Below are 106,644 nucleotides of genomic sequence, written 5' to 3' on the forward strand. Positions count from 1 at the left end.
GCTGCTCTCGTCACCCACACACTTGATTTTTCCCACAAGCGGCTGAAATCGTCTGAAACACGGGTGGGGAAGGTGTCAACTGTTTGAACCACCTGTCCAGCAAGATGTTTTGCCTTAGCCCGCTTCCATTATTCTGCAATGTATGGCATGTAAGTAAAGACCAGTATTAACTTCACCATGACCAAATCATGGGAAATTAGTTGGATCCATGGGTGAATCTGTACATTTAGTCCCCAGTCCCATAAGTCATCCCACCACGTGTTCACCTTGATCGCGTCGATGTCTTTCCTCAAATCCTTGCTCCGCTGTTGCATGGTGTAATACACCTGCTGGGAATGTTGAACCTTTTCTCGTAACTGTCTCAGGTGTTCGGGCAATGGAGGTATTGGATATCCAAACGTGTTGATGTAGTTCCATGCGTCGTTCCAAATGTATTCGGACACTTGAAGAAAGGTAGTGTTGTACTGGCGTATGTCCACCAGCTCCTCATGTCCAATTCGTACGGGAATTTCCGGGGTGAAGCATAACTCTGGACTGGGGCTGGCACACGTTCAGTAGGCGTACTCGAACGAGCTTACATGAGTCGTCACACAATATTTGCCTTTTCCAGCGGAAGCCACTTGAGTGGGTTTTGTGGCGACGCCAGTGCCTCCATGGTGCGATTAATTTCCAGGTCAGTGTTGTTAAATCCGCTTTAGGCTTGCGGGCTTCGGCTGATCGTATGTGGACAGACTATGATGGCATGTCGAGTGACACATCCTTCCAATTTGGTTCCTGCCAAATTTTCGTTTATCATCACTGCGTATGGTAAAACATTGTGATGAGATCCATGCATGCCATCTTTTATTACACCAATATTCTGCACCCGATACACCTCTCTCCACCGAGTCTCCGGGGTCAGGACTGGGATGACCAGAAACAGACCCAGGAGCCCTCCCCCATCCGGTTTACACTCCACTTGGGTGGTGTATACCCTTATCATGGCACAAAATTGACAGGTAGTCATATTAAGGCTAGTCAAAAGGCGTTCGGATGTACCTTTTCCAGCATGCCCACCGGCCAATGTCCCCTTCAACTGGTGAATCACAAGGGTACCTCCCCACCCTGTATCTGTTCTATGTTCTCTCGAGTCTGCTCAACCATCCAGTTACCATAAGTGCTGCAAGCATCGTTTGCCGCTGCCTGCTATGAGGCGTTATATTCTTCTTGAACTATTTAATTTATTGTCTGGGCGTGTGTTTCTAACACGGTAGCTATAGCCTGGAGGTATATGGTTAAAATCTCATTTTCCCTTGGCTCCCGATACCCGTTGCTATTTTGTTGTCTGAGAATAGCTTTTAGTTGCGCGCTGAGACTGCAAATCTTCTGATCTACCTTGGCCAGGTCGATAGTGCTAACAACTGACGTGCCCATATTTAAGATTGTGGCTGCGTCATTAAGCAAATCCCTCCTCCGTCGCCACACTCGCCTGCTCTTTTGTTATTTCCGCCACCACTGCGGACCGCACCTTGTCTCAGCACCTGTGTTATGAGGCGTTCATACATTTGTTGGGTCTGTACCGAACACCCTGCGGGTAGGGCGGTGCCGGTCAGGTTCAGGATTACTGAAACTAATTCATGTCGTATGTTGTCGAACAACACATTTTCGGTCAAAGTGAATACCAGCCCGCTGGCGGACCCCTCTTCCATAGCCGGACAGATCAATGGATCAAATGCCAGGGTGACAGCAATAGCTTGGAGTGGATCATGACCCCAATAACAGTGAATTATCGGTGGGGTAGGACTGTTAGGCCCCTCTCTTTCTCCGTATTGTAAACACTCAACCCTGGTCGGGGTACATGAGGGATGCCAAATCCCTTTGTTGTCCTGGCAGCACATGGCCCTCCGCTCCCCGGTATCATAACTAACACATGCCCCCCCCCCCCCTCGGTTATCATCCATATAGCACGTGTGTGTACCAAACTCCGAGTCAGCAGCTGCCTGCCTATAAACCAGCAGTCCCAACAATCCTATCATCCCTGATACAGACCAATTCATAGTGTCAAATTCATAAGAACATAAGAACATAAGAAATTGGAGCAGGAGTAGGCCAATCGGCCCCTCGAGCCTGCTCCGCCATTCAATAAGATCATGGCTGATCTGATCCCAACCACAAATCTAAAGAACACATGAAGTCGGAGCAGGACCCGGCCACATAGCCCCTGGGCCCTCTCCGCCACCCACAGGGCATTGACCGATCCGAACTCAGCTTCATGTCCAATTTCCTGCCCGCTCCCCATAACTCCTAATTCCCTTTACTTCTCGGAAACTGTCTATTTCTGTTTTAAATTTATCTAATGATGTAGCTTCCACAGCTTCCTGGGGCAGCAAATTCCACAGACCTACCACCCTCTGAGTGAAGAAGTTTCTCCTCATCTCAGTTTTGAAGGAGCAGCCCCTTATTCTAAGATTATGCCCCCTAGTTCTAGTTTCACCCATCTTTGGGAACATCCTTACTGCATCCACCCGATCAAGACCCTTCACAATCTTATATGTCTCAATAAGATCGCCTCTCATTCTTCTGAACTCCAAAGAGTAGAGTCCCAATCTACTCAACCTCTCCTCATATGTCCGCCCCCTCATCCCCGGGATTAACCGAGTGAACCTTCTTTGTACTGCCTCGAGAGCAAGTATGTCTTTTCTTAAGTATGGAGACCAAAACTGTATGCAGTATTCCAGGTGCGGTCTCACCAATACCTTATATAACTGCAGCAATACATCCCTGTTTTTATATTCTATCCCCCTAGCAATAAAAGCCAACATTCCGTTGGCTTTCTTGATCACCTGCTGCACCTGCATACCAACTTTTAGATTTTCTTGCACTAGGACCCCCAGATCCCTTTGTACTGCAGTACTTTCCAGTCTCTCGCCATTAAGAAAATAACTTGCTCTCTGATTTTTCCTGCCAAAGTGCATAACCTCACATTTTCCAATATTATATTGCATCTGCCAAATCTCCGCCCACTCACCCAGCCTGTCTATATCCCCTTGCAGGTTTTTTATGTCCTCCTCACTCTCTACTTTCCCTCCCATCTTTGTATCATCTGCAAATTTTGATATGTTGCACTCGGTCCCCTCCTCCAAATCGTTAATATAGATTGTAAAGAGTTGGGGACCCAGCACCGACCCCTGTGGAACACCACTGGTTACTGGTTGCCAGTCCGAAAATTCAATACTGTCCCAGGTTCAGGGACCAGTGCTGGGCCGGGGTAGGCGAAGAGGGGTCCCATAGACCTCGGAAAAAGGGGAAATAAACAGAGAGGAGGAGAAGGAGGAGGGAAAAAGAAAAGGAAAAAATGACTTGAGCTCAAAATTTCAGAGTCGTGTCCTGGGACGAGGTGGGGTTATTTTCCAGCCTGGGTAACCAATAGCACGGAGCGTTGGAGAGTCGGTATGTCCGGTAGTGGTGACAGTACTGGGGCCGGCCCGTGTACCTGTAAGGAAGAGAGAGAGAGATACATAACATCCTAAACAATTGACTCGATCTTCTGACCTTGGTCCTGAAAAAAAAAACAAGAGAGCTGATTCGCAATATTCACAACGATTTATTACGCATCTGTTAACACCTCCACACATCACGTTCCAATCCAGTCCGATCCGTTCATGCTGCAGCAATCCGCTTGAGGAGGGAGACGCTGACCTCTCGAGAGATAGTGTACCGAGCAAAGGTTTTCTTTTAGGGATTAGGGGAACTCCCTTCCCCGGGTGCCATCACCGGCTTAGTTTGGCTCCAGTGTCTCCATCTTACTTCCAATTTCTCTTGCAGACACACCGAGGATCCCGTACTGAGGAGGACCTGGTACGGCCCGTCCCATCATGGCTCAAAAGTACCTCGAACCGGTCGCTGAACCATCACCCATTGTCCCACACAGGGGGAGTGCTTTCCAAACCCCTTCCAATTTCTTAGCATCCTGTGCCTCCTGTAAATGCTGAACCCAGAAATGATTAGCCTGGTTGGTCTCACTGAGTTGACGCAGGTATGTCAGGAGGGTGTTTTGGAACTGGGAGGTGTCCCCGTGCCCTGTGGGGGTGCGTCTTGGGGTAACACCATGGCCCGTTCAGTCATTAGTTCGAACGGTGAAAAGCCGGTGCTTTTGGCTGGCATGGCCCGTAATCCCCAAAGAATAGCGGGGAGGACGGAGTACCACCCTTTACCGGTCTGTAGGATGGGTTCAGTGAAGGATTGTTTTAGCGTGCGGTTCATTCGCTCGACCATTTCAGACGATTGAGGATGGTAGGGGATGTGGAACCGCTGTCGGACCCCAAAAAGAGCCAAAGCCTGTTTCATTGTCTTGCCGGTGAAATGAGTTCCCTGATCCGAATCTATCTGGCAGGGCACTCCCCAGCGAGGAATGACCTCCATGGCTAGGATTTTTTTTTGCTGCTGCTTCGGCCGTATTCCTCCTGGTCGGGAAAGCCTCCACCCAACGAGTAAAATGGTCAATGATGACAAAAACATGGCTGTACCCGCCACTGGGAAGGAGGGGGCCAGTGAAATCCATCTGTAACTGTGTCCATGGTCCCCTGGGCCGTCGGGCGTGTCCCATACGTACTCGGACGTGACCCCCAATTCCCGTTTGGAGAAAGGGCAAACAGAAGCGTCCAGACTTGTGCATTTCCCTGGCCATGCTGGGCCACCACCAGGTGTCAGCTATGAGGTAACATAATTTGTACCCTCCCAGGTGTGCGGGATCATGGTAGGATTGTATCAGGGCTCGTCTAAGGGCTGTAGGGACCACATACCAGGTCTCATGACGCCAAAACCCCTGGGTGTCTAAATGATCTGAGGGTGAAGGGCTTCCGATGAGAATGTCGTCTACATACTGGAGACAGGCGGAGGTTTGCATGCGGGCATCCACCATTGCCGGTTGCAGAGCCTTTTCCGGACTCTCTTGAAAAACAGTGGGGAAATTGTGGAATCCCTGGGGCAGCTGGGAGCAGGTATATTGAGTGGACCACACAGTGAAGGCAAAACATTCCCGGGACCCAGCGTCCAGAGGACAGGTCCAGAACCCGTTTTGGATGTCCAGTGCCTTCAATATGGACAGGCCTGGGTGGAGGCCGTTTAAAATGGTAGAGGGGTTTGTTACTAGAGCGTGGAGTTTGTCTGTGACTTTTTTCAGGGCCGTATAGTCTATGGTCAGCCTCCAGGACCCATCCGGCCTTTGCACAGGCCATACTGGGGAGTTGGTCCGGGAACGGGTCTCAATCACTATCCTGGTTTCCAACAAATCTCCCACTATTGACTCAACGGCACGTTGGGCCTCGAGCCGAAGGGGATACTGCCGGTGAGCCTCGTGGTAGGGTCCGTGGACCCTGACAGGGTCCATCTGTGCCCTACGGCAATCTAGCTTGTGGGTAGCCCCTGCGAGAGAGTAAGCTGCGCAAACTTTCCCCCATCGACCTTCCTCCGCCCAGGCACGCTCAATCGGTCGGAGGACCTGTAATCTGCACTGCTGGGTATATTCTGCTGAAAAGGGAAACCACCTCCCTCCCGGTCCTCCCTATTTGCAGTGAGTGGTCACTGAGAAGCAGGTTCGCCTCTATCTGGTGCAACATGTCCATTCCCAAATTCAGATCCTCGTTATTGGGACCTACCCAGAGCGTGACCCACCAGGTTTGTCCTCCGGGGGATAGCTGTAAGGGAAATGGAATGCTCTGGCGAAGGATTACACGATCACCACGAACTCCGCTGATAGGTATTTTTGTTTACGATAGGAAAATCTGAGTCGGTTATTGATGCCAAAGCTCCAGTGTCTAAAAGAGCACCAAACTGCCGGCCTCCTAACAGTACGTTTAGACACGAGCGGGTGGCCCAAGGTCCTCTGACGGAGGAGACCGGGTTGTCCTACCCTTGATGAGTGGAAGATGGACACATGGGGCTCGATTTTAGGATCGTGTTTCCGGCGGGTTCCCAGCGGGGTGGCCCCGAAAATCCCGATATCCGGTCACTTGACCGGATCGCGACGAAATCCCGGCCACTTCCGGGTTACGCGCTGACGTGCGGGGCTGCGCACGCAAGCCCCTCTGGTGGGAATCCCGCATGCAATTAAAGCCAGCGGGGTTCCACTTGAGAGTACTTACCTTGCTTGTTGTGGTCAGTTAATGAGCTGAAGCAGCTGTCAAAAGAGGAAGTGTGGGATTTTAGGTTCAAGGCAGTGAGTTTCCCACACTGGGGGAAACAGTCCCTACTCAACCAGGCGTGTTGCAGCCAGCAGCCTGTGGCAGGTGCCAAGGTGCGCTCCACGGGGGAGAGCCCTCACCCACGCAGGAGGCCACCGCGTCACATAGGGCAACCCCTGCCCTCCACCACCCCCCCGCCAAGCCAGAGGACAGACCGACACGAAACCGCAGCCCCAGTCCGAGGAACCACACACCAACCCTGCACAACCCCTCAGAACAACACCTGCCAGTTGGGTGGTGTGTGGAGACCCTCGAAGGACGAAGAGCATGACCAGCACCAGCAGCCTCGCAGTCCACGCCGTCCGCCGCAGAGACGTGGATCCCCCGAACACGGTGTTGTTGCACGCCCACCTGCACAGCAGGAGGGAGGGCTACCACAGAGAGAGACGCGTCGCAGAGGGCACTACCCTCGCCACAGGGTCCACAGACCGAGGCGCAGCTCCCCGGACCTCTCCAAGCAGCAGTGCACAGGGAGGCGCAGATTCGCTCCACATGTAGTCGTGGAGATCTGCAGCCTCTTTCATGCCGAGCTGCTCCTGGCTGGCCCCAGCACCAACTGCTTACCTGTCGCTGTCAAAGTCACCACTGCCCTCCACACCTTCTCCTCCGCATCCTTCCAGGGTGCAGCCGGCTACACCGCCGATGTCTCTCAGTCATCTGCGCGGACGAGCCCTGCAAATACACCTGCACCTACTCTGCAGTAACACGATGGGTGGCATCAGTGGTGGGTCCTCATAGTGATACCCAGGAGCGGGCATTATTGGACACAACGGACAGGATTCGCGGAGACATGGCAGTGGTGGTGTCAATATAATATGTGCTGTTTGTTGCTCTGAAATTCAATATAGGTAACACCCATGACAAACCCTCAGACACCCTTGTGCACCCCCTTCATGCTGACGAGACGTTTGCCTTACGCTGCCTACTGCACATATGTGATGCATGCCCTGTGGCTGCAGCACAGGTGGTGGCAGGTTGAGTGAGGCTGGCCGTGAGGGAGATGCACGAGAGGGTGAGTATGGCTTTAATTGCATGCGGGATTCCCACCAGAGGGGCTTGCGCGCGCAGCCCCGCACGTCAGCGCGGTACCCGGAAGTGGCCGGGATTTCGTCCGAATCCGGTCACGTGATCGGAGATCGGGATTTTCGGGGCCCCCCCGCTGGAAACCAGCAGGTAACCCGACCCTAAAATCGAGCCCCTTGTGTCTGCTATTATAGTAGTTATGTGTGCTAATCACAGCACCTTGTGTCTATTATTATAATAATTATCTGTGGTATTTCCAGCACCTTTAGCTCGATTTTGGGATCGTGTTTCCGGCGGGCTCCCCGCGGGGCGGCCCCGAAAATCCCGATATCCGGTCACGTGACCGGATCGCGACTAAATCCCGGCCACTTCCGGGTACCGCGCTGACGTGCGGGGCTGAGCGCGCGCAAGCAATTAAAGCCAGCGGGGTTCCACTTGAGAGTACTTACCTTGCTCGTTGTGGTCAGTTAATGAGCTGAAACAGCTGTCAAAAGAGGAAGTGTGGGATTTTAGGTGCAAGGCAGTGAGTTTCACACACTGGGCGAAACAGTCCCTCTCCAACCAGGCACCTACCCTGCACAACCCCTCAGACCAACACCTCCCAGATGGGTGGTGCGTTGACATCGTCGGAGGACGAACAGGATGACCAGCCCCAGCAGCCTCGCAGTCCACGCCGTCCGCCTCGGAGACGTGGGGCCACCCAACACGGTGCTGCGGCACACCCACCTGCACAGCAGGAGGGAGGGCAACCGCAGAGAGAGATGCATCGCAGGAGGCACTACCCTCCGCACAGGGTGTACAGAGCGAGGCTCAGCTTCATGGACCTCTCCGAGGAGCAGTGCATACGGAGGCTCAGAGTCAATCGCCAGGTAGTCGCCGACATCTGCAGCCTCCTTAACGACGAGCTGCTCCCTGATGGACCAAGCAGCATCTTCCTACCTGTCGCCGTCAAAGTCACCACTGCCCTCAACTTCTTCACATCCGGTTCCTTCCAGGGTGCCACCGGGGACATCACCGGGGTCTGTCAGTCCTCTGCACACAAGTGCATAAGGCAGGTCACCGATGGGTTGTTCCGCAGGGCCTCGCACCACACCAACTTCGCCATGGTCGAGCGCAGCCAGATGGAGAGAGCGGTTGGATTCCATGCCATGGCCGGCTTCCCACGGGTGCAGGGTGTAATCGACTGCACCCACATCGCAATACGGGCACCTCCGCATGAGCCAGGGCTGTTCATCAACAGGAAGGGCTAACACTCCATGAACGCCCAGCTCATCTGTGACCACCGCCAGAGATTTCTACACGTGTGCGCCAGATACCCCGGCAACTGCCACGATGCCTTCGTCCTCAGGGAGTCCGCCGTCCCGCCCATCCTGCAGGCACCCAACGCCGGCAACGGCTGGCTCCTCGGCGACAAGGGGTATCCCCTACACACGTGTCTCATGACACCTCTGAGGAACCCCATCACCGAGCCGGAGCGTCGGTACAATGACAGCCACACTGCTACCAGGTCTACAGTTGAGCAGACAATAGGGCTTCTCAAGATGCGCTTCAGGTGCCTTGATCGTTCTGGGGGAGCGCTGCAATACACACCATTCAGAGTGGGACGAATCATAGTTTTCTGCTGTGCCCTGCACAATATGGCCCAACAGAGAGGGGTGCCGCTGGAGGAGGCCCCATCCACACCCGCCACCCACATTGAGGAAGGTGAGGGCGAGGAGGAGGAGGAGCAGGAGGAGGCGGAGGAGGTGGAGGCGGAGGAGGAGGACGCGCCAGAGGATAGTGGACGACCCATTCGCCGAACCACGACTCACCGGGATGGTCGCCGGGCCAGGGAGGCACTAATACGTCAACGGTTCTCCTAGAGTCAGACACTGCGAGGCGCTCGCATCTCTTCACCTGCACATGCGAGCGGCCATACCATTCCCCTCCACTGAAGAGTGCTGCCAGTAATCCTGCACCCACAGCAGTGTGCCCAATGGGTGGCAGCAGGTGTTCGCCGTCATGATGCCCTCCACGGAACGCACCTATTGCACAAGCCGCGGAAGAATGGATGAGAGGTGGCAGGAGTGGTGAGAATAGAGTATTTAATATCTCCAATGTGACATAATATAAAAATAAATGTACAAATTAATAAAAACCCTGGTGTATTCCCTTTGTGATTATAAGGCCTTTGCAATTCTTTTCCGGGAACCAGTACGTCGTGCTACCCCTGTGGCTCCAGCAGAGGTAGTGGCAGGTTGCTCGTGTTCTTGCCTTGACCGGGTAGATGCTTTTGGCGGACGGCCCCTGGGTTTCGGTGCCCGTGACGGCACCTCCACAGACTGCTCCTCCTGCACCGGGGCAGGGGCAGACTCGGCCACCTGGAGAGGAGGCACCATTGCGTGTATTGGTTGAGAGGTGGGCGACCGGTGGGACGTGGGTGCGCCTTGAGAAGCGTCCCGGCTTCCATGTCCCCGGTCACCATCATCCCTCTCTTGGCCTCGCCGACATCACCCCTTCCACCCTGCTGGACGGCAGTTTGGATGGCATGTGTGAGGCCTTGCAAGGACACCCCTAGTGTATCCGTCAGCCTGTTGATGGCGGCTGAATGTTGCTCACCCTGAATCCGTACAGACGTTGTCAGGGCCTGCATGGACTCGATCTGGAGCTGTGCGTGACGCTGGAGGGAGGCCAGCCTGTCCTCCACCGCAGACAGTCCCGCACCTACCCGCGACACTGTGCCGCTGGTACCCTCCTGTGCCTGCGCCACCAATGCCCGCATGCAGGAGTTGGACTCCTCCATCGCCTGCGCTATTGTGGACAATGCGCGCGGCACCTCTCCCAGTACCTCAGCAAATAGCTGGTGCCCCTCGACGACTCTCCTTTTCACTGGTTGCCCCCTGGGATCAGCATCTGGGTCCGACTGAGCAGAGCCTGGAGATGAGTGCTCCCTTAGTCGCGGACCCTCCGCGGCTGCCCCTGCCACCAGGGTCTGCTCATGCTCACTCGTGCGAGGTGACTCACCAAGTGCTACCCCAACTAGTTGGCGAGGGGGACCCACCGAGGTGCGTGTCTCTGCGCTGGTGGATGGTTGGCTCTGATGTGACGATGCACCCTCAGAGACCGCCATGTTCTCTGAGGAATCGCCCTCCACGATCGCTTCACCCACAGACGGACCTGAAAGAGAACAGAGGGCACTTTGAGGCATGTGGACCAACTTGACAGTGCGCCTGATGGCAGGTGATGATACGGTAACTCGCGATCATGGGTGTTGAGTGTCAGCTTTCCGTTACCGGCCGTTTCGGCAGCGACACACTCGCCATCAGCCACCGACAGGCAATGTTGCGTGCGGGCGAGGTCGAGCGCCTCCACCTCGGCGTCGGTGATCTCCACCACTTGCGGCGGCCCACCTCCGGTGCGTGCCCTTTCCCGATCGTTCTTGCTTCTCTTCTCCTGTGAAGGCAAAACACAGATGTGTGAGTGGGTGCGTATTGCATCGTGAGACGCATCGAGCATCGGTGTGGTTGGGTTGAGCGTGGCGCGGATGGATGGGAGGATGCGTGGGCCACGTGCCCATCCCATTGCATGGGGATTGGGGTATGTGGTAGTGTTCGGGTGGGGTCAGGGACGGTGGGTACTTGCGTGCACGGCGAGGATGGTGAATGAGTGGCTGTGAGGATTGCTGATGGAGCGCAGTGGTGGCTGTGCAGGAGGGGTTGTGATCTGTTTGGCGTGATGGTGGGGACGGGATGTGGGAGGGTGCGTTGGTGTACTCACCTTGCCAGACCTAGTCAGGTCATTGAAGCGCTTGCGGCACTGCTCCCAAGTCCTTGGGGTGTTGCCCCTGCTGCTCACCTCCGCCGCCATGCCTTCCTTGTGGCAGCGGCAGGGAACTTGCGTCCATCTTCTGGGAAGAGCGTTTCCCTCCTCCTCCTCACGCCCTCCAGCATCAGCTGCAGTGCCAGGTCTGAAAAACGGGGCGCAGCCTTTCCCCTTTGCTGAGCCATCGTCTCAAACCTCTTGCTTGCAGCAGGAGGGGCTTTGGGAGACTGCCCCTTTAACTGGAACTCCTACATCGCGTCGACGGTACTGCGCATGCGCAGCCGGCCGGCACGCAACTGGGGAGCGGAGAACCCGGAAGCAGGGCTTAATCAGGTCAATTATCCCGCGATCGCGTGGGGGACGCACACGATTAGCCGTCCGCGTTTTCCACGCTCCCGGAGGACCACCCGCTGGGAACCCGCAGTCCTGCTAAATTCGAGCCCAAGGTGCTGGAATTAGCACATAAAGGTTAGAATAATAGACACAAGGCGGTGTATTTCACACATTATTCTGATAACAATAGACACAGTGTGCCGTCATTAGCACATAACTATTCTAATAAAAGACACAAGGTGCTGGAATTAGCACATAACAATGATAATAACAGTCATAAGGTGATGGAATTAGCACATTACTATTGTCATAATAGTCACAAGGTGCTGGAATTAGCACATAACTATCATAATAATAGACACAAATTGCTGTAATTTGCACATAACTATTATAATTACAGACACGGTGTGCTCTAATTAGCACATAACTATTCTCATAATAGACACAAGATGCTGGAATTAGCACATAACAATGATAATAACAGTCATAAGGTGATGGAATTAGCACATAACTATTATAATAACAGACACAAGGTGCTGGAATTAGCACATAACAATGATAATAACAGTCATAAGGTGATGGAATTAGCACAGAACTAGTATAATAACAGACACAAGGTGCTGGAATCAGCACATAATGATTATAACAATAGACACAAGGCGGTGTAATTCGCACATTATTCTTATAATAATAGACACAAGGTGCTGGAATTAGCACATAAAGGTTATAATAATAGACACAAGGCGGTGTAAGTCGCACTTTATTCTTATCAAATTAGACACAAGATGCTGGAATTAGCTCATAACTATTATAATAATAGGCACAAGGTGCTGGAATTAGCACATAACTATTACAAAAATAGACGCAAAATGCTGGAAATAGCACACATAACTTCTATAATAATAGACACAAGGTGCTGGAATTAGCACACATAACGACTGCAATAATAGACACAAGGTGCTGCAATTAGCACATAATGATTATCATAATAGACACAAGGCAGTGCATTTCGCACATTATTCTGATAACTATACACACAAGATGCTGGAATTAGCACACATAACTACTATAATAATAGACACAAGGTGCTTGTATTAGCACATAACAATGATAATAACAGTCATAAGGTGAAGGAATTAACACATTACTATTGTCATAATAGTCACAAGGTGCTGGAATTAGCACATAACTATCATAATAATAGACACAAATTGCTGTAATTTGCACATAACTATTATAATAATAAGCACAGTGTGCTCTAATTAGCTCATAACTATTCTCATAATAGACACAAGGTGCTGGAATATGCACTTAACAATGATAATAATAGATGTGAGCTGCCAGAGTTAGCACATAACTATAAAAATAATACACTCAAGGTGCTGGAATTAGCACATAAATAGTATAATAATCGACACAAGGTGGTGGAATTAGCACACATAACTACTATAATAATTATTACAATGTGCTGTAATTAGCACATAACCATTATAATAATAGACACATTGTGCTGTAATTAGCACATAAGTATCATAATAATAGACACATGGTGCTGTAATTAGCACAGATAACTATTCCTATAAAAGACATACGGTGCTGGAATTAGCACAGAACGATGATAACAATAGACAATAGGTGCTGGAATTAGCACATAACTATTACAATAATAGACACAAGGTGCTGGAATTAGCACAGAACAATTATAATAATAGACACAAGGTGCTGGAATTAGCACACATAACCACTATAATAGCAGAGACAATGTGCTGGAATTAGCACATAAAGGTTATAATAATAGACACAAGGCGGTATAATTTGCACATTATTCTGATAACAATAGACCCAAGGTGCTGAAATTAGCACAGAACAATTTTAATAATGGACACAAGGTGCTGGAATTAGCACACATAACTACTACAATAACAGAAAAAAAGTGCTGGAATTAGCAGACATAACTACTATAATAATAGATACAAGGTGCTGGAATTAGCACATAACAATCATAATAATAGACACAAGGTGCTGGAATTAGTAAACATAACTAATGCAATAATAGACACAAGGCGGTGTAATTCGCACATTATTCTTATGACAATAGACAAAAGGTGCTGGAATTAGCCCACATAACTATTCTAACAAAAGACAAAAGGTGCTGGAATTAGCACATGACTAATATAGCAATAGACACAAGATGATGGAATTAGCACATAATAATTATAATAATAGACACAAGGTGCTGGAGTTACCACAGATAACTATTATAATAATAGACACAAGGTACTGTGATTAGCATATTACTATTATAATAAAAGACACAAAGTGCTGGAATTAGCGCAGATAACTATTATAATAATGGACACAAGGTGCTGGAATTAGCACACATCACTACAATAATAACAGACGCAACGTGCTGGAACTAGCACAGAACAATAATAATAATAAATACAAGGTGCTGGAATTAGCACACATAACTACTACAATAATAGACACAAGTTGCTGGAATTATCAGACATAACCACTATAATAGCAGAGACAAGGTGCTGGAATTAGCACATAAAGGTTATAATGATAGACACCAGGCAGTGTAATTCGCACGTTATTCTTATGATAATAGACACAAGGTGCTGGAATTAGCACATAAAGGTTATAATCATTGACACAAGGCAGTGTAATTTGCACATTATTCTGAGAACAATGGACACAAGGTGCTGGAATTAGCACATACAATTTATAATAATAGACAAAAGGCAGTGTAATTCGCACATTATTCTGATAATAATAGAAACAAGGTGCTGGAATTACCACAGATAACCATAATAATACTAGACACAAGGTGCTGTGATTAGCACATAACTATTATAATAATAGACACACGGTGCTGGAATTAACACATAACTATTATGGTGTGCGGATATTACACAGTGTGCTGAGAGTTCGGTAAGTGTGGGAGTTGAAGGGTTAATCTCTTTAAATCTAGTGCATATTGCTTCAACTGTTTAAGGTCAATTTAAAAGTTTAAATTTCGAAGTTTCTGTCAGGCTTCAGCAGAGAGCTGCTGTAGCAAGTTAATTGGTTCGCCAGATTCAATTGGTACCTGAAGGTGGGGCAGGCCTGACTCATCTGAGTCTCAACTGTAGAAATACAGGGGCCTGTCAGTGCGGACTGCACGATGTGCGGATATTACACAGTGTGCTGAGAGTTCGGTAAGTGTGGGAGTTTGGTGAAGTGGGGGAAGGAGGTGCTGCTTTGCCTTGCTTTTCCAAACTTTTCCTGCAGAGAGTAGAAGACTGAGATTGTGGAACAAAAGCAGCAGCAGACCTGCACCAAGAGTGACATCACAGGGACTTAACTCCTGGACCTAAGATAAATAAGAAGCAAAAAGTAATCCAAGTGGGACGTCACCAAGGAAGAGGTAAGTGATTGGCTGGTGAGTATTTTCCTGCTGAATTTGTCTAAGGTTAGAGTTTGTGGATTCTCTGGTCTCTGTTGTGCAGTGGGGGACTGCTGTTCAGCAAGGGCCCTTGAGTATACCTTTTTAATTGAAGTGAAATTGGTGGGATTCATTTAATTTGAATTAATTAGTTAAAGGGTAAGTCATGTCAGGACAGCCCAGCCCCGTGTTATGCTCTTCCTGCTCTATGTGGGAAATCAGGGACCCTTCCGGTGTCCCTGACGACCATGTGTGAGGGAAATGTATCCAGCTGCAGCTACTGACAAACCGCATTGCGGCACTTGAGCTGCGGATGGATTCATTAAGGAGCATTCGCGATGCTGAGAACGTCGTGGATAGCACGTTTAGTGAGATGGTCACACCGAAGGTAAAGGTTGTACAGGCAGGAAGTAATTGGGTGACCACCAGGCAGAGTAAGAGGAGCAGGCAGGCAGTGCAGGGGTCCCCTGTGGCCGTCCCCCTCTCAAACAAATATACCGCTTTGGATATTGTTGAGGGGGATGACTTATCAGGGGAAGGCAGCAGCAGCCAACTTCCTGGCACCAGGGGTAGCTCTGCTGCACAGGCTGGGAGGAAAAAGAGTGGAAGAGCTATCGTGGTAGGGGATTCTATCGTAAGGGGAACAGACAGGCGTTTCTGTGGCCGTAAACGTGACTCCAGGATGGTTTGTTGCCTCCCTGGTGCCAGGGTCATGGATGTCACTGAGCGGCTACAGGGCATTCTCAAGGGGGAGGGTGAGCAGGCAGAGGTCGTGGTCCACATTGGGACCAACGACATAGGTAGGAAGGGAGATGAGGTCCTGCATCAAGAATTTAGGGAGCGAGGTAGCAGATTAAAGAGCAGGACCTCAAAGGTTGTAATCTCTGGATTACTCCCAGTGCCACGGGCTAGTGAGTATAGAAATGGGAGGATAGAACAGATGAATGCGTGGCTAAAGAATTGGTGCAGGAGGGAGGGTTTCAGTTTCCTGGATCACTGGGCCTGCTTCTGGGGAAGGTGGGACTTGTACAAGTCGGACGGGTTGCACCTGAACCAGAGCGGGACAAATATCCTTGCGGGGAGGTTTGCTAGCACTGTTGGGGGGGTGGGGGGGGCGGGGGTTTAAACTAACTTGGCAGGGGGATGGGATACAGAGTGGAGCTACAATAGGGGGTGATGTGCAGCCAAATATAGAGGAAAAAACAAGTCAGCTTGGAAGACAGGGCAAATATGTGAGGGCAAGGCTGGATGGCATCTATTTTAATGCAAGCAGTCTTGCGAATAAGGTGGATGAACTGAAGGTGTTGATAAACACATGGGAGAATGATATTGTTGCTGTCACAGAGACATGGTTGAGGGAGGGGCAAGACTGGCAGCTCAATATTCCGGGGTACAGAATCTTCAGGCGAGACAGAGGGGGAGGTATAAGAGGAGGGGGGGGTCGCAACATTAATTAAAGAATCAATTACTGCAATAAGGAGGAATGATATATTAGCAGGTTCCTCTAATGAGGCCATATGGGTGGAGCTTAAAAGCAAAAAGGGGGCAAGCACTTTGATGGGAGTGTACTATCGGCCCCCAAACAGTCAGGGGGAGATAGAGGAACAGATATGTAGGCAAATCTCAGAAAATTGTGCAAATAATTGGGTAATAATAGTGGGGGATTTCAACTTCCCCAATATTATCTGGGATACTCAGAGTGTAAAAGGCTTAGAGGGTACAAAATTCTTAACGTGCATCCAGGAGAGCTTTTTGAGCCAGCATGTAGAAAGTCCTACAAGAGAGGGGGCGGTACTGGACCTAATTCTAGGGAATGTAGCCGGCCAAGTGGAAGAAGTGCCAGTAGGTGAGCACTTTGGTGACAGTGACCATAATTCGGTGAGATTTAAGGTGGTCATGGAAAAGGACAGGGAGGAGCCGGAAATAAAGGTTCTAAATTGGGGGAAGGCAGATTTTAATAGGATAAGGCAGGATCGGGCCAAAATGGACTGGGATCAGATTGAGACCATACAATGGCAACATGTTCCCGTAAAGGTCAAGGGTGGTTCCAAGAACTCCAGGGAACCTTGGATGTCAGGGGATATACGAGAATGGATTAGGAAAAAAAGGAGGGCTTTTGGCAGATACAAAAGGCGAAAGACGGAGGAAGCCCGAGAGGAGTACAAAAAGTGCAGGGGGATACTTAAAAAAGAAATTAGGAGATCAAGGAGGGGCCATGAAATAACACTGGCGAGCAAAATAAAGGAAAATCCTAAGATGTTTTATAAGTATATTAAGGGTAAGAGGATGACGAGGGAAAAAATAGGGCCCATTAGGGACAAAAATGGCAATCTGTGTGTGGAGCCGGCAGATGTAGGAGGGGTTCTAAATGATTTTTTTGCATCTGTTTTCACTGTGGAGAAGGACGATGTAGACATAGAAATACGGCAGGGGGACTGTGATATACTCGAACATATTAACATCGAGCGGGAGGAGGTATTGGCGGTTTTAGCAGGCCTAAAAATGGATAAATCCCCAGGCCCGTACGAAATGTATCCCAGGCTACTGTGTGAGGCAAAGGAGGAGATTGCGGGGGCTCTGACACATATATTCAGAACCTCTCTGGCCACAGGGGATGTGCCAGAGGACTGGAGAACCGATCATGTAATACCATTATTCAAGAAGGGGAGTAGGGAAAAACCGGGGAACTACAGGCCAGTGAGCCTAAAATCAGTGGTAGGAAAATTATTGGAAAAAATTCTGAAGGACAAAATTAGTCTCCACTTGGAGAAGCAAGGATTAATCAGGAATAGTCAACATGGCTTTGTCAAGGGAAGATCATGTCTGACTAATTTGATTGAATTTTTTGAGGGGGTGACTAGGCGTGTGGATGAGGGTAACGCAGTGAATGTGGTATACATGGATTTCAGTAAGGCCTTCGATAAAGTCCCCCACAGGAGACTGGTCAAGAAGGTACGAGCCCATGGAATCCAGGGTGCCTTGGCACTTTGGATACAAAACTGGCTTAGTGGCAGAAGGCAGAGGGTGATGGTCGAAGGTTGTTTTTGTGACTGGAAGCCTGTGGCCAATGGGGTACCACAGGGATCGGTGCTGGGTCCCATGCTGTTTGTGGTCTACATTAATGACTTGGATATGAATGTAAAAGGTATGATCAGTAAGTTCGCTGATGATACAAAGATTGGTAGGGTGGGAAATAGCGAGGAGGATAGCCTCAGTCTGCAGGACGATATAGATGGGTTGGTCAGATGGGCGGAACAGTGGCAAATGGAATTTAACCCGGAAAAGTGCGAGGTGATGCACTTTGGAGGGACTAACAAGGCAAGGGAATACACAATGAATGGGAGGACCCTAGGCATGACAGAGGGTCAGAGGGATCTTGGTGTGCAAGTTCACAGATCCCTGAAGGCGGCGGAACAGGTAGATAAGGTGGTAAAGAAGGCATATGGGATACTTGCCTTTATTAGCCAAGGCATTGATTATAAGAGCAAGGAGGTTAGGATGGAGCTGTATAAAACACTGGTTAGGCCACAGCTGGAGTACTGTGTGCAGTTCTGGTCGCCACACTACAGGAAGGATGTGATCGCTTTGGAGAGGGTACAGAGGAGATTCACCAGGATGTTACCAGGGCTGGAGTGCTTCAGCTATGAAGAGAGACTGGGAAGATTGGGTTTGTTTCCCTTGGAGCAGAGGAGGCTGAAGGGGGACATGATTAAGGTGTACAAAATTATGAGGGGCACAGATAGGATGGATACCAAGGAGCTTTTTCCCTTCGTTGAGCGTTCTATAACAAGGGGACATAGATTCAAGGTAAAAGGCGGGAGGTTTAGAGGTGATTTTAGAAAGAACTTTTTCACCCAGAGGGTGGTTGGAGTCTGAAACTCACTGCCTGAGAGGGTTGTGGAGGCAGGAACCCTCACCACATTCAAGAAGCATTTGGATGAGCACTTGAAATGCCATAGCATACAAGGCTACGGACCAAATGCTGGAATATGGGATTAGAGTAGACAGGGCTGATGGCCGGCGAGGACACGATGGGCCGAAGGGCCTCTATCCGTGCTGTATAACTCTATGACTCTATGACTCTATTATAATAATAGGCAAAAGGTGCTGGAATTAGCACATTACTATTACAATAATAGACGCTAAATGCTGGAATTACCACACATGACTGTTATAATAATAGACATAAGGTGCTGGAATTAGCACATAACAATTATAATATTAGACACAAGGTGCTTGAATTAGCACATAACAATGATAATAACAGTCATAAGGTGATGGAATTATCACATTACTATTGTCAAAATAGTCACAAGGTGCTGGAATTAGCACATAACTATCATAATAATAGACAGAAATTGCTGTAATTTGCACATAACTATTATAATAATAAGCCCAGTGTGCTCTAATTAGCTCTTAACTATTCTCATAATAGACACAAGGTGCTGGAATTAGCACATAACCATTAGAATAATAGACAAAAAGTGCTTCAGTTAGCACATAACCATTATAATAAGAGACACAATGTGCTGTAATTAGCACATAAGTATCATAATAATAGACACAAGGTGCTGGAATTAGCACAGATAACTATTATAATAATGGATACAAGGTGCTGGAATTAGCACATAAGTATTATAACAAGACACAAGGAGGTGTAATTCGCACATTATTCTTATAATAAGAGACACAAGTTGCTGGAATTAGCACACATAACTATTCTTATAATAGACAGAAGATGCTGGAATTAGCATATAATTATTATAATAATAGACAACAGGTGCTGGAATTAGCACATAAAGGTTATAATAATAGACACAAGGCGGTATAATGCGCACATTATTCTTATGATAATAGACACAAGGTGCTGGAATTAGCACATAATCATTACAATAGTAGACAAAATGGGCTCGAATTTAGCAGGCCTGCAGGTTCCCAGCGGGTGGTCCTTCGGGAGCGTGGTCAACACGCTCGGCGAAATTAGTGGGTTGCCCGCGCGATCGTAGCAGGCAACCCACTAACAGGAATCAATTACCTGCTCCTCCGGGGTCCACGCTGCTGGTCTGCGTGTCCGGCGGGCTTCGCATGCGCAGTACGATCCGTCAGCTGGAGGCTCTCTAGTTAAAGGGGCAGTCCTCCACTGACAGATGCTGCAACCAATGGAACAAATTGCAGCATGGAGCAGCCCAGGGGGAAGGCTGCTCCCAGTTTAATGATGCCTCACCGCAGGTATCATCAGATGGGGTGAGGAGGAGGGGGAGGACACAGATCTTCCCCCCGGCGGGTGGGAGGAAGCGGCCTGCCTCTGCCACCAAGAAGGCCTGGCTCGAGGTGGCAGAGGGGGTCACCTGCGCCACCAACATATCGCCCACCTGCATACAGTGCAGGAGGCGCTGCAATGACCGCAGTAGGTCAGCCACAGTGAGAACACGAAGTCTTACCCCTAAACTCCGTCTGCCACAACACTGCCCCCACCCCACATCTCCTTCGGCACCGCCAACGCTACTCTGTCACATCACCCTTCATACCCACTCAAACCCCATCCTCATCTTACCTCCACCTACTCACCTCGCCAGTACTCATCCTGCCACTAACACGCAACCCAATCCTCATACAATCTCATTGCTCCATCCCATACTCACGCTCTCGTGCATCTCCCTCACGGCCAGCCTCACTCAACCTGCCACCACCTGTGCTGCAGCGACATGGCATGCATCACATATGTGCAGTAGGCAGCGTAAGGCAAACGTGTCGTGAGCATGAAGGGGGTGCACAAGGGTGTCTGAAGGTTTGTCCTGGGTGTTACCTATATTGAATTTCAGAGCAACAAACAGCACACATTATATTGGCACCACCACTGCCATGTCTCGGCGAATCCTGTCCGTTGTGTCCAATAATGCCCGCTCCTGGGTACCACTATGAGGACCCACCACTGATGCCACCCATCGTGTTACTTCAGAGTAGGTGCAGGTGTATTTGCAGGGCTCTTCCTTGCAGACGACTGAGAGACATCGGCGGTGTAGCCGGCTGCACCCTGGAAGGATGCGGAGGAGAAGTTGTGGAGGGCAGTGGTGACTTTGACAGCGACAGGTAAGCAGTTGGTGCTGGGGCTAGCCAGGAGCAGCTCGGCATGAAAGAGCCTGCAGATCTCCACGACTACATGTCGAGCGAATCTGTGCCTCCCTGTGCACTGCTGCTCGGAGAGGTCCGGGGAGCTGCGCCTCGGTCTGTGGGCCCTGTGGCGAGGGTAGTGCCCGCTGCGATGCGTCTCTCCCTGCTGTAGCCCTCCCTCCTGCTGTGCACGTGGGCGTGCAACAACACCGTGTTGGGGGGCTCCACGTCTCTGCGGCGGACGGCGTGGACTGCGAGGCTGCTGGGGCTAGTCATGCTGTTCGTCCTCCGAGGGTTTCCACGCACCAGCCATCTGGCAGGTGTTGGTCTGAGGGGTTGTGCAGGGTAGGTGGGTGGTTCCTCGGACTGGGGCTGCGGTTTCGTGTCGGTCTGTCCTCTGGCTTGGCGGGGGGTGGTGGAGGGCAGAGGTTGCCCTATGTGACGCGGTGGCCTCCTGCGTGGGTGAGGGCTCTCCATCGTGGAGTGCACCTTGGCACCTGCCACAGGCTGCTGGCTGCAACACGCCTGGTTGGAGAGAGACTGTTTCCCCCAGTGTGTGAAACTCACTGACTTGAACCTAAAATCCCACACTTCCTCTTTTGACAGCTGCTTCAGCTCATTAACTGACCTCAACAAGCAAGGTAAGTACACTCAAGTGGAACCCCGCTGGCTTTAATTGCCTGCGGGATTCCCACCAGCGGGGCTTGCGCGCGCAGCCCCCACATCAGCGCGGCACCCGGAAGTAGCCACGATTTCGGCGCGATCCGGTCACGTGACCGGACATCGGGATTTTCGCGGCCCTCCCGCTGGAAACCCGCAGGTAACCCAACGCGAAAATCGAGCCCAATGTGCTTCAGTTAGCACATAACCATTATAATAAGAGACACAATGTGCTGTAATTAGCACATAAGTATCATAATAATAGACTCAAGGTGCTGGAATTAGCACAGATAACTATTATAATAATAGACACAAGGGGCTCGATTTTGGGATCGTGTTTCCGGCGGGTTCCCAGCGGGGCGGCCCCTAAAATCCCGATATCCGGTCACGTGACCGGATCGCGACGAAATCCCGGCCACTTCCGGGTACCGCGCTGATGTGCGGGGCTGCGCGCGCAAGCCCCGCTGGTGGGAATCCCGCAGGCAATTAAAGCCAGCGGGGTTCCACTTGAGAGTACTTACCTTGCTCGTTGTGGTCAGTTAATGAGCTGAAGCAGCTGTCAAAAGAGGAAGTGTGGGATTTTAGGTTCAAGGCAGTGAGTTTCCCACACTGGGGGAAACAGTCCCTCCTCAACCAGGCATGTTGCAGCCAGCAGCCTGTGGCAGGTGCCAAGGTGCGCTCCACGGGGGAGAGCCCTCACCCACGCAGGAGGCCACCGCGTCACATAGGGCAACGCCTGCCCTCCACCACCCCCCGCCAAGCCAGAGGACAGATCGACACGAAACCGCAGCCCCAGTCCGAGGACCCACCCACCTACCCTGCACAACCCCTCAGACCAACACCTGCCAGATGGGTGGTGCGTTGACATCGTCGGAGGACGAACAGGATGACCAGCCCCAGCAGCCTCACAGTCCACGCCGTCTGCCTAGGAGAAGTGGGGCCCCCCAACACGGTGCTGCGGCACACCCACCTGTACAGCAGGAGGGAGGGCAACCGCAGAGAGAGATGCGTCGCAGGAGGCACTACCCTTCGCACAGGGTGTACAGAGCCTGGCTCAGCTTCATGGACCTCTCCGTGGAGCAGTGCATACGAAGGCTCAGAGTCAATCGCCAGGTAGTCGCCGACATCTGCAGCCTCCTTAACGACGAGCTGCTCCCTGATGGACCAAGCAGCATCTTCCTACCTGTCGCCATCAAAGTCACCACTGCCCTCAACTTCTTCGCATCCGGTTCCTTCCAGGGTGCCAGCGGGGACATCACCGGGGTCTGTCAGTCCTCTGCACACAAGTGCATAAGGCAGGTCACCGATGGGTTGTTCCGCAGGGCCTCGCACTACATCAACTTCGCCATGGACGAGCGCAGCCATATGGAGAGGGCGGTTGGATTCCATGCCATGGCCGGCTTCCCACGGGTGCAGGGTGTAATCGACTGCACCCACATCGCAATACGGGCACCTGCGCATGAGCCAGGGCTGTTCATCGACAGGAAGGGGTATCACTCCATGAACGCCCAGCTCATCTGTGACCACCGCCAGAGATTTCTACACGTGTGCGCCAGATACCCCGGCAGCTGCCACGATGCCTTCGTCCTCAGGGAGTCCGCCGTCCCGCCCCTCCTGCAGGCACCCAACGCCGGCAACGGCTGGCTCCTCGGCGACAAGGGGTATCCCCTACACACGTGGCTCATGACACCTCTGAGGAACCCCATCACCGAGCCGGAGCGTCGGTACAATGACAGCCACACTGCTACCAGGTTTACAATTGATCAGACCATAGGGCTTCTCAAGATGCGCTTCAGGTGCCTTGATCGTTCTGGGGGAGCGCTCCAATACACACCATTCAGAGTTGGACGAATCATAGTTGTCTGATGTGCCCTGCACAACATGGCCCAACAGAGGGGGGTGCCGCTGGAGGAGGCCCCATCCACACCCGCCACCCACATTGAGGAAGGCGAGGGCGAGGAGGAGGAGGAGGAGGAGGCGGAGGAGGAGGAGGCAGAGGAGGAGCACGCGCCAGAGGATGTTGGACGACCCATGCGCCGAGCCGCGACTCACCGGGATGGTCGCCGGGCCAGGGAGGCACTCATACGTCAACGGTTCTCCTAGAGTCAGACACTGCGAGGCGCTCGCATCTCCTCACCTGCACATGCGAGCGGACATACCAGCCCCCTCCACTGAAAAGTGCTGCCAGTAATCCGGCACCCACAGCTGTGTGCCCAATGGGTGGCAGCAGGTGTTCGCCGTCATGATGGCCTCCACGGAACGCACCTATTGCACAAGCCGCGGAAGAATGGACGAGAGGTGGCAGGAGTGGTGAGAATAGAGTATTTAATATCTCGAATGTGACATTATATGAAAAAAAAAGTACAAATTAATAAACACCCTGGTGTATTCCCTTTGTGATTATAAGGCCTTTGGAATTCTTCTCCGGGAACCCCTACGTGGTGCTACCCCTGTGGCTCCAGCAGAGGTAGTGGCAGGTTGCTCGTCTTCTTGCCTTGACCGGGTAGATGCTTTTGGCGGACGGCCCCTGGGTTTCGGTGCCCGTGAGGGCACCTCCACAGACTGCTCCTCCTGCACCGGGGCAGGGGCAGACTCGGCCACCTGGAGAGGAGGCACCATTGCGGGTGCTGGTTGAGAGGTGGGCGACGGGTGGGACGTGGGGACGCCTTGAGAGGCGTCCCCGCTTCCATGTCCCCGGTCACCATCATCCCTCTCTTGGCCTCGGCCCACATCACCCCTTCCACCCTGCTGGACGGCAGATTGGATGGCATGTGTGAGGCCTTGCAAGGCCACCCCTAGTGTATCCCTCAGCCTGTTGGTGGCGTCGGAATGTTGCTCACCCTGAATCCGTACAGACGTTGTGAGGGCCTGCAAGGACTCGAAGTGGAGCTGTGCGTGACGCTCGAGGGAGGCCAGCCTGTCCTCCACCGCAGACAGTCCCGCACCTACCCGCGACACTATGTCGCCGGTACCCTCCTGTGCCTGCGCCACCAATGCCCACATGCAGGAGGTGGACTCCTCCATCGCCTGCGCTATTGTGGACAATGCGCGCGGCACCTCTGCCAGCACCTCAGCAATTAGCTGGTGGCCCTCGACGACTCTCCTTTTCTCTGGTGGCCCCCTGGGTTCAGCATCTGGGTCCGGCTGAGCAGAGCCTGGAGATGAGTGCTCCCTCCGTCGCGGACCCTCCGCGGCTGCCCCTGCCACCAGGGTCTGCTCATGCTCACTCGTGCGCAGTGACTCACCAAGTGCTACCCCAACTAGTTGGCGAGGGGGACCCACCGAGGTGCGTGTCTCTGCGCTGGTGGATGGTTGGCTCTGATGTGACGATGCACCCTCAGAGACCGCCATGTCCTCTGAGGAATCGCCCTCCATGCTCGCTTGATCCAAAGACGCACCTGCAAGAGAACAGAGGGCACTTTGAGGCATGTGGACCAACTTGACAGTGCGCCTGATGGCAGGTGATGATACGTTCACTCGCGATCATGGGTGTTGAGTGTCAGCTTTCCCTTACCGGCCGTTTCGGCAGCGACACACTCGCCATCGGCCACCGACAGGCAATGTCGCGTGCGGGCGAGGTCGAGCGCCTCCACCTCTGCGTCGGTGAGCTCCACCACTTGCGGCGGCCCACCTCCGGTGCGTGCCCTTTCGCGGTTGTTCTTGCTCCTCTTCTCCTGTGAAGGCAAAACACAGATGTGTGAGTGGGTGCGTCTTGCATCGTGAGACGCATCGAGCATCGGTGTGGTTGGGTTGAGCGTGGCGCGGAACGGATGGGAGGAAGTGTGGGCCACGTGCCCATCCCATTGCATGGGGATTGGGGTGTGTGGTAGTGTTCGGGTGGGGTCAGGGACGGTGGGTACTTGCGTGCACGGCGAGGATGGTGAATGAGTGGCTGTGAGGATTGCTGATGGAGCGCAGTGGTGGCTGTGCAGGAGGGGGTTGTGATCTGCTTGGCGTGATGGTGGGGACGGGATGTGGGAGGGTGCGTTGGTGTACTCACCTTGCCAGACCTAGTCAGGTCATTGAAGCGCTTGCGGCACTGCTCCCAAGTCCTTGGGGTGTTGCCCCTGCTGATCACCTCCGCCGCCACCTCTGCCCATGCCTTCCTGGTTGCGGCGGCAGGGAACTTGCGCCCATCCTCAGGGAAGAGTGTTTCCCTCCTCCTCCTCACGCCCTCCAGCATCAGCTGCAGTGCCAGATCTGAAAAACGGGGCGCAGCCTTTCCCCTTGGTTGAGCCATTCTCCCAGACCTCTTGCTTGCAGCAGGAGGGGCTTTGGGAGACTGCCCCTTTAACTGGAGCTCCTACATCGCGTCGACGGTACTGCGCATGCGCAGCCGGCCGGCACGCAGCTGGGGAGCGCAGAACCCGGAAGCAGGCCTTAATGGGTCCAATTATCCCGCGATCGCGTGGGGGACGCACACAATTACCCGTCCGCGTTTTCGACGCTCCCGGTGGACCACCCGCTGGGAACCCGCAGGCCTGCTAAATTCGAGCCCAAGGTGCTGGAATTAGCACACATAACTACAATAATAACAGACACAAGGGGCTCTATTTTAGCACCCGCTATCGGGTGCGTTCCTGGCGGGGGGCTCCGAAAATCGCGGAATCCCGGCGCGGTACCGGAGCCCGCCTCGAACCCACCCACTTCCGGGTTCCCCGCTGACGCGCCGGCGTGCGCGCGCAGCCCCCCCTGGTGGGAATCCGGCAGGCAATTAAAGCCAGCGGGATGCCACTTGAGAATATTTACCTTGGTATTTCAGGTCATTAACTGACCTGATTAAGGGATTATGTGAGGAGGGGTGGGATTTTAGAGCAAACTGGGACTGTTTCCCAAACTGGGGGAAACACTCCCAGCTCGAATGGACGTGTTGCAGCTGTCAGCCTGTGGCAGCTGCAAAGGTCCATTTGACAGGAGGGGGGGAGAGACCCTCACCCATTGCAGGAGGCCACTCTGTCAATTGGGACAAAGTTTGGCCTCCACCACCCTCCTCCTGACAGTCAAAGTCACCAACCTGCATACTTACCCCAGGTTCCGGAGACATGTACCTACCTTGCGGACCCCCTCAGATGTACATCTTGCGGATGGGGGCCGCCGTAGCTGCAGTCATGACCTCCTCGGAGGGCGAACAGCATCACCAGCCTCACCAGCCTCGCCATCCACGCCGTCCACCTCTGACACGTGGAGCTCCACAACAGAGTGCTGTGACACATCCACCTGTACAGCAGGATGGAGGGCTACCGCAGAGAGAGATGTGTCGCAGAGGGCACTACCCTCGCCACAGGGTCCACAGACCAAGGCTCAGCCTCCTGGACGTCTCTGAGCAGCAGTGCACACGGACATGTAGTCGTGGACATCTGCAGCCTCTTTCATGCCGAGCTGCTCCTGGCTGGCCCGAGCACCATCTTCTTACCTGTCGCTGTCAAAGTCACCACTGCCCTCAACAACTTCTCCTCCGCATCCTTCCAGTGTGCCACCGGGGACATCGACGATGTCTCTCAGTCGTCTGCACAAAAGAGCCCTGCAAATACACCTACACCCACTCTGAAGTGACACAATGGGTGGCATCAGTTGTGGGTCCTCATTGTGATCCTCAGGAGAGGGCATTATTGCACAAACCAGACAGGATTCGCGAAGACATGGCAGTAGTGGTGCCAATATAATATGTAATGTGAGTTGGTCAGAAATTCAATATAAGTAACAAACATGACAAACCCTCAAACACCCTTGTGCATCCCCTTCATGCTCACGACACGTTTGCCTTACGCTGCCTACTGCACATATGTGATGCATGCCCTGTGGCTGCAGCACAGGAGGTGGCAGGTTGAGTGAGGCTGGCCGTGAAAGAGATGCACGAGAGGGTGAGTATGAGATCGAGCCATGAGATTCTATGAGGATTGGGTTGAGTGGTAGTGGCGGGATGAGTACTGGTGAGGTGAGTAAGTGCAGGTAAGATGTGGATGAGGTTTGAGTGGTTATGAGGGGTTTTGTGACAGAGTAGTGTTGGCAGTGCCGAAGGAGATGTGGGGTGGGGGCGGTGATGTGGCAGACGGAGTGCAGGGGAAGGACTACGTGTACTCACTGTGGCTGACCTACTGAGGTCATTGGACCGCCTCCTGCACTGTATGCAGGTGGGCGATATGTTGATGGTGCAGGTGACCTCCTCTGCCACCTCGAGCCAGGCCTTCTTGGTGGCAGGGGCAGGCCGCTTCCTCCCGCCGGCCGGGTGGAAGATCTCTGTCCTCCCCCTCCTCCTCACCCCATGTATTGATACCTGGGGTGAGGCATCATTACACTGGGAGCAGCCTTCCCCCCGGGCTGCTCCATGCTGTAATTTTTGCTCTTTGTTGCAGCTTCTGTCAGTGGAGGACTTCCCCTTTAAATAGAGCTCCTCCAACTGACAGATCTTACTGCGCATGCGCAGCCCGCCCGACGCGCAGATCAGCAGTGGGGAACCCGGAGGAGCAGGTCAGTGGATCCAATTAGTGTGTTGTCTGCTACGATCGCGCGGGAAGCAGACTAATTTCGCCGGGCGCGTTACCCACGCGCCCGATAGCCCCCCCCCCACCCCGCCGAGAACCCGCAGCCCTGCTCACATCGGGCCCAATGTTCTGGATTTAGCACACATAACGATCATAATAATAGACACAAGGTGCTGGAATTAGCACATAACTATTATAATAATAGACACAAGTTGCTGTAATTAACATATAACTATTATAATAATAGACAGAAGGTGCTGGAATTAGCACAAATCTATTATAATAATAGACACAATGTGCTGTAATTAGCACAAATCTATTGTAATAATAGACACAATGGGCCCGATGTTAGCACCCGCTATCGGGTGCGTTCTCGGCGGGGGGGCCACGAAAATCCCGAAATCCCGGAGCGGGACCGGATCGCGCCTCGATCCCGCCCACCTCCCGGTTCCGCGCTGACGTGCGGGGGTGCGTGCGCAGCCCCCGCTGGTGGGAATCCCGCAGGCAATTAAAGCCAACGGGATGCCACTTGAGTGTATTTACTTTGGTTGTTCAGGTCATTAACTGACCTGATTAAGGGACTGTGTGTGATTTTGGATAAACATGGGACTGTTTCACACACTGGGGGAAACAGTCCCAGTTGAAATGGACGTGTTGCAGCCGTCAGCTTGTGGCAGCTGCAAAGGTCCATTTGACAGGTGGGGTGGGGGGAGACCCTCAGCCATTGCAGGAGGCCGCTCTGTCACTTGGGACAAAGTTTGGCCTCCACCACCCTCCTCCTGATGGTCGAAGTCACCAACCTGCATACTTACGCCGGGGTCCGGAGACATGTACCTACATTGCGGACCCCCTCAGATGTACATCTTGCGGATGGGGGCCGCCGTAGCTGCAGTCATGACCTCCTCGGAGGGCGAAAGGCATCACCAGCCTCACCAGCCTCGCCATCCACGCCGTCAACCTCTGACAAGTGGAGCTCCACAACAGAGTGCTGTGACACATCAACCTGCACAGCAGGAGGGAGCGCTACCGCAGAGAGAGATGCGTCGCAGAGGGCACTACCCTCGCCCCACGTTCCACAGACCGAGGCTCAGCCTCCTGTACCTCTCTGAGCAGCAGTGCACACGGAGGCTCAGAGTCACTCGACATGTAGCCGTGGACATCTGCAGCCTCTTTCATGCCGAGCTGCTCCTGGCTGGCCCGTGCACCATCTTCCTACCTGTCGCTGTCAAAGTCACCACTGCCCTCCCGAACTTCTGCTCCACAGCCTTCCAGGCTGCAACCGGGGACATCCCCGATGTCTCTCAGTCGTCTGCGCAGAAGGGCCCTGCAAATACACCTACACCCACTCTGCAGTGACACACTGGGTGGCATCAGTGGTGGGTCCTCATAGGGATACCCAGGAGCGGGCATTATTGCACAAACCGGACAGGATTCGCGAAGACATGGCAGTAGTGGTGCCAATATAATGTGTGATGTGAGTTGTTCTTTAATTCAATAGAAGTAAGAACCAAGACAATCCCTCAAACACACTTGTGCATCCCCTTCATGCTCACGACACGTTTGCCTTACGCTGCCTACTGCACATATGTGATGCATGCCCTGTGGCTGCAGCACAGGTGGTGGCAGGTGGAGTGAGGCTGGCCGTGAGAGAGATGCACGAGAGGGTGAGTATGGGATAGAGCCATGAGATTGTATGAGGATTGGTTTGCGTGGTAGTGGCGGGGTGAGTACTCGCGAGGTGAGTAGGTGGAGGTAAGTTGAGGATGAGGTTTGAGTGGGTATGAGGGGTCATGTGACAGTGTAGTGTTGGCAGTGCCGAAAGAGATGTGGGGTGGGGGCAGTGTTGTGGCAGGCGTAGTGTAGGGGAAAGACTACGTGTTCTCACTGTTGCTGACCTATTGAGGTCATTGGAGCGCCTCCTGCACTGTATGCAGGTGGGCGATATGTTTGTGGCGCAGGTGACCCCCTCTGCCACCTCGAGCCAGGCCTTCTTGGTGGCAGAGGTGGGCCGCTTCCTCCAGCCCGCCGGGGGGAAGATCTCTGTCCTCCCCCTCCTCCTCACCCCATCTAATGATACCTGGGGTGAGGCATCATTAAACTGGGAGCAGCGTTCCCCCTGGGCTGCTCCATGATGTAATTTTTGCTGTTTGTGGCAGCATCTGTCAGTGGAGGACTGCCCCTTTAAATAGAGCGCCTCCAGCTGACAGATCTTACTGCGCATGCGCAGCCCACCCAACGCGCAGATCAGCATCGGGGAACCCGGAGGAGCAGGTAAGTGGATCCAATTAGTGTGTTGCCTGCTACGATCGCGCGGGCAACCCACTAATTTCACCGGGCGCGTTTTCAACGCGCCCGCTGGCCTACCCGCCGGAAACCCGCACCCCTGGTAAAATCGGGCCCAATGTTGTGTAATTAACATATAACTATTATAATAATAGACAGAAGGTGCTGGAATTATCACATAACTACTATAATAATAGACACAATGTGCAGTAATTAGCACATAACTATTCTAATAAAAGACACAAGGTGCTGGAATTAGCACATAACTATTAGAATAATAGACACAATGTGCTGTAATTAGCACAAATCTATTATAATAATAGACACAATGTGCAGTAATTAGCACATAACTATTCTAATAAAAGACACAAGGTGCAGGAATTGGCACATAACTATTAAAATAAATGAAATTTCACTTCATTTCACTTCATTTGACCCCATTTCACTTCATTTGTATTAATTGACCCAATTTCTTTTCTTGTCAATTCATTTGATCCTCTGTCACTTCACTTGACTTAATCTGACCCCCTTTCACTTCATTTGACATGATTTGAACCCTTTTCACTTCATTTCTCTTATTTTCAAACCATTTCACTTCATTTGAACCAATTTCACTTCATTGGTGTTAATTTGAACCCATTTTACTTCATTTTACACCATTTCACATCATTCTGACAAGAGAAATGGGGTCAAATGAAGTAAAAAGAGGGTGAAATGGGGTCAAATGTAGTGAAATGGGGTCAAATTAATTCAAATGAAATGAAATGGGTTCAAGTGAAATGAAATGTGGTCAAATAAAGAAAAATTAAGAGAAAAGGAGTCAAATGAAGTCAAGTAAAGTGATATCGGGTACAAATGAAGTCAAATAAACTGAAGTAGGGTCAAATGAACTTGAATGGAGTGAAATGGGTTCAAAAGAAATGAAATGGCATCAAATGCAGTGAAATGGGGGTCGAATGAAGTGAAGTGAAGACATAAATAAACTGAAATGGGTTCAAATGAACTCAAATTGAGTGAAATGTGCTCAAATAAAAAAAACGAAATAGGATCAAATGAAGTCGAATGAAATGAAAAGGACTCAAATAAAGTTAAGTGAAATGAAATGGGGTCAAATGTATGAACATGGGGTCAAATAAAGTTAAATGAATTGAGAGAGGGTCAAATGAAGTGAATTTGTGTCAATTGAAAGCTAATGAAATGAAATGGTGTTAAGTGAACGCCAATGGATGAAAATGGGATGAAATGAAGTCATCTGAAGTGAAATGGGGTCAAATGAATTGTAATGAAGGCAAGTGGGGTCAAATGAAATCAAATGAAGTGAAATGTGAGCAAATAAAGAAAAATTAAGAAATGGGGTGAAATGCAGTCAATCGGGGTCATATGAAGTGAAATGGGGGCAAAAAGAGAAAAATTAAGTGAAGTTTGATCAAATGAAGTCGAATGAAGTGAAATAAAGGCACAAATAAATTGAAATGGGTTCAAATGTAGTCTTACGGAGTGAAATGGGGTCAAATGAAGTGAAATCATGAAATGGTGTTTAATGAAGTCGAATGAAGTCAAATGATGGGGGTCTAATGAATTCAAAGAAAAGATATGGTTCAAATGAATTGAAATGGGGTCAAATGAATTGAAATGGGGTCAATTGAAGTCAAATAAAGTGAAATGGGGGCGCCATCCCCAAGTTGGACCCCACTCACTGGCGTCGACCCCATACTGGTCTCCTCTTGCTGCCCCCGACCCAATTTGGTCCATTTACAGGTGCGTCAAATGAAGTTTAATGGAGTTAGATTTCATTTTATGAATTTATTTGACCCCATTTCTTCTCTTTTCAATTCATTTGACCCAATTTCACTTCCTTTGACACCATTTCTCATTATTTGTCCCCATCTCTCGTCATGGGGCCCCCTTTCCCATCATTTGACCCCATTTCACTTCATTTGACTGAATTTCACTTCATTTGTATTCATTTGACCCAATTTCTTTTCTTTTCAATTTATTTGACCCTCTTGTCACTTCACTTGACTTAATCTGACCCTGTTTGGCTGCATTTGACACAATTTCACTTCATTTGACATGATTTGAACCCTTTTCACTTCATTTCTCTTATTTTCAACCTATTCACTTCATTTGAACCAATTTCACTTCATTTGACCACATTTCTCATTATTTGTCCCCATTTCTTGTCATTTGTCTCCATTTCTCGTCATGGGCTCCCCTTTGCCATCGTTTGATCCCATTTGACCCCATTTCACTTCATTTCACTTTATATGAACCCATTTCACTTTATCTGAGTTCATTTGGACCCATTTCACTTCATTTTACCCCATTTCACTTCATTTGACATAATTTGAACCCTTTTCACTTCATTGCTCTTATTTTCAATCCATTTCACTTCATTGGTGTTAATTTGAACCCATTTTATTTCATTTTACACCATTTCACATCATTCTGACAAGAGAAATGGGGTCAAATGAAGTAAAATGGTGTCAAATGGTGTCAAATTGAAATGAAATGTGGTCAAATAAAGAAAAATTAAGAGAAAAGTGGTACAAATGAAGTCAAATAAACTGAACTGGGGTCAAATGAACTTGAATGGAGTGAAATGGGTTCAAAAGAATTGAAATGGCGTCAAATGCAGTGAAATGGGGTTAAATTTGGTCAAATAAAAAATCTGAAATGGGGTCAAATGAAGTTGAATGAAATGAAAAGGACTCAAATAAAGTTAAGTGAAATGAAGGAGGTTAAGGGGTGATCTTATAGAAGTCTATAAAATAATGAGGGGCATAGATAAGGTCGATAGTCAAAATCTTTTCCCAAAGGTAGGGGAGTCTATAACGAGGGGGCACAGATTTAAGGTGAGAGGGGAGAGATACAAAAGGATCCAGAGGGGCAATTTTTTCACTCAAAGGGTGGTGAGTGTCTGGAACGAGCTGCCAGAGGCAGTAGTAGAGGCGGGTACAATTTTGTCTTTTAAAAAGCATTTGGACAGTTACATGGGTAAGATGGGTATAGAGGGATATGGGCCAAGTGCAGGCAATTGGGACTAGCTTAGTGGTATAAACTGGGCGACATGGACATGTTGGGCCGAAGGGCCTGTTTCCATGTTGTAACTTCTATGATTCTATGAAATGGGGTCAAATTAAGTGAAAAGGGCTAAAATGAAGTTAAATGAATTGAGAGAGGGTCAAATGAAGTGAATTTGTGTCAATTGAAGGCTAATGAAAGGAAATGGTGTTAAATGAACTCAAATGGAGTAAAATGGGATGAAATGAAGTCATCTAAAGTGAAATGGGGTCAAATGAATTGTAATGAAGGCAAGTGGGGTCAAATGAAATCAAATGAAGTGAAATGTGAGCAAATAAAGAAAAATTAAGAAATGGGGTGAAATGCATTCAATTGGGGTCAAATGAAGTGAAATTCTGTCAAATGAAGTGAAATGAAGTGAAATCGGTTCAAATTAAGATAAAAGAAGTGAATTTGGTTCAAATGAAGTCAAATTCTATCAAATCAAGTGAAATGTGGGCAAATGAAGAAAAATGAAGTAAAATGGGATCAAATGAAGTGACATGGAGTGAAATGTGGGCAAATGAAGTAAAATCATGACATGGTGTTTAAAGAAGTCGAATGAAGTGAAATGATGGGGTCTAATGAATTCAAAGAAAATATATGGGTCAAATGAAGTGAAATGGAGTCAAATAAAGTTAAATGAAGTGAAATGTTGGCACCGTACCCAAATTGGTCTCCGCTCACTGGCGCCGACCCCATACTGGGACATGTGAACCCAATAAAGGCAGAAGCAGGTGAGACTACAACGTGGATAAGAAAATGGCAGACTTGTTGAATGAATACGTTGTATCCGTTTTCACAGTGGAGGAAGAGGGGAACATACCAGTGGTACAAAGGAATCTAAAAATAAGTCAAGGGGCTAGTGAATTTCATATAAGTTAAAAAATGGCAATGGAGAAAACAATGGCACTGAATACAAATGAATCTCCAGGACCTCATAGTTTCCACCCTGGGGTATTAAAATAGGTAAAGAAATTGCAGATGAATTACTCAAATTTTCCAAAGCTCTGCAGATTCAGGAATTGTTCTTTTGGATTGGAAAATTGGAAATGTCACTCCATTATTTCAGAAGGGAGGGAGAAATCAGGTAACTGTAGGTCTGTCAGTTTAATGTTAATTATGGGGAAGTTACTGGAATCTATTATAGATAGAGGCCTAAATTTTATCTAGGAGGCGGGATCTCAGCGGGGGGGGGGAGGTGAAAATAATCGGTGGGAGACCCGGAGAAAAAAACTGTGCGGTTTCCCGAGCAATTGCGACTCAAATGAAGCCACTTACCTCAGCTTCTGGGCTTTGTGTCCTCATGCCATGCGGTGGGCGGACTGCGCATCTGCATGACGCATTTAAAGCCCACTATTTAAAGGACCAATGCACTTTGAAGGAGATAGGAGGCTACAATGACTATGCAATGTTCCAGAGCCAAGGCAGCACCTAGGTTCTCCGATGCAGCACTGGAGACTTTGCTGAGCGCAGTGAGAAGCAGGAGGGATGTGCTTTAACCAGCAGATAGGAGGAAGAAACCTGGATTTGTCACAAAGGCAGCATGGCTGGAGGTGGCAGACCAGGTCAGTAGCAGGAGCACGGTGCCCTAGTCCTGGTTGCAATGCAGAAAGAGATTTAATGACCTAACCAGGTCAGGAAAAGTGAGTACATCTACTGATTGATCTGCATTCTGTGGTGATCATTACCCCCTTCACACTGCCCTGTGATGCCTACTCCATCACATCACTCTTCACACCCCCACTTAAGGTTCAGTGACAAGTTACCTTTCTATGCACTTCTTCACCCCCCTCACTTTGTGCACCCACCTCTCCCACTCATCCCAATCCTGATGCAATGTGATCAATCTGTCTGATAGTCACCCTCTGATGCATCTGCTTCATTGTCATTCTGACCCAAAGCAATGCATCCATCGGGTGACTACTTCATCCTCATTCACACTTCTGTACTTGTAGGGCAAGAGTGCGCAAAATGTAAGGGAGAGGGCGAGGACTTGAGGGGGGCTTCCACAAATCGTGGCCCTTACAGAGGCGGAGGAGGAGGCCTTGGAAATAAGTCGAACGGTGGAGTACCTGGCCGTCAGAGATGCCGAGACTGGCACCCTGCAATCGTCTGGTGATAGAACTTTAACATCCCTCACACACAACATGGATTGATGTTATCAATGATTGACCTCATGGGATCCAAGGTGAGGTAGCCAATTGGATACAAAATTGGCTTGACGACAGAAGACAGAGGGTGGTTGTAGAGGGTTGTTTTTCAAACTGGATGCCTGTGTCCAGCGGTGTGCCTCAGGGATCGGTGCTGGGTCCGCTGTTATTTGTTATTTATATTAATGATTTGGATGAGAATTTAGGAGGCATGGTTAGTAAGTTTGCAGATGACACCAATATTGGTGGCATTGTGGACAGTGAAGAAGGTTATCTGGGATTGCAACGGGATCTTGATCAATTGGGCCAGTGGGCCGATGAATGGCAGATGGAGTTTAATTTAGATAAATGTGAGGTGATGCATTTTGGTAGATCAAATCGGGCCAGGACCTACTCCGTTAATGGTAGGGCGTTGGGGAGAGTTATAGAACAAAGAGATCTAGGAGTACAGATTCATAGCTCCTTGAAAGTGGAGTCACAGGTGGATAGGGTGGTGAAGAAGGCATGCTTGGTTTCATTGGTCAGAACATTGAATGCAGGAGTTGGGATGTCTTGTTGAAGTTGTACAGGGCATTGGTGAGGCCACACTTGGAGTACTGTGTACAGTTCTGGTCACCCTATTATAGAAAGGATATTATTAAACTAGAAAGAGTGCAGAAAAGATTTACTAGGATGCTACCGGGACTTGATGGTTTGACTTACAGGGAGAGGTTAGACAGACTGGGACTTTTTTCCCTGGAGAGTAGGAGGTTAAGGGTTGATCTTATGCAAGTCTATAAAATAATGAGGGGCATAGATAAGGTCGATAGTCAAAATCTTTTCCCAAAGGCAGGGGAGTCTATAACGAGGGGGGCATAGATTTAAGGTGAGAGGGGAGAGATACAAAAGGGTCCAGAGGGGCAATTTTTTCACTCAAAGGGTGGTGAGTGTCTGGAACGAGCTGCCAGAGGCAGTCGTAGAGGCGGGTACAATTTTGTCTTTTAAAAAGCATTTGGACAGTTACATGGGTAAGATGGGTATAGAGGGATATGGGCCAAGTGCAGGCAATTGTGACTAGCTTAGTGGTATAAACTGGGCGACATGGACATGTTGGGCCGAAGGGCCTGTTTCCATGTTGTAACTTCTATGATTCTATGATTCTATGACCTGTTGCACACCTCTATATGCTCATCACAACATTACTGATTATTAATATTGTTGTATGTTCTCTTCCAGGGGCGTCATGGACTGAAGACGTGGTCAAGGGCGATTCCTCAGAGGATCTCCATGCCATGAGGGCTTACCGTCACATCTTAGCAAGCCATCCACCAGCGCAGATACTCATACCTTGGTGGGTCTTATTAGAGAGGTGGTTGGGTTATCACCTGGTGAATCAGCACACACAAGTGAGCACGAGCAGACACTGGGGTAGCGGTGGAGAGTCCGCGCATTTAGACACAATGCCTTTAGACTTGTCTTTTTAAGATTGCGAGTCATCTTAGTATTATTTTGCACTATGGCCCAATTTGTTTTTCGCCCTTGTTTTCTCTGCCTTCCACTATTACTTCTTCCCTTTCTATCCTTATTTCCCCCTCCTCTGTCCCCCTGCTCAGGTTACCATCCCCCTGCCATTCCAGTTTAAACCTTCCCCAACAGCACTAGCAAACACCCCCGCGAGGACATGGGTCCCGGTCCTGCTCGGGTGTAACCCGTCCCGCTTCTACAGGTCCCATCTTCCCCAGAACCGGTCCTAATGTCCCAGGAATTTAAATCCCTCCCTCCGACACCATCCCTGCATCCAAGCATTCATCTGGTCTATTGTCCTGTTCCTATACTCACTAGCACGTGGCACTGGTAGTAATTCTGAGATCACTACCTTTGAGGTCCTTTTTAAAAAAAAAATCTCCTAACTCCTTAAATTCACCTTGCAGGACCTCATCCCTTTTTTTAAACCGATGTCGTTGGTACCGATATGGACCACGACTACTGGCTGTTCACCCTCCCCCTCCAGAATGTCCTGAAGCCGCTCCGTGACTTCCTTGACCCTAGCACCAGGGAGGAAACATACCCTCCTGGAGTCACATTTGCGGCCGCAGAACCGCCTATCTGTTCCCCTTACAATTGAATCCCCTATCGTGACATCGCAGCTGATCCTGCCCGTTTCAATTGAACCTATGCCTCTTGTAGAATCTGTGACTGTTAAACATAGAAGTTTATTTTTTCTATGGGAGCTTGAATACTTCAATAAGATCACCCCTGAGCCTTCTCTTCTGTGTAAACAATCCCAGCTTCTGCAGAGTCTTCTCAACTTGGGTGGCTCATCCCAATTATTAATTTAGTTTCCCTTCACTAACCCTAACCCCTCCAATGCCTGGGTATCTTTCTCATAATAACAAGTGACCAGAATTGTACACAGTACTCCATACCAATACTCTATACAATTCAGAATCACTTCCTAATATCTGCTCTTCTTCTAGTTGTCCAGCCCAAGATACTATTTACTTTCTCTCCTGCATAGTGTGCTGAAATCTTCAGCAATGTAACAATACCCCCTACTCTCCTTTGTGTTGCCCTGTAGAATAATATTATTTGGCTTATATTGCCACTGTTGAGCATCCTTTCTCAAGCTCGTGACTTTGCATTTTTCCACATTAAATGACATCAGCCACTCATCAGCCCAGATTATAACGTCTTTAGAAAGGACAGGGGAAATTGGAAAAGGAAGAGTAGCAATATTGATAAAGGACATGATTGCAGCATTAGAATGGATATCAGTAAGAGTGAGCAGGCAATCGAAATTCTGGGTAGAATTGAGAAATAGAAAAAGATGTAAGACTTTGGTGAGAGTTGTCTACAGACCTGTTGGAGTGATAAAGTAACAGGATGCATACATATGGAAATCAGAGAAGCTTGTTGCAAAAGCAGCGTTGTTATAATGAGAGACTTAAATTTTCACATAGACTGGGAGAAGCAGAACAGCTCAAATCTAATGGAAAGAAAACAACTTGCGTTTGTATAGCACTTTTAACGTAGTAAAACGTCCCAAGACACTTCACAGGAGCATTATCAAACAAAATTTGACAATGAGCCACATAAAGAGATATTAGGACAGGTGAAGGAGGTAGGTTTTAAGGAGCGTCTTAAAGGAGGACAGAGATGCGGAGAAGTTTAGAGAGGGAATTCCACAACTTAGGGCCGAGACGGCTGAAGGCATGGCCGCCAATGGTGGGGCGATGGAAATCGGAGTTGTACAAGAGGCCAGGATTGGAGGAGCGCAGAGATCTATGATGGCTGTATTGTTGGAGAAGGTTATAGAGATAGGGAGGGGCGAGACCATGAGAGGATTTGTACACAGGATGAAAATTTTAAATTCGCGATGTTGCTGGACTGGGACAACGTAGGTCAGCGAGCACAGGGATGATGAGTGAACGGGACTTGGTGTGAGTTAGGATACAGGTAGCAGAGTTATGGAGGAGCTGAAGTTTACTGGCCAAGAGAGCAGGCAGATAACCAGTCTCTTGCACCTTATCGCTACTACTTGATTTACCCAAGTTCTCACTTAACTTTACCAACCTTGGTAGCTTCCTGCACTGTAGGCCTTCACCTAGGTTTCTCAAAAAAAAAAACCGAGATTGATTTCCTTTACCTACCATCTCCATTATTTTCAGCTTCTCCTCTAAAATAACATTTTCCCTTTTCAGTTGGCGCACAAGATTTTCCATGACTCTCAGCCGGGCTGAATTCCTCCTTTCTCGCTGCTGTATAACTTTCACCTTTTTCTGTAGGTTAGTAATGATCTCTTCAAGTTGCTCAATGGTCAGATCATTTTTGTAGTATGAATGTTCGCCTTGTACTTCCGGTGTGTCAGGTAGTGTGGACATAACTGTTTCTACAGCTGCAATGACTGGTTCAGGGGGCAGCACTGCATGGTTTTGCACAATTGGTAGAGTTGACATAATTGGCACAATGAGCGCAGAGGGCAACGTCAGTACTGTTTCGAAACCAGACACTGTTTTCAAAGATCCGGTTGCTGCAGTCAGTAATACGTTTGATGTCTGAGAAGACATGTTGGTGGGTGATAATTTTTTTTTTATTCGTTCACGGGATGTGGGGGTCGCTGGCGAGGCCGGCATTTATTGCCCATCCCTAATTGCCCTTGAGAAGGTGGTGGTGAGCCGCCTTCTTGAACCGCTGCAGTCTGTGTGGTGAGGTTTCTCCAACAGTGCTGTTAGGAAGGGAGTTCCAGGATTTTGACCCAGCGACGATGAAGGAACGGCGATATATTTCCAAGTCGGGATGGTGTGTGACTTGGAGGGGAACGTGCAGGTGGTGTTGTTCCCATGTGCCTGCTGCCCTTCTCCTTCTAGGTGGTAGAGGTGGCGGGTTTGGGAGGTGTTGTCGAAGAAGCCTTGGCGAGTTGCTGCAGTGCATCCTGTGGATGGTACACACTGCAGCCACAGTGCGCTGGTGGTGAAGGGAGTGAATGTTTAGGGTGGTGGATGGGGTGCCAATCAAGCGGGCTGCTTTATCTTGGATGGTGTCGAGCTTCTTGAGTGTTGTTGGAGCTGCACTCATCCAAGCAAGTGGAGAGTATTCCATCACACTCCTGACTTGTGCCTTGTAGATGGTGGAAAGGCTTTGGGGAGTCAGGAGGTGAGTCGCTCGCCGCAGAATACCCAGCCTCTGACCTGTTCTCGTAGCCACAGTATTTATATGGCTGGTCGAGTAAAGTTTCTGGTCAAGTGTGACCCCCAGGATGTTGATGGTGGGGGATTCGGCGATGGTAATGCCGTTGAATGTCAAGGGGAGGTGGTTAGACTCTCTCTTGTTGAAGATGGTCATTGCCTGGCACTTATCTGGCGCGAATGTTACTTGCCACTTATGAGCCCAAGCCTGGATGTTGTCCAGGTCATGCTGCATGCGGGCTCGGACTGCTTCATTATCTGAGGGGTTGCGAATGGAACTGAACACTGTGCAAACATCAGCGAACATCCTCATTAATGACCTTATGATGGAGGGAAGGTCATTGATGAAGCAGCTGAAGATGGTTGGGCCTAGGACACTGCCTTGAGGAACTCCTGCAGCAATGTCCTGGGGCTGGGAGGATTGGCCTCCAACAACCACTACCATCTTCCTTTGTGCTAGGTACGACTCCAGCCACTGGAGAGTTTTCCCCCTGATTCCCATTGACTTCAATTTTACTAGGGCTCCTTGGTGCCACACTCGGTCAAATGCTGCCTTGATGTCAAGGGCAGTCACTCTCACCTCACCTCTGGAATTCAGCTCTTTTATCCATGTTTGGTCCAAGCCTGTAATGAGGTCTGGAGCCGAGTGGTCCTGGCGGAACCCAAACTGAGCATCAGTGAGCAGGTTATTGGTGAGTAAGTGCCGCTTGATAGCACTGTCGACGACACCTTCCATCACTTTGCTGATGATTGAGAGTAGACTGATGGGGCGGTAATTGGCCGGATTGGATTTGTCCTGCTTTTTGTGGACAGGACATACCTGGGCAATTTTCCACATTGTCGGGTAGATGCCAGTGTTGTAGCTGTACTGGAACAGCTTGGCTAGAGGCGCAGCTAGTTCTGGAGCACAAGTCTTCAGCACTACAGCTGGGATGTTGTCGGGGCCCATAGCCTTTGCTGTATCCAGTGCACTCAGCCGTTTCTTGATATCATGTGGAGTGAATCGAATTGGCCGAAGACTGGCTTCCGTGATGGTGGGGATATCGGGAGGAGGCCGAGATGGATCATCCACTCGGCACTTCTGGCTGAAGATGGTTGCAAATGCTTCAGCCTTGTCTTTTGCACTCACGTGCTGGACTCCGCCATCATTGAGGATGGGGATATTTGCAGAGCCTCCACCACCATTCACGACTGGATGTGGCAGGACTGCAGAGCTTTGATCTGATCCGTTGGTTGTGGAATCGCTTAGCTCTGTCTAAAGCATGTTGCTTCCGCTGTTTAGGATGCATGTCCTCCTGAGTTGTAGCTTTACCAGGCTGGCACCTCATTTTTAGGTACACCTGGTGCTGCTTCTGGCTTGCTCTTCTGCACTCCTCATTGAACCAGGGTTGATCCCCTGGCTTGTTGGTAATGGTGGAGTGAGGAATATGCCGGGCCATGAGGTTACAGATTGTGCTGGAATACAATTCTGCTGCTGCTGATGGCCCACAGCGCCTCATGGATGCCCAGTTTTGAGCTGCTAGATCTGTTCTGAATCTATCCCATTTAGCATGGTGGTAGTGCCACACAACACGTTGGATGGTGTCCTCAGTGCGAAGACGGGACTTCATCTCCACGAGGACTGTGCGGTGGTCACTCCTACCAATACTGTCATGGACAGATGCATTTGCGACAGGTAGATTGGTGAGGACGAGGTCAAGTAGGTTTTTCCCTCGTGTTGGTTATCTCACCACCTGCCGCAGGCCCAGTCTGGCAGTTATGTCCTTCAGGACTCGGCCAGCTCGGTCAGTAGTGTTGCTACCCAGCCACTCTTGGTAATGGATATTGAAGTCCCCCACCCAGAGTACATTTTGTGGCCTTGCTACCCTCAGTGCTTCCTCCAAGTGGTGTTCAACATGGAGGAGGACTGATTCATCAGCTGAGGGAGGGCGGTAGGTGGTAATCAGCAGGAGGTTTCCTTGCCCATGTTTGACCTGATGCCATGAGATTTCATGGGGTCCAGAGTCAATGTTGAGGACTCCCAGGGCCACTCCCTCCTGACTATATCACTGTACCACCACCTCTGGTGAGTCTGTCCTGCCGGTGGGACAGGACATACCCAGGGATGGAGATGTAAGAGTCCGGGACGTTGGCTGAAAGATATGATTCTGTGTGTATGGCTATGTCAGGCTGTTGCTTGACTAGTCTGTGGGACAGCTCTCCCAATTTTGGCACAAGTCCCCAGATGTTAGTAAGGAGGACCTTGCAGGGTCGACTGGGCTTGGTTTGCCGTTGTCGTGTCCGGTGCCTGGTGGTCCGATGCCGGGTGGATCGTACGGTTTTATTCTTATTGTGACTTTTCGTAGCGAGATTTTACAACCGAGTGGCTTGCTAGGCCATTTCAGAGGGCAATTAAGAATGTTTGATAAGTTGGCACTACAGCTAAAGCAGGCAAGTCCTCAAAGATTGACATCGCTAGAGTAGAAGGGACTGGCGTTGGAGGTTCTGGCTGGAAAGATGACAGGGTTTCAATATCTTGCGCAGCCGGGGGCACAATTTCTATGGACGTTAATGTGGGTTCTGATTCCTCGCGCGTCTGGGTTGGCACAAGCTGTAAAGTTTCAACAGATGGCGACATTGCAGTAGCTCCTACAGTTTCAACCGATGCCAGTGTCTGTGTAAGTTGAACAGTTTCAACAGCTGCAACATTTTCAAATGGCAATGCAGATGACTCTGTTAGTGCATATTGAAAGGATCCGCCTTTATCTATCTCTAGTGACTCAAAGGAATCCATTGCCACATTCGGTAAAGGCTCAGAAGTCGGTATTATCGCTTCAGACAGAGATTCAACACAGTCACTGACAGCAGACATAGCTATCTTATCCAATTCAGTCACTGAAGCTGATATAGTTGTCTCAGTTGACAGAGTTGGTTCAGTTGCCATGGCTAGCACTGCAAGTGCATTTGGCTCATTCAATGCAGGTGACAGAACTGGAACAGTTTCCATTTTCAGCACAGTGTCTTCTTCACTGCTTTGAGCTTCCAACCCCTTTTTTTGCCGTTTATTCCCATTTGATCGAGCAAGAGCTTTCCTTTTCTGCAGAAAGTATTTTTTTTTGAAGAGTTAAAACCCTTAGTCAAAAATGTCAATGATACAATTACAGATGATACTAAAATAGTTTCTATAGGATAAATTGTATCAGTGATATGTGCATACTTACAGTGAACATGCACAGGACTTTGTCTAGGTAGTCCTAATTATCACAAGAGTCATATTTACATACAGTAGCTAATTGTCCATTGTTGGTCTGACAATGAATTCAATTCTGTTAGGCATTAGACATTTAAAAGTTTCCGAATCTAAATCTACACAAATAACATTACATAAGCTGCCCTGGTGGCCTAGTCAGTGAAGGCACTAGTGCTGGTAGAGCACTAAGCCATACGGACCAAAAGGTCCAGGTTTGATTCCTACCCTGTGCTGAGTTAGCTGATCTCAGCCAGGGCAACAACTGAGGCACTACATTTGGCCTCAACCCTTTGGGCTAGGGAGGGGGAGAAAAAAAATCAGCTAGAGTTTCTGCTACTGGCTGCTACACACCAATTTCTCTCATCCCTTTTGCTCAAGGATGTTCACGCAAGGGTCCAAATTGTGTGTGGCTATCAGTGAAATCAGAACCAAGGTCAACTGCAATGCCCTTCATGGTGCAATAGCCTCTGGCATTCACCATCTTGGCTCAGAGAAGAATGAATATCTGGGTGAGATATCAAAGAGATAGAACTTGCATTTATATAAAGTCTTTCATGTCCTCAGGATGTCTCAAATCATTTCACAACTAATGAGATACTTTGAAGTGAAGTCACTGTTGTTGTGTAGGCAAGTGTAGCAGACAATCTGTACACTGCAAGGTCCTACAAACAACAATGAGATGAATGGCCAGTTAATCTGTTTTGGTGGTGTTTGTTGAAGGATAAATGTTGGCCAGGACATCAAGAAGACTTCCCTACTAATCTTCGAATAGTTACATGGAAGTTAGATTATGAAAAGAAATTAGCAAAAAATATAAAAACAGAGAGCAAGAGTTTCTATAGTTATATAAAAAGAAAAAGGGTGGCTAAGGCAAACATAGGTCCCTTAGAGGATGAGACCGGGAAATTAATGGTGGGAAACATGGAGATGGCAAAAATGCTGAACAAATATTTTGTTTCAGTCTTTACAGTAGAGGACACTAAGAATATCCCAACACTGGACAAACAGGGGACTCTCGGGGGGGAGGAGCTAAATACGATTAAAATCACTCAGGAGATGGTACTCAGTAAAATAATGGAACTCAAGGCGGATAAATCCCCTGGACCTGATGGCTTCCATCCTAGGGTCTTGAGGGAAGTGGCAGTAGGGATTGTGGATGCTTTGGTGATAGTTTTCCAAAATTCCCTGGACTCAGGAGAGGTCCCGGCAGATTGGAAAACTGCTAATGTAACACCGTTATTTAAAAAGGGTAGTAGGCAGAAGGCTGGAAATTATAGGCCAGTTAGCTTAACATCTGTGGTGGGTAAAATTTTGGAGTCTATTATTAAGGAGACAGTAACAGAACATTTAGATAAGCATAATTTAATAGGACAAAGTCAGCATGGCTTTATGAAGGGGAAGTCATGTCTGACAAATTTGCTTGAGTTCTTCGAGGATATAACGTATAGGGTGGATAAAGGGGAACCAGTGGACATAGTGTATTTAGACTTCCAGAAGGCATTCGACAAGGTGCCACATAAAAGATTATTACTTAAGATAAAAAATCACGGGATTGGGGGTAATATTCTGGCATGGGTGGAGGATTGGTTATCGAACAGGAAGCAGAGAGTTGGGATAAATGGTTCATTTTCGGACTGGCAACCAGTAACCAGTGGTGTTCCACAGGGGTCGGTGCTGGGTCCCCAACTCTTTACAATCTATATTAACGATTTGGAGGAGGGGACCGAGTGCAACATATCAAAATTTGCAGATGATACAAAGATGGGAGGGAAAGTAGAGAGTGAGGAGGACATAAAAAACCTGCAAGGGGATATAGACAGGCTGGGTGAGTGGGCGGAGATTTGGCAGATGCAATATAATATTGGAAAATGTGAGGTTATGCACTTTGGCAGGAAAAATCAGAGAGCAAGTTATTTTCTTAATGGCGAGAGACTGGAAAGTACTGCAGTACAAAGGGATCTGGGGGTCCTAGTGCAAGAAAATCAAAAAGTTGGTATGCAGGTGCAGCAGGTGATCAAGAAAGCCAACGGAATGTTGGCTTTTATTGCTAGGGGGATAGAATATAAAAACAAGGAGGTATTGCTGCAGTTATATAAGGTATTGGTGAGACCGCACCTGGAATACTGCATACAGTTTTGGTCTCCATAATTAAGAAAAGACATACTTGCTCTCGAGGCAGTACAAAGAAGGTTCACTCGGTTAATCCCGGGGATGAGGGGGCGGACATATGAGGAGAGGTTGAGTAGATTGGGACTCTACTCATTGGAGTTCAGAAGAATGAGAGGCGATCTTATTGAAACATATAAGATTGTGAAGGGTCTTGATCGGGTGGATGCAGTAAGGATGTTCCCAAAGATGGGTGAAACTAGAACTAGGGGGCATAATCTTAGAATAAGGGGCTGCTCTTTCAAAACTGAGATGAGGAGAAACTTCTTCACTCAGAGGGTGGTCGGTCTGTGGAATTTGCTGCCCCAGGAAGCTGTGGAAGCTACATCATTAGATAAATTTAAAACAGAAATAGACAGTTTCCTAGAAGTAAAGGGAATTAGGGGTTATGGGGAGCGGGCAGGAAATTGGACATGAAGCTGAGTTCGGATCGGTCAATGCCCTGTGGGTGGCGGAGAGGGCCCAGGGGCTATGTGGCCGGGTCCTGCTCCGACTTCTTGTGTTCTTTAGATTTGTGGTTGGGATCAGATCAGCCATGATCTTATTGAATGGCGGAGCAGGCTCGAGGGGCCGATTGGCCTACTCCTGCTCCAATTTCTTATGTTCTTATGTTCTTATGTTCTTGTGTTCACCTTAACAGGAAGGAGAGGCCTCAGTTTAACACATTGTTCAAAGATGGCACCTCCTACAATGAAGAATTTCCTCAATACTCCAGTGAATGATCGGCCTAGATCATGTGATCAAATCCTGCAGCGGGACTTGAACCATAACTTTCGAACTCAAGAGGCAAAAGTACTATCATTGAACCAAGCTGCCAGTAACTGTACCCAAGCAAAAGTCAGTGTCCTCAGATGGAGCGAGAAAAAAAATTGGAATTAAAAAAAAAAATTCGTAATATTGTTGTTGTTTGTAGGACCTTGCAGTGTGCAGATTGGCTGCTACACTTGCCTACACAACAACAGTGACTTCACTTCTAAGTATCTCATTGGTTGTGAAATGATTTGAGACATCCTGAGGACATGAAAGACGTTATATAAATCCAAAATAGTGCTCAAAATATCATGTCACAGTAAGGTACAATTCCTGAGAATTGGTACATATTTATGAAATTAGAAATAGTAAAAGACAATTTACCTGCCAGTGGAATATTTAAAGTAGCTCGCCAGTTCCCCGAAGCTTCTTTTACATTAGGATTAGTAGCATGCTAAGGCGGATGGCTAAGAAGGCACGGAATACAAGATAGCCTTTTGACTTGGGTTGGAAATTGGTTGGTAGGAGACAAGAGTGGTGATAAATGGCATGTACTCTGATTGGCAGGATGGGACAAGTGGTGTTCCCCAGAGATCTGTTCCTACGCCTCAACTTTTCACCATATTTATTAATGACTTGGATGAAGGAAGAGAGTTGTATATCCAAGTTCACACATAACAAAGTTAGGAGGGACAGTAAGTAGTGCAGCTGGGAGTAGGAAGTTGCAGAGGGACACACAGATTAAGTGAGTGGGCAAAACTATGGCAGATGGGAGTTCAATGTGGGCAAGTGTGAGGTCATTCACTTTGGATCCAAGAAAGATACATCAGAGTATTTTCTAAATGGTGAGAAACTAGGAACTGTAGAGGACCAAAGAGATTTGGGAGACCAAATAGACAATTCATTAAAAGCTAGTAGACAGGTGCAGAAAGCAATTAAAAAGGTTAATGGAAGGTTGGCATTTTTCTCAGAGGCTGGAATACAAAGGGAAGGAAGTTGTGCTTCAGTTCTATACAGCCTTGGTCAGACCCCATCTGAAGTACTATGTTGAGTTTTGGGCAATGCACCTCAGGAAGGATATATTGGCCTTGGTGGGGGTACCACACAGAATCACCAGAATGATATCAGGACCTAAAGGATTAAATTACGAGGACAGGTTGCATAAACTTGGCTTGTATTCCCTTGAGTATTAAAGATTGAAGGCTGATCTGATCAAAGAGTTTAAAATGTTAAAAAGGATTTGATGGGGTAGACACAGAAACTATTTCCTCTGCAGGGGGAATAAAGAATGAGGGTACATCATCTTAAAATTAGCAGGCCATTCAGGAACAAAAATCATAAAGCACTTTCTCACGCAACGGGTAGTAGAAATCTGGAATTCTCTCCCCCAGAGGGCTGTGGATGCTGGGTCAGTTGGAGCTTTCAAGACTGAGAGGACTGGATTTTTGTTAGGTAAGGATAACAGGAGATATGGAGCAAAGGCAGGTAAATAGAGTCGAGATACAGATCAGCCTTGATCTTTTGAATGGCAGAGCAGGCCCGAGGGGCTGAATGGCCTACGCAGGAGTTCCTATGTTCCTAAGATCTGGTTAGCAAATCCGGCAAGTTTACTTTGAGGTTGCCTCCAGCTGTTGACACCTGGGCATTCGGAGTTAGCAGCATTGGCATGCCACTAAATCCAATATTAAAACAGCTCTCGAGATGCAACTGGCCACACCACAAGATTCCCTCCAATATCACAACTCTGAGTTATAGATAGTAACTTCTTGTACGGATCCCTCTGAAAATTCAGACTTTTTTTGTCCTGTGACCTGAACTTTCCTACCAATCTCAACTGCTTGCACAGAACATCCTTTATCTATTGTCCAATGAGTTTAATTGCAGCTACAGCTCTATAGCACCCTTTCACAACTACTCCATCCATTTATCCTTGTCGCCATGATCAGAGACAAAAGCTTGACATCAACTCCAAAAACGTACGTTTTTAACATGCAAGCATAGTTGGCAGATTGGTATTTGATCATTTTCACAATTCTGTGTGAAACAGGACTAGCAAATGGAGCTATTCAGCATCTATTATAGTCCATTATTTGCACTTAATGTTGTTTTCACATGTGTCAGGTAATTGATTAGAGAGTTTGCTGATAATCATTAACTAGAAGTGTAAATTACCACAGTGCTTGGTACAAAGGGATACATGAAGGAGAAACTGTTTCCTAGAGGTTTGTCCCTATATAACATAACTATTTGGAGCATTTGTCTTTCAGGATTTGTTCAGATACCATAGATTGAGAATAGGTCAGACTAATCCAAACCATGGGCCTATATTCTCTGGAGTTTAAAAGAATGAAAGGTGATCTCTTTGAAATGTTTAAAATTCTTAGAGGGCTTGACAGGGTAGATGCTGAGAGGCTGTTTCCCCTAGCTAGAGAGTCTAGAACTAGGGGAGCATCGTCCCAGGATAAGGGGTCAGTCATTTAGGACCGAGATGAGGAAACATTTCTTCACTCAGAGGGTTGTGAATCTTTGGAATTCTCTACTCCAGAGGGTTGTGGATGCTCAGTCATTGAGTATATTGAAGATTGAGATCGATAGATTTTTGGACTCTAGGGGAATCAAGGGATATGGGGATCGGGCGAGAAAGTGGAGTTGAGGTTGAAGATCAGCCATGATCTGAATGAATGACAGAGCATGCTCGAGGGGCCGAATGGCTTACTCCTGCTCATATTTCTTATGTTCTTATGTAATATGAACATAACCCATATTTCTCCTGTTTTGAGACAGCCCTCAGTTAGAATGACTTAAAAAAATCCCCAATCTGAATACCAAGCTTTATGAAACTCCTGGCAACAATCAAAGACACTTTGCCGATGCACTCAGTTACCATGACCTTTGCGCCAGCTCAAATCTCCCTCACCTGGAGGATAAAGTCTCCCTCTCTTCCACAGCGAGCCGGCACAGAAAGAGGCTGCTGGACACTATTGGGCAATCTATCAAGATAAGCAGCTCAGAACAGCAGAAAGCAGAGCAAACAGCAAAGAAAACAGAACATCGAGATTTGCAAAAACAAAAATACTATCATGCTAGAAATCTGAAATGAAAACAGAAAATGCTGGAAACACTCAGCAGGTCAGGCAGCATCGGCGAAGAGAGAAACAGAGTTAACGTTTCAGGTCGATGACCTTTCATCAGAACAGGTCATCGACCTGAAACTTTAACTCTGTTTCTCTCTCCACAGATGCTGCCTGACCTGCAGAGTGTTTCCAACATTTTCTGTTTTTATTACTGAAGGAGATGGATGGACATATACTGATAAATGCTTGGTGCACAGGGCAGCCTGTCAGAGAGCTTGTGCACAGTGTCTCAGAGCATGGAAGCGTCCAACTCCAACTTGTCTCAAGAATTTGCGCAGATCATGGAGACCATTCTGCCCAACATGGACCAAGTGGTCAGATCCTTCAACAGCGCAGTGGAACCCGCTATGATGGAGCCTCTTATGACAGCTCTGATAGTTTCCATGGCAGCACAAACTGCCCGCTCCCCTGGGGCAGACACTCCGCCGCTGCAGTCTCTCAGTCCTCAGGAGCAGACTGCTGCAACCCACGCTGAGATACTACAGCCGGGCCTTCTAGGCCCACAGCTGCTCAATGTCGTCCTCCAAGACTATGTGAAGTGTCCTCAATAGAAGCGGAGCAGCCTTCCACCTCACAAGCTGTAACCACTGGGGAAGCTTTTTTTCAAATTTCAAAATATGCTTTATTCCAAAAAATTTAAAGATACACACAGTCTACAAACAGTTCAAATAAAGGGTACAAAATGGAGCACAGCACTTCAAAACAATACAGTGCAAATCGGACACACTATGATCTTATTGTTACAGTTTTAAAACACTACATATTTTCAAATACATTCTGTACAATACAAGGTGGGGTGACTTTACACGGTGGCCTTTCCCCATAGAGCCTTTGCGTAGGTCACACCTCGCTTAAGTGCGTCCCGCTGCACGTACTCCTTGACCTTGGAGTGTGCCAGTCGGCAACACTCGGTCATGGACAGCTACATCAGCTGGAAGACCAGCAGGTTTTGGGCGGACCAAAGGGCCTCCTTCACCAAGTTGATGGTCTTCCATCCGCAGGTGATGTCCGTCTCGGTGTGAGCCCCGGGGAATAGTCCGTAGAGCACAGTGTCCTGTGTTACCGAGCTGTTTGGGATGAACCGGGACAGATACCAACACATCACCCTCTGCGCGAAGGGGCAGCCCATCAGGAGGTGGACGACAGTCTCCTCCCTGCCACAGCCTCGAGGGCAGCTCGCGGTGGCGCTGAGGTTCCGTGCGTGTTGGAAGGACCGCACTGGGAGGGCCTTTCTCACCACCGTCCAGGCTACATCTGGTGCCTGTTGGTCAGTTCCGGCAACGAGATGTTCTGACAAATAGCATCGACCATCTGGTCGGGGAAGAAACTGATCGAGTCCACTCTCTCCGTTCCTTGCAGGACTCTGAGCACGTTTTGTGTCGGCCACTGTCTGACGGCCTTGTGGTCGAAGGGGTTCCTCCTCAGGATCTTCTCCACCTGAGACAGGTGGGTGGGGACGGTCCAGCTGGACAGGATGTCCTGCTCGGCCAGCGTGGCCAGACCCAGCCTTCTCAGTGTGTTGGACAGGTAGAAACGCAGCACGAAGTGACACTTGGTGTTTGTGTACTGCGGCTCTACATACATCCCGAGGCAGCCACACACAAAGGTGGCCATCAGGATCAGAGTGGCGTTGGGGACGCTCTTTCCCCCTTTGTCTGGGGGTTATACATGGTGGCCCTGTGGACTCGTTCTAACTTGGACCTCCAGACAAAGTGGAAGATAGCTCGGGTGACTGTGATGGCGGAGTTGTGGGGAATGGGCCAGACCCTGCCCACGTACAGCAACACTGCGAGTACCTCACACCTTATCACCAGGTTCCTGCCGGGATCGCCCGACCCACATACCAAGCTTCTGTTTGGTCTTGGCAATCTGCTCCTCCCAGTTCTTTGTGCAGGCCTGGGGCCTCCTGAACCAGATCCCCAGAACCTTCAGGTAGTTGGATCTGATGGTGAAGGGGACAAAGAATTGGGTCACCCACCTGCCAAAGAACATGGCCTCGCTTTTATTTCAGTTCACTCTGGCCCCTGAGGCCAGCTGGAAACGGTCGCAGATGCCCATCAGTGTGACCGACTGCTGGTCAGAGCAGAAGACGGTGACATTGTCCACGTACAGGGAGGCCTTAACCTGAGAGCCTCCGCTGCCTGGGATCGTCACCACCCCTCCCCCCCCCCCCCCCCCCGCTTATACCTGGGTCATTCCTGATGGACTCGGCAAACGGCTCGATACAACATACGAACAAGACCCTGGAGAGAGGACAGCCCTGCCTGACTCCAGATCTGATCAGAAAGCTCTATGACTCCTACACTTTGATTACGACCGGACTATGGATGTCCGCGTAGATCAGTCGGATCCAATTGCAGATTCCCTCCCCAAAACCCATTTTGGAGAGCATGTCCATCAATACGTGTGGGATATTCTGTCGAAGGCCTTCTCCTGGTCTAGGCTGATGAGACAGTTGTTCACCCCCTGTCCTGTACATAGGCGATCGTATCCCTGAACAGCGCAAGGCTATCAGAGATCTTCCTGCCGGGTACGATGCAGATCTGATCCGGGTGGATCACCCACTCCAGAGCAGACTTCCTTGCTAAATGTCAACTACAAGACAGAATCTTGTAGTTGACATTTAGCAAGGAAATGCGTCACCAATTTCTGATTTCTTCCCTCTCCCCCTTCCGCTTGTAGATGAGGGTGATGATGCCTTTACTCATGGACTCTGACATGCTGCATGCCAGAAGCATACCCCTGTGCACTTCCAGTAGGTCTGGGCCTATCCAGTCTCACAGAGCTGAGTACAATTCGACCGGTATGCCGTCTCTTCTCGTGGGACTGGACTGCCTTTGTCAGCTTATCCAAAGTCAGTGGCTGATCCATGCTCTGCCTCTCGCTGTCCTCTAAGACCTCCGTGATAGAGGACAGGAAGGACTGGGAGGCCGTGCTGTCTGCGGGCTACGTGTCGTACAGCCCGGCATAAAAGGATTTACTGATCCTCAGTATGTGGCCTGCGAGGACGTCAGCGAGCCATCTTCCTCTTTCAGGCTGCTGATCACAGAGGTCTCTCTGTGCAGCATTTGGAAGAAGAAACGCGAGCATTTCTCGCCCTGCTGCACAGAGCGGACTCTGGACCGGAAGATGATCTATGAAGCCTCGGAGGCGAAGAGCGAGTCTTGCTGGCCCTTCACCTCTCGGAGTTCCTCCCTGACATTGACCCCCATCGACTGCGGCTGGAGCAGATCCTGTATGCTTTTCTCGAGTTGTGACACTTCCCTCTGTTTCTCTCTTGCCTTCTGAACACCTTTGCGGATGACGAACCTCTTGACGTTGGCCTTGATCGCTTCCCACCAGTGCACCGTGGAGTCGAAGAGGGGTTTCACGGTTCTCCAACCTGTGTAATCCCTCATTAGTTCCTCGCTGTTCTCCGGGGTCAACAGTCTCACGTTCGGCTTCCATATCCCCCTGCCCGCTCTCTGGTCCTCCTGCGATTGACAGTCGGCCAGTAGGAGGCAACGGTCAGAGAAGAACACTGGCTGGATGTCGGTGGATCTGACCTTGAACAATTCTACATAGAAACATAGAAACATCGAAAATAGGAGGACCATTCAGCCCTTCGAGCCTGCTCTGCCATTCAATATGATCATGGCTGATCCTCTATCTCAATACCATATTCCTGCTCTCTCTCCATACCTCTTGATGCCTTCTGTGTCTAGAAATCTATCGAGCTCCTTCTTAAATATATTCAGTGACTTGGCCTACATAGCCTTCTGTGGTAGAGAATTTCACAGGTTCACCACCCTCTGAGTGAAGAAATTTCTCCTCATCTCAGTCCTAAATGTCCTACCCCGTATCCTGAGACTGTGACCCCTCGTTCTGGACCCCCCAGCCAAGGAAAACATCCTCCCTGCATCGAATCTGTCTAGCCCTGTCAGAATTTTATATGTTTCAATGAGATCCCCTCTCATTCTTCTAAACTCGAGTGAATACAGGCCGAGTCAACCCAATCTCTCCTCATACGACAGTACTGCCATCCCAGGAATCAGTCTGGTGAACATTCGCTGCACTCCCTCTATGACAAGAATATCCTTTCTTAGGTAAGGTGACCAAAACTACACACAATACTCCAGATGTGGTCTCACCAAGGCCCTGTACAACTGCAGTAAAACATCCTTGCTCCTGTACTCAAATCCTCTTGCAGTGAAGGCCAACATACCATTTGTCTTCCTAACTGCTTGCTGCACCTGCATGTTTATTTTCAGTGACTGGTGTACAAGGACACCCAGGTCCCTTTGTACATTAACATTTCCTAATCTATCACCCTTTAAATAATACTCTGCCTTTCTGTTTTTCCTTCTGAAGTGGATAACTTCACATTTATCCACATTATATTGCATTTGCCATGTATTTGCCCACTCACTCAACTTGTGTAAATCGCCTTGAAGCCTCTTTGCATCCTCCTCACCACTCACGATCCCACCTAGTTTTGTGTCGTCAGCAAACTTGGAAATATTACATTTGGTTCCCTCATCCAAATCATTGATATGTATTGTGAATAGCTGGGGCCCAAGCACTGATCCCTGCGGTACCCCACTAGTCACTGGCTGCCACCCCGAAAAAGACCCATTTATTCCTACTCTCTGTTTGTCTGTTAACCAATTCTCAATCCATGCCAGTATATTCCCCCCAATCGCATGTGCTTTAATTTTGTACACTAACCTCTCATGTGGAACTTTATCAAAGGCCTTCTGAAAATCCAAATAAATCACATCCACTGGTTCTCCCTTATCTATTCTACCAGTTACATCCTCAAAAAACTCGAGTAGGTTTGTCAAACATGATTTCCCTTTCATAAATCCATGTTGACTTTGTCTAATCCCGTTGATATTTTCTGAGTGTCCTATTATCACATCCTTTATAATAGACTCTAGCATTTTCCCTACTACTGATGTTAGGCTAACAGTTTCCTGTTTTCTCTGTCCCTCCTTTTTTAAATAGTGGGGTTACATTTGCCACCCTCCAATCTGCAGGAACTGTTCCATAATCTGTAGAATTTTGGAAGATAACAACCAATGCATCCACTTTTTCCATGGCTACCTCTTTTAGTACTCTGGGATGCAGATTATCAGGCCCTGGGGATTTATCGGCTTTCAGTCCCATTAATTTCTCCAGCACTTTTTTTTACTAATACTAGTTTCCTTTAATTCCTCCTTCTCACTCGTCCCTTGGTTCCCTAGCATTTCTGGGAAGTTATTTGTGCCCTCTTCCGTGAAGACAGAACCAAAGTATTTGTTTAATTGTTCTGCCATTTCCTTGTTCCCCATTATAAATTCTCCCGTTTCTGACTGTAAGGGACCTACATTTGTCTTCACTAATCTTTTGCTTTTTACATACTTGTAGAAGCTTTTACAGTCCACTTTTATGTTCCTTGCAAGTTTACTCTCCTACTCTATTTTTCCCCTCTTAATCAACTTCTTGGTCCTTTTTTGCTGAATTCTAAACTGTTCCCAATCCTCAGGTTTGCTACTTTTTCTGGCAACTTTATGTGACTCCTCTTTGGATCTAATACTATCCTTAATTTCTTTTGTTAGCCATGGTTGGGCAGCTTTTCCTTTTGTGTTTTTGCACCAGAAAGGAATGTATAACTGTTGCAATTCATGCATTCGTTCCTTAAATGTTAGCCATTGCCTATCCACCGTCATCTATCCTGGATCGGATGGACTCGGTGTATCTCTACGGCGCACTGTCTGCAAGGTGGCTGAAGACATCACGGAGCTTTGTGTCTTTCACCGCCTCTATCAGGAGTTTGGACGTGGTGTCTACGATACCGCTGCCCCTGCTGGATCATCCAGCCGCATCAATGATGCAGTTGAAGTCTCTGGCAAGAACGATCGGTCTGGAGGACACCAGCTGTTTTGGGAGGTGCTGGAAGACCTCCATCCGCTCGTTCCTGAGGGTTGGGGCGTACACATTGATCAGTCGGAGCGGGGTGTTCTCGTAGACACTGGGGAAACACCTTGTAAGAGCATCAGGATACTAAAACGAGCACACACGATAGGCACGAAGGTCTTGCACAAGGGTGATGAGTCACTCTTTTCTATCAAAGCTGTCTTCATTTTATTTATAAATTTATTTTTTGATCTGGTATTTGTCTTTGTAGTGAAGTGAGGGTAAGACCAGTGAGTTTGGAGTGAAGGAAGGCAATCTGATGGTGGTCGCAAGAAGAGAGGTAAGGATTGTGGGACTGCTGGTGAATGGGGAATGGGAGGGCTGATTTAGTTGAAGTACTCCTCAATGAGCAGGAGTCATGATCCATGTCCTGACGGGATAACTGTTGTCACCCAATATCCAGTCGGTAACTTGGTGGCCTGGTTGGGATCGGAGATTGAAAAGGAGAAATATTAAAAAGAAAGAAATTGATTAGGGAAAGCCAGCACGGATTTGTTAAAGGCAAATTGTGTTTAACTAACCTGATAGAGTTTTTTGATGAGTTAACAGACAGGATAGATGAGGGCAATGCAGTTGATGTGGTGAATATGGACTTTCAAAAGGCGTTTGATAAAGTGCCACATGGTAGACTTATCATCAAGATTGCGGCCCATGGAATAAAAGGGGCAGTAGCAACATGGATGCAGAATTGGCTAAGTGACAGGAAACAGACAGTAGTGGTGAACGGTTGTTTTTCGGACTGGAGGGAGGTGTACAGTGATGTTCCCCAGTGGTCGTTGCTGGGACCACTACTTTTCTTGATACATATTAATGACTTGGACTTGGGTGTACAGGTTCAATTTCAAAATTTGCAGATGACACAAAATTTGGAAGGGTAGTAAACAGTGAGGAGGATAGTGATATACTTCAAGAGGATATAGACAGGCTGGTGGCATGGGCAGACTCATGGCAGATGAAATTTAATGCAGAAAAATGCAAAGTGATACATTTCGGTCGAAAGAACGAGGCGAGGCAATATAAACTAGAGGGCACAATTCTAAAAGTGGTACAGGAACAGAGAGACCTGGGGGTTTATGTACACAAATCGTTGAAGGTGGCAGGGCAGGTTGAGAAAGCGGTTCAAAAAGCATACAAGGTCCTGAGCTTTACAGAGGGATAGGGTACAAAAGTATGGAAGTCATGCTGAACCTTCATAAAACACTGGTTTGGCCACAACTGAAGTATTGTGTCCAGTTCTGGGCACCGCACTTTAGGAAAGATGTGAAGGCCTTAGAGAGGGTGCAGAAAAGATTTACTGGAATGATTCCAGGGATGAGGGACTTCAGTTACGTGGATAGACTGGAGAAGCTGGGATTGTTCTCCTTGGAACAGAGAAGGTTGCGAGGAGATTCGATAGAGGTATTCAAAATTATGAAGGGTCTAGACAGAGTAGATAGAGAGAAACTGTTCCCACTAGCAAAAGGGTCAGGAACCAGAGGACATAGATTTAAGGTGTTTGGCAAAAGAACCAAAGGTGACATGAGGAAAAACTTTTCTACGCAGCGAGCGGTTAGGATCTGGAATGCACTGCCCGAGGGGGTGGTGGAGGCAGATTCAATCATGGCCTTCAAAAAGAAACTGGATAAGTACTTGAAAGGAAAAAAATTGCAGGGCTACAGGGATAGGGCGGGGGAGTGGGACTAGCTGGATTGCTCTTGCATAGAGCCGGCACGGACTCGATGGGCCGAATGGCCTCCTTCCGTGATGTAACCTTTCTATGATTCTATGATACTATGAAAGCAAACTGAGCAAAAGAGAATTGGTTAGATTCTTGAAGGGGTAAAATTTGCAGGGCTGTGGGGAAGGAGCAGGGGAGTGGGACCAATTGGATAGCTCTTTCAAAGAGCCGGAACAGACACGATGGGCTGAATGGCCTCCTTCTGTGCTGTATGATTCTATGGATAAAGGCAGCATAGAGGACTGGCGCAGGATGAAAGAGGCATGACTGCTGCCAGGATAGCATGCACAGACCTGCATGATGCGCTCTCTGTGGTCGCATACCAACTGTACGTTGAGGAAGTGGAATCCCTTTTGATTGATAAAGATGCCAGGCTGGTGATAGGGAGCACGCAAGGCAATCTGTGTGCAGTCAATGGCACCCTGCATCCTGGGGAAGCCTGCCATGCATGTGAAACGTGGTGCTCTGTTGTCCTGATTCGCTCTGTCCAAAGGGAAGGAGATGTGTTTCTCCTGGTGTGGAGAGCCTTGCTGACCCGCCTGATACATCGGCATACTGCGGACTGATGTTGCTGAGGTTACCTGTTGCAGCCTGAGAAAGGAGCTCGTGGCATAAAAGTTCAGTGCAATGGTGACCTTGACAGCCACAGGCAGTGCTGTCCATGCCCTGGTTTGAGCCTGGAGTTGTGGCTACAGGAAGTCTCATAGCTCAGTGACAGCCTCCTTGGTAAAGCGAAGGCGCTTCATACACTGCACTTCAGTAAAGTTGATGTAGGAGAATTGCTCCCTGAAGACCCGCTGTGGATATGGCCTCCTGTAGAGTGCCCATCTCCTCTTCCTCCCTCTTCCAGCATCTTCTCCTGGCCTGTGATGTCTTCCTTGATGCTCCCTGCTCATCCTCCAGCCCCAAAGGCAGCCCAACCAGATCACCCATGTCTGCAATCAGACTGTTTGTGAGGCAAAGAGCAACAACAGAGCAAAAGCATCAAAACCACTCTCTCTCTGCAGACAAAATGAACTTTGCAGAATGATACAAGACAGCAAAAAATACCTAGAAGTCAAGCAGTGGCCAGAAATACTAAACCAGCAACTAGCCTGTAAGTCGTGTATGATGCCTTTAGATAATGCTGGTGAAGGGCCCTTCCTGCTGGTTAGCGCCACGTTGGGCTCGCTGTGAAGTCAGCACATGGCGAGTGAAACACTGGGGTGTTCATGGAACACGGGTCCTACAAGAAGCGCTACAGTTGTATAAAGCTATGGTTTAAACTGCGTTTGGATTACTGTGTTCAGTTTTGGGCACTGCAGCTCAGGACGGATATATTGACCTTTGAGTGGGTGTAGTGCAGATTCACCAGACTAATAATGGGGCTAAAAAGGGTTAAATTATGAGGACAGGTTGCATAGACTTAGCTTGTATTTCCTTGAGTATTGAAGATTATGGGGTGATGTGACCGAGTTGTTTTGGAATGTTTTACTATGTTAAAGATACTATATAAATGCAAGTTGTTGTTATAAACAGTTATTCAGGGTTCGAAACCTTTCCATTTGTTCCATTAATTTTAAGTAGAAGGGTGTACCTGAATAAGTGCAAAGATTTCCTGCTGCTGTGCAGTTTCCTGGTTTGCCTGTATCAGCATGTGATGAACCAAGGTTTCAGGTTTAGTGTGAAGGAACTGGGAATATTTTGTGCGACCTGTTTATTAACCCCATATCAGAAAGCTTGAGATTAAAAGAAACGGCAAAAGCTGGAAATCTGAAATAAAAACAAAAAATTCCAGGAACACACATGCAGCTACTGGGCGTCTCTAAACAGAGGTACCCAGTGTCAATGACAAAATGTGGCATGGATCGATCACAAAACTGGAAGGGATGTATACAGCTCCCTTCAAGGTTAACTAAAAGAATGAAAGAAATACATTCTTTCAGTTAACCTTGAAGGGTAGCCATTGTTGTAATTTAGGAAACGCACAGCCAATTTGTACACATAAAATCATAGAATTGTCACAGCACAGAAGGAGGCCATTTGGCCCACCGAGCCTGTGCCAGCTCTTTGTAAGAGCAATCCAGTTGGTCCCATTCCCCCGCTCTTTCCCCAAAACCCAGCAATTTTTTTCTCTTCAAATATTTATCCAATTCCTTTTTGAAAGCCACAATTGAATCTGCATCCACCACCCTTTCAGGTAGCGCATTCCAGATCATAACTACTTGCTGCGTAAAATAGTTTTTCCTCATGTCGCCTTTGGTTCTTTTGCCAATCACCTTAAATCTGTGTCCTCTGGTTCTCGACACTTCACAGCAAGCTCCCACAAACAACAACGTGATACTGACCAGAACATTTGTTGTAGTGTTGTTGGTTGAAGGATAAATATTGGCTAGGACACCAGAGAGAACTCCCCTGCTCTTCTTCCAACAGTGCCATGGGATCTTTTACATCCACCTGAGAGGGCAGACAGGGCCTCGGTTTAACGCCTTATCTGACAGATAGCACTTCTGTCAGTGAAGCACTCCCTCAATCAGCCTGGTTTTGTGCTCAAGTCTCTGGAGTGGGATTTGAACCTATAGCCTTCTAACTCAGAGGCGAAATGTGTTACCAACTGAGCCACGGTTGCCGCTGCTACATAGTAAACATTGTCAGCAATGATGGGGGTACCAAGTGTGAGCTGGCGACGGGATTTCCTCAATGTAGAAATGTCTTAAAATCCAGATTGGGGCCTTCTTCTTATGGCACAGACCTTCCCTAGTGTTGGGCGAGCAACGAGAGTTTTTAACACCTGGGGCCAGGAAAAGTGACCTAACCTTCGATGGCATCCATTTACATTGAACCCACCCCAGTATAATTGGGGAAACTTAGAAAACCACGTCCCGAGGAGGTTCTCTACTAACCAGATGGCAGCGATGCTGCTGTAGTCATTAAAGACTGGACTGTAATATAAAGGGGAAAAAAGAAATGGCGATGTCAGCAGTGTCCTTGTTGCAATCTTATTGGAGTCTGCTTCATCAGATATGTGTTCCCAGCGTTTTTAGCTTTTATTTCAGATTTCCAGCATTATGCCGTTTCTTTTAATCTCAAATATGGGGAGACAGGTCACACAAATTATTCCCAGTTCCTTCACTCGGACACTGATCCTGAAACCTTGGTTCACCACATGCTGATACAGGCAAACCAGGAAACAGCATAGCAGCAGGAAATCTTTGCACTCATTCAAATTCACCCTTTTACTTAAAATTAATGCAACAAATGGAAAGGTTTTGAACCCTGATTAACTGCCATCTGTTTACAACAACAACAACTTGCATTTATATAGCGCCTTTAACATAGTAAAACGTCCTAAGGCCCTTCACAGAAGCGTGATCAGACATAATTTGACACCAAACACATAAGGAGATATTAGGACAGGTGATCAAAAGCTTGGTCAAAGAGGTCGGTTTTATGGAGTGCCTTAAAGGAGAATAGCAAGGTAGAGAGGCAGAGAGGTTTATAGAAGGAATTCCAGAAGTTAGGGTCTAGACAGCGGAAGGCACATCTGTCAGTGGTGGGGCAAAGGAAATCGGGAATGCACAAGAGGCTAGAATTGGAGGAACGCAGAGATCTCGGAGGGTTGCAGGACTGGCGGAGGTTACAGAGATAGGGAGGGGCGAGGCCATGGAGGGATTTGAAAACGAAGATGAGAATTTTAAAACTGAGGCGTTGCCAGACCAGGAGTCAGTGTAGGTCAGCGAGCACAGGGGTGGTGGGTGAACGGGACTTGGTGCGAGTTAGGATACGGGCAGCAGAGTTTTGGATGAGCTAAAATTTATGGAGAATCTAGAATAGCAGCTGTAAGATAAAGCTGAACTTTACAGTACAGATTGTACAGTGTCTCTGTTGTAATCCTGATTGTTTTGGATTAACAATATTTATAACATTTCAAATGAATAATAATGTTATTATTATTGTTATGAACTATTTTCCACTGGTTTGTAAGGAGGGCATCAATTTAAGATCATCATCAGATAAATGAAGGGAGAGATAGGGAGAAATATTTTTGAGCAGCGGGTTGTTAGGACATGGAATACCCGAACTGAAATAGTGGGGGAAGCAGAATCCATATTGGGCCAGATTTTGCTGTCAAAATAATGGTGAGGCTAATGGTGCTCACTGTTATTTATGCGCAAATGGTGCAGCAACTTCAGGCGTGGGGCAGATGCGCGGTAAACTCAAATATTCAAAAGTTGCCTTCCGAGATGCGTTGCTCTGACATTAGCTTTGCGAAAACGGCATCTTGCTGTCTGCCTCACCATTGAAATAGTATTGAACAGCGTGAAGTTGCTGTATTTGTGCGGTAGATATGAACTGAACTCGCCACAGAAATTTCTTGTCAAGTCATTTCAAGTCGAAGCACCTTTTAAGGACATGATAAGCGTTAATTACTGCCAATCAACCTCTCTGGCACTGAAAATTAACTGTTACAAATGTGGAGTCTCATTCCTTTAGGTTTGAATTGTTGGAGATTTTTAAAATGTCAAATTTAACATTTAATTTTTTTTAAAAATTCCTTTCGATTTCTTTTTTTCTCTCTCTTAATCTGATCTTTCTTTCCCTCTCTTTATTTCTCTTTCTGTTCCTGATTTGACATTAAATTCACCCACTCTAATTTACATAGGAACATAGGAACAGGAGTCCGCCATTCAGCCCCTCGTGCCTGCTCCGCCATTTGATAAGATCATGGCTGATCTGTGATCCAACTCCATATACCTGCCTTTGGCCCATATCCCTTAATACCTTTGGTTGCCAAAAAGCTATCTATCTCAGATTTAAATTTAGCAATTGAGCTAGTATCAATTGCCGTTTGCGGAACAGAGTTTCAAACTTCTACCACCCTTTGTGTGTAGAAATGTTTTCTAATCTCGCTCCTGAAAGGTCTGGCTCTAATTTTTAGACTGTGCCCCCGACTCCTAGAATCCCCAACCAGCGGAAATAGTTTCTCTCTATCCACCCTATCTGTTCCCCTTAATATCTGATAAACTTCGATCAGATCACCACTTAACCTTCGAAACACCAGAGAGTACAACCACAATTTGTGTAATCTCTCCGCGTAACGTAACCCTTGAAGTCCGGGTATCATTCTAGTAAACCTACGCTGCACTCCCTCCAAGGCCAATATAACCTTCCGAAGGTGCGGTGCCCAGAACTGCTCACAGTACTCCAGGTGCGGTCTAACCAGGGTTTTGTATAGCTGCAGCATAACTTCTGCCCCATTGTACTCCAGTCCTCTAGATATAAAGGCCAGCATTCCATTAGCCTTATTGATTATTTTCTGCACCTGTTCATGACACTTCAATGATCTATGTACCTGAACCCCTAAGTCCCTTTGGACATCCACTGTTTTTAACCTTTTACCATTTAGAAAGTACCCTGTTCTATCCTTTTTTGATCCAAAGTGGATGACCTCACATTTGTCTACATTGAATTCCATTTGCCACAGGTTTGCCCATTCACCTAATCTATCAATTGTAATTTTATGTTTTCATCTACACTGCTGACAATGCCACCAATCTTTGTGTCATCGGCAAACTTAGATATGAGACTTTCTGTGCCTTCATCTAAGTCGTTAATAAATATTGTGAATAATTGAGGCCCCAAGACAGATCCCTGCGGGACTCCACTAGTCACATCCTGCCAATGTGAGTACCTACCCATTATCCCTACTCTCTGTCGCCTTTCGCTCAACCAATTTCCTAACCAAGTCCGTACTTTTCCCTCGATTCCATTGGCTTCTAACTTAGCTAACCGTCTCTTATGTGGGACCTTATCAAATGCCTTCTGGAAGTCCATATAAATAACATCCATTGACATTCCCCTGTCTACTACTTTAGTCACTTCTTCAAAAAATTCAATCAGGTTTGTCAGGCATGACCTACCTTTCACAAATCCATGCTGGCTTTCTCTGATTAACTGAAAATTCTTGAGGTGTTCAGTCACCCTATCCTTAATTATAGACTCCAGCAATTTCCCCACAACAGATGTTAGGCTAACTGGTCTATAATTCCCCGGTTTCCCTCTCTCTCCTTTCTTAAAAAGCGGAGTGACATGTGCAATTTTCCAATCTAGAGGGACAGTTCCTGAATCTAGAGAACTTTGAAAGATTATAGTTAGGTCATCTGCAATGTGCTCACCTACTTCCTTTAAAACCCTGGGATGGAAACCATCTGGTCCTGGGGATTTGTCACTCTTTAGTGCTATTATTTTCTTCATTACTGTTGCTTTACTTATGTTAATTTTATCGAGTCCCTGTCCCCGATTCGATATTAGTTTTCTCAGGATTTCCGGCATGCTATCCTTTTTTTCTACTGTAAATACGCAAAGTAATTATTCAACATGTCCGCCATTTCCCCATTGTCAATGACAATATCCCCACTTTCAGTTTTTGAGGGGCCAACACTGCTCCTGATCACCCTCTTTTTCCTAATATAACTATAAAAGTTCTTCGTATTTGTTTTGATATCCCTTGCAAGTTTCTTTTCATACTCTCTTTTTGTCGCTCTTACTATCTGTTTTGTGACCCTTTGTTGATCTTTGTATTTTTCCCATTAGCCAGGATCTGTGCCATTTTTTGCCTTTTTGTATGCCCTTTCCTTATGTCTTATACTGTCCATTACCTCTTCAGTTGTCCAGGGCTGTTTTTTTTGGCAAGCAGAGTTCTTGCCCCTCAGGGGTATAAACCGGTTCTGTATCTCGTTAAATGTTTCTTTAAACATTTCCCACTGATCATCAGTCATTTTACCCATTAACAGATTTGCCCAGTTTACTGTGGACAGTCTCTGCCTCATCCCATTGAAGTCGGCCTTACCCAAGTCTAGAATCGTAGCAGCTGATTCACTTTTTTCCCTTTCAAACATTACATTGAACTTGATCATGTTATGATCACTATTTTATAGATGTTCAGGCACAGTTAAGCCGTTAACTAAATCTGGTTCATTACTCATTACTAAATCTACTATGGCTTGCCCCCTTGTTGCCTCCAGGACATACTGCTGTAGAAAACTATCCTGAACACACTCAAGAAATTCACTACCTTTCTGACAGTTGCTAGTCTGCTTTTCCCAATCTACGTGAAGGTTAAAGTCCCCCATTAAGACCACTATGCCTTTGTTACACGCTTGTCTAATCTCTGCATTTATACAATCTAGCACTTCAGAGCTGCTGCCAGGGGTCCTATACACAACTCCCACTATAGTCTTAGATCCTTTCCTATTTCTCAATTCAACCAATAAGGTCTCTGTTGGCTGCTTACCCCTCGTTATATCCTCCTTTATCATTGAAGTGATTTCATCTCTAATCACTAAGGCTGCTCCTCCCCCTCTTCCATTTTTTCTATCTCTCCTGTAGACCTTATAACCTGGTATATTTAGTTCCCAATCCTGACCATCCTGCAGCCAAGTCTCAGTAATAGCTATCATGTCATACCCTTCAATTTGAATTTGAACCTGTAGTTCATTTAATTTATTCCTTATACTCCGTGCATTTGTATATAGAACTCTTAGTTGGGCCACACACCCTAGCCTGACCTTCAGCTTTGATGCTGGGTTAATCGCCTTATGCCTTCTAGTTTTTACTTTATCTGTAGTGTCTAAAGTACACTTTCTTTCTGCTGCTCTACGCTTTTCCCTTTCACTTGTTCTTGAACAACTGTTTGTACTATTTGTATTGTAAATTTCCCCAGGGTCTTCCCCTCTCTTGCCGCTTTCAACTTTACTTCCTTCTGTCTCCCCGCTCAGGTTCCCATCCCCCTTCCCCAACAGCACTAGCAAACACCCCCGCGAGGACATTGGTCCCGGTCCTGCTCGGGTGTAACCCGTCACGCTTGGACAGGTCCCACCTTCCCCAGAACTGGTCCCAATGTCCCAGGAATCTAAATCCCTCCCTCCTACACCATCTCTGCAGCCACGCATTCATCCTGTCTATTCTCCTGTTCCTATACTCACTAGCACGTGGCACTGGTAGTAATCCTGAGATCACTACCTTTGAGGTCCTGCTTTTTAATTTATCTCCTAAGTCGTTGGTACCGATATGGACCACGACTATGGCTGTTCACCCTCCCCCTCTAGAATGCCCTGCAGCCGTTCCGTGACCTCCTTAACCCTAGCACCAGGGAGGCAACATACCACCCTGGAGTCACGTTTGCGGCCGCAGAACCGCCTATCAGTTCCCCTTACAATTGAATCCCCTATCACTATAGCCCTGCCACTCTTATTCCTCCCCTCCTGTGCAGCAGAGCCACCCGTGGTGCCATGAACTTGGCTTTTGCTGCTTTCCCCTGATAAGTCATCTCCCCCAACAGTATCCAAAGCGGTATATCTGTTTGAGAGGGAGATGGCCCCAGGGAACTCCTGCTCTCCCTGCCTAGTCCTATTACTCTGCCTGGCGGTCACCCATTTCCTTTCTGCCTGCATAATCTTTACCTGCGGTGAGATCACCTCACTGAACGTGCTATCCACGATAGTCTCAGTATCGCGATGCTCCACAGTGAATCCATCTGCAGCTCCAGCTCTGAAATGCGGTTAGCTGGTAGTTGCAGCTGGACACATTTCCTGCACACATGGTCGCCAGGGACACTGGTAGTGTCCATGACTTCCCACATAGTGCAGGAGGAGCATATCACGGGTGCGAGCTCTGCTGACATGACTTGCCTTAGACTCTCAGACTCTCCTACTGCTCTCGGTCTCTCCTTTTATATTGTGCTCACCTCTCGGTCTCTCCTGCCTCACCTGTGATGTCGCACAGTAGTTTTCTCTTGTTGCAGGTCTGCTGCTGCCTTTATTCCCCAATCTCAGTCTTCTGCTGCTCAGGTCCACTGCCGCTCTGTGGAAAAAGTTCGGAAAAGCGAGGCAAAGCAGCACGTCCTTCCCCCACTTCACCGAATTCCCACACTTACCAAACTCTGAGGTGTTCACTCTGTGCTCTGCTGCACTTCCTTCTCAGTCCATGCGCTGTTAATTTCAGAATCCTTCAATCTAATTGGTTAAGGAGGTACCCAGTTGCTTGCCCTGTTCACTCAGGCCGCAGACGCCCCATTTCCCTCGCTGCGCCATTATCAGCTCCCACTTTCGGCAACTTGACACAGTTAGATGCCCTGCCACAGCAAATTATTGCTTTTAAAAGGGAAGGGGATAAATATTTGACAAAAAATGTATTTTAAAGGCTATGGGGAAGAATGGTGGAGAGCTCTTTCGGAGGGCCAGAACAGGCATGAAGGGCCGAATGGCCTCCTTCTGTGTTGTGCCTCGGGACATTTTACTGCATTAAAGACGCTATATAAATGCAAGTTGTTGTTGTAAACTTCTATGATTTCTATGTTATTTTGTGTTTCTTTTGTGATGAGTGAAAATTAATGATGGTCCTTAACAAGAGGAGATAAAAAGATTATCAGTCACATGATAAATTTAAAACATTTAAAATTGACTGCGTTGATGTGTGGTTTGACAGGCCTGTTGTGTCCTTGTGAAGCTTTGGTGATGTTTTGGATCAGAAGCACAGTTTCGTTTCTGTGTTGAGGAGGAGTCAGCTCTCTTGACGTGTCAGTTCCTGCGGTTAAATTGGGAAAGAGGTGAATTTCAGTCTCAAACAACATCGCTGCAACTCCTAGAGCTTTCTGATCGGAGCACGCACAGGCAGCCGGAGATCCAGCAGCATGGCTTTCTCGCAAGGGTCTGAGCAACAGCCCATCTACAGCCCGGTATGTACCTGGTCCCAGCCCCAGCAGATGTCCCCCGGTGACTGACCATGATTGCGAAAGTCATTTGCTTGTTTGATCATTTTTTTCCCGGCAAATAGTCTCACTCATATTCATTCTTGCCGCCCTTTTGAACGAATGCATGGCAGTTCGGTAGTGGGGGGGGGGTGGGGAACTGGTGGAGAGTGGAGGTTGGGGGAGAGAGGGAGAGAGAGGGAGAGACTGGGGGGAGAGAGTTTGGGACAGAGGGAGAGACTGGGAGAGTGAGGGAGACCGGGGAGAATGGTGGAGAGAGGGAGACTAGTGGTGAGAGGGAGACTAGGGGTTGGGGGGATTGGGGCTCCAGTGGGGGACAGAGACTGGGTGTTGGTCCCAGCGTTTCTTGCAGAGCAGCAGCATCCTGCTACTTGACAATTTGCATGTTTCTACATTACCTCATTCAGCCCTCATGTGCCTGTCCTTGTAGCCATAGATCCGCTCTAACTTTCTAATCTTATTCACATTCCCTAATTTTCCATATCTAAGGTGTTTCTAAGGCGGGTCCCTCTTCAAGGCTGGAGCGAACATAGACAACTTGTTTTGTCCGTTGCTGAGTTTCTTATCAGCTACAGCTCTCTGATTGGACTGCCTCCTAATTAAGTCCATAGTCCAAACTGAAACATTGCTTTTTACTGCATTTGATCTATATTAATAACTTGGACTTGGGTGTACAGGTCACAATTTCAAAATTTGCAGATGACACAAAACTTGAAAGTGTAGTGAACAGTGAGGAGGATAGTGATAGACGTCAAGAGGATATAGACAGGCTGGTGGAATGGGCGAACACATGGCAGATGAAAGTTAACGGAGAGAAGTGCAAAATGATACATTTTGGCAGGAAGAATGAGGAGAGGCAATATAAACTAAATGGTACAATTCTAAAAGGGGTGCAGGAACAGAGAGACCTGGCGGTATATGTACACAAAAGTGGCAGGACAGGTTGAGAAAGCGGTTAAAAAAACATACGGGATCATAAGAACATAAGAAATAGGAGCAGGAGTAGGCTATTTGGCCCTTCGAGCCTGCTCCGCCATTCAATAAGATAATGGCTGATTTGATTCTGGCCTCAAATCCACTTTGCCACCCTTTCGCCATATCCTTTGACTCCCTTGCTGATCAAATATTTGTCCAACTCAGCCTCCGCCGCTCTTTGGGCAAAGAATTACAAAGGTTCATAACGCTCTGAGAGGAGAAATTTCTCTTCATCTCCGTCTTAAATGGGCAACTCCTTGTTCTGAGACTATGCCCCTTATTCTAGAATCTCTAGCCAGGGGGAACAATCTCTCAGCATTGACCCTGTCAAGCCCCCTCATAATCTTATATGTTTCAATGAGATCACCTCTCATTCTTCTAAACTCCAGAGAGTATAGGCCCATTCTACTCAACCTCTCTTCATTGGACAACCCTCATCCTAGGAATTATAGAAAGGTTACAGAACGGAAGGAGTCCATTCAGCCCATCGAGTCCATGCCGGCTCTATGCAAGAGTAATCCAGCTAGTCCCACTCCCCCGCCCTTTCCCCATAGCCCTGCAAATCTTTTCCTTTCATGTACTTATCTAATTCCCTTTTGAAGACCATGATTGAATCTGCCTCCACCACCCCCTCGGGCAGTGCATTCCAGCTCCTAACCACTCGCTGTGTAAAAGGGTTTATCCTCATGTCACCTTTGGTTCTTTTGCCAATCACCTTAAATCTATGTCCTCTGCTTCTTGAACCTTCCGCCAATGGGAACAGTTTCTCTCTATCGACTCTGACTAGACCCTTCATGATTTTGAATACCTCTATTAAACCGCCTTGCAACCGTCTCTGTTCCAAGGAGAACAACCCCAGCTTCTCCAGTCTACCCATGTAATTAAAGCCCCTCATCTCTGGAATCAATAAAGGAAATCTCTTCTGCACCCTCTCTAAGGCATATATAACCCCAGATCTCTCTGTTGCTGTACCCCTTCCTACTAAAATGTATCCAGTTATTCTAGTTATTCAATCCAGAAACCACCCAGATTTCTATCCATTGGTTGGAAACAAGGTTCAAAACAATCATCCCCTGGACTTAAAAGTTCCTCCAGTACTCTTTTACTGTTATTCATATTGTGGATAATATAAATTTCAATTTTTGGTGTTCACTCTAAATTGGAAATTCCAATTTTATATATTTCTCTTCTTCAATTGACATCCCTCTTTTTTTTAATTCATTCATGGGATGTGGGCGTCACTGGCGAGGCCGGCATTTATTCCTCATCCCAGATTGCCCTTGAGAAGGTGGTGGTGAGCCGCCTTCTTGTACCGCTGCAGTCCGTGTGGTGAAGGTTCTCCCACAGTGCTGTTAGGAAGGGAGTTCCAGGGTTTTGACCCAGCGACAATGAAGGAATGGCCGATATATTTCCAAGTCGGGATGGTGTGTGACTTGGAGGTGATGTTGAACCCATGTACCTGCTGCTCTTGTCCTTCTAGGTGGTAGAGGTCGCGGGGCTGGGAGATGCTGTCGAAGAAGCCTTGGCGAGTTGCTGCAGTGCATCCTGTGGATGGTACACACTGCAGCCACAGTGCGCCGGTGGTGAAGGGAGTGAATGTTTAGGGTGGTGGATGGGGTGCCAATCAAGCGGGCTGCTTTGTCCTGGATGATGTCGAGCTTCTTGAGTGTTGTTGGAGCTGCACTCATCCAGGCAAGTGGAGAGTATCCATCGCACTCCTGACTTGTGCCTTGTAGATGGTGGAAAGTCTTTGGGGAGTCAGGAGGTGAGTCACTCGCCGCAGAATACCAAGCCTCTGACCTGCTCTTGTGGCCACAGTATTTATATGGCTGGTCGAGTAAATTTTCTGGTCAATGGTGACCCCCAGGATGTTGATGGTGGGGGATTCGGCAATGGTAATGTCGTTGAATGTCGCGGGGAGGTGGTTAGACTCTCTCTTGTTGGAGATGGTCATTGCCTGGCACTTTTCTGGCGCGAATGTTACTTGCCACTTATGAGCCCAAGCCTGGATATTGTCCAGGTCTTGCTGCATGCGGGCTCGGGCTTATTCATGATCTGAGGGATTGCGAATGGAACTGAACACTGTGCAATCATCAGCGAACATCCCCATTTCTGACCTTATGATTGAGGGAAGGTCATTGATGAAACAGCTGAAGATGGTTGGGCCTCGGTCACTGCCTTGAGGAACTCCTGCAGCAATGTCCTGGGGCTGAGATGATTGGCGACCAACAACCACTACCATCTTCCTTTGTGCTAGGTATGACTCCAGCCACTGGAGAGTTTTCCCCTTGATTCCCATTGACTTCAATTTTACTAGGGCTCCTTGGTGCCACACTCGGTCAAATGCTGCCTTGATGTCAAGGGCAGTCACTCTCACCTCACCTCTGGAATTCAGCTCTTTTGTCCATGTTTGGATCAAGGCTGTAATGAGGTCTGGAGCCGAGTGGTCCTGGCGGAACCCAAACTGAGCATCGGTGAGCAGGTTATTGGTGAGTAAGTGCCGCTTGATAGCACTGTCGACGACACCTTCCATCGCATTGTTGATGATTGAGAGAAGACTGATGGGGCGGTAATTGGATTTGTCCTGCTTTTATGGACAGGACATACCTGAGCAATTTTCCACATTGTCGAGTAGATGTCAGTGTTGTAGCTGTACTGGAACAGCTTGGCTCGATACCAGTGTGTTTAACCCTATCCTGATTGTTTCATTACAAAGTTGGTTTCTCTATGAACCATGTGCGAGTGCCTTGATTAATCAAATTAAATCAGTAGTGATACAGTATATGTTCTCACTCACCTGAACCACATTTACCATTTCATGTGGTGGTATTATCAAGTAACTGAGCATGCCTGAGACCCATTCTTCAGTGCATCTTCTTCATGCATTTTGCATACTAGTTGCCTTAATTGCAACATATCACATTTATGCACAAGTGATCCCAACATCATGCCACACGTGACATCAAATACAAGCCATTCCTGCGCTTTCAGGTTTTTAAAATATCAGGGGTGTCTGGAGGTCTTTGTTTATCTCCCCCAGCATTGTCCTGGTGTCTCGGGTAGTGGCCAGGCTTATCAAATGCAACTTTCTCATTGTTCAGTATAGGCAAGGACACAGCCATCTCCAAGAGAAAGCTATCAATTAACTATTCTTAACTACACTTTCCTGACTTTCACTAGAATGGATATTGATACCAGATTGATATCTTTGGGTGAATCATGCCCAGGTGATTTATCTTACTCGTGGATGTTCTCAAACATCTCTTCCCTAAACCCTTCTGTTCGGATTCCTGAAATTCACCCACAATCACCAAGGGCGATAACCTTAGACCCCATTTGGTGGTATAATTTTCCTGTTTCTAGCTTATATCCTCAGTCACTTCCTCATGTCCAATTTACACGTCTCATTACATAATCTTGCCTGTCAAAACCCCATATAATTTATTTAGTATTTTGAGCCGTTAAGACCTCCATCTCCCCATCTGTTATATTATCCCAATGTCTTTGGTCATATTGATGGGTTTTTTTTTGGTGGGGGAGGGGGCTTCTGTTGCTAAAGCTGAAATACGGAGAGTTCCACCTGAACACAAATCCATGGACGATGCTTTTTATTGCTGTTTTATTGAAGTTTTTTGGCAACGAGGGGGCTGGGAGTGACCGTCTCTTGATGAGTTTACATAACCAGCAGTTTTTATGGAGTTACAGCCGTCCTCATCTCGCCACAGGTTTGGACTATGGTGTTTCGCCAGCTAAAAATAACTGCCATTTTTAAACAAAAATGTTACGGTGGGGGGAGCGGGATGGGGGTACACTGGGAAGGGGAGTCTTGAGGGGAGGGGGCCATTTCTGCTTCTGTGTGAGAATTCCGCAGCCACAGAATCATGGGGAAGAAAATGGGGCATTGAGTATTCTTCTAACTCTGTTTACCCTTTCTTTCAGATTATCCCTTTCACTGGGGCTATATTTGGTGGACTGCAAGACGGGAAGATGGTGATAATTCAAGGACAGGTGCCAGGACATGCTGAGAGGTAACCCTGCCATGACTCAAAATCAAGGAAGCTCCAGCCCTACGACCCTCCGAGATCTCTGCGTTCCTCCAACTCTGGCTTCTTGTGAATCCCCGATTTCCTTCGTCTCTCCATTGGGGGCCATGCCTTCAGCTGCCTAGGCCCTAAGCTCTGGAATTCCCTCTGCCTCTCTACCTCTCTCTCCTCCTTTAAGATGCTCATTAAAACCTACCTCTTTGACCAAGCTTTTGGTCACCTGTCCTAACACCTTTATTGGTGTCAAATTCTGTCTGATACGCTCATGTGAAGCGCCTTGTGACATTTTACTATGTTAAAGGCATTGTATAAATACAAGTTGTTGTTGTACCGTTATATAATACAAGATGATTATCTCGACTCACAACTGTCTGCAAGAATTTCCGTGTGAATGTGAAGTTGGTTTTGCACAAACCAGATAAAATGATGTTGTCTTGTTATTAGCTGGCAGCCTCCTCAAATGTCCACACCCCAGTTGGAGGACCAGTGATCTATCTGCATGGGACCGGTCCCTTTGGTCTCTTTATGTGGGTGATACCCACTGTTGCAAAGTTGCAGTGGCTGGGCCTGGTGGGATTGTTAAGTTAGTCCCTTACAAAGGAAGTCTCTTCCCCGCCCTTCACCTTTCTCGTACTGGTTGACTCACCAGGTTCAATCCCACATCCAAATGGTCCACTGTGAAATTATATTATAAAATGGCTTTAAAGGATTTAGATCTGAGTGAATCAAAAAATACTAAGACTTGTGGAGATGAAAAACAGGAATGAAATGTAACATTTCCTGTTGTTCATTCTCAAGATTTTTGAATCTTTATTCCATGCTGCAAAAGTTCCGGTGGGAATAGTACGACTTGAGCTGCTCTGGGGTCTGTTACAGCCCTTAACCCAACGCACCCAAGCTCTGCTCAAAAAGGGTGTAAGGGTAAACCCAGCAACTACAGGCCAGTCAGTTTAACCTCGGCAGTGGAGAAACTTTTAGAAATGATAATCTGGGACAAAATTAACAGTCACTTGGACAAGTGTGGATTAATTAAGGAAAGCCAGCACAGATTTGTTAAAGGAAATATTGTTTAAGTAACTTAATAGAGTTTTTTGATGAGGTAACAGAGAGGGTTGATGAGGGCAGTGCGGTTGATGTAGTGTATATGGACTTCCAAAAGGAGTTTGATAAAGTGCCACATAATAAGCTTGTCATCGAAGCCCATGGAATAAAAGGGGCAGTTGCAGCATGGATACGAAATTGGCTAAGTAACAGGGAACAGAGAGTAGTGGTGAACGGTTGTTTTTCTGAATGGAGGGTACAGTGGTGTTCCCCGGGGGTCAGTGCTGGGATTTGCAGATGACACAAAACTTGGAAGGGTAGTGAACAGTGAGGGGAGGATGGTGATAGACTTCAAGGGGACCTAGACAGGCTGATGGAATGGGCAGACACATGGCAGATGAAATTTAACGCAGAAAAGTGTGGTGATACATTTTGGTAGGAAGAACAAGGAGAGGCAATATAAATTAAAGGGTACAATTCTAACAGGGTGCAGAAACAGAGAGATCTGGGGGTGTATGTGCACAAATTGTTGGAGGTGGCAAAGCAGGTTGAGAAAGCGGTTAAGAAAGTATACGGGATCCTGGGCTTTATAAAAACGAGGCATAGAGAACAAAAGCAAGGAGGTTACGATGAACCTTTATAAAACACTGGTTCGACCACAACTGGAGTATTGTGTCAAGGTCTGGGCACCGCACTTTAGGAAGGATGTGAAGGCCTTAGAGAGGGTGCAGAAGAGATTTATTGGAATGATTCCAGGGATGAGGGACTTTGGTTACGTGGATAGACTGGAGAAGCTGGGATTGGAGCAGAGAAGGTTGTGAGGAGATTTGATAGAGGTGTTCAAAATCATGAAGGGTCTGGACAGAATAGATAGAGAGAAACTGTTCCCATTGGCGGAAGGATTGAGAACCAGAGGACATAGATTTAAGGTAATTGGCAAAAGAACCAAAGGCGACATGAGGAAAAACTTTTTTTGACGTAGTGAGTGGTTAGGATCTGGAATGCACTGCCTGAGGGGGTGGTGGAGGCAGATTCAATCATGGCCTTCAAATGGGAATTGGATAAGTATTTGAAGGGAATCATTAGCAGGGCTAAGGGGATAGGATGGGGGAGTGGGACTAGCTGGATTGCTCTTGCAGAGAGCCAGCACGGACTCAATGGGCTAAATGGCCTTCTTCCGTTCTGTAACCATTCTATGATTCTATTAGGAGCGAGGGGCACAGCCTGTCCAAATGTGGGCCAGTGTTACAGTCAGTTGTCCAAAAAATTCCCAAAATGGAAATTGGACCACCTCCCCCACTAAAATATAATGAAAGAAATAAATATAAATTTAAAAAAAGACATCAACATCTCACGCTGTGCTTATCAAAGTCTTCTCCATTGAGGGACCTCCTGCAAATATTAGCACACACCCAGGGACCCACTACAAATAATCGCATACAATAGGGGCCCCCTTCAAATAATAGCACGCTCCCAGGGACCCACTATAAATAATAGTATACAATAGGGGCCCCCTTCAAATAATAGCACGCTCCCAGGGACCCACTATCAATAATAGTACAACACCTGGGGCATTCTCCCAGGGACCCCCTAATTAATAACACAACAACAGTCTGGTGTTGCAGTGATGATCTATGTTCGGAGCAGCATGCACCCTTCAAGGAAGCTAACTGACCGAATTTGTCCTTGTCCCGTAGGTTTGCGGTGGATTTTCAGTGTGGTAGCTGTGAGGGTTGTGGAGGCAGGAACCCTCACAACATTCAAGAAGCATTTGGATGAGCACTTGAAATGCCATAGCATACAAGGCTACGGACCAAATGCTGGAATATGGGATTAGAGTAGACAGGGCTGATGGCCGGCGCGGACACGATGGGCCGAAGGGCCTCTATCCGTGCTGTATAACTCTATGACTCTATGACTCTATGAGAAGCCCCGTTCCGACGTCGCCTTTCACTTTAACCTGCGTTACGATGAAGGTAACATCGTTGTCTGCAACACGTTGGAGCGCGAATATTGGGGAAGTGAAGAGAGGAAGAACCAAATGCCCATCCCCTGCGGCTTATACTTTGAACTGATCGTTAACGTGCGCAGTTACTGTTTTCAGGTATGAAGAGGGACTAATTGACTCCATGTGAACGGATTCCTTGAAAAGTAGAACTATTAGGCCTACAAATATGTTCCCCTCTTCCTGTGGGCAAGTGCCTGCCCTACATGACTGAAATCAAGAGCTCACTGTCCAGGTGATCACAGGCCCAGACCCATATTCCATTGCTCCAACGTGTTGTTCGTCACAGCATTGCTGAAGGTAGATCTCAAGCAAACCATGGCTTGTAAATGGGGCCCTGGATAAAGAGACAGTGCCATTGTGTCAGGTGGTGTGGGCAGTACCTGTGAGATATGTATAAACATTTTGTCAGAAACGCTACATCTCAGTACAAATTGATTTTGCTTTAATCATGAATCTCGGGAACTGAATTTAAGTCCAGTACGGGAAGGGAAGGTGTGGAGGGGAGGGGAGTGGGGGCCGGGAGGCAGATTCAACGAATGAATCCAATCGGGAATTCAGGAGTAACTTCTTTACTCAGAGAGCGGTGAGAATGTGAAACTCGCTACCACATGGAGTAGTTGAGGTGAATAACAGAGATGGATTTAAGGGGAAGCTGGATAAACACATGAGGGAGAAAGGAATAGAAGGATAGGAGGATAGGGTGAGATGAAGTAAGGTGGGAGGAGGCTCGTGTGGAGCATAAACACCAGTGTATCCATTTGGGCCGAATAGCCTGTTTCTGTGCTGTGTAATTCTATGTAAAACTCCAAGATGGAGGACTGATAACTTGTGCTTTCATAAGTAATTTGATTGCTTTTCTTTCTTCCAAAGGTTTCTGTGAATGGTCAGCATTTCCTTTAATACAACCACAGGCTGCTCCTCAGTAGAGTGGACACGCTCAAGATTTCAGGAGATGTCCATGTGAATGCCATCACCTTCAGAAGCCCAAATGTAAGTAGCTCACCGCCATTTGCCAAGTCCAAAACTGGACAGGGAGGCAGAGATCAGGACAGCTGGGACCATGGTTTGAGTTGTGAAGCTTGCTCTGCTGGTCATGAAAATTGATTGAAAATCTTTATAACCAATGCAACCATGTCACAAGACAGAAGTGAGGGAGAAAGATGACTTTTAATTGAAAGCAAGACATTTGGGGCTGGATTTCCCTCTATTATTCTGCCCAAATTTGGGCGGGATAACATCTGAAAAAGGTGGGAAATTGGACAGTGAGGCCTACTGGAGTCTCATCGCCCAGACCTCAGTTTCTCTCTCCTGGCCCAAGGCATGACTGCTGCTGGCCGCTCTTTCCCTGCCCCCACCACATGCGAGTGCCAGTTGGTAGCTTTACCCCAAGTGATTAAAGCATGGAAGAATGTGGAGCTCTTTACAGATTATATCAGACATACCTTCTCGCATACCAGGATGTCCTTCTGCACACTAAGAGCAGTCAACAGTTGGAATGGACTCCCAGATAGAGCAGTGGAGGTGAAAGAACTGGAATCATTTAAGAAACGAATGGATGCCGCAATCGGGGCACCAGTGGGCTTCGCTGGATGGATAAATTAAGATGGGCTGAATGACCGTCCTCATCTGTAATGATCTTTTGACCTCCACGAGTTGAGTCTCTGACCTCTCGTGCAGAGGCACCAAGCAGAAATCAGATGTTTGCCCATGAAAGGAAAGGGAGCGGACAGCACGGTGTGAGGACAACAGAGTGTGCTGAGAGTTCGGTAAGTGTGGGAGTTGAAGGGTTAATCTCTTTAAATCTAGTGTATATTGCTTCAACTGTTTAAGGTCAATTTAAAAGTTTAAATTTCTAAGTTTCTGTCAGGCTTCAGTAGAGAGCTGCTGTAGCAAGTTAATTGGTTAGCTAGATTCAATTGGTCCCTGAAGGTGGGGCAGGCCTGACTCATCTGAGTCTCAACTGTAGAAATACAGGTGCCTGTCAGTGCGGACAGCACGGTGTGAGGACAGCACAGTGTGCTGAGAGTTCGGTAAGTGTGGGAGTTGGGGGAAGGAGGTGCTGCTTTGCCTTGCTTTTCCTGCAGAGCGGTAGTGGACCTGAGAGCGGTGAGCGGCGGGAGAGAGCGAGACCAGAGCGGGGATAAAAACAGCGCAGAGAGAGCGAGAGTTCAGTCGGTGAGCGGCGGTAAAGAGCGAGACCAGAGCGGGGATAAAAACAGCGCGGAGAGAGCGAGAGTCCAGTCGGTGAGCGGCGGTAAAGAGCGAGACCAGATCGGGGATAAAAACAGCGCGGAGAGAGCGAGAGTTCAGTCGGTGAGCGGCGGGAGAGAGCAAGACCAGAGCAGAGATATAAACAGCACGGAGAGAGCGAGAGTTCAGTCGGTGAGTGGCGGCAGAGAGCGAGACCAGAGCGGGGATATAAACAGCGCGGAGAGAGCGGGAGTTCAGTCGGTGAGCGGCGGGAGAGAGCGAGACCAGAGCGGGGATATAAACAGCGCGGAGAGAGCGAGACCAGAGCGGGGATATAAACAGCGCGGAGAGAGCGAGACCAGAGCGGGGATATAAACAGCGTGGAGAGAGCGAGACCAGAGCGGGGATATAAACAGCGCGGAGAGAGCGAGACCAGAGCGGGGATATAAACAGGGCGGAGAGAGCGAGAGTTCAGTCGGTGAGCGGCGGGAGAGAGCGAGACCAGAGCGGGGACATAAACAGCGTGGAGAGAGCGAGACCAGAGCGGGGATATAAACAGCGCGGAGAGAGCGAGAGTTCAGTCGGTGAGCGGCGGGAGAGAGCGAGACCAGAGCTTACTCTGAGAGCGAGACTCTGAGACCAGCGGCAGTTCGGGGTGACGTCACCAGTCAGAAAGTGACGCGGCACAGGGGAGGCAGCTGATTGGTGAGTAGGTTCAGGTGAGTATTTCTACCATTTTACTGTAAGTAAAGTAATAAGAAAGGCAAGATCTGCAGGTTTTACAGCAGATAGTGTTTTTTTTTAGTGAACCTAGGTCCCTAGTATAGTTAACATTTTCTAATTTCAACGTAATTTAAAAGGGGTAACTAAGCTAAGGCAAGTCATGGCAGCAGACCTCGCACCCGTGATATGCTCCTCCTGCAAGATGTGGGAAGTCATGGACACTACCAGTGTCCCTGCCGACCATGTGTGCGGGAAGTGTGTCCACCTGCAGCTACTGACCGATCGTATCTCGGAGCTGGAGCTGCGGGTGGACTCACTGTGGAGCATCCGCGATGCAGAGAAACTCGTGGATAGCACGTTTAGCGAGTTGGTCACACAGCAGGTAAAGGGTATACAGGCAGGAAGTGAATGGGTGACCACCAGGAAGAGTACGAGATGCAGGCAGGTAGTGCAGGGGTCCCCTGTGGCCATCCCCCTCTCAAACAGATATGCCACTTTGGATGCTGTTGGGGGGGATGACTTATCAGGGGAAGGCAGCAGCAGCCAACTTCCTGGCACCACGGGTAGCTCTGCTGCACAGGCTGGGAGGAAAAAGAGTGGCAGAGCTATAGTGATAGGGGACTCAATTGTAAGGGGAATAGACAGGCGTTTCTGCGGCCGCAACCGAGACTCCAGGATGGTGTGTTGCCTCCCTGGTGCAAGGATCAAGGATGTCTCGGAGCGGCTACAGAACATTTTGGAGGGGGAGGGCGAACAGCCAGCTGTCGTGGTACACATAGGCACCAACGATATAGGTAAAAAAGGGGATGAGGTCCTAAAAGCAGAATATAGGGAGTTAGAAGGTAAATTAAAAAATAGGACCTCAAAGGTAGTAATCTCAGGATTGCTGCCAGTGCCACGTACTAGTCAGAGTAGAAATAGGAGGATATTTCAAATGAATACGTGGCTAGAGGAATGGTGCAAGGGGGAGGGATTCAAATTCCTGGGACACTGGAAACGGTTCTGGGGGAGGTGGGACCAGTACAAACCGGATGGTCTGCACCTGGGCAGGGCCGGGACCGCTGTCCTAGGAGGAGTGTTTGCTCGTGCTGTTGGGGAGGGTTCAAACTAAAGTGGCAGGGGATTGGGAACCTGAGCAGGGAGAGAGAGGAAAGCGTAACAGGAAGGGACAGAAGGTATGGAGTAATAGGTAAAGTGTTAAAAAAGGAAAAAGCAGGAACTAAGCGTCACAAAACAGATTTGAAAGTTCTTTATCTGAATGCACGTAGCATTCGTAATAAAATGGACGAGTTAACGGCACAAATAACTACGTGTGGGTATGATCTTGTGGCCATTACAGAAACATGGCTGCAGGGTGACAACGACTGGGAATTAAATATGCCAGGGTATTTAACAATCAGGAAGGACAGGCAGGAAGGAAGGGGAGGTGGGGTGGCTATGTTAATAAAGGAAGGAATCACTGTAATACAGAGAAATGATATTGGGACAAAGCATCAAGATAATGAAACAGTTTGGGTGGAGATAAGGAATAATAAGGGGAAAAAAACATTAGTGGGCGTAGTATATAGGCCTCCTAATAGTTGCAACTCTGCTGGAAGAAGTATTAATTAGGAAATAGTCGGGGCATGTAATAAGGGAACAGCCATAATTATGGGGGATTTTAATTATCATATTAACTGGACAAATCAAATTGGGCAGAGCAGCCTTGAGGACGAGTTCATTGAGTTCATTGAGAGGATGGATTTCTTGAGCAGTATGTAACTGATCCTACAAGGGGGCAGGCAACCTTGGACCTGGTCCTGTGTAATGAGTCAGGATTAATTAATAATGTCCTCGTTAAGGATCCCCTTGGAACGAGCGACCACAACATGGTTGAATTCCATATCCAATTAGAGGGTGAGAAGGTTGATTCTCAAACAAGCGTACTGAGCTTGAATAAAGGAGACTATGATGGTATGAGAGCGGAATTGATTAAAGTGGACTGGGAAAATAGATTAAAGGGTAAGACGGTACATGAGCAGTGGTGTTCATTTAGGGAGTTATTTTACAACTTTCAAAATAAATATATTCCACTGAGGAAAAAAGGGTGTAAAAGAAATGACAGCCACCCGTGGCTAAGTAAAGAAATCAAGGATAGTATCCGACTAAAAACAAGGACATATAAGGTAGCCAAACTTAGTGGGAGGATAGAAGATTGGGAATTCTTCAAAAGACAGCAAAAAGTAACTCAAGGATTGATTAAGAAAGGGAAGTTAGATTATGAAAAGAAATTAGCAAAAAATATAAAAACAGATAGCAAGAGTTTCTATAGTTATATAAAAAGAAAAAGGGTGGCTAAGGCAAACGTAGGTCCCTTAGAGGATGAGACCGGGAAATTAATGGTGGGAAACATGGAGATGGCAAAAATACTGAACAAATATTTTGTTTCTGTCTTTACAGTAGAGGACACTAAGAATATCCCAACACTGGACAAACAGGGGACTCTCGGGGGGGAGGAGCAAAATACGATTAAAATCACTCAGGAGATGGTACTCAGTAAAATAATGGGACTCAAGGCGGATAAATCCCCTGGACCTGATGGCTTCCATCCTAGGGTCTTGAGGGAAGTGGCAGTAGGGATTGTGGATGCTTTGGTGATAGTTTTCCAAAATTCCCTGGACTCAGGAGAGGTCCCGGCAGATTGGAAAACTGCTAATGTAACACCGTTATTTAAAAAGGGTAGTAGGCAGAAGGCTGGAAATTATAGGCCAGTTAGCCTATAATTTCTGTGGTGGGTAAAATTTTGGAGTCTATTATTAAGGAGACAGTAACGGAACATTTAGATAAGCATAATTTAATAGGACAAAGTCAGCATGGCTTTATGAAGGGGAAGTCATGTCTGACAAATTTGCTTGAGTTCTTTGAGGATATAACGTATAGGGTGGATAAAGGGGAACCAGTGGACATAGTGTATTTAGACTTCCAGAAGGCATTCGACAAGGTGCCACATAAAAGATTATTACTTAAGATAAAAAATCACGGGATTGGGGGTAATATTCTGGCATGGGTGGAGGATTGGTTATCGAACAGGAAGCAGAGAGTTGGGATAAATGGTTCATTTTCGGACTGGCAACCAGTAACCAGTGGTGTTCCACAGGGGTCGGTGCTGGGTCCCCAACTCTTTACAATCTATATTAACGATTTGGAGGAGGGGACCGAGTGCAACACATCAAAATTTGCAGATGATACAAAGATGGGAGGGAAAGTAGAGAGTGAGGAGGACATAAAAAACCTGCAAGGGGATATAGACAGGCTGGGTGAGTGGGCGGAGATTTGGCAGATGCAATATAATATTGGAAAATGTGAGGTTATGCACTTTGGCAGGAAAAATCAGAGAGCAAGTTATTTTCTTAATGGCGAGAGACTGGAAAGTACTGCAGTACAAAGGGATCTGGGGGTCCTAGTGCAAGAAAATCAAAAAGTTGGTATGCAGGTGCAGCAGGTGATCAAGAAAGCCAACGGAATGTTGGCTTTTATTGCTAGGGGGATAGAATATAAAAACAGGGAGGTATTGCTGCAGTTATATAAGGTATTGGTGAGACCGCACCTGGAATACTGCATACAGTTTTGTTCTCCATACTTAAGAAAAGACATACTTGCTCTCGAGGCAGTACAAAGAAGGTTCACTCGGTTAATCCCGGGGATGAGGGGGCGGACATATGAGGAGAGGTTGAGTAGATTGGGACTCTACTCATTGGAGTTCAGAAGAATGAGAGGCGATCTTATTGAAACATATAAAATTGTGAAGGGTCTTGATCGGGTGGATGCAGTAAGGATGTTCCCAAAGATGGGTGAAACTAGAACTAGGGGGCATAATCTTTGAATAAGGGGCTGCTCTTTCAAAACTGAGATGAGGAGAAACTTCTTCACTCAGAGGGTGGTAGGTCTGTGGAATTTGCTGCCCCAGGAATCTGTGGAAGCTACATCATTAGATAAATTTAAAACAGAAATAGACAGTTTCCTAGAAGTAAAGGGAATTAGGGGTTATGGGGAGCGGGCAGGAAATTGGACATGAAGCTGAGTTCGGATCGGTCAATGCCCTGTGGGTGGCGGAGAGGGCCCAGGGGCTGTGTGGCCGGGTCCTGCTCCGACTTCTTGTGTTCTTTAGATTTGTGGTTGGGATCAGATCAGCCATGATCTTATTGAATGGCGGAGCAGGCTCGAGGGGCCGATTGGCCTACTCCTGCTCCAATTTCTTATGTTCTTATGTTCTTATCTCCGTCTGGGGCACCGCTCCGTAGCCAGTCTCAGAGCAAACACGGGTGAAGGCTTGAGAGGGAGGTGGGGGGAAGGTTACCTTCCCTTCTGTTTGGGGCAGGTTTGTGGTGCAGGAACAAGCAAGGGAAGAAAAATCTGATAAATTGAGGAAGACTCACCTTTGAAAAAAGGAAAGATATTAAAACGTACTCAAATCCAGTCTTTGTAATTATTTTGGTAAATAAGTTTGGAATCCAAGTTCTGATGAAAAATCTCACCCAAAATGTTAGTTTATCTTCCTCTTTCAGACTCTGATTTAACTGCTCTGCATTTCCAGGGTTTTGGACTTTTGATTCAGATTTCTGTATCTTAACCTCGCACCGAGTCCCATTCAGCGACCACCCCTGTGCTCGCTGACCAACATTGGCTCCCGGCCCACCAACACCTCCATTTTAAAATTCGAATCCTCATGTTCAAATCCCTCCATGTCCTCGCCCCTCCCTATCTCTTTAACCTCCTCCAGCACTACAACCCTCTGAGGATTCTGTGTTTCTCCAACTCTGGCCTCTTGTGCATCCCTCACTTCCTTCGCCCCACCATTGTTGGCGAGAGCTGCCTGGGTCCAAAGCTCTGGAATTCCCTCCTTAAACCTCTCCGACACTCTCCTTCTTTGACCAAGCTTTTGATCACCTGTCCTAATGGCTTGGTGTCAATACTTGTCTGACAACGCTCCTGTGAAGCACCTAGGGACTAAATTAAAGGCGCTAAATAAATGCAGGTTGTTGTTGTTGTTCCATCGTTTTTTGTTCCTTTTAATCCACCCCAATCCTGTTCTCTGATTCTGTTTTGGCTATAGGTTCCTCCAGCCCGTGCTCCTCCCACTTATGCTCACATTCCGGTCTTCCATGTAAGGCTGGTTGTTTTGGTTCTTTCTGCAAATTGCTTCTGTCAGATTTTCAGTTGCACAAATGCCAGTTATTCTCCAAAATGGCAACAGGCCAAGTTTGCCGATTGCCTTGTTGAGGCCCCTGTCCAGACATTCCCTGCCATCTGAATTCTCAAGAACTGCTCACATATTTTAAATAACACATACATGCAGGTGCTGTGATGAGCTTCAAAAGGGAACTGGATAAGTACTTGAAACGAAAATTAGAGAGGATGCAAAGGAGATTTACAAGAATGATTCCAGGGATGAGGGACTTAAATTACTGGGATAGACTGGAGAAGCTGGGGTTGTTCTCCTTGGAACAGAGATGGTTGAGAGGAGATTTGATAGAGGTGTTCAAAATCATGAATGATCGAGACAGAGGGGATATAATCTGTTCCCATTGGCAGAAGGTCAAGAACCAGAGGGCAAAGATTGAAGGTGATTGGCAAAAGAACCAAAGGTGATATGAGGGAAATCTTTTTTACACAGCGAGTGGTTAGGATCTGGAATGCACTGCCCCTGGGAGTGGCGGACTGGATAAGTACTTGAAACGAAAATTGAGTACTGGTTTACTCTGGGTGGATGCGCTTTGGTTATCGGTATCTGCCTTGTGATCTTTTCCTGGAATTATGTGGTTAGTTTACTGGCATATTTTTGTATCAAAAAAGCTGTGGAACTCTGATAAACAAAGCACTAGTGTGTAGATTCAGAGCTGTGTTCCAAAGGAGGAGACTTGAGAAACGTGGGGTGTCTCGATTAGAACAAATACAGCTAAGGGAAGGACTGATGGAGGTGTTTAAAATGATGAGGGGTTTAGATAAGGTAAATCGGGAAAATCTATTTCCACAGGTCAGTGAGTCCGTATGAATTTAAGATCACCAAAAGGGCAAAGGGAAAGATTTGGAGAATTTTTTTTATGCTGAGGATTGTTCGACCAGAAATATTGGGGGAAGCAGAATCCATAATACTTTTTAAAATAGAAATGCAATAGAAAAATTTAAAAGGGGAATGGGGCTAAGCGGAGAGCTCCTTCAAAGAGCTAGCACAGGTGTGATGGGCCGAATGGCTTCTTTCTGTGAATCATTGAATCAAAGAAGGTTACAGCACGGAAGGAGGCCATTCGGCCCATCGAGTCCGCGCCGGCTCTATGCATGAGAAACCCAGCTAGTCCCACTGTCCCATAGCCCTGCACATTTTTTCGTTTCAAGTACTTCTCCAGTTCCCTTTTGAAGGTCATGATTGAATCTGCCTCCACCACCCCCTCGGGCCGTGCATTCCAGATCCTAACCACTCGCTGTGTAAAAAAGTTTTCCCTCATATCACCTTTGGTTCTTTTGCCAATCACCTTAAATCTATGTCCTCTGGTTCTTGACCTTCTGCCAATGGGAACAGTTTCTCTCTATCTGCTCTGTCTAGACCCTTCATGATTTTGAATACCTCTATCAAATCTCCTCTCAACCACCTCTGTTCCAAGGAGAACAATCCCAGCTTCTCCAGTCTATCCACGTAATTTAAGTCCCTCATCCCTGGAAGCATTCTAGTAAATCTCCTCTGCACCCTCTCTAAAGCCTTCACATCCTTCCTAAAGTGCGGTGCCCAGAACTGGACACAATGCTCCAGTTGTGGCCGAACCAGTTTTTTATAAAGGTTCATCATGACTCCCTTGCTTTTGTACTCTATGCCTCTATTTATAAAGCTCAGGACCCTGTATGCTTTTTTAACCGCTTTCTCAACCTGCCCTGTCATCTTCAATGATTTATGCACCATATACCCCCAGATCTCTCTGTTCCTGTACCCCTTTTAGAGTTGTGCCCTCTGGTTTATATTGCCTCTCCTCATTTTTCCTACCGAGATGCATCAAGTCGAATTTTTCTGCATTAAATTTCATCTGCCATGTTTCCGCCCATTCCACCAGCCTGTCTATATCCTCTTGAAGTCTAGCACTATCCTCCTCACTGTTCACTACACTTCCAAGTTTTGTGTCATCTGCAAATTTTGAAATTGTGACCTGTACTCCCAAGTCCAAGTCATTAATATATATCACGAAAAGCTGTGGTCCCAGCACCGACCCCTGGGGAACACCACTGTACCTCCCTCCAGTCCGAAAAACAACCGTTCACCACTACTCTCTGTTTCCTGTCCCTTAGCCAATTCTGTATCCATGTTGATACTGCCCCCTTTTATTCCATGGGCCGAAATCTTGATAATAAGCCTATCGTGCGGCACTTTATCAAACGATTTTTGAAAATCCATATTCATCACATCAGCTGCATTGCCCTCATCAACCCTCTCTGTTCCTCGTCAAAAAACTCTATCAAGTTGGTTAAACATAATTTGCCTTTAGCAAATCCGTGCTGGCTTTCCCTAATCAATCCACCCTCGTCCAAGTATCTGTTAATTCTGTCCCAGGTTATCGTTTCCAAAAGTTTCCCCACCACCGAGGTTAAACTGACTGGCCTATAGTTGCTGGGTTTATCCTTTCACCCTTTTTTGAACAAGGGTGTAACATTTGCAATTCTCCAGTCCTCTGGCACCACCCCTGTATCTAAGGATGATTGGAAGATTATGGCCAGTACCTCCACAATTTCCACCCTTACTTCCCTCAGCAACCTCGGATGCATCCCATCCGGACCAGGTGATTTATCTGTATTAAGTACATCTAAGCTTTCTAGTACCTCTTTCTCAATTTTTAGCCCATTCAGTATCTTAAATATATCTTCTTTTACTGAGACTCTGGCAGCATCTTCTTCCTTGGTAAAGACCGATGCAACTATATACCCACGACAGATGTCAGGCTCACCGGTCTGTAGTTCCCAGGCTTTTCCCTGCCGCCCTTCTTAAACAAAGGCAAAACATTTGCTACCCTCCAATCTTCAGGCACCTCACCTGTAGCTGGCGATGATTCAAATATCTCTGCTAGGGGACCCGCAATTTCCTCCCTAACCTCCCATAACGTCCTGGGATACATTTCATCAGGTCCCGGAGATTTATCTACCTTGACAAGGCTGAAGCGTTTGCAACCATCTTCAGCCAGAAGTGCCGAGTGGATGATCCATCTCAGCCTGATATCCCCACCATCACGGAAGCCAGTCTTCGGCCAATTCGATTCACTCCACGTGATATCAAGAAACGGCTGAGTGCACTGGATACAGCAAAGGCTATGGGCCCCGACAACATCCCAGCTGTAGTGCTGAAGACTTGTGCTCCAGAACTAGCTGCGCCTCTAGCCAAGCTGTTCCAGTACAGCTACAACACTGGCATCTACCCGACAATGTGGAAAATTGCCCAGGTATGTCCTGTCCACAAAAAGCAGGACAAATCCAATCCGGCCAATTACCACCCCATCAGTCTACTCTCAATCATCAGCAAAGTGATGGAAGGTGTCGTCGACAGTGCTATCAAGCGGCACTTACTCACCAATAACCTGCTCACCGATGCTCAGTTTGGGTTCCGCCAGGACCACTTGGCTCCAGACCTCATTACAGCCTTGGTCCAAACATGGACAAAATAGCTGAATTCCAGAGGTGAGGTGAGAGTGACTGCCCTTGACATCAAGGCAGCATTTGACCGGGTGTGGCACCAAGGAGCCCGAGTAAAATTGAAGTCAATGGGAATCAGGGGGAAAACTCTCCAGTGGCTGGAGTCATACCTAGCACAAAGGAAGATGGTAGTGGTTGTTGGAGGCCGATCATCTCAGCCCCAGGACATTGCTGCAGGAGTTCCTCAGGGCAGTGTCCTCGGCCCAACCATCTTCAGCTGCTTCATCAATGAGCTTCCCTCCATCATAAGGTCAGAAATGGGGATGTTCGCAGATGACTGCACAGTGTTCAGTTCCATTCGCAACCCCTCAAATAATGAAGCAGTCCGAGCCCGCATGCAGCAAGACCTGGACAACATCCAGGCTTGGGCTCATAAGTGGCAAGTAGCATTCGCGCCAGACAAGTGCCAGGCAATGACCATCTCCAACAAGAGAGAATCTAACCACCTCCCCTTGACATTCAACGGCATTACCATCGCCGAATCCCCACCATCAACATCCTGGGGGTCACCATTGACCAGAAACTTAACTGGACCAGCATATAAATACTGTGGCTACGAGAGCAGGTCAGAGGCTTGGTATTCTGCGGCGAGTGACTCACCTCCTGACTCCACAAAGCCTTTCCACCATCTACAAGGCACAAGTCAGGAGTTTGATGGGATACTCTCCACTTGCCTGGATGAGTGCAGCTCCAACAACACTCAAGAAGCTCGACAGCATCCAAGATAAAGCAGCCCGCTTGATTTGCACCCCATCCACCACCCTAAACATTCACTCCCTTCACCACCGGCGCACTGTGGCTGCAGTGTGCATCATCCACAGGATGCACTGCAGCAACTCGCCAAGGCTTCTTCGACAGCACCTCCCAAACCCGCGACCTCTACCACCTAGAAGGACAAGAGCAGCAGGCACATGGAAACAACACCACCTGCACGTTCCCCTCCAAGTCACACACCATCCCGACTTGGAAATATATCGCCGTTCCTTCATTGTCGCTGGGTCAAAATCCTGGAACTCCCTTTCTAACAGCACTGTGGGAGAACCGTCAGCACACGGACTGCAGCGGTTCAAGAAGGCGGCTCACCACCACCTTCTCGAGGGCAATTGGGGATAGGCAATAAATGCTGGTCTTGCCAGCGACGCCCACATCCCGTGAACGAATAAAAAAAAAATGATGCGCGTTAAGACTTCCAGCACCTCCCTCTCTGTCATATGTACACTCCTCAAGACATCACTATTTATTTCCCCAAGTTCCCTAACATCCATGCCTTACTCAACCTTAAATACCGATGCGAAATATTCATTTAGGATCTCACCCATCTCTTGTGGTTCCGCAGATAGATGACCTTGTTGATCCTTAAGAGGCCCTACTCTTTCCCTCGTTACTCTTTTGCCCTTTATGTATTTGTAGAAGCTCTTTGGATTCTCCTTTGCCTTATCTGCCAAAGCAATCTCATGTCCCCTTTTTGCCCTCCTGATTTCTCTCTTAACTCTATTCCGGCAATCTCTATACTCTTCAAGGGATCCACTTGATCCCAGTTGTCTATGCATGTCATATGCCTCCTTCTTCTTTTTGACTCGGGCCTCAATCTCCCGAGTCATCCAAGGTTCCCTACTTCTACCAGCCTTGCCCTTCATTTTGTCAGGAATGTGCTTACCCTGAACCCTGGTTAACACACTTTTGAAAGCCTCCCACTTACAGACTCTCCCAATCAACTTCTGAAAGTTCCTGTCTAATACCATCAAAATTGGCCTTTCCCCAATTTAGAATTTTAACTTTTGGGCCAGACCTATCACTCTCCATAGCTATCTTAAAACTAATGGAATTATGATCACTGGTCCCAAAGTGATCCCTCACTAACACTTCTGTCACCTGCCCTTCCTTATTTCCCAAGAGGAGGTCAAGTTTTGCCCCCTCTCTAGTCGGGCCATCCACATACTGAATGAGAAATTCCTCCTGAATACACTCAACAAATTTCTCTCCACCCAAGCCCCTAATGCTATGGCTGTCCCAGTCAATGTTTGGAAAGTTAAAGTCCCCTACTATTACCACCCTATTTTTCTTGCATCTGTCTGTAATCTCCTTACATATTTGCTCCTCAATTTCCCGTTGACTATTTGGGGGTCTGTAGTACAATTCTATCAAAGTGAACTCTCGCTTCTTATTTTTCAGTTCTACCCATATAGACTCAGTGGGCGAACCCTCGGATATATGCCCTCTCACTACTGCCGTGATGTTCTCCCTAATCAAGAACGCAACTTCCCCTCCTCTCTTACCTCCTGCTCTATCTTTCCTTTAGCATCTGTACCCTGGAACATTGAGCTGCCAGTCCTGCCTCTCCCTTTGCCATTTTTCAGTAATAGCTATAACATCCCAGTCCCATGTACCCATCCATGCCCTGAGTTCATCTGCCTTGCCCATCAGACTTCTTGCATTGTAATAAATGCAGTTTAATCTAGACTTCCCTTGGTCTTTGCCCTGCTTTTTCAGACCATCTGTCTGGTCATGTTTTGTACACTCTCCCTTACTGCCTTTTGTTTCTGTCACCACTTTACTTCCCACTGACTTCCTGCATCGGTTCCCATCCCCCTGCCACTTTAGTTTAAACCCTCCCCAACAGCACTAGCAAACACTCCCCCTACGACATTGGTTCCAGTCCTGCCCAGATGCAGACCGTCCAATTTGTACTGGTCCCACCTCCACCAGATCCGGTTCCAATGGCCCAGGAATTTGAATCCCTCCCTCTTGCACCATCTCTCAAGCCACGTATTCATCCTAGCTATCCTGTCATTCCTACTCTGACTAGCCCGTGGCACTGGTAGCAATCCTGAGATTACTACCTTTGAGGTCGTACTCTTTAGTTGGACTCCTAACTCCCTAAATTCAGCTTGTAGGACCTCATCCCGTTTTTTACCTATATCGTTGGTACCTATATTCACCACGACAACTGGCTGTTCACCCTCCCCCTCCAGAATGTCCTGCAGCCGCTCCGAGGCATCCCTGACCCTTGCACCAGGGAGGCAACATACCATCCTGGAATCTCGATTGCGTCCGCAGAACCACCTATCTATTCCCCTTACAATCGAGTCCCCTATCATTATTGCTCTGCCACTCTTTTTCCTGCCCTCCTGTGCAGCAGAGCCAGCCACGGTGCCATGAACCTGGCCGCTGTCACCTTCCCCTGGTGAGCCATCTCCCCCAACTGAATCCAAAACGGTATACCTGTTTTGGAGGGAGATGACCGCAGGGGACCCCTGCACTGCCTTCCTACTCTTCCTCTGTCTGTTGGTCACCCATTCACTATCTCCCTCAGTAATTTTTATCTGTGGTGTGACCAACTCACTGCACGTGCTATCCACGACTTCCTCAGCATCGCGGATGCCCCAAAGTGAGTCCATCCGCAGCTCCAGAGCCGTCAAGCGGTCAAACAGTAGCTGCAGCTGGACACACTTCCCGCAGGTGAAGGAATCAGGGACACAGGAAGGATCCCTGAATTCCCACATCCCACAAGAGGGATGTGGGATAACACAAGTGTGAACCAGGCTGAATATAGAAAGTTCAGAGGGGAAGTGAAAAAGGAAATAAGAGGGGCAAAGAGAGAGTATGAGAATAGACTGGTAGCAAACATAAAAATGAATCCAGATGTCTTCTAAAGGCATGTGAACAGTAAACTGATAGTAAGAGGAAGGGTAGGGACCACAAAGGAGATCTATTTATGGAGGCAGAGGGCATGACCGAGGTACTAAATATATACTTTGTATCTGTCTTTACTAAGGAAGAAGATGGTGCCAGAGTCTCAGTATAGGAAGCTGTAGTTGAGATACTGGAATGGCTAGCTAGATTAGTCACCCGGTCCGGATGGGATGTATCCTAGGTTGCTGAGGGAAGTAAGGGTGGAAATTGCGAGGTACTGGCCATAATCTTCCAATCCTTCTTGGATACCGGGGTGGTGCCAGAGGACTGGAGAATTGAAAATGTTACACCCTTGTTCAAAAAAGGGTGTAAGAATAAACCCAGCAACTACAGGCCAGTCAGTTTAACCTCAGTGGTGGGGAAACTTTTAGAAACGATAATCCGGGACAGAATTAGCGGTCACTTGGACAAATATGGATTAATTAGGGAATGCCAGCACTGATTTGTTGAAGGCAAATCGTGTTTAACTAACCTGATAGAGTTTTTTTGATGAGGAACAGAGAGGGTTGATGAGGGCAATGCAGTTGATGTGGTGAATTTGGACTTTCAAAAGGCGTTTGATAAAGTGCCATATGGTAGGCTTATCATCAAGATTGCGGCCCATGGAATAAAAGGGGCAGTAGCAACATGGATACAACATTGGCTAAGTGACAGGAAACAGACAGTAGTGGTGAACGGTTGTTTTTCGGACTGGAGGGAGGTGTACAGTCCGAAAAACAACCGTTCCCCAGGGGTCAGTGCTGCGACCACTACTTTTCTTGATACATATTAATGACTTGGACTTGGGTGCACAGGGCACAATTTCCAAGTTTGCAGAAGACACAAAACTAGGAAGTGTAGTGAACTGTGAGGAGGATAGTGATAGACTTTAAGAGGATATAGACAGGCTGGTGGAATGGGTGGACATGTAGCAGATGAGATTTAACGCAGAAAAATGCGGGGTGATACATTTTGGTAGAATGAGGAGAGGCAATATAAACTAGAGGGCACAATTCTAAAAGGGGTTCAGGAACAGAGAGATCTGGGGGTATATGTACACAAATCATTGAAGATAACAGGGCAGGTGGAGAAAGCGGTTAAAAAAGCATACGGGATCCTGAGCTTTATAAATAGAGGCATAGAGTACAAAAGCAAGGAAGGTATGATGAACCTTTATAAAACACTAGTTCGGCCACAACTGGAGTATTGTGTCCAATTCTGGGCACCACACTTTAGGAAAGATATGAAGGCCTTAGAGAGGGTGCAGAAGAGATTTACTAGAATGATTCCAGGGATGAGGGACTTTAGTTACGTGGATAGATTGGAGAAGCTGGGGTTGTTCTCCTTGGAACTGGGAAGGTTGCGAGGAGATTTGATAGAGGTATTCAAAATCATGAAGGGTCCAGACAGAGTAGATAGAGAGAAACAGTTCCCATTGGTGGAAGGGTCAATGAGCAGAGGACATAGATTTAAGGTGATTGGCAAAAGAAACAAAGATGATATGAGGGAAAACTTTTTTACACAGTAAGTGGTTTATGATCTGGAATGCACTGCCAGAGGGGGTGGTGGAGGCAGATTCAATCATGGTTTTCAAAAAGGAACTGGATAAGTTCTTGAAAGGAAAAAAATTGCAGGGCTACAGGGATAGGACGGGGGAGTGGGACTAGCTGGATTGCTCTTGCATAGAGCCGGCACGGACTCGAAGTGCCGAATGGCCTCCTTCCGTGCTGTAACCTTTCTATGATTCTACGATATATCCAATTCCCCAAACCGTTCATAATTATGAACACTCTATGAAATTTCTCCATAACCTTCTCTGCTATCCTATCCTAGCCTCTCCAGATAACTGAAGTCCCTCTACCCTGGTATCATTCTAGTAAATCTCACTCTGCACCTAAAGTGCGTTGCCCCGCATTGGACACAATACTCCACTGAAGCCTAACCAGTGATTTATAAAAGTTTAGCATAACTTCCTAGCTTTTGTACTCTATGCCTCTATTTATAAAGCCCAGGATCCCATATGCTTTTTTAACAGCCTTACCAACTTGTCCTGCCACCTTCAAAGATTTGTATATGTGATCCCCCAGGTCTCTTGTTCCTGTACCCCCTTTTAAAATTATACCATTTAGTTTCTGTTGCCTCTCCTCATTCTTCCTTCCAAAATGCATTACTTCATTCTTGTATTGTAATACAGTAGTAGTTCTGATACTGGACGAGCAACCCAGAAATCCCACCATGGCAATTCATGAAATTGAATTCAATTAATCTGGTCATTTATGGGCTGGCACCAGATAAAAATGACCGAACAGGTTCACTGGTGTCCTTCAGGGAAGAGAATCTGCCACCCCTACCCTACCTGGTCTGGGCTACATGTGACTCCAGTACACACTAGTGCCTGGTTAGTCACTCAGTTGTACAAACAATCACTTGCAACTAGGTACAGGCAGTAAATGCAGCCTTCTCACCACATCCTGAGAACATTGTTGCTGTGAACCTCCAGTACATTATCCAAATGACCATTTTCGTGCTTAAGTCGAGACACTGTACCTTGGCAGGCTATTTGGCTGTGATGTGCATCACAGCAGAGTCTGATCCTCTCGGCCTCATGTCCACACATGCACTTTTCCGCAGGATCACTGTATGATGGGAGCAGGAACACTGGGTAATTATTTCACCCCAAGCACTTCCCTAACCAAGAGACATTTGGGTTGGTTTTGACTGCCTTTGCCTGGCCTCAAAATGGGGTTTAGCAGCGTCAGCGCCCAGTTAACACTGGCGATGCGGCAAGCTCCATTTAGAAATCGCCAGTGTCCAAATCGCCCACTGGTTTCAGACGCTAGGCCCCATTTTAATATGGTAATCGGGGTCCTATCACATAAATAGAGCCCCGATTGCCATTTTAGGTCGGAACAAATTTGAAGGAGTAGACAAAAGGTGGAACAAGAAGAAGCTGCAAGTTGCAAACTGATTCATCTACCAGCCCACATTATGCTTTTTTTCAGGTTTACCATTAATCTGAAGACGAGTTATGGTGATATCATTGCCCTCCACATCGATCAAAGATTCAGTGAAAACGCAGTGGTTAGGAACAGTCGGATCAACCAGAGCTGGGGTAGAGAGGAACGGTTGTCATTTCTCCCATTCATACCTGGCCAAACATTTGAGGTATGCTTTCTGACTTTGCATTGAGTGATGCTACTACGCCAAACCTCTTGGGCTTGCAGTAGATCAAGCACGTAACGTGGAACTAACTGTGGGCTAACCTCTACACCAATAACATTGATATTGTGGAACGTTTCTAGCACAGAGGGATCAGTTATTCAGAACAGGGAAGCCTCCCCCTCACTTTAATTGCTGTAGTGGGTATGGTAACCTACTGGTTATGGGATAGACTAGCAACTCAAGAGATCATGAGTTCAAATCTCACCAATGACAAGTTCTGTTTTTGATTTTTTTTAAAAAATCTGGTAATTAGCACCAGAAAATGAACTTCCAGATTGCTGTAAAAACCTAACTGGTTCATTAATGCCCATCAGGCCTACATGTGACTCCAGTCCCAAGCTATGTGGTTGACCCACACTGCCATCAAGATGACTCAGGAGGTTAATCAACAGCACCTTGCAAACTGAGTCATCTACCAGCCCATGTTATGCTTTTTTTATGTTTACCATTAATCTACCATCCCAAGGACAAATTTTAAAATAGATTTGTTTTAGATATTTAAGATGCTGTTATTAATTTTGTGGTACAACTGGTCGACAACCCTGGTTGGATGTATTCATGAAGGTTTCATCACATGACCTCCCGCCTCTAACTGCCCCGCCAGGTTTTATCATTCGTGAATATTTTTATAACTAATAAACGAAAATCAAAAATAAACACTCTTTAATGCATCTATGATATTTCTCACTGGATGTTGCTCGCAGCAGTGACCCGGAGATTAATCTTTAATTCCTGGAGACTCCAGGCCAATCCAGGAGGGCTGACGACACTAAGTACAATGCTGAGGAGCTTTGTTTGGTTACCAGTTACTGAAGTCAATAACAGTAAATCTGATCATTTGAATATGTTCATTTTGTTTACATTATGAATACTCATTAACTTCCTGTCGAGGGGGCACTCCTCACCTATTGTACCCCTCTCAGAGTGGTTAAGTTTTCACGTTGATACCAAGTGATTTTGAGTGCTCATTGATGCAAAACAGTCCAACTCATGTCATGTCCTAATCTGACAGTCGCGCATCTTTCAGCCTAGTGGGCTGAGGTTCCACGACCCCCTCTCTCCCAAGAGAGTGTCTCGTGTCTCGTGTCTCTTCAGTTTCGCACTGGCTGCAATATAAATCCAGTCCAGTTCAAAGCCGTATTTTAGGTCTGTCTGTGTGTTCCACTCTCACTTTTAAAACCTTTGATTGTTATGATTGTTAAGGCACTCCTAATGCTAACAACTAGTTGCCTATGGGAGCGGAACTTTGTACACATATTGCAGCAAACCTGCATGGAGCCCTGTTATTGTTGCTGCACCTCAGTCCCAGTCAGACTGAGATCAGTGCGCAAGAGGTCTGCTGACTGCCATCATAGATGGTAGGTACTGGCCCTCGATCGGGGGCTCAGGTATACTGGCAGTTACTCCCTCCACCACCATATTCAGTGGGATTATGGGTCGCATTGTAGCCCTATCCCTGGCTCGCACTTCACTTTGAAGGGTGGCTCCCCATCAGGAGTGTGGGATGGGTGACTTTGCCTTTAAGTCGTCATCCACGCTGTCGCCACACCCAGAGTTTGCAGGATGTGGATGGAGCGCCAGAGACACAGGCAGCACAATGTGCGTTGAGGGCCACAGGTGGGGTAAAGATGGGCTCCATTTGGTTTCCAGTTTGGATTCTGAATACCAAATATGTTGTTGGGTTGTTAATAGAACTTCTATGGATCTATAGGAGGATTGGGTGGTGGAATGGATTTAGGCACTGGGTTTGCACTTCTAGGATGAATAAAGGTCTCCTCTATCTGCTGCTTGTAAGGGTCCTGTCTGTCTGGGGTTCAGGTGGATATTAAAGTTCCCACGCCACAATTCCAAGAAGAGCACAGTGTTTTCCCAGTGTCCCGGCCAACATTCCTCCCTCAGCATACACCACCTAACAACAGACTATTATTTATCTCATTGTTATTTGTAAGATCTTGCTGTGTGTAAAATGTGTTTCTTTATATGATAACAGCATTGACACTCCAAAGTAATTCATGTGTGAAATGCTTTGAGACATGATAAGACCCTATGTAAATACAAGTCCTTTGTTTCTTAGTACTTTGTGTCTGACCAGATTACAAAAGACCTCTTGACGTGTTGATGAAGGGACTTCATGATTTATCTGGAATTGTTTCTTGTCAGATGCTAATTGTGGTTCACCCATCCTGCTATGAAGTCTCAGTCAATGGAAGACACCTGTTCAACTTCAACCATCGGATTCAACCCTTGAACAAGATGTATAGCGAGTTGTTTTGATCTGGAATGTACTGCCTGAAAGGGTGGTGGAAGCCGATTCAATAGTAACTTTCAAAAGGGAATTGGATAAACACTTGAAGGGAAAAAAATTGCAGGGTGGTGAACCTGTGGAATTCTCTACCACAGAAGGCAGTGGAGGTCAAGTTATTAGATGTATTCAAGGAGGAGATATCCCGGCCTACAAAACTACATGCTACCATTTTTATGGCACTAATCACTGGTACACGAAAGCACTGCATCGCTGGATCAAAATCTTTAAGCACAGTTGCATTTGTGCCATTGTATAATAAACCAAAGAAACAATCATTAATTCTGTTCACATTTTTTGTTTGGATCTCAATAGAAAGATAGAAAATAGGAGCAAGATTAGGCCATTCGGCCCTTCGGGTCTGCTGCGCCATTCAAAACGATCATGGCTGATCGTCTAACTCAGTACCCTGTTCCCGCTTTGTCCCCATATCCCTTTAGCATTAGGAAATATATCTATCGCCTTCTTGAATACATCTAATGACTTGGCCTCCATTGCCTTCTGTGGTAGAGAATTCCACAGGTTCACCACCCTCTGAGTGAAGAAATTTCTCATCTCGCTTCTAAATGGCATACCCCATATCCTGAGACTGTGACCCCTGGTTCTGGACTCCCCATCCTCCCTGCATCTAATCTGTCTAGTCCTGTTAGAATTTTATATGTTTTGATGAGATCACCTCTCATTCTTGTAAACTCTAGTGAATATAGGCCTAGTCGACCCAATCTCTCCTCATACATCAGTCCTGCCAACCCAGGAATCAGTCTGGTAAACCTTCGTTGCACTGCTTCCGTGGCAAGAACATCCTTCCTCAGATAAGGAGACCAAAACTGCACACAACACTCCAGATGTGGTCACACCAAGGCCCTGTATAACTGCAGTAAGACATCACTGCACCTGTACTCAAATCCTCTTGCAATGAAGGCCAACATACCATTCGCCTTCCTAACTGCTTGCTGCACCTGAATGCTCACTTTCAGCGACTGGTGTACAAGGACACCCAGGTGTCGTTGCACCTCCCCTTTTCCCAATCTATCACCATTCAGATAATAACTTGCCTTTCTGTTTTTACAACCAAAGTGGATAACCTCACATTTATCCACGTTATACTGCATCTGCCATGTTCTTGCCCATTCACCCAGCTTGTCTAAATCACATTGGAGCCTCTTTGCATCCTCCTCATAGCTCACATTCCACCCCAGCTTTGTGTCGTCTGCAAACTTGCAAATGTTACATTTAGTTCCCTCATCCAAATCATTGATATATATTGTGACTAGCTGGGGCCCAAGCACTGATCCCTATGATACCTCCCTAGTCACAGCCTGCCACCTGGAAAACGACCCGTTTATTCCTACTCTCTGGTTGACAGACAGGAAACAATTCTCAACCCATGCCAGTATACTCCCCCCAATCCCATGTGCTTTAATTTTGCACACTAACCTCTTGTTTGGGACCTTATCAAAAGCCTTCTGAAAATGCTCAAGGCTGAAATGCCCATTAGTCCCACTGCAGGATTATGGTAAGTTAGTTTTACTGCTGTCAGAAGAGACTCACTGCTTCATCGTCCTTCTCTTCATGCTCTGTTTCTTTGTCACTATCGTCATCCTTCTCACTTTGGGATTCTTTGTTAGTCGTCTCTTCCTCAGACTCACTCCCTTTATCTGATAAATCGTCTTCATCCTCATCTCTGTTTGCTGGATCCTAGAATGAAAGAAATTGAAAACATAGATCTGATTCAAAATAAATACATTTTTGTGCTGAATTGTCTAAAAGACCACAGATCTGGAAATTGTAAAATAGAGAGACTAAGGGCTTCAAGGTGGCACAAAAGTTGAAAGAGAAAGTTTTAAAATCTACATTTCTTCAGTGGGGATGGCAATGAATTTACCAGATGTCTACCTTGTCCCAGGCCCAGCAAAATGAACATTCCGGTATTTCACCCTACCCTTTTCACCTGCGTGACTGACAATGTACAGATACCCTGCAACCTATGTAACATGTTTTAATTTTCGATATATAACAGTGCTGTCCAGCTATCTTTTTTTGGCTATGCATGCTTGTTTTTGTATGAAAAAAATTCAGATAAATTGTTGAAAATCTACAATTATGTAGATTTAGCCAATAACCTTTCAAGATATGCCAAATGTTTGATATGACATCAATTCCAGAGAGGAGAAAATAGCTCTCTTTTGAGGATTGTGACAGCATTTAGGTGTCAGAATAACTAGAACATTTACTTCAAGAATCCTTAAAAGAATTTAGGAGTGAGAAGAGAGCACCCAGCCTGCCCCAACTATGTTCTCTTTCGGGACCCAATACAGGAACAGGAGTAGGTCATTCAGCCTCTCGAGCCTGTTCCACCATTCAATTAGATCATGGCTGATCTGTATCTGCCCATATGACAATTTTATTGTAATTTTCTTAACTTTCCAAGTCATACCCTTCTACTCCTTGCTAATCTTTCCTTAACACATATACGCTCTCAAGATCCAGATGATAAATTTCATTCCCAACCAGTGCCTCCCAGCAGTGGGGTGAGACTTTTGAGAGGTGAGTCATTCCTAGCAAATGGACCATATCGTTGTGGTGTAGTAAGCGGGTCTTGGTGGGGTTGGGGCAGTAGATGGACTCTTCCTCTGCATCTAAAGGAGCTTTTGTATTGTACTAATTCATGGGGCGGCCTGAGAGCAGATCCCAGATGCAGGCAGATGTAAAGCTGCCGGGACTTGTTAAAAACAGGTTTCCCCACAGACAATCAAGTGGAGTCAAGGCAGCTTTTAATTTGGTTTATGGCTGGCTTCCCGCAGGCCAGTGGCAATAGTGTAAAAGTGACTGATCTGTGCTACAACTCACCTGGGAATGCTCAATACTGAAATTGTGGAAGGGGGGGTGGTGGGGTTGGGAGGTGGAGGGTTGGGCGGGGGAGGGGGAGGTTGGGCGGGGGAGTGGAGTGTCTCCACTTCCTGGCGCCTTCCCCAAATTGGACTCCACTCTCTGCCGCTGTCCACAAATTGGTCACCACTCAATGGCGCCATCCCCAAATTGGTCTCCACTCGGTGGGTCATCTCAAATTGGTCTCCACTCGCTGGCTCCGTCCCCAAAATGGTCTCTACTCACTGGCGCATTCCCAGATTGGTCTCCACTCGTTAGGGCTGTCGCCAAATTGCTCTCCACTCAATGGCGCCATCCCCAAAATGGATTCCACTCGCTGGCGCCGCCCCCACATTGGTCTCCACTCGCTGGGTCGTCCCAAATTGATCTCGGCTCTCTTGCGCCTTTCCGAAATTGGTCTCCACTCACTGGTGTCGTCCCCAAATTGGTCTCCACTCGCTGGCTCCGTCCCCAAATTGGTCTGCACTTCCTGGCGCCATCCCCAAATTCGTCTCCACTCGCTCGGGCCTTCCCCAAGTTGGTCTCCACTCACTGGCGCCATTCTCAAATTGGTTTCTACTTGCTGGCGCCTTCCCCAAATCCGTCTCCTCTCGCGAGGCCGATCCCCAAATTGGTCTCCACTCGCTGGCGCCGTCCCCAAATTGGTGTCCACTCACTGGCGCCATCCCAAATTGGTCTCCACTCGCTGGCGCCATCCCCAAATTGGTCCACATTTTCTGGCACCATCCCCAAATTGATCTTCTCTCGCGGGCACCATCCCCAAATTGGTCTCCACTCGCTGGCGCCGTCCCCAAATTGGTCTCCACTCCCCGGCACCATCCCCAAATTGGTCTCCACTCGCTGGCGCCGTCCCCAAATTGGTCTCCACTCAATGGCGCCATCCCAAATTGGTCTCCACTCGCTGACGCAGTCGCCAACTTGGTCTCCACTGACTGGCGCCATCCCGAAATTGGTCCACACTTTCTGGCGCCGTCCCCAAATTGATCTTCTCTCGCGGGCGCCGTCCCCAAAGTCATCTCCACTCCCCGGCGCCGTCCCCAAATTGGTCCCCACTCACCTGCACCATCCCAAAATTCGTCTCCACTCCCTGGCGCCGTCCCCAAATTGGTCCCCACTCACCTGCACCATCCCAAAATTGGTCTCCACTCGCTGGCGCCGTCACCATATTGGACTCCACTCACTGGCGCTGTCCCCAAATTGGTCTCCACTCTCGCGAACCAACCCCAAATTGGTGTCCACTCGCTGGCGGCGTCCCCAAATTTGTCCATATACGCTGGCGCCGTCTATACTTGCTGGCGCTGTCCTCAAATTGGTCTCCACTCGCTGGCGCCTACTCCAAATTGGTCTCCGCTCGCTGGCGCCGTCCCCAAATTGGACTCCACTCGCTGCCGCTGTCCCTAAATTGGTCTCCACTCGAGAGGGCCGTCGCCAAGTTGCTCTCCACTCATTGGCGCCATACTCAAATTGGACTCCAATTGCTGGCGCCATCCCCAAATTGTTCTCCACACGCTGGCGCCGTCTCCACATTGGTCTTCTCTTGCTGGCGCCGTCCCAAATTTGTCTCCATTCGCTGGGTCATCCCAAATTGGTCTCCACTCTCTTGAGCCGTCCCAAAATTGTTCTCCACTCACTGGCGCCATCCTCAAATTGCTCTCCACTCGCTGACTCACAGTGCTGACACTACCAAATTCAGTTAAAACACAGTGCGAACGCTAGTAACTTCAGATAAAACACAATGCTAACACTATCAACATCAGATAAAACACAGTGCTAACACAACCAACTTCAGAAAAAACACAGTGCAAACACTACCAACCCCAGATAAAACACACTTCGAACACCACCAAATTCAGATAATACAAAGTGCTAACACTACCAACGTCAGATAAAACACAGTGTGAACAACACCAACTTCAGTTAAAACAAAGTGCTGACACGACCAACTTCAGATAAAACACACTGCTAACACCACCAACTTCAGACAAAACACAGTGCTAACACTACCAACCTCAGACAAAACACAGTGCTAACACTACCAACTTCAGAGAAAACACAGTGCGAACACGACCAACTTCAGATAAAACACAGTGCGGACACTACCAACTTCAGATAAAACAAAGTGCGAACACGACCAACTTCAGATAAAACACAGTGCTAACATTAGCAACTTCAGATAAAACACAGTGCTAAAACAACCCACTTCAGATAAAAAAAACAGTGCTAACACGAACAACTTCAGGTAAAATTCAGTGCGAACACTAACAAGTTCAGACAAAATTGAGTGCTAACATTAACAACATCAGATAAAACACAGTGCTAACACGACCAACTTCAGATAACACACAGTGCTAACACGACCAACTTCAGATAACACACAGTGCTAACAATACCAATTTCAAAAAAACCACACTGCTAACACTACCAACTTCAGATAAAACACAGTGCTAACATTACCAACATCAGAGAAAACGCAGTGCTAACACGACCAACTTCAGATAACACACAGTGCTAACACGACCAACTTCAGATAAAACACAGTGCTAACAGTACCAACCTCAAATAAAACACAGTGCTAACATCACCAACTTCAGATAAAACACAGTGCGGACACTACCAACTTCAGATAAAACACAGTGAAAACACTACCAACTTCAGATAAAACACAGTGCTGACACTACCAACTTGAGATAAAACACAGTGCTAACACTACCAACCACTGACAAAAAACAGTGCTAACACGACTAAATTCAGATAAAACACAATGCTAACACTACCAAGTTCAGATAACACACAGTGCTAACAATACCAACTTCAGATAAAATTCAGTGCTGACACTAACAACTTCAAATAAAACACACTGCTAACACCACCAACTTCAGATAAAACACAGTGCGAACACGGCCAACTTCAGATAAAACACAGTGCTAATAGTACCAACTTCAGATAAAACACAGTGCCAACATTACCAACTTCAGAAAAAACACAGTGCGAACACGACCAACCTCAAATAACACACAGTGCTGACACCACCAACTTCAGACAAAACACAGTGTGGACACTACCAACTTCAGATAAAACACAGTGCTAACACGACCAACTTCAGCTCACACAGTGCTAACACTACCAACTTCAGATAAAACACAGTGCGAACACCAACAACTTCAGATAACACACAGTGCTAACACGACCAACCTCTAATAAAACACAGTGCTAACACTACCAACTTCAGATAAAACACCGTGCTAACACCAACTTCAGATAAAAAACAGTGCTGACACTACCAACTTCAGATAAAACACAGTGCTAATAGCTCCAAGTTTAGATAACACACAGTGCTAACACGACCAAATTCAGATGAAACACAGTGCGGACACTACCAACTTCAGATAAAAGACAGTTCTAACACGACCAACTTCAGATAAAACACAGTGGAAAACCACCAACTTCAGATAAAATACAGTACGGACACTAACAACTTCAGATAAAACACAGTGCGAACACTTCCAACTTCAGATAAAACACAGTGGTAACACGACCAACTTCAGATAAAAGACAGTGCTGACACTACCAACCTCAGATAAAGCACAGTGCAAACACTACCAACTTCCGGTAAAACACAGTGCCAACAATACCAACTGCAGATAAAACACAATGCTGACACCACCAACTTCAGATAAAACACAATGCTGACACCACCAACTTCAGATAAAACACAGTGCGGACACTACCAACTTCAGATAAAACAAAGTGCATACACTACCAACTTCAGATAAAACACAGTGCGAACACTACCAACTTCAGATAAAACACAGTGCGAACACAACCAACTGCAGATAAAACACAATGCTGACACCACCAACTTCAGATAAAACAAAGTGCTGACACCACCAACTTCAGATAAAACACAGTGCGGACACTACCAACTTCAGATAAAACAAAGTGCTGACACTACCAACTTCAGATAAAACACAATGCTAATAGCACCAAGTTTAGATAACAGACAGTGCTAACATTAGCAACTTCAGATAAAACACAGTGCTAAAACTACCAACTTTCGATAAAACACAGTGCTCACACCACCAAGTTCAGATAACAAACAATGCTAAAAAAACCAACTTAAGGTAAAATTCAGTGCGAACATTACCAAGTTCAGACAAAATTGAGTGCTAACATTAACAACATCAGATAAAACACAGTGCTAACACGACCAACTTCAGATAACACACAGTGCTAACACGACCAACTTCAGATAACACACAGTGCTAACAATACCAATTTCAAAAAAAACACACTGCTAACACTACCAACTTCAGATAAAACACAGTGCTAACATTACCAACATCAGAGAAAACGTAGTGCTAACACGACCAACTTCAGATAACACACAGTGCTAACACGACCAACTTCAGATAACACACAGTGCTAACAGTACCAACCTCAAACAAAACACAGTGCTAACATCACCAACTTCAGATAAAACACAGTGCGGACAGTACCAACTTCAGATAAAACACAGTGATAACACTACCAACTTCAGATAAAACACAGTGCTGACACTACCAACTTGAGATAAAACACAGTGCTAACACTACCAACCACTGACAAAAAACAGTGCTAACACGACTAAATTCAGATAAAACACAATGCTAACACTACCAAGTTCAGATAACACACAGTGCTAACAATACAAACGTCAGATAAAATTCAGTGCTAACACTAACAACTTCAAATCAAACACACTGCTAACACCACCAACTTCAGATAAAACACAGTGCGAACACGACCAACTTCAGATAAAACACAGTGCTAATACTACCAACTTCAGATAAAACACAGTGCCAACATTACCAACTTCAGAAAAAACACAGTGCTAACACTACCAACTTCAGATAACACACAGTGCTAACATGGCCAACTTCAGATAACACACAGTGCTGACACCACCAACTTCAGACAAAACACAGTGCGGACACTACCAACTTCAGATAAAACACAGTGCGAACACGACCAACTTCAGATAACACACAGTGCTAACACGACCAACCTCAAATAACACACAGTGCTGACACCACCAACTTCAGACAAAACACAGTGCGGACACTACCAACTTCAGATAAAACACAGTGCGAACACTACCAACTTCAGATAAAACACAGTGCGAACATTAGCTACTTCAGATAAAACACAGTGCTAACACCACCAACTTCAGACAAAACACAATGCTGACACCACCAACTTCAGATAAAACACAGTGCTAACACTACCAACTTTAGATAAAACATAATGCTAACACCACCAACTTCAGATAAAACACAGTGCTAACACGACCAACTTCAGCTCACACAGTGCTAACACTACCAACTTCAGATAAAACACAGTGCGAACACCAACAACTTCAGATAACACACAGTGCTAACACGACCAACCTCAAATGAAACACAGTGCTAACACTACCAACTTCAGATAAAACACAGTGCTAACACCAACTTCAGATAAAAAACAGTGCTGACACTACCAACTTCAGATAAAACACAGTGCTAACACTGCCAACTTCAGCTAACACAGTGCTAACACTACCAACTTCAGATAAAACACAGTGCGAACACCACCAACTTCAGTTAAAACACAGTGCTAATAGCTCCAAGTTTAGATAACACACAGTGCTAACACGACCAAATTCAGATGAAACACAGTGCTAACACCACCAACTTCAGATAAAATACAGTGCGGACACTACCAACTTCAGATAAAACACAGTGCGAACACCACCAACTTCAGATAAAAGACAGTGCTGACACTACCAACTTCAGATGAAACACAGTGCTAACACTACCAACCTCAGATAAAGCACAGTGCTAACACCACCAACCTCCGGTAAAACACAGTGCCAACAATACCAACTGCAGATAAAACATAATGCTGACACCACCAACTTCAGATAAAACACAGTGCTGACACTACCAACTTCAGATAAAACATAATGCTAACACTACCAACTTCAGATAAAACACAGTGCGAACACCACCAACTTCAGATAACACACAGTGCAAACACGACCAACCTCAAATAAAACACAGTGCTAACACTACCAACTTCAGATAAAACACAGTGCTAACACCAACTTCAGATTAAAAACAGTGCTGACACTACCAACTTCAGATAAAACACAGTGCTAACACTGCCAACTTCAGCTAACACAGTGCTAACACTACCAACTTCAGATAAAACACAGTGCGAACACCACCAACTTTAGATAAAACAGTGCTGACACTACCAACTTCAGATAAAACACAATGCTAACACTATCAACCTCAGATAAAACACAGTGCTAACACAACTAATTTCGGAAAAAACAAGTGCGAACGCGACCAACCCCAGATAAAACACAGTGATAACACCACCAGCTTCAGATAAAACACACTGCTAACACCATCAACTTCAGACAAAACACAGTGCTAACACTACCAACTTCAGTTAAAACACAGTGCTAACACTAACAACCCCAGATAAAACACAGTGCTAACACCACCAACTTCAGATGAAACACAGTGCGAACACAACCAACCTCAGATAAAACACAGTGCCAACATTACCAACTTCAGATAAAACACAGTGCGAACACTACCAACTTCAGACAAAACACAGTGCTCACACGACCAGGTTCTGAAAAACACACAGTGCTAACACTACCAATTTGAGATAAAACAGCGTGCTAACACTACCAACTTCAGATAAAACACAGTGCTAACAATACTAACTTCAGATAAAACACAATGCTAACACTACCAACTTCAGATAAAACACAATGCTAACACGACTAACTTCAGATAAAACACCGTGCTAACACTACGAAATTCAGTTAAAAAACAGTGTTAACACAACCAACTTCATATAACAAATTGTGCTGACACAACCAACATCAGATGAAACACAGTGCGAACACCACCAACTTCAGATAAAAGACAGTGCTAACACGACCAACTTCAGATAAAACACAGTGCGAACAGCACCAACTTCAGATAAAACAATGTGCTGACACTACCAACTTCAGATAAAACACAGTGCTAAAACTGCCAACTTCAGATTACACAGTGGTAACAATACCAACTTCAGATTAAAAACAGTGCTGACACTTCCAACTTCAGATAAAACACAGTGCTAACACTACGAACTTCAGATAAAACACAATGCTAACACTAGCAAGTTCAGATAACACACAGTGCTAACAATACCAACTTCAGATAAAACACGGTGCTAACACTACCAACTTCAGCTAAAACACAGTGCTGACACTACCAATTTGAGAAAAAACTCAGTGCTAACACTACCAACTTCAGATAAATCACAGTGCAAACAATACTAACTTCAGATAAAACACAATGCTAACACTACCAACTTCAGATAAAACACAATGCTAACACTACCAACTTCAGATAAAACACAATGCTAACACTACCAACTTCAGATAAAACAGTGCTAACATCAGCAACTTCAGATAAAACACAGTGCTAAAACTACCAACTTCAGATAACACAGTGCTAACACTACCAACTTCAGATAAAACACAGTGCCAACACTATGAACTTCAGATAAAACACAATGCTAACACTACCAAGTTCAGATAACACACAGTGCTAACAATACCAACTTCAGACAAAACACAGTGCTCACACTACCAACTTCAGACAAAACACAGTGCAAACACGAACAACTTCAGACAAAACACAGTGCTCACACTACCAACTTCAGACAAAACACAGTGCAAACACGAACAACTTCAGATAAAACACAGTGCTAACACGACAAACTGCATTTAGCACACAGTGCTAACACGACTAACTTCAGATCTGGCATGTCTTGCAGAGGTTGCCGTGGCAGGGTTGTGTGGTGTCGTGGACGCTGTTCTCCTGAAAGCTAGGTAGTTTGCTGCGAACGATGGTCTGTTTGAGGTTGGGTGGCTGTTTAAAGGCG

The 106,644-nt window shown here is 47.2% G+C and overlaps 1 protein-coding gene and 1 pseudogene across 1 annotated transcript; one reads left to right on the top strand and one right to left on the bottom strand.

Moving 5' to 3' along the window:
* Positions 1-21,643: 21,643 nt before the first annotated feature.
* Positions 21,644-48,037, bottom strand: LOC137319603 (THAP domain-containing protein 5-like). The gene is made up of 5 exons (XM_067981701.1): positions 47,981-48,037; positions 42,624-43,300; positions 39,190-39,622; positions 23,717-23,844; positions 21,644-21,770 (listed from the first exon to the last, which is right to left on the bottom strand). The coding sequence occupies exons 1-5, from the start codon at positions 48,035-48,037 to the stop codon at positions 21,644-21,646; spliced, it is 1,422 nt and encodes a 473-aa protein (XP_067837802.1).
* Positions 48,038-66,827: 18,790 nt separating this feature from the next.
* LOC137319604 (galectin-8-like) lies at positions 66,828-95,756 on the top strand (annotated as a pseudogene).
* Positions 95,757-106,644: the final 10,888 nt, after the last annotated feature.

This window comes from Heptranchias perlo, unplaced genomic scaffold (genome assembly GCF_035084215.1).
Source record: "Heptranchias perlo isolate sHepPer1 unplaced genomic scaffold, sHepPer1.hap1 HAP1_SCAFFOLD_88, whole genome shotgun sequence".
NCBI lineage: Eukaryota > Metazoa > Chordata > Chondrichthyes > Hexanchiformes > Hexanchidae > Heptranchias > Heptranchias perlo.

Coding starts and splice junctions, on each gene's coding strand:
- LOC137319603 (XM_067981701.1), bottom strand. CDS start 48,037: ATGCCAATGCTGCTAACTCCGAATGCCCAGGTGTCAACAGCTGGAGGC. Junction 43,301..47,980: donor CAGCTGGAGGCAACCTCAAA/GTAAACTTGCCG, acceptor TACTTTCTGCAG/AAAAGGAAAGCTCTTGCTCG. Junction 21,771..23,716: donor ATGTCCGCTCGCATGTGCAG/GTGAGGAGATGC, acceptor TGCTAACTGAAG/CACATTGGGCTCGATTTTCG.